Consider the following 131238-nt stretch of genomic DNA (forward strand, 5'->3'; position numbering starts at 1 on the left):
TAATGCTAGGCCCGGAGGCGGCTAGAGCAGTTTGGGCGTCTTTGATATGGCGAATGACCCATGACCCCCGTTGGCGAAAATCGTGGCGTTAGAGCCATTGCCGAATACTTGGGTGTTAGACCCCGTGGAGAGAGTGACCATCAAAAGAGAGTGAGTCAAGCAAGTATATGTAAAAATATGAACAATAGGAGATTCAAGGGCACAAAGTGTACGCACGTAGACAAATATTGGGTTTAGCCATTTATGTGTTAGTCCGGAGGCGTTACCGTGTGGCGTGACATATGTTGATATGTGCAAGTGTAACACGCATGCTTAATTTTATAATATAACATTACGGCGTAATGGAGAACCTAATGGAAAACGTATATAGTAATAATGTAATGAAGAGTCAAGTGTAAAGGGAAGTGTACCTGAGAGGCATGAAGATGTCGTAGATAACATAAATGGAGTGGATGCACAGGACTCCGTGTCGGCCATTGAGCCCCTATAAAACCCGCTGCAAATAAGAAAACGTCTCGGTGGTAGTTGTTTCCACCGAGAAAATAGATAAGTGCCCGGGCATATAGCTTACCCATATAAGAAAGCATCCCGGTGATAGTCGTATCTCACCGGGGATATATATATATATATATATATATATATATATATATATATACAGTCCCTATCCAGAGTGAAGGTTTACTCTGAAGTTTCAGAGTGAAGTTCCAATTTTGGCACACTTTTCGGTCAAATTTTTTCACCATAAGTGATTCAATATTTAGGTATGCTATTCAAGATCATCTCTACAAAATTTCATCTAATTCGAACATCGTTAAGGTATTGAAATTAGATTAAATCAATGAATGAATTAAAACTGTTCAACGTTAACCGTTCGTGTAAATCTCAATTTTGAAAGCTCAAATCATTGTCAAATTGGATGAAACTTTATAGAGATGATCTTGAATAGCATAACTAAATATTGAATCATTTATGGTGAAAAAATTTGACCGAAAAGTGTGCCAAAATTAGAACTTCACTCTGAAACTTCAGAGTGAGCCTTCACTCTGGATAGGGACTGTATATATATATATATATATATATATATATATATATATAATAGTCCTCGGTGATAGTTGTGCCTCACTGAGGGAAAATAAGAATGTGCTTGGAGGAGATAGAAGATAAGTGTTTATTGATTGATTGCATATTACATACATTTGATGATGTATATATAAGCTAATTACAAGTGGAGTTAATCATGCTAAAGTGAATTGCACTAACTAGCACTAACACACACTAACTAGCACTAACAAGCACTAACACTCCCCCTCAAGTTGGCGCATATACATCAACCATGCCCAACTTGCTAAGTGCGTCATAAAAAACCTTTTTAGACACTCTTTTTGTGAGCATATCGGCAAGTTGCTCTTCTGTAGGAACAAAAGGAAAATTAATGATCTTTGTGTCTAGGTTCTCCTTTATAAATGACGATCAACTTCTACATGTTTTGTACGATCATGTTGCACAGGGTTATGTGAAATATCAATAGCCGCTTTGTTGTCACAGTACAGCTGCATAACACTCTTAGGCTCAATGCCCAAATCTTGTAGCAAATTTCTCAGCCATAACAATTCGCACACTCCCTGAGCCATACCTCTGTATTCTGCCTCAGCACTAGATCGGGCTACCACTTTTTATTTCTTACTCTTCCATGTAACAAGATTACCCCCAACAAAGGTAAAGTACCCTGATGTGGATCTCCAATCTGTAATATTTCCAGCCCAGTCTGCATCTGTGAAGCCACAAATTTCAAGGATTTTATTGTGATTAGAGAACATTACTCCTCTCCCCGGAGCTGACTTCAAGTACCTCAAGATCCTTACAACAGCATCCATGTGATCCTCGCTGGGATTATGCATGAACTGACTTATTACACTTACTGCATATGCAACATCTGGTCTGGTATGTGATAGATAAATCAGACGTCCAACTAGCCTCTGATAACGAGGTTTGTCAGTAGGGACTTGATCTTGATACTCTGCTAACCGATGGTTCTGCTTAATAGGAGTATCAATGGGAGTGCAGTCCAACATACATGTCTCTGCTAGTAGATCAAGAATGTACTTCCTCTGACACAGATAGATACCATCACTTCCCCGGGCTACTTCAATGCCTAAGAAGTACTTGAGTGTACCTAGGTCCTTCATCTCAAACTCTGTGGCAAGCTGTTTCTGTAATTTATCCACCTCAACAGAATCATTCCCAGTAACCACCATATCATCAACATATATAATTAGGGCTGTTACCTTCCCTTGTTGATGTTTGAGAAATAACGTGTGGTCTGAATTACTCTGTTTGTAGCCAATCTTCCTCATGAATTTTGAGAATCTTCCAAACCAAGCACGAGGTGACTGTTTAAGACCATACAAAGACTTTATCAATCTGCATACGGAGTTACTTGGAGAAGCGGCCATATATCCAGGTGGAAGATCCATATATACTTCCTCCGTTAGTTCTCCATGAAGGAATGCATTCTTAACATCAAACTGCCTAAGTGGCCAGTTCAAGTTAGTAGCGACAGAAAGCAATATCCGGATAGTGTTTATCTTTGCAACAGGTGCAAATGTCTCATCATAGTCTATGACATCTGTCTTGGTCAGGTGTAGAAACAGTAGTATGGGAGATATGAGGGGCAGTTGTGTTTTCATCTGCTGGTTCCTGAATCTCTAGAGTGACTAGACCGTCGGAACCATCCGGTGGCGCCTGTGTAGCTGCTACATTGGGAATCTCAACTGAACCTGTCACTATATCTACTGGCTTACTTGTCTCCCCCTCTCCATGATATAGCTCTTCAAAATAGGAATTCTCCCCCTGAAGAGCAGTATCATAAGGGGCAAAATAACTCATGTCCTCAAAGAAAGTAACATCCATAGTGACATAGTACTGCTTGGTAGGTAGATGATAGCACTGGTACCCTTTTTGATGGCCTCCATACCCAACAAACACACATTTAACCGCCCGGGCATCCAATTTAGACTGCTGATGTTTTGGAAGATGGACAAAAGCAACACAACCGAAAACACGGGCAGGAAGATTATGAAAAGAGGGTAAGGAGACATAGGATGCAAGTACCTCATATTAAACTTTACCCTGAAGGACACGAGAAGGAAGACGATTAATGAGGTGGGCGGAAGTGATGACAGCATCACCCCAAAGATACTTAGGCATATGGGCACTAAAAAGAATACACCGAGCCATTTCAAGTAAATGACGATTTTTCCTTTCAGAAACGCCATTCTGCTCGGGTGTGTAAGGACACGTTGTTTGATAAACAATTCCGTATGAGTTAAAGAACTCCTGAAAGACATGATTCACATATTCCCCCCCCCCATTATCAGAACGAAGAACTCTAATTGTGGCATTATATTGTGTTTGCACAGTGGTATAGAAGGCTAGAAAAGCCGGGAAAACCTCATTTTTAGTTTTAAGAAGAACAATCCACGAAAGACGGGTGCAATCATTAATAAATGACACAGTACCGCATTCCTGACACAGTAGACTCTTTGGAAGGTCCCCAAACATCAAAATGAATTAATTCAAAAGGAAGAGTACTTTTATTAGATTTACTAGGGGAATAGGTAGACCGATGACTCTTGCCCAAAACACATGTTTCACAATGTAAAGAGGACTCATCCACACTGAAAAACAAAGTAGGCATAGATTTTTTCATAACACTAAAAGATGGATGCCCTAAGCGACGGTGCCATAACCAAATTTCACTTAGCTTATCAGAAGTGGAGATTAAAGCGGTCCGAGATTGTGCCCCTGGTTTCTCCCCTGCATATGTCTGATCTAGATGAAACAACCGGCCCCTCAGATACCCCCGACCAATTAACTCTCCGATGAGAAGATCCTGAAATATCACATACATAGGAAAAAATGTCACAGAACACTTAGCGTCAGTGTTTAATTGGGGAACAGATATCAAATGATGAGATAAAGCAGGGACATAGAGCACATTGTGAAGCTCTATAGTGGGAGTAATGCGAACATACCATTTTCCTAAGACGGGAAATGCCTCACCATTAGCATTAGTAACATAGGGTACAGGTGAAGGAGACAATATGGTAAAATAAGATTTGTCATAAGTCATATGATCAGACGCACCAGAATCAATAATCCATGTATCAAAGCCAACAAAGTGAGAAATATTTAGAGTTATACCAATTTTACCATGACCAACGATGGATGCGGTAGGGATGAACATTATTTGACAAATCAGAGGTTATACAGCGGAAGCACCAAAAAATCAAGGATGGACCGGGTCGGGTCGAGGATGGACAGGGTCGGGTCGAGGATGGACCAGGTCGGGTCGAGTGGAGCTGGGCTAGGCCGGACACTGGGCTAGGCTGGGTGTTGAATGTTGGGCTCCAAAATCCGGGTTGGGTCTTGGAAGGGAGCTCCACCGAGAGAATGTATTAGAATCGGGTTGGAGGACTTGGAATCTGAAGATGGGAATTCTAGAAATCGTGGGTCGGCTTCGGAAGCTCTACCGAGAGTGGCGACGCGAAGGGGTTGGCGGCGTCCTCCTTGCCGGAGATGAGCTGCTCGGGGTGGAAGAGCTGGCGGTAGGTGCCGGTGCGGACCTCGTCGATGACGGTGGGCTCGAGGTCGACGAAGATGGCACGAGGGACGTGCTTAACGGCGCCGGTCTCGGAAAGAAGGTGTTGAAGGCGTCGTCGCCGCGGCCGACGGTCTTGTCGCTGAAGACGGCGGCCGGTGAGGTCTGCGCCGGAGAAACTTGCTGGACGAGACTCGCTGCCGGAAGGGCCGGGAAGGAGAAGAAGACAAGCTTGCGGAGCTCGCTGCCGGAAGGGAAGGGGCTCGCTGCCGGAAGGAAAGAGCTCGCTGGACGGTGGCCGGCGAGGTCTCTGCTGCTCCGCCGAAGCTCGTCTGCTCGAAAAGAAACACACACAAAAAAGACAGAGCCGATTTTGCTCTGATACCAAGAAGATAAGTGTTTATTGATTGATTGCATGTTACATACATTTGATGATCTATATATAAGCTAATTACAAGTGGAGTTAATCATGCTAAAGTGAATTGCACTAACTAGCACTAGCACACACTAACTAGCACTAACAAGCACTAACAGAGATAACATACTGAATGTGGTAGGGGGATGCCGAATAAGTCTATATAAGGAAATGTCTCGGTGGTAGTTGTACCACACCGGGGAAATATATAAGTGTGTGGACACATAACTTGCCCAAACAGTCTTAAAACCGCACCAAACCGCAAAAAAACCGCACCAAACTGAAAGATTTGGTGTGGTTTTGGTTTGGGATGTTTGGAAACCGAAACCGAACCGAAAAACCGAATATATATATATATTATAAAAAAATTATATTATTTATAGATATATTTAATATACATAATTAAATATGTTATCGATCGAGACCCAAACTTTATCAAAATTCGGTGAATTTTTTATCATATCTGTATTTATATATGCTGATCACATCCGACGGTCGAAATTTAATAATTTGAATTTTAGATATTGGAACCACAACATGTCTACTAATGTGGTATAACTTGTTTAGTGGTCTTTTTGCAAATGTATGCAGTTGTGAAGCAACTATATCTTATAAATAGAATTTTGCAAATTTGTCCGCATGATGCGTTACGTATAGTGAAATATGGTTATGGTAAAAAAATCACATATTTTAAATAACGTTTGTGTCCCGATCGAGGCGGTCAACCATTTTTACGCTTATTATCCCTTATGGGTAGCCTTATCCCTGGAACGTAAAATTTTTGAAAATTTTACACGAGCTGCTACATCACATATATGTGAGAGTGTGTGCATGAAAAAATCCACCAAAACTAGTCAAGAAGGAGGGGGTAAGAACAAATTCACTTAATTAGATGAAATTAAGTTAATGTTGACCACATCGATCGAGACCCAAATATTATCAACATTAGATGAATGTTTTACCATATCCTTATTTAAATATGCTGATCACATCTGACGGTCAAAATTTAATATTTTAAATTTTAAACATTGGAACCACAACATGCCTACTAATGTGGTATAACTTGTTTAGTGGTCTTTTTGCAAATGTATGCATTTGTGAAGAAACTATATATTATAAATAGAATTTTACAAATATGTCCGCATGATGCGTTACGTATTGTGAAATATGGTTATGGTAAAAAAATCACATATTTTAGATAACGTTTGTGTCCCGATCGAGGCAGTCAACCCTTTTTACGCTTATTATCCCCTATGGGTAGCCTTATCCCTGGAACGTAAAATTTTTGAAAATTTTACACGAGCTGCTACATCACATATATGTGAGAGTGTGTGCATGAAAAAATCCACCAAAACTAGTCAAGAAGGAGGGGGTAAGAACAAATTCACTTAATTAGATGAAATTAAGTTAATGTTGACCACATCGATCGAGACCCAAATATTATCAACATTAGATGAATTTTTTACCATATCCTTATTTAAATATGCTGATCACATCTGACGGTCAAAATTTAATATTTTGAATTTTAGACATTGGAACCACAACATGCCTACTAATGTGGTATAACTTGTTTAGTGGTCTTTTTGCAAATGTATGCATTTGTGAAGCAACTATATATTATAAATATAATTTTGCAAATATGTCCGCATGATGCGTTACGTATTGTGAAATATGGTTATGGTAAAAAAATCACATATTTTAGATAACGTTTGTGTCCCGATCGAGGCAGTCAACCCTTTTTACGCTTATTATCCCCTATGGGTAGCCTTATCCCTGGAACGTAAAATTTTTGAAAATTTTACACGAGCTGCTACATCACATATATGTGAGAGTGTGTGCATGAAAAAATCCACCAAAAGTAGTCAAGAAGGAGGGGGTAAGAACAAATTCACTTAATTAGATGAAATTAAGTTAATGTTGACCACATCGATCGAGACCCAAATATTATCAATATTAGATGAATTTTTTACCATATCCTTATTTAAATATGTTGATCACATCTGACGGTCAAAATTTAATATTTTGAATTTTAGACATTGGAACCACAACATGCCTACTAATGTGGTATAACTTGTTTAGTGGTCTTTTTGCAAATGTATGCATTTGTGAAGCAACTATATATTATAAATATAATTTTGCAAATATGTCCGCATGATGCGTTACATATTGTGAAATATGGTTATGGTAAAAAAATCACATATTTTCGATAACGTTTGTGTCCCGATCGAGGCGGTCAACCCTTTTTACGCTTATTATTCCCTATGGGCCTATGGGTAGCCATATCCCTGGAAGGTCAAATTTTTGAAAATTTTACACGAGCTGCTACATCACATATATATGAGAGTGTGTGTGTGAAAAAATCCACCAAAACTAGTCAAGAAGGAGGGGGTAAGAACGAATTCACACTTAATTAGATGAAATTAAGTTAATGTTGACCACATCGATCGAGACCCAAATTTTATCAAAATTAGATGAATTTTTTACCATATCCGTATTTAAATATGCTGATCACATCTGACGGTCAAAATTTAATATTTTAAATTTTAGACATTGGAACCACAACATGCCTACTAATGTAGTATAAGTTGTTTAGTGGCTTTTTGCAATTGTATGCATTTGTGAAGCAACTATATCTTATAAATAGAATTTTGCAAATCTGTCCGCATATTCTTTTTATTTCGTTAAGAATCAAGTAGATAGACAAGGAAAGAAACTCCGATTTTCTTTACAAAAAAACCGAAAAAAAAACCGATATAAACCAGAGAAAAACCAAACCGAACCAAACCGAATAAATAGAACGGTTTGGTGTTCGGTATCACCTATAAACCGCACCATTCACACCGATTAACACCCCTAAAACTTGATTAGCATGAGAAGCCATGTCGTATATGGTGGCGGCCCGGAGACATATAAATAGAGTACTAGCGATTTATAGAATGTGCCCGAAGGACAAGTATTGACATTGAACAGTGTGGATGTGGCACGTCCCACCCATGCAGCAGCCCGTGATAGCTCCCGTGTAACTTAGTGGTAGCCACACGAATAGATAACCAATTTGATGGCATGCTCTCTGATGAGGCAATATAATAGATGTTGTGCTATAATGGAACATGGGTGCGTGATCCAGGGTTGTGGTGCCAGACATGCGACATGTATAATCAAGGGACATATAATTGCATCACTCCAGTTGCTGCCGAGAAATTAGAGATAACTGAAAAAGATAGTTCGATGATAGGGACATAGTCGAAATAGTGTTGGAGACTTAGCTTTCGACGAGCTGGAGGATTGTAGCGTCAATTGACAAAAGATGGAGAAGATAACAATTGTCGACCCGGTAAAACTAGCTATGGATATGGAGAGGCTGAAAACCAATTGAGAAATCCATGCTTACTGGTTTTCTGAAGCCCTTATTCTCATCCCTTCTGTTGAGATCTTTTTCCATTTGACCCCTCCTGCCTGATCTGATTTTGGCTACCGTTTTTCGGTTGGTCATCTCTTACTCGAATCTGAGTATTTTTTGAGCTTTTGCCTCTCTTTTTGAGCAATTTGTCTCATTTGTAAGGGGTGTATTCAATTTAGATTTTAAATGATTTTATTTGAATTCTTAAAATCCGTGGAGTCTTACTGAATAACAGAATCCATGGATTATTTAATCTTCGTATGAATTTGAGTAGAATCTATTGTATTGTATTTGAAAGATTTTAAAAGATTTTAAGATGGTATGTTGTCAAGATTTATTAGTTACTTACATTCTTATTAATTTTATACATGCATGTTAAGCAATAACAAACATCCCTATGTTTTATTAGGGATTAATATCTCATTTTTACATAATCCTAAAGTCACATGAGTTTGATTCAATTCTATAAACTTCCATAAGCATCAATAAAACAAAGGTACAAGACCAATATCATAAAGATGCAACTATCTTGAATGAGAATCAGAGATATAATAACAATTTTATAAACTTTCACCCAATTAACATTTAATAGTATTTTAAAATCTAAAATTTGATTGTTATACAATTAATTTTTAGCAAAACAACTATTAGTACAATTATAAAAACAACCATCATTTCTTTTTTTTTCCTACAACAATTATACAAAATCATAAGAAAAAACACAGAAAATTGATTTAAGCAATTAAAATAAAACACATGATTAAGAACATAAATTTTTTCGATCTTATTGAGAGATTGAGAGAGAGAGAGAGTACATCAAAATCTCATGTCTAGATACTTGATTTCTAACCAGCATGATATGGTGTAAAAATATTTCAAAATTCTACAAAATCAACTAATAAATGAAATAATTCAAAATCAATCTATTTTTGAATACCACCAGAATTCATAAGAATTTTTGAAATCTTAATTGAATACCTTGAGATTTCCATAAATTGTTTAAAATCTTAATTCAATACCACAAAATTTCAAAAGATTCTTGAAATACAAAATAATCATATAGAATCCTAATTGAATACACTCCCATAGTCTTGGTGGCTTCTGGATCTGTCCCCCGCAACGATAGTACTCTCATTGATGAGAGTATTATTGAATTGATGTCATGTGCTTTTGAAGAAAATGCTGATTTCTTGGATCTGGAGCAGGGGATACAATTCCTGGGTATCCTTGTGGCTGATGAAGAACCTTGTTTGGGCGGAACAAAGGCTACTCTTGCTAGTATGTGGAAGGCTTTGGAGCAAATCAGAATCTTGAGAATGAAGAAGAATACATATTCTCTTACGGTGGGTTCAGAAAAGCTTGCTGCAAAGTTGATTGATGATGGCCCCCGGGTTATGAATGGTTGTTGTTTCACTGTAAGACACTGGCCAAAGCATCTAGCTATTGATGAGATTGAAACAAATAGAGCTACATATTGGATTCAAGCTCATGGTATCCCACTCGAACAGATGAAGCAACTTTATGGAAGGAAAATAGGTGGCATGCTTGTGAAGGAAGCTAGAGGAAAACATGTAATCCGTGTGAAACAAGGAGATATCTTCACGGGTGAAATCCAAATCCAAAAGGGAGAAGAAGTTCTTGTCGTGTACAACTCTTGAGAAGTTTTAAGAGATCAGCCTTGTCATCTAAATCAGATTTTAAAGGAGTTCCATGCCGTGCATTTATTCATAAATTAAAGGAGATGATGCATGGGATAATTCAGCAAATTATGAGATAAATAAGGAGCCTTGCGTGTGAAGCTTAAGAGAGCAGCTAGGAGTCTTTGTCGTGCCTATGGATCAGCTGAAGGGATAAGTTTCGTGCCTATCATTCAGCAAAATATAAGGAGTCCAGCCATATTATACATAGAGAGAATGAAGGAGATAATGACTAATTTTACAAGGAAATAGGAGAGCCACACGATGCATCAATTGAAGAGAGATCCTAGCTGTGCATTCACTTGGATCAGCCCACAAACCGTGCAGCCTTTCCTCTCCTCCTTTCTCTATATATAGCACGGCATTCCTTCATAATTTTCATCACCATTCTCTCACAAAGCTAAGCCAAACCTCTGCCAAAATACATCTAGAAAATTCAAGCCACAACCTTCATCCATCACCACCATAGCCGTGCTACCCTTTCTCCTCTCCATAATCAGAATCATCCTTGCCGAATCCTAGAAGGTTTCTAATGTGTGATTCATTCATGACTTGTAATTTTTCTTTTGGTTTTCTGCAAATTTCGAATTCATTGTATGAATCATTGGATGTTATTTTCGGTTTCATATATGAAAGAATATAATTTCAGACTTCTTTGGTTTTATGTTTTGATTGTATGAACTCATGAAATATGTATGCATGCCGTGTATAATGACTTAGGGCAGTAGGTTTCCGAATTGTTTTTAGGTTTTATTTCAATTCATTCCATGAACTTGTACATCTAAATCAATGCTTGAGGAAGCCAAGGCCATGGTTCTCCTAAGGTTGCGATTTAATTCACCAAAGTGTACTTTAGTTGAGTATGCGCTTCGTGTTTCAATTATTGGTACTTGTATAGGGTTGTGATAGTTCAAGGAATTTGCATGTTTAATCAAGATGAGTGACGCCATGCTTGCTTACATGTCTTCAATTCGACTTAATGTGCTTATGTGCTACTTTGTTGTTTAACTAGAACGCTTCGTTATGTTGAACTCTTTTTAGCATATGTTTATGATTGAACACTTCGTTGATTCTAAATAATTGAGAAGTCTTAACGATTAGATGAACCGCTTCAGGCTCTAATTAGAATTAGAATTGAAATTGACTAAGAAATAATCGAAATATTTGCTGCCTATATGTTGTTCTATGCGTGTCATACATGTTCCATGAGAAGAATTCGTGTTTTGGTTTTGTGATGAGTGGTAGATCAATTGTATATAAGTAATTTAGGATTTATTTTAAGTAGTAGTTTTAGAATCCAAATCAAATCTCCCAATAACATGATACGTTTTGAGTACCATTTGATTCCCCGGACTGAACGATCCCTGATTATTCTATACTAACGATGATGTTTTTCAGGGTTTATTATAGATGTTCTACCAACGATATATCATTTTGGCGTCGTTGCCGGAGAATTGAGAAATCTCAATTTTTTGAAGTGTTAATTTTGTGTTATATTTTGAATTGTATAATTGTATTTTGGTTAATAGTGCTTATGTGAACAGTAACTCGAAGGTTTCAAAAAAAAAAGGTACAAATCGTAAATTTTAAATGTGATAGAGTTTGTGTTGTTATTTGTTACATTGTTGTAGTAGTATGCATATAGGATACTTATTACAATTAGTTAAATTTTTAAAGAAGCTAAATGTTTATTTATGCTTAGTTTATTGTAAGTTATAAGGTGAACGGAATATGTAAATTGTTAATATTAGCCTTAACCCTCCATTTGTACCTTGCAAATGTCACTTGGGGTTGAGGGTAACGTTTATTAACACTTTGGGGCCAGTCTAACACACAAAGTTATTTCGAGCTGAGTAAGGGGCTTGCTATTTTCATTACCCTGGTTCAAGGTTTACAAAATTAGATCTGAGAAGCCCATAGACTGACATACATCTCGGTGATGGAGTCGATTGGGAAAACATCATTTCTAGGTTGTGGCCCTTGTGGTGTCCAACAAATGAGTCCTGCCTTGTGACTATCTCTGATTCTAGATATCCAGCCTTCTGAAAACAAAAGAATGAATTTGTGTCTAGACGATGAACTTAGGCCGCACGTCCACCTCGTTTTATAACTTAGAAAATAACTTTGTATAAATAGATGTATATAGTTTCAAAAGAAAATGATATTCTAATTTTTAAGGTATATCGGATAAAGCAAGACCCTTACCTTGGGCTGTTTCAGTCCATGGCACAGTTAGCTCCTCTGCTCCACGTACCTTAAAAGTTAGGATTGTGTGTGAATAAAATCAATTAGACTTAGTGATACTCCTACACTTGTAATTTTCGAAATGTGAGAGAAAGAAAAGAAACGAAACAAAGAAGACTCACGTTTGTGTTAGAAGAAGGAAACAAAATTTTGTAAAATGAAAGAATGAAAGAAGTTTATATTTACTTATACTTGTATTTCATACCTTGTAAAGATACTAATATGTGTTTTTTCATGCTATTGAATGTCCAAGATTAGTGATTGGTCCGAAGAGATTAGTGCACGCCTGAAAAGAATTCAGCCTCCATCTCCGTTTGATAACGTTTCCTTTGAATCAGATTCATTTCACGAAGAAAGAGAGTTTGGGTCCATTTCGCCATTTCCAAGTGCATCAAGTTGTAGTGGGCTCAATCCTTTGTTCTTTGAGGATCCGGAGTTGGAATTGTTGACAAGCCTATTTCCATTGGCTCAGTTAAATTTCGATCTACCTGATCCAGAACCTCAAGTTCATGTTCCAGTTCAAGAAGAAATAATGGCATCGATTAGAGAACAAAATGGTCAAGTTGAAGGAGCAGTTGGTGGGACAGCGCCCTCTAACATTGCATATCCTGTCTCAGAGGAGGACAAGACTAGTGATTTCGTTTTGAAGAGTGGATTTCTGCACCATTTGCCCAAGTTTCATGGAATTTCTGGTGAGGATCCTAATCAACATCTCACCATGTTCCAGCAACTATGAGACTATGTGTCCTAGAGGAGTAGACATTCAGATTGTGAAGATGAGAGCATTTCCTTACTCATTGGAGGACCGTGCTCAGAAATGGTTATTTGAGATGCCAGCTGGTAGGATCACTTCTTGGACCACTATGGTGAACAAATTTCTATCCAAATATTTCCCATCTTCAAGAGTTACTCACACAAGGAAGCATATCACTGGTATAAAGCAAGGGCCTGATGAATCGCTTTACAACTACTATGAGAGATTCAAGTCTCTTGTAGATTATGTCCAGCTTATGGAATTAGGGAAGGTCTACTGCTTCAGTACTTTTATGAAGGCCTTCTACAAATGGAAAGAGAGTTCCTTGATTCAGCTGCTGGTGGTTCGTTTTTGGACAAGATCAATGTAGTGGCGAAAGATCTTCTGGAGAAGAGAGCAATGAACAACCAACAGTTTGGGACAGCTGCAAGTGCTACACGGTAGGTGCATGAGACTCACTCTAGTTCGAACTCTGCTCTAGAAGACAAGGTCGACAAGTTGTCTAAGATGATGAGCCATTTCATGAAGACTAGTAGAGCTCAAGTTTGTGGAATATGTACAGAGGGGCACCCTACTGATCAGTGTCCTCAAGTTGCTTCAAGTGGAGGGTATGAGGAAGTGAGTGCCCTTGGTTATCAAGGAGGTCAGAGGTATAATCCATTTTCAAACACCTACAATCCTGGCCTACATAATCATCATAACTTTCGATGGTCTAACAATGAGAATGTACTAAGGCCACATCAGAATGTTATGCAATTTGGGCCTCGTCCGGCTGGTTTGTTTAGACCACAAGCTCCATTACTCAATGTACCACCTCCCAACGTGGCTACTTCTCCTAACTATGATGGGATGTTGAAATATTTAGCTGCTGGGCAAAGTCAGTTGAACACCGTTACTCAAACTTTGGTGGTGGGTCAACAAGCGAATAGCAAGGACGTTGCGGAGTTGAAAACGCATATGGGCTACTTAGTGGACTTCATGGGCCGATTTTCTGAGCAAGGGAAGCTGTCAAGTGGTGTCATACCAAACCCAAGGAATGAGCAAGCCCAAGCTATTATGACAAGGAGTGGGCTCGAGCTTAAGGAGAGGCCAAGTATTGCAAAGAAGGCCCAAACGGCCCATCTTGTTGAGGAAGAGAGTGAGGGTGACGAAATTGCTAAGATGGACTTGGAGAAAGATCCAGCTACCTCCAAGAAGGAGATTGTGCCGTCCCATGGTGCACTCAAAGGTATGAATGCTAACTCAAGTGATTTAGTTAAAACTAATCTCATTTCGTGTGTACCTTTTCCTTCTAGGTTTGCAAAGAGCAAGAAGGAAAAATCTGATGCGGAGGTGTTGGAAATCTTTAGGAAGGTGGAAGTTAACCTTCCATTGTTGGAGTGCATCAAGCAAATTCCTAAGTATGCGAAATTTCTAAAGGAGCTTTGCACTTCAAGAAGGAAAACTAGGGAGGAGAAGGTAGTGAAGATGAATGAGACAGTTTCAGCTGTCATCCAAAGGAAGCTACCCCCTAAGATGAAGGACCCGGGAAGTTTCTCTGTCCCATGCAAAATTGGTAACACATTATTTGAAAATGTTATGCTTGATCTAGGTGCTTTAATAAATGTTTTGTCATATAATATTTATCAATCACTAGGATTAGGACCTTTAAAGAATGATAACGTGATTATTCGATTAGCTGATCAATCTAACAAGTACCCTAAGGGGTATGTTGAGGATGTCCTTGTGCATGTCAGTCACTTGATATTTCCTGCAGATTTTTATGTGTTAGACATGGAGGTATCACCCTTGGAGACAACTCCACTGCTTTTGGGGAGACCATTCATAAGAACTGTTAGGACATGCATCGATGTAGCAAATGAGAGTTTATCAATGGAATTCGATGGAGATGTTATCAGCTTCAACGTTTTTGAGGCTATGTAATACCCAGTTTCTGCCCTAACTCGTGCTTTTCTATTGATGTTGTTGATTCTATTGCACAAGTTATGTCAGAAACGTTGGAAGCATAGCAATTAGCTATGAAGCAAGGGGCCAGATTTGACAAGCATGGGGACCGTGTCCCAAGAGAGGAGTGGGCTGATCTTGAGACCAAGATTTTCGAGATTATTAATGAGCTTGAAGCTCAACCGTGCAAAAGGTATCCCTCTTTCTTGTCAATTCTCATTTCCACTAACAAATTGTTACCATCTGTGGTTTAGGCCCCAAAGTTAGATTTGAAGGAGTTTCCAGATCATTTGAAGTATGTGTACCTTGAAAAGGTTGATACTCTACCAGTTATTATGTCATCAACGCTGAGTGAGCAGCAGGAAGCTAGATTGATTGATGTGCTTAAGATAAACAAGACCGCTATTAGATGGACTTTGGTGGATATCAAGGGAATCAGCCCTACAACTTGTGTTCATAGGATACTATTGGAAGGTGGCGCCAAGCCTACACGTGATGCTCAGAGGAGATTGCTCCCACCAATGATGAAAATCGTAAAAGATGAGGTGATCAAGCTGCTTGATTGTGGAGTGATCTCTCCTATCTCAGACAGTCGGTGGATTTCGCCAGTGCAAGTTGTGCCCAAGAAGAATGGGGTAACTGTTGTGAAAAATGAGGCGAATGAGTTAGTACCCCAGAGGTTGGTGACCGGTCATAGGATGTTCATTGATTATAGGAAGCTGAATGCTACAACACTCAAGGATCACATGTATTTGCCGTTCATGGACCAGATGTTGGAAAGATTAGCCGGGCACAAGTTCTTTTGTTTTCTAGATGGGTATAGTGGCTACAACTAGATATGCATTCATCCGGAAGATCAAGAGAAGACGACATTTACATGTCCATTTGGCACTTTTGCCTATCGACGCATGCCCTTTGGGTTGTGCAATGCACCAGGTACGTTTCAGCGATGTATGCTTGTTATTTTCTCTGACTTTATCGAAAATATCATTGAAGTTTTTATGGACGACTTTAGTGTTTATGGTAAAGACTTTGATGCATGTTTAGAGAACTTAGAGTTAATATTGAAAAGGTGTGTAGAAACTAACCTTGTGCTTAATTGGGAAAATGCAATTTCATGGTTAATCAAGGGATAGTTTCAGGACATATTGTTTCTGCTAAGGGTATTGAGGTAGACAAGGCTAAGGTTGATATTGTGATCACTTACCCTCTCCCACAACTGTAAGAGAGGTTCGCTCTTTCCTTGGTCATGTAGGATTTTATAGGAGATTCATCAAGGATTTTTCCATGGTGGCGAGACCTATGTATACCCTATTGCAGAAGGAGGTGCCGTTCATATGGGATGATGCATGTGTGAAAACGTTTGTGAAGTTGAAGGAATTGTTGACTAGTGCAGCCATCATTTGTCCTCCGGATTGGAACCTGCCCTTTGAATTGATGTGTGATGCTTCAGATTATGCAGTTGGGGCAGTGTTGGGCTAAACAAGAGAAAAGAAGCCCGTAGTGATCTACTATGCGTCTAGGACTCTTAATGAGGCCCAGATGAATTATTCGACTATGGAAAATGAGCTTTTGGCTGTAATCTTTGCTTTAGAGAAATTTCGATCATATCTTTTGCATTCTAAAGTTGTTGTGTATTTTGACCATGCAGGCTTAATGTATTTGATGACTAAGAAGGATGCTAAGCCCAGATTGATCCGGTGGATGCTGTTGATTCAAGAGTTTGACCTTGAGATTCGAGACAAGAAGGGAAGTGAGAATGTGGTGGCTGGTCATTTGAGTAGGATCGTGCCAGATGAGGAAAGAGAGCCACTACATGAGACTTTCCTAGATGAACAACTCTTTGGGATGGAGGTAAGTGTGCCTTGGTATGCCGATATTGTCAATTATTTAGTTACTGAGGACTTTCCTAGTACACTTTCGCATGCTAATAAGGCTAAATTGAAGAAAATGGCTAGATACTATATTTGGGATGAACCTTATTTATGGAAACAATGTAGTGATCAAGTCATTAGGAGATGTATCCCAGAGAATGAGCATAGGTCGATTCTTAACTTCTGTCATAGTGAGGCATGTGGAGGTCATTTTGGGCCTCGTGGAACAGCTTTAAAAGTGTTGGAATGTGGTTAATTTCTATTGGCCTACTATTTTCAAGGATGCATATTTGATTTGTGTTTCTTGTGATAGGTGTCAACGGACCGGTAATATTGGTAAGCGAGATCAAATGCCCTTATCCCCTATTATAATTGTCGAAATTTTTGATGTGTGGGACATTGATTTTATGGGTCCATTTCCTTCATCTAGAGGTTTCTTTTATATCTTATTGGTTGTTGATTATGTGTCGAAGTGGGTGGAAGCAAATGCCACCAGGACTAATGATTCGAAAGTGGTTGCAGGTTTCTTGAGAACAAACATATTTTGTAGGTTTAGAGTACCAAGAGTTTTGATAAGTAATGGAGGTTCTCATTTCTGCAACCGGACAATTGAGGCATTTCTCAAGAAGTATGGAGTGACCCACAAGGTTTCGACACCATATCATCCTCAAACCAGTGGTATGGCAGAAGTGTCCAACATAGAGATCAAAGAAATTCTGGAGAAAACTGTAAGACCAACAAGGAAGGATTGGAGTGATCGATTGGACGATGCATTATGGGTCTACAAGACTGCGTACAAGATGGCTATTGGAATGTCACCATTCAGATTGGTGTCTGGGAAGACATGTCACCTTCCAGTGGAGTTAGAGCACAGAGCATGGTGGGCGGTGGAGACATTCAACATGGACAAGGATGTAGCCGGTCTTCATAGAAAATTGCAGCTCAATGAGCTTGAGGAGATAAAGAATGACGCCTATGATGCTGCATGGATTTACAAGGAGAAAACGAGAGCTTATCATGACAAGATGATTCGTGGGAAATAGTTTGTAGTTGGTCAAAAAGTTCTTTTATTCCATTCTAGACTTAAACTTTTTCCAGGCAAATTACGTTCTCGTTGGGTTGGTCCATTTGTTGTTACTAATGTGTTTGCTCATGGTGCTATTGAAATTAAAAGTGATAAAATAGGTCAAACATTCAAGGTGAATGGGAATCGACTTAAACCCTACTATGAGCTTTTTGAGGAGCACACGTATGAGGAGATGAGTGTGAGAGATGCGCAAAAAGAAGTATGAGCATGAGAGAGTCTAGGCTGAGAGACTTTAAAACCCAAGTGCTGCATGGGAGGTAACTCATTGCAATCGTACCTGTGGAGTAGTCGTCTACGGGAGTTTGCATTTTCTAATCCCTTCACTCTTCTGGTTGAATTGTATATGTGTTGATGTGTGATCTTAGTCTATACTTATGAATTACATTCTGATTATTGAGCTTACATTGAGGACAATGTAATTTTCTAAGTATGGGGTAGGGTTGCATGATCATTGTTTGTTTATTTTTGCTTTGATTTTATGATATAAACGAAAAAAAGAAAGAAAAAAAATCGAAAAAATGTATGAAAAATCGAAAAAAAAAATGAATGTATTGCTTTGAGTCTTAGGATGCCCCTAAAAGTCTAGGATGGTTATGTCTCTAAATGCATAGATGATGGTTTTGCATTCCATAAGAATTGAATTGTAAGTTTCATTGATAATGTGGATTTAGTATGAACATGTGAGATTTTGATTGAATGTAATATGACATACATGTTTGGTTAGTTTAAGTACATAACATTTGAGCCTATATGTGCTTTCTTCTTGAGTGATAATATGAAATTTCGTGGTTGTTTTGTGAACCTCATTATTCTTTGCATATTCAATGACTATGTGCCATAGCTTTTAATGAACTCTAGAATTTACTAGAACTCATCTTTTGTGATTGTTGAAACTTTTAAGTCATAAAATGCTCTGATTTTGAAAAGGATTTATGGATCATTTCTAGGATTACCACCACTTTAGCCAAACAACCATGTATCCTTATATGTGTCATGTTTGAGACCCCTTAGTTGAACCTCATTTGAGCCTACATTAAGCATTTTCTTCATCACCTATGTTATCTCCATGCTTAGTATAGTACCTCTACCTTGTCCTATAGACTTGGCGGAACGATTTTTGAGATGATGTTGTGGTGATGCATGAAATAAGTGTGGGGTGGAAGACATGAGAAAAATATATATATGAACAAGCTTTTAAGCAAATGCCGAAAAAATGAAAGAAAAGAAAAGAAGAAAAAAAATTGATGATGAATTCGGCAACATAAAGAAAAGAGAAGAAAAAATGTGATCTTCGATTTGTGATTTGGAGTTGAGTTATAATTGAAGGTCTAAAATGTTTATGTAACCTTTGTCCATGTTCACCTTGTGGTTAAAATGATGATTGGGCCCAACTTGTTATATTTGGCACTTGATGGTGTGTGGTGTCATAAGAATGGTGTTTTATTCTGCTAAGTCTATAGGATTACCTTTGTGATTCTTTGATATTCCATGCTTTTAGCTAAACCTAAACATTCACCCTTATCTAATGATCCTAATGATTCTTAAAATGAGCAAAATTTGGTTTATGCAAATGATCACAAGAGTTGTGCATATGGTTTGGTCCATTTGTGCACTGAGTTGTTAAATGAGGTTTTCCTTTTGTTATTCACAAAGAGCTTTTATTTGATGAAATATGCAAGCTATTTGATGCTTTATTATCCTTTCTCTTGCATATACTTGTGTGTGAATCATAACCATGAATCTGAGTAAAATAAAAGAGAGTATGCATTGTGAGGAGGATTGAATCAACTAAACATGTTATGTGCTTATTGTCTCGTATCTGACTTATTCATACTATGAAGAATGTTTATGAAACTTGGAATTTATGTGCTTACATTCAAATGCTTAAACTTGAAAGTTATGTGTTTTGAGATTCTGAGGCAATCATTTAGGGGCAATAACATTAATGTCTAGTTTTGTTTTGTTTTGCTAAGGGACTAGCAAAAGTCAAGTGTGGGGTAGTTGATAGGAGCACTTTGTGCTATGTTCTTAATATGTTTTTACATTCATTTGTACTTTGCTTAGCCCTTATTGTTATAATATCGAGTCATTGAGTACAATAGGAGTTTTGGACGGTTATGATGTGTCTTTGTGCTTAAATGAGTTAAAAACGAAGAATTGGTCTAGAGTCCTAGTTTGAGTAGGAATCCTTATAGGACTAGGAAACCTAGTTGGATTCGAAGTCTTCATCTTTCTACGTTTTGGTCGCATTGGCGATATCTTGAGAGTCCTGTTTGCACTATGAATCCTTGTTAAACTAAGAAATGTACCATTTGAGAAAGTCCTACTTGAACTCAAACTCTTATTACGAAACTTTCCTAAATGAACCTTCATGTTCTAGTAACTTACTTGTTCTAGTAAGTTTCCTTTTTGCAAATTAGAAACTTTCCTAATCTAGCTGAGCTCATCTATTACATGTGTCTTTTTAAGACAAAAAATGTCTAGATTAGGACATAACTTTCGAAATGCATTATCTCTTACTATTGATTTTCTTTTCTTATTTTTCAGGTTAGGATTTAAGAGATAATTTGAGGAATTAATGGAGTCTTAGCCGTGCAAGGATAGTAACTCACGGTATTGAGAGAATAAAGGAGCTGTGCTACATGGATGAGGCCGTGCATTTGGAAAACAATGAGGAGTCCAATTTCATGTTGGAGAAGAAGATAAGGCACGACAAGGCTTGTGAAGGAAGCTAGAGGAAAACATGGAATCCGTTTGAAACAAGGAGGGATCTTCACGGGTGAAATCCAAATCCAAAAGGGAGAAGAAGTTCTTACCGTGTACAACTCTTGAGAAGTTTTAGGAGATCAGCCTTGTCATCTAAATCAGATTTTAAAGGAGTCCCATGCCGTACATTTATTCAAAAATTAAAGGAGATGATGCATGGGATAATTCAGCAAATTATGAGATAAATAAGGAGCCTTGCGTGTGAAGCTTTAGAGAGGATCTAGGAGTCTTTGTCGTGCCTATGGATCAGCTGAAGGGATAAGTGTCGTGCCTATCATTCAGCAAAATATAAGCAGTCCAGCCATGTTATACATAGAGAGAATGAAGGAGATAATGACTGATTTTAGAAGGAAATAGGAGAGCCACACGATGCATCAATTGAAGAGAGATCATAGCCGTGTATTCACTTGGATCAGCCCACAAACCGTGCAGCCTCTCCTCCTCCTTCCTCTATATATAGCACGACATTCCTTCACAATTTTCATCACCATTCTCTAACAAAGCTAAGCCGAACCTCTGCCAAAATACATCCAAAAAATTCAAGCCACAATCTTCATCCATCTCCACCATAGCTGTGCTACCCTTCCTCCTCTCCATAATCGAAATCATCCTTGCCGAATCCTAGAAGGTTTCTAATGTGTGATTTATCCATGGCTTGTAATTTTTCTTTTGGTTTTCTGCAAATTTCGAATTCATTGTATGAATCATTGGATGTTATTTTCGGTTTCATATATGAATAATATAATTTCAGACTTCTTTGGTTTTATGTTTTGATTGTATGAACTCATGAAATATGTATGTATGCCGTGTATAATGACTTAGGGCAGTAGGTTTCCGGATTGTTTTTAGGTTTTATTTCAATTCATTCCATGAACTTGTACATCTAAATCAATGCTTGAGGAAGCCAAGGCCATGGTTCTCCTAAGGTTGTGATTTAATTCACCAAAGTGTACTTTAGTTGAGTATGCGCTTCGTGTTTCAATTATTGGTACTTGTATAGGGTTGTGATAGTTCAAGGAATTTGCATGTTTAATCAAGATGAGTGACGCCATGCTTGCTTACATGTCTCCAATTCGACTTTATGTGCTTATGTGCTACTTTGTTGTTTAACTAGAACGCTTCGTTATGTTGAACTATTTTTAGCATATGTTTAGGATTGAACGCTTCGTTGATTCTAAATAATTGAGAAGTCTTAACGATTAGTTGAACCGCTTCGAGCTCTTATTAGAATTGAAATTGAAATTGACTAAGAAATAATCGAAATATTTGCTGCCTATATGTTGTTCTATGCGTGTCATACATGTTCCATGAGAAGAATTCGTGTTTTGGTTATGTGATGAGTGGTAGATCAATTGTATATAAGTAATTTATGATTTATGTTGTAAGTAGTAGTTTTAGAATTCAAATCAAATCCCCCAATAACATGATAAGTTTTGAGTACCATTTGATTCCCCGGACTGAACGATCCCTGATTATTCTATACTAACGATTTTTCATACAGACGTTGGTATAATAGCTGGTTTAGGGTTAAAAACCTCAGGTACTGTACCAAATCCAACACTAAAGAACCAAGTATTTTAGGTCGGTGCACGCTCACTCTATATGAAGAGAGTCTTTAAATATATGTCGCAATGTGGATGGTTAAAATTAAGAAAAAAGTTCACTATCGGTACCCAAACTATTGTGGTAAGGTCACTCTGAGTTGTACCAATGTATTACCCAAACTTGTAATTCGCTATCAACGAAAGGTCTGAGCCCAATTTCCGTTACGGCTCCGTTATCTCGGTCACGTGTACTGTACGTGCTCACAAAAAAAAATTCAACAGCGGTACTCAAATTCTTGTGGCAAGGTTAATGTAGTACCCAAACTCTGAGTTGTACCAATGTAGTACCCAAATTCGTTTTTCTCTATCAATGAGGGGTCTGAGGCCAATATACGTCACGATTTCGTCTTATGGACCTCAAAATAAAAAATGTATTTACCTAAGAAACTCTTACAGTAAATATCTAAAATTAAGAAACAACTTACAAATCGGGCAAAACACCAACCCATTCTCATTATGCTCCGGACACCTCACACCACAGTGTGGCATCGATGAGCTTCACCTCCTCTCATCCCCATTGCCTCCTCCTTCACAACTAACACCATCTTCGAGCTCCTCCATCTCTCCTTGGAACCCCCGATCCATCGACACGTCACGATCGCAGAGAAAAATGAGTTTGGGTACTACATTGGTACAACTCAAAATTGGGGTACTACATTGATCTTGCCACAAGAGTTTGGGTACCGATGTTCAAATTTTTTTGTGGTCACGTGCGGGACACCTGACCAAGATAACGAAGCCGTAACGGAAATTAGGCTCAAATCCTTCGTTGATAGCGAATTACAAGTTTGAGTACTACATTGGTACAACTCAGAGTTGGGGTACTACATTGATCTTGCCACTGTAGTTTGGTTACCGATGACGAAATTAACTCTAAAATTAATGTGCCTTAAAACTTGCACACCACCCTTACATTTGGGTCATTTATTGTCACTTACCAAAGCTTTAGAAGTTATAGAACCTTGATACGACGCCGTCCGCTCTGCACGCTTTACTGCTATATAGCCAAAGCCAAACCTCCCCCATGTTTTAGTGAATGAGGAGAGAAGCTGAACCAGAAGTGCACGACAGATCAAATTCCGTCGTTTTTGAGTTCGCCACCGTCTCCACACAAGGTCGTAGATTTCTCCAATTCCCTCCTCCTCAAATTTTAAGCGGGAGGGAGACCATCCCACCCAGGTCAGTATTTGTTTCCAAGCTTCAACCTTTCATTTCTAAGTCCCAATCTTTTAGGGCTTCCTTCAGAATCAATGTGGGTTGGAATTTCAATCTGAACTAATGGAACTGATGCCTGTTCCAAGCAATTGGATTGCCCCCGTGTTGGATTTTGATTTCAATTCTGTAACTCAGCTTTAAAAACCCGTTGTGTAGATTGTTTCTGGGAACTAAATGTGCATCAGCTGTAAAGTTCCTCTCTTTCTCTCTTCATTTCAAGTTTTAGTGTAAAAGAATTGAAATTTTCATTGATTTATGTATCCATAAACTGTTTATTTGATTAGTCTTTTTCTGTACTAATGTGTCTTTGATGTGAATATCCAACTTGGCTAGGTTTATATTGAATATCTGATTGAACTGAAACTCATTGTTTCTGAATGCTTATGTTAGGTCTGAGAACTGATACTTTGGATTGGTTATGGATTGGAATCCTAATGTTTCTTATCCTCTGTGTAAAATTGCTTATGTTTAGGGGCTGGGAATGGGGTCAACCGTAGATCCCGGTCCAATTGATAAATCTGTGCTTTATGATCAAGAGAACCACATTTCTTCAGCAATTTGGGAAGGGCAGGTTAGATATTCTGGAATGCAAATTTTTCATGGAGTTGTTAACGTCAATTCATTAATTCTATGTAACGACTCCACTGCAGGAGCGTAGTGTACTTAGATGTCATGAACACACATCGATGCTTGAGCAATGGAAGCTTACACCGAAGCAAATCGAGTTAGTTGAGAAGGCTGGTTTTGGATATTTTAGAATGATTCCAACAATTAGCCTTGACAATGCGCTTATCTCGGCGCTTGTTGAAAGGTGGAGGAGGGAGACAAATTCGTTTCATTTGGCTGTTGGAGAAATGACCATAACACTTGAAGATGTTGCACTCATACTTGGGCTTCCAATTGATGGAAAACCTGTTCTGGGGGTAACTAGGCCACCTGGAAATATGTGTGAAAATTTGCTTGGCGAAGTACCTGGAGACCTAACTGGCGGGATGTTAAAGCTAACTTGGTTGAAAGAGAGGTTTTCAACATGCCCTGAAGATGCACCTATCAACGAGATTGAGCGTCATACACGTGCTTATCTACTATATCTTGTTGGTTGTACTATATTCTCTACAACAACTGGGAATAAAGTCTCTGTCATGTATCTCCCATTATTTAAGAATTTTGATGAAGCTGGAAAATTTGCATGGGGTGCTGCAGCGTTGGCATTTCTCTATAGATCTCTTGGTAATGCCTCCCTTAAATCACAAAGCACCATAAGTGGTTCTTTGACACTCTTGCAGGTATGCATATTATTGTTCCCCTTTATTATCATCTGACCACAGCTTAAGTTGTAAAGCAGTGGGCTGTCTTCACTCTATCTACAAGGTTTTCAGTTAAAATGTTGGCTCTAACTAATTCCTTTATAGTGTTGGAGTTATTATCGACTCAATGTCGGCAATCCAAAGTTTAATAAGGAGCCAAATGATGATTTCTTTCCATTTGCACTTCGGTGGAAAGGTAGAGCTACTGGACCAAGATCAAACAGCAATATTGGTACCTACCGCAAGGCCTTGGATTCTCTTCAACCTTCAGATGTACGTCAAATATATCTGTGCTTGATTTCTGTTGTGATATCATGCTAATTATGATATGATGACACGAACTGCAATATTGCTGACATACAGGTGAACTGGCTTCCGTACAAAGATTTGTCTTTTTCGCCGAACCTGGATGATTTTAGTGAGAGTTTGATATTACAGACATCAAAAACTGTGCTGATATGCTTTGACAAGGCTGAAAGACACCTTCCTGATCGTTGCCTGAGGCAGTTTGGCATGCTCCAACCCATACCCAAGGATGTTCAACAATGGGAGAGGAAAATTAAGTGGTCTAATAATGGGGTAGACGTGACAAAGCAAACGAATTTGCAGCTTAAAGGGAAGAATCAAGCAGAGCTGAAGGAGTGGATAGATCGTCGACTTCATATCATTACAGATGAGGAAAATGTGGATGAAAGTATGTACATGGAGTGGTATGAGAGAATTACTCGGAGATTTGTGGGAAGGCCTGAATCTTTAGAATCTGAGTTTCAGAGAATAGTAAGTATGCCTCTGCTTAAGTGATCAATCCAATTGATGCGATCATTTTATTAACAATGCATACTTGTTTGCAGATCTTAGTTTATTGACTATGTATACTTGTTTACAGGTTACTGCTATGAGAGAAATTGCAGATATAGCTGATTCATTATCAAATGGCGTGATGGGTTTCCAAGATAAGCAATCCCTCGATGAGATCAAGAACACTGCACTTAATAGCCTGATGGATGTGGTTGAAGACTCAAAGAGGAGTAGACGTAAGATAGCCACAAAACGTAAAAGGGACGATGATCCAAGTCCAAATATTAGCAAGGAGGTAATGCTTGATGTTTGGATGCACTGACCGTGAGATAAATAACTGCATCAGTTTTATCAACTTTGACTTCTGGAATCAAGATGCCAAGAAGAGTCTCTGTTCTACCATACGGATGTGTTATTAGCATTTGTAGGTAAGTTACAAGTTTAGTGGCTTTTTGTTCACTTTCACAATTGTACTGTTTATATTACGTGTTTTTCAGTAACTTCCATGTTTTTCAGATCAATCATTATTTTGATGCTTCTAACATTTTTTCATATCAATTATTTCAATTTCTTGGGGCAGTTCTATACTTTGCTTTTCTTAGTATCTTCCCCCTTAATTTGTTGTTTTCGCCATGACTCAGTGCTCATCTTTCCAAGTAATTGTGGCAAGATCAAAGAACTGAAAGCTCATATAGCAGAAGAAGTTGAGAATGTTCTTATATATTATTAAAATACTCTAAAATGCAGTATTTATTATGCATCCAGTTTTAATGCTCAGAAGAATGAAAACGCAAATCGGTGTAGTAGTTGCGGATCCATCCTGCGATAATCCCAAGTTCTATGTTTCGCTGCAGAACTAACCATCTGGGATCGTTTATCCTTGCAGGCAATATGTCCAAGCAATGAGAACCTGCAGGCATATGTGCAAGGACATTTCCAGTATCATCATTCATTCCATTTATCAAAGAGACTAATAGTTGCCATTAATTTATTACCTTGAGGTGTAGTCACGGCTACTATGCTGGGCGATATATTTGTCAATACCCTGCAATACAAGCAACGAGGAGCTATTTCAGATTGAATCATGTAAATTGAATTTTGTTCTACATGATATTATCCAAATATGAGCATGTATTTGTATTCTTGTAAGTTACCCTGCAACACTGAAAGGATCACGGCGGCCATTTGAGAAGATGATGTTACTGGCAAACTTTTCCAAGGTCATCCTCATATGCTACATTACGGAAATTACAAGAAAGAGAGAGGTTAATAGTTACTTTTCAATTAACTCATAATCCATGTACAATTTTACATGCTTGTGTATGTTTTTAGGTACTTACATGCCCCCCATAATAGGTTGTGATCCAATTGGGTCTCAGGTGGGCACCTTGATATAGCTGGCGGCACATTCGAGTGTAGGAGTTCATATCAAATGGTTCTGCCTGGAACATAGTCTCGTTCGTTTCTCGACCAATTGGCATAAGAAGTTCAGTACATGCCTATAAGTAGTTTGGTTAAGAATAAGAATTTTTCATTAAACGGTCAGGTGCATGCTTCTCCTGCATATTTGATCTCTTGGAGCAGAAGATTATATAAAGGACTGCATTACCTGCCATAACCAGTTCAAACCATTAACTGGATCATCTGATGGGCGAAGTTCGCTACTTAAATCCAAGCATCGACCGCTGTTCTCTCCCGAACGAGTTAGATTATTTACAGCTGAGGCAATTCGATCAATGGTATCATCTCCTCTGGCTGCTGCTTCATCAATAGTGTTGCAGATTTGATGGACTGCATATGTTGGAGGGTCATCATACTGAGATGCAGATATATATATGTTCTCCAAGTAAGCCTTTAACTCGAGTTCATCTCCATCCTCCAAAGGACTAATTGCCAAAAACAAAATAACGATACGTAAAGAATATGCCACCAAATGTAGACTCTAACATAGATCAAGAATCTTACTCGCAAGTTTGAAATTTCTCAGTGAGCACGTCAAAACCGTTGTCTTGGTCAAGAACCATATTGTCGATTTCAGACCATGATTTCTTTATGGTATTGTAGCAACTCTCACTCGCTTCCTGCATAAATGTTCAACACAGCAAATCTGATCATGCTTTCAATGAGAAATAATATCCCCGAACTAATTAGAAGAAAAGGAAATAATTCTCACCCTGAAGTTGTTTGAAACTACGGAATGAAAGCCATCTGATGGTGTAATGTCATCGAAGTACAGAAGCGGGGCGGAAGAGGCCAATGCCCCTATAGCAATATGCGGGTATTTGAGGCGAAACCATGCCGCAAGCACTGATAGACATACACGAACTTGATGAGGATTTTCTCAAGCAATTGGAAGCCGTAACTAAAACAGTAAAACCTAACAAAAATGGCCTTTGTATACATATAGTGAACATGCATTTGTAATCTTACTTCCACCATAAGAGCCTCCAATGACAACTGCCGGAGACGCGTCGGCAGATAAGTTTCTCTTCAAGTTTAGTATAATCTCTGCATAATCGGCTAGGGCTTGAGCGGAATTCAGGTATCCTAAGCTGGAAGTATTGTATACATCTTGCATGTTTTCTCTAGATGGAATTGATTTCCCATAGTACCGGTGCTGCGCAAAGAGTCCAAGTGCTCAAAAAGTAAGTCACATACTAATTAACTGATCAAGCTAGGTAAGAATTACAAGAAAGATGGATCTGGTTAACAATTTTGCCTTAATGAAAGGACCTTCCTGTTACTGACCTCTAGATATACCATTAAAGCACCAAATCGTGGCGCATTGTCAGTGAGAAATCCGACGGAACCAACACTTTCTTCCAAGGCCTCCTCCCCACCAAGGTACACGAATATAGGAGCGGCAGCAGCGGCACCTCTCCAATGCATAGAACTTACCATGTAACGTTGAAGAAAGATGGCATAACTCCTTGGCTCGTAGTTGAAGTGATCTAGCGTTTGAGCATAAAAGTATGTGCGCAAACGGTGGTGGGCAGCAGCAGAACTGCTGTGATTTCGAAAAGAAATAGTTCTCTGTAGGATATTGAGCCTCGGTATTTTTCTCAGGGGAGAATAACAAGAACCGATCATGAAGGTTGAAAAGAGGAAAGCAAGTTGTAGTAGCCATGGAATGTCAAGAGCTTGGATTCTTGGAGCTCTGCTGGCCATTGAGCGAGGTTTGAATGAGTAGGTCTGTTCCTGTAGGACAATGGACATTAGCAATGGTGCCTTTGAACCTCTTTTATACAGGGGTAAGAGATTTGTACCTAATTAGTTAGTACATATATATGGAATTTTCCCACACACACATAATGTGTGTGAGGATGAAAATGTAACAATAGGAAGTACATGAAAATATTTGGAAGCAATTGGTTTGGATCACAGGAAGGTGATAAATTGTATTAAAATGTTCCTCTTCTTAAATATGAACCAGCAATTTTAAGGTGTAAAGAGGAGTATCTTAGTTTCCTGCAGAAACCAGCGATACTTTACCTGTTCGTTTATTTTAGAGTTCTAAATCTCTTCAATTAACTAGCATGAAAAATATTCCAAAATTACTATGTGAATGACTGAACTACACAACATGCATGCATACAGTTAACCACAGGTCAGCTCCAAAGATTTATAATCCTTGATCGATCCATTGGTAAATTACGAAGGGAATTGATCGATCAAAGGCAACGGCGCGGCATGGACAAAGGGAATCCTCTACATACTATTGTTCCGTGCATTCCATCCAAATATTAAGCATGCATGCAAGCAGTGTCTGTAACATGCTAGATTTTCTGCTAATGGTGAAAAGAAATGAAACGCCAACCTAGAAGAAGATGAAGAAACAGATAAAGGACTAGTATTGATAACTTTACAGGGTTGTTGTACAGTTTCTAAGCTCGATTAACATGATAGGAGTTCTTCGATCAACTAGCTAGTAGTATAGGCTTAACAGTACTAGAACTATTGCTCTACAGTTGGATTGACAAGAGGGTCACTTATTGAAGTTCCTTTAATCCTTCTCTTCATAGATATTCTCCATTATACGTACATTGCATGTAACATACTCCTCGATCGGCGACTCCGTTGGAAAGCACGAAGCTGAGATTTTCCATTCCAAATGGCGGCGCGCGACGGTTGAAGATCTTCTCCAAGGAACGATATTTGCACCTTCTCAAAAAGAAATTTGTAGGATATACTAAAAGTCCAAACACTTGAAACATATACGTCTGTCGGTCTGAGTACGTTGTAGAGCAAATAACACTCGTCCGGCCATGTCTTAACTCTTAAGAGCAAATATAGTTTTTCCATGCATATATATGTACAACCTTGTACAATGATTATAGGTATATTGGTTTCCTTTCAAACTCAATCAAGCTTAAATATGTCTTAACAATTTGCCACTAACTGGCTTACCGCCATCGATATCCTAGTTAATTCATTAAAAGACCATGTCTGTCGAGACAAGGTTCATGACAAAAGGTCGTGAATTAGTTGGAACTCTCTTGGTCTCAGAATCAGAAGTGAACTTACGGAGTTTTGGTCAACATGTTTACTTGTCAAGTGACCGGTCGAGTAGTGATTTCAGTATAAGACATTAACATTATTGAATGTCTCAAAACCTCAACTATAGAAACTTCTCCTGTATAGGGTGGGAGTGTTGCATGAGTTGTTGAGCTTGACATTGGAGAAGAGGGGCTAAGGGCCTCTATATCCGATGAAGTGCAAAGAAGTTTAACATTCTCTTGGTCACTGATTAAACTGAACTAAACCTTCTTAACGAGAGATAATGCTCTGTCGGATTGTAAGTCCCTTCTCCAAGCCATGAGAAACCGATATATACTCCACCAATGATCATGGGTTTCCATTTATTTCTTCCTGCTAGCTCAATTCATTTCCAAATGCAAAAGCTCGAGCAAACGAGTAACATTATGGAGATGCATTACTTTTTGATGGACAAGTTGTCACGACCCTGAATTTCGAATGATAAAAATTCGAATTCGAAGCCATGAAAACTCAAAAACAATCTCAAATATACTGAAATCATCTTATCATAACAATGTATCGAAACTGAGTCCACATCATGACTTAGTCAACTCGAATAATACACAACTAACGGAAATGTAAAATTCACTCAATCCGCACCACTAACAGTAGAAAGAAATCTTCGACGTCTTCAGAGTAGTCCGTCAATTCTGCTAATCCACACCTGCAGAACTATCCCCTACACCATTGAATAGGTGCACCGGGATTGTAAACACAAACCCGGTAAGCTTTGCAGCTCGTATGAGTAAAACAACAATACAACTCGTGTATAAATACAAAATAAACATACTGAAAACATATAATTATAAATGTACTCATGAGTCATTGGACGGCCCATCTGGTTGTCCAATAATATCTGAAAATATAAGTGCTCATGAGAAATAGGGAAACCCCTCTGTTTACCCAAACACATTTATAATACGGTACTCATGAGTGCTGGTACACCTCTATTACCCCTCATAAAGTACGCCGTCAGACATTGGGCAACCTCTCGCTACCCAATATCCAAAAGAAAAATACTGAAAACATTTAATTATAAATGTACTCATGAGTCATTGGATGGCCCATCTGGTTGTCCAATAATATCTGAAAATATAAGTGCTCATGAGAAATCGGGCAACCCCTCTATTTACCCAATTACATTTATAATACGGGTACTCATGAGACCCAAGTACTCATTCGTTACCCCTCATGCAGTACACCGTCGGGCATTGGGCAACCCATCTGCCACCCAAAAACCCCAAAAATATGGATACTCATAAGCTGGTAACCCATCTGTTACCCCTCATGCAGTACACCGGCAGACATATTAGAATTCTAACTGTATCGTAACTGTCACCCGGCCAAGGCTAGGTTCCGACATGCCAACACGTCCGAAGACTGGTCTGAAGACAGAAAAACACATCCGAAGACATAACACACGTCCGAAAACATAACACACGTTTGAAGACAGAAAACGTTTTAACAAAACTCAATGTTAAAACCACGTACAATAACAATCCACTCATGTTATTGTACTACAACAAGCAACTCTTACTCAAATACAATAAATATAGTTGTCACAATATAATTCATTTGAAAATAAGAACATAACAATATATAATATAACAACTCATATATATGTATCGTATTTACCATTTTATACACATACACAACCCACTATATTATATACATATCATAGTTCGATCTTTTAAAATAAATGTAATTATGAATCTCCGCTAAGGGTAGATTCGTCACTGTGAGATTTTATTCACCTTCTTTCCTGCGTGCAACTTCTACGATACTGAAAGTAATTTCCTTACTCGTTTCGTCAGTCACCTAATAGCATGATAAAATGCTTAGAAAATGATACGTAAAATATCAGGTGACAATTTCCAGTACAGCTAAATGTTGTTCAAAAACAATGTTCACATAACAATGTTCATGTTGTACTGTTTTACTAATCACTGTTCCAATGTACTTTTTACCAAAACACTGTGCACGGTACTGTTTTACCAAACACTGCTCAGAGTTACTGTTTTACCAAACACTGTCCATAGTTACTGTTTACTAAAACAATGTCCACATTACTGTTCACATAACACTGTTCATAAACACTATTCATAGTACTATTCACCGACCGCCACCAATGACCACCAAATTTCACTACCACAATCTAAAAAATGACATTCCTAACAACTTTCTAGTTTACCACAAAGTCTAATTCTGAGCCTAAACACTTTAATGTAATAAGAACCGAAAAGCCCTAATTTAAAAACCTAAAATTTCTTTTTTTCGATTTTCCTAGTACACAATGATTGGGGTTAAATCTTTTGAAGGGTTTGTAGTATGGAAGGAGACCTTCAAAGTGGGACAAGAATTGTACAAATTGGTTGCCGGATGAGGGAGATCGGACGAGTTGAAATTCAGCGAAATATGTTTTTTTGGGAGAACTTCCGGGCTTCACCGCTCCTAAACGGCGGCGAGATGGCGGGTGACGCTATCACCAATCGACAAGGGATGCATCAACCTTTCAAACGTGGCCGGTGCGCCACTCTATGGTGGCTGGACGGCGGAGATCCGGCGGCCCAAAGTCAGCCACTCGAAGAGAGAAAAATCTGGGATTTTCGGGTATGAACAATACTCATGAACAGTACCCGATCCGAAATTTCTGATTTTTCTTCATTTTTCTCTTTAATTCTTGTAATAACCCTAATTTTCAAAACAATATTTGGTTTGATTTGAATTCTATAAAGTTGTGAAATTCAATTAAAACGAATGTGATTATTTGCGATGTTACGAAACGAAAAACGGAAACGTTCTCGGAACGTTTAATTAGAAAAACGTTATGTTTCCGAACGAATTTATCGTTTTTTATTCCGTCGCTCGTTTGCAAAAACGTCCTTCACGAAAGTTGTAGGGCTCGTCGATACGAGTTTGTGAATATGTGACGCGTTCTAATCGGACGATGTACGTAAAAGTTATTAACGTCGGAAGTTAGTTTCCGATTTTAGAAGCAAGTATAAAAAGGGCATTTTTGAGATTAGGGTTTCCATTTCAGGAAACCCTTCTCTCTCATTTCTCTCCGCCTCCCTCTCCCTCTCACCCGACCCTTTCTTCTCCCTCTCGGCTTGCACCTCGATCTCCCTCCTCCGAGGGAGGTGCTCCTCACCGCCGACATCAGCGGCCTCACGACCACGACGCGACCATTCCCCGAGCAAGGCACGGTCTCCAGCGACGCCGTGAAGCTCGGCGCGACTCACAAGGATCGAACACAGTCGGTCCGATCGAACCATCATCTCCGGTGACGCACGAGCACGGAGGAGGGCTTCTCGACACCGATCCTTGCCTTGGTGCCCTCTGCCTTCAACTTGGAGGCCAAACCCCATCGATCTGAGTTCTTCCCGAAGAGTTTAAGTACCACCGGCGATCCGAGCCTTTCCCACGTCAAATCGGAGGTTTTAGCTTCGATTAAGGTATGATTTGATGTAATTGATGGTTGGTTGTGATTGTTGATGAATTTGTGGATTGATTGGAGAAGATCGGAGGTGTGGGAGGAGGAGGGGTTACCGCCGCCTAGAGGCGGCGCGTGGGAGTGCGTGGGTTAGATTAGGAAGGGTCTGAGGTTGTGGGAAGAAAGAGGAGGAGGAGGAGAAGAGATTGGACCCGGCGGTGGCGTGATGCTTGCCGTGGTTGGTGTCGGCGCGTGTGCCCCACGCGCTGCCACAGTAAGTGGCGCGTGAGCACCACCCGCGGCCTGCCGGAGGTGGCGCGTGCACCCCATGCGCTGCCACGTGCGGCTGCGTGAACAGTGTTTCCGGAAGGGTAATTTTGTAATTTATTTACGTACGGTAAATGTAAATTTTATTTATGTACGGTAATTGTAAATTTAAATTACTTTTAGTAAAGGTAAAAAGTAATTTTGGAAGGGTAATTCGGTAATTATTATTTACTGGGACAATACGTACATTTGAATAGTATTTGTACGTACATAAATACGTAAACAGTATATACTCATACAGAGATACGTATTGGATGTGTATTGTACAGTAATACATAAATAGTCAATACGTGAACAGTAAACTGTGAATAGTACCCCGGGAATAGTAATAGTAACTGTGACTAGTACCCGTGAATAGTAATATTAACAGTAACTTCGTAAAACCGAAAATTGCTGAACAATAACCGATTATTACTGTTTCGGCATTTAAAGGTTTACGAAACATTTCTAAATTTTTTTTCTTATCTTTTCAAGGTGATCGATAAATCAAGAAAATGAATTATCTTCGGAAATTGTGGAATTACGCTCGAGTCGATAAGGTGAGTAAAACCTCACATATTTACGAATCTACCCTTGCGGTGATTCCAAGATTTTTGCAAGAGTTTTAAATATTGAAATACGACATGTATACAATATAGTGGATTATATATATATTGTATAAATGGTAATAAGTTCATATATATATAGTTTGCTATAATATATACTGTTATGAATTCATTTGGAATAGGTCATTTCGATGACGAGCATGTGATTTTAATATGTATTCATTTGTTAAACGTTTTGTCTTCGGACGTGTTTATAAAGTATGACATGTATATGATATAGTGGATTATATATATGTGTTGTATAAATGTTAAATAAATACATATATATATATATATAGTTTGCTATATAATATACTGTTATGATTTTATTGTGATGATGTCATTTTGATGACAAGATTTTATCGAGCATGTGATTTTTGGTACAATATGATGTGAGATTATTGTACGTGATTTTAACATTGAGATTGTTAAAATGTTGATTTGTCTTCGGATTTGATTGGTACAATATGATGTGAGATTATTGTACGTGTTTGGCAAGTCGGAACCTAGCCTTTGGCCGGGCGAAAGTTACGATACAGTTAGAACTCTAGTATGTCTGCCTTAGTACTGCATGTGAGGTAACGGGTGGTTATCTGCTCATGGGTACTCAGATTGTTTTGGATGTTGGGTAGCGGGTGGCTATCCAATGTCGGCGGTGTATTACGAGAGGGGTAACATATGTGTACCAGCGTTCTTGGTACCCGTAATATAAATGCATTTGGGTAACGAGAAGGGTTACTTAATTTCGCATGAGCGTTTTATTTCATATTTCTTTGGGACGACCAGATGGGCCGTCCATTGACTCATGAGTGCATTTATATTTGTTGATTTCTGGATTTTCGTATATATTGATATGCGAATTATATTTTCATTTTACTCATACGAGCTGTAAAGCTTACCGGGTTTGTGTTTACAATCCCGGTGCACCAATTCGATGGTGCACCATGTGTGGATTAGCGGGAATTGACGGACCGCTCAGAGGACTTGAAGTTATTTACCTCCAGCTTGTGTGGGGATTTTGTGTGACTATCTTGTGAGGTTGTTGTGAGGATTATTCATTTCCATTTATTATAATGTTGAATTATAATTTGGTTTGAAATAATCGATTTGGCTGAGTTGTATTTTGAACTCAGAGATGATCCGCTGTGGCATTTAAATGATTTCAATTTCATTGAAATTGTTTAGTGTTTAACGACTTTGAAATTTTGATTTTTTAAGCTTGAAATTTTAGGATCTCGAGAAGGTAGGAGAACTAGCATATCGACTAGCCTTGCCTACTAGCATGCCGGACGTTCACAACTCCATCCACATTTCCATGTTAAGAAAGTAGGTACCAAATGAGTTGCATGTGATCGATCATAGCATCATTGAGGTGAAGGAAAATGCTACTTTTGTTATTAAGCCTATTGGTAATTTGGATAGATCCACAAAGAAGCTTTGGAGGAGAGAAGTTGAGCTAGTCAAGGTGCTGTGGAGTCACCATCATGAGGGTGATGCATCTTGGGAGCTAGAGTCAGACATGATGACTAGATATCCACAGTTGTTTGTTGAGTGAGCTTGAATTTCGGGACGAAATTCCTTTAAGGGGGGTAGATTGTAATAACCCTAATTTTCAAAACAATATTTGATTGGTTTGAATTCTATAAAGTTGTGAAATTCAATTAAAACGAATGTGATTGTTTGCGATGTTACGAAACGAAAAACGGAAACGTTCTCGGAACGTTTAATTAGAAAAACGTTACGTTTCCGAACGAATTTATCGACTTTTATTCCGTCGCTCGTTTGCGCAAAACGTCCTTCACGAAAGTTGTAGGGCTCGTCGATACGAGTTTGTGGATATGTGACGCGTTCTAATCGGACGATGTACGTAAAAGTTATTAACGTCGGAAGTTAGTTTCCGATTTTGGAAGCAAGTATAAAAAGGGTATTTTTGAGATTAGGGTTTCCATTTCAGGAAACCCTTCTATCTCATTTCTCTCCGCCTCCCTCTCCCTCTCACCCGACCCTTTCTTCTCCCTCTCGGCTTGCACCTCGATCTCCCTCCTCCGAGGGAGGTGCTCCTCACCGCCGACATCAGCGGCCTCACGACCACGACGCGACCATTCCCCGAGCAAGGCACGGTCTCCAGCGACGCCGTGAAGCTCGGCGCGACTCACAGGGATCGAACACAGTTGGTCCGATCGAACCATCATCTCCGGCGACGCACGAGTACGGAGGAGGGCTTCTCGACGCCGATCCTTGCCTTGGTGCCCTCTGCCTTCAACTTGGAGGCCAAACCCCATCGATCTGAGTTCTTCCCGAAGAGTTTAAGTACCACCGGCGATCCGAGCCTTTCCCACGTCAAATCGGAGGTTTTAGCTTCGATTAAGGTATGATTTGATGTAATTGATGGTTGGTTGTGATTGTTGATGAATTTGTGGATTGATTGGAGAAGATCGGAGGTGTGGGAGGAGGAGGGGTTACCGCCGCCTAGAGGCGGCGCGTGGGAGTGCGTGGGTTAGATTAGGAAGGGTCTGAGGTTGTGGGAAGAAAGAGGAGGAGGAGGAGAAGAGATTGGACCCGGCGGTGGCGTGATGCTTGCCGTGGTTGGTGTCGGCGCGTGTGCCCCACGCGCTGCCACAGTAAGTGGCGCGTGAGCACCACCCGCGGCCTGCCGGAGGTGGCGCGTGCACCCCATGCGCTGCCACGTGCGGCTGCGTGAACAGTGTTTCCGGAAGGGTAATTTTGTAATTTATTTACGTGATCGATAAATCAAGAAAAGGAATTATCTTCGGAAATTGTGGAATTACGCTCGAGTCGATAAGGTGAGTACAACCTCACATATTTACGAATCTACCCTTGCGGTGATTCCAAGATTTTTGAAAGAGTTTTAAATATTGAAATACGACATGTATACAATATAGTGGATTATATATATATATATTGTATAAATGGTAATAAGTACATATATATATAGTTTGCTATAATATATACTGTTATGAATTCATTTGGAATAGGTCATTTCGATGACGAGCATGTGATTTTAATATGTATTCATTTGTTAAACGTTTTGTCTTCGGACGTGTTTATAAAGTATGACATGTATATGATATAGTGGATTATATATATGTGTTGTATAAATGTTAAATAAATACATATATATATATAGTTTGCTATATAATATACTGTTATGATTTTATTGTGATGATGTCATTTTGATGACAAGATTTTATCGAGCATGTGATTTTTGGTACAATATGATGTGAGATTATTGTACGTGATTTTAACATTGAGATTGTTAAAATGTTGATTTGTCTTCGGATTTGATTGGTACAATATGATGTGAGATTATTGTACGTGTTTGGCAAGTCGGAACCTAGCCTTTGGCCGGGCGAAAGTTACGATACAGTTAGAGCTCTATTCTGTCTGCCTTAGTACTGCATGTGAGGTAACGGGTGGTTATCTGCTCATGGGTACTCAGATTGTTTTGGATGTTGGGTAGCGGGTGGCTATCCAATGTCGGCGGTGTATTACGAGAGGGGTAACAGATGTGTACCAGCGTTCTTGGTACCCGTAATATAAATGCATTTGGGTAACCAAAAGGGTTACTTAATTTCTCATGAGCGTTTTATTTCATATTTCTTTGGGACGACCAGATGGGTCGTCCATTGACTCATGAGTGCATTTATATTTGTTGATTTCTGGATTTTCGTATATATTGATATGCGAATTATATTTTCATTTTACTCATACGAGCTGTAAAGCTTACCGGGTTTGTGTTTACAATCCCGGTGCACCAATTCGATGGTGTAGTGGATAACTCTGCATGTGTGGATTAGCGGGAATTGACGGACCGCTCAGAGGACTTGAAGTTATTTACCTCCAGCTTGTGTGGGGATTTTGTGTGACTATCTTGTGAGGTTGTTGTGAGGATTATTCATTTCCATTTATTATAATGTTGAATTATAATTTGGTTTGAAATAATCGATTTGACTGAGTTGTATTTTGAACTCAGAGATGATCCGCTGTGGCATTTAAATGATTTCGATTTCATTGAAATTGTTTAGTGTTTAACGACTTTGAAATTTTGAGTTTTTAAGCTTGAAATTTTAGGGTCGTTACAATTCCCCTATTTATACTATTTTCCAAAAATGTCCAAATACCTTTTGATTCGTAACTTCTTCATACGAACTCCGATTTAGGCGTGCCACGTGTCCAAAAATTCGTATCGACGAGCTCTACGACTTTCTTGTAAGAAGTTTTCTAAAAAAACCCAATGAGTCAAAAGTCACCTCTTAGACTCGTCAAAGTGAACGTTTCCGAACAATTAATATTTCGAATCCTTTCGTTTTCATCCTCGTCTAATAAAATTGGACAATGACCAACTTAATAATATCAGGGAACTCATTAGAAATTTGATATGAATTTTCGGGGTATTACACAAGTTACTTCAGTCAATATTCCATACCAGCTTCTGCTGCGTATGCCGGGACTACCACTAGGGGACTCTCTTCCTGGAAGCGCACAGACTTCACAAAGTCACAGACCATCGCATTCACCATTAACACTCTAGGTAGGAATATGTATGACGATGAGATAGCATTCTCTGTTGCTGCCGAGAATCTATGTGTCAATTGGAGCTGTCAAACTACTTCAGCTTTAACAGAGAACACAAGTCATTCTTACCAGATTTATCTGATGAACCTTTTGCCTCAATCACAACTGGGTTTGTAAAAATGTTGAAAGTGATGATACTATTATGCACGTGCAAGTTTTCTTAAGATATCGAATCTCTCCACCTATAACGTACTAAATAAGTTTAGAGTTGTTGTCCTCTAATTCTCGACTACTAATTACTAAATGCCAACCACAACGGTAATATTTAAATTTGTGCGTACAAGTTTCTCGTAAGTGTAACAGAGATGGTAGCTTACAGAAGATGCAAAAGTTTGACATCATTCTTGGTAGTTATGTTGAGCAGTGCCATATGTATCCTACGTTGAAATAGTCAACTGGATGAACTGGAGGGTTCCTGCTTTGGTTCAGCTCTTATCTTAAGAAGAACATGTCATGCACATCCTGTTATTAAGAAGTGAACTTCTGCAGACATAATTGAATGACATTTCAGTTCATGAGAAAAGAGAGATCACAGAAGCTAATCACTTCTGCTAAATGCTAATCAACTCTGATTTGATCTAACAAAAATTAATCATACAATAATCAACTACTTCGGTTGACAGAAATCTTTTGCAATACAAAAACTACATGAAACCTTAACACGCAATCAGATCATAGTCCATATTACAGGTATGCTAGAATATTTATTAATTATTAATTTGGAGAAAAAGATCAATGTGGGTGCTGATTCATTCATATAAGATGATGCATCTTTAGCTTATGTGTAAAAAATCAAAATTGGAGGACTATTTGTCAATGCAGTTTTTAAGAGCCATTGAATACAATGCAGGTGAAGTATATAATCTTCATACATTTGACACATCCCACATTGAATTCAACTAATCTGTCAATTTTCTTTAACTAATGAAGTTGAACATTATCAATAGTACTAGTAGGGTGCTTGTCATAATCTAACAGGAACAGATTTTAATTTAATCATTCAGGAACATATTTTACCATCATTTCAAACTCCACGTTGAACTTTTGGCATTAACACGCAACACCGAAGCACAGAAAAGTACTCTTAGAGTTTCAGGTATATTTTCAGGGGAAATTAATCAATGCGTATATGTTTCCTCATAGAGATATCATATATGTTCGGAATTCCTTTGTCTCTATTTCTCTCCCTGTTCTGTCTTGGTTATTTGATCCCTAAACCATGGTCAAGCCTTTCAGGAGTTCAGCATATCTGCATGTCATCTTTTCGCTTCTATTTCTTCGTTATGCTAGTTCAATCTATTTCAAGCTATCCCGCTTTGAACCGGATGCAGGAAACATACTCTATCAGGGAGATGCAGCGCCTTCTATTTGAGCAATTGAACTAATCAACAAGCGTTCTTTTGTATGCTGGGTTGGCATGGCCAGCTACGCTCAAAGAATACCCCTCTGGGACTCTGTTACAGGAAAGCTCAGTGACTTCACAACTCACTTCTCATTCATCATAACACAGAAGAGAACCCTACTTATGGCCATGGAATTGCCTTCTTTCTCGCTCCTGTTGGGTTTCAATGTAACGACCCCAAAATTTTGAGCTTAAAAACTCAAAATTTTAAAGTCGTTAAATACCAAACAATCTCAATGAAATCGAAATCATTTAAAATGTCACAGCAATCATTACTGAGTTCTCAAAACAACTCAGACAAACCAATTATTACAACCCAAATTTGTAATCCATACATAAAAATGGAAATGTAATAATCCTCACAATCTCTCACAAAACTCACAAATAAATGCTCACAAATTCTCACACACAAATCCACTCTAGAAATCTCACCACAAGCAGGGTAACGAACAACTTCGAGTCTCCGGAGTCGTCTCTCAATCTCCACTAATCAACACCTGCGGGAGTATCCCCTACACCACTGAATTGGTGCACCGGGATTGTAAACACAAACCCGGTAAGCTTTACAGCTCGTATGAGTAAAATGAAAATATAACTCGCATATCAATATATACGAAAATCCAGAAATCAAACAAATATAAATGCACTCATGAGTCACGGACGGCCCATCTAGTTGTCCCAAAGAAATATGAAATGAAACGCTCATGAGAAATTAAGTAACCCTTCTGGTTACCCAAATGCATCTATAATACGGGTACCAAGAACGTTGGTACACATCAGTTACCCCTCTCGTAATACACCGCCGAATATTGGGCAACCACCCGCTACCCAATATCCAACAAATATGAGTACTCATGAGCAGATAACCACCCGTTACCTCACATGCAGGACTCTGGCAGACAGACTAGAGCTCTAACTGTATCGTAACTTTCACCCGGTCAAAGGCTAGGTTCCGACTTGCCAAACACGTACAATAATCTCACATCACATTGTACCAAAAATCAAGTCCGAAGACAAATCACATTTTAACAATCTCCATGTTAAAATCACGTACAATAATCACACATCATATTGTACCAAAAATCACATGCTCGATAAAATCTTGTCATCAAAATGACATCATCACAATAACATCATAACAGTATATTATATAACAAACTATATATATATGTAATTATTTACCATTTATACAATACATATATATAATCCACTATATCATATACATGTCATAATTTATAAACACGTCCGAAGACAAAACGTTTAACAAACTCCATATTAAAATCACATGCTCGTCATCGAAATGACATATTTCAAATGAATTCATAACAGTATATATTATAGCAAACTATATATATATGTACTTATTACCATTTATACAATATATATATAATCCACTATATTGTATACATGTCGTATTTCAATATTTAAAACTCTTGCAAAAATCTTGGAATCACCGCAAGGGTAGATTCGTAAATATGTGAGATTTTACTCAATTTATCGACTCGAGCGTAATTCCACAATTTCCGCGGATAATTCATTTTCTTCATTTATCGATCACCTTGAAAAGATAAGAAAAGAATTTAGAAACGTTTCGTAAACCTTTAAATGCCGTAACAGTAATAATCGGTTACTGTTCAGCAAATTTTCGGTTTTACGAATTTACTACTCATTGTTACTACTTACGTATTTGCTATTTATGTATTAATGTACAAGTACACATCAAATACGTATCTCTGTACGTATAAATACTATTCAAATGTACGTATTGTCTCAGTAAATAATAATTATTGATTTACCCTTTTGAATTTACTTTTTACATTTACTGAATGTAATTTAAATTTACATTTACCGTAAGTAAATAAAATTTACATTTACCGTACGTAAATATAAATTACAAAATTACCCTTCGAAAACACTGTTTCACGCGCCGCCGCACGTGGCGGCGCGTGGGGTACACGCGCCACCTCCGACAGGCCGCGCGTGGGGCCCACGCGCCGACACCAACCACGGCGAGCATCACGCCACCGCCGGGTCCAAACTCTTCTCCTCCTCCTCCTCCTCTTCCTTCCCACAACCTCAGTCCCCTCCTTAGCCAACCCACTCACTGCCACGCGCCGCCTCTAGGCGGCGGTAACCCCTCCTCCTCCCATACCTCCGATCTTCACCAATCGATCCAAAAATTCATCAACAATCACAACTAACCCATCAATTACATCAAATCATACCTTAATCGAAGCCAAGAACTCCGATTTGATTCCGGAAGAGCTTGGATCGCCGGTGGTATTTCAACTCTTTGGGAAGAACTCGGATCGACGGGGTTCGGCCTCCAAGTTGAAGACAGAGGGCACCAAGGCGAGGATCGGCGTCGAGAAGCCCTCTTCCGTTCTCGTGCTTCGTCGGAGATGCGCCTAGGATGGAGACGTTTTTTCTGCCGAATCCAGGGGTAGCTGGTGGAGCTTCGGCGCTGCGTGGGACGGCGTGTCGAGCTCGGGGTCGGTAGTGGAGGGTCGCGCGAAGCTTCCTAGGCCGGCGGTGGGCGACACGGATGAGCGGTGAGGGAGATCGCCGGTAATGGATTTTCTGAGGGAGGGAGGGTGCGAATCGGGGAGAGAGAATGGGGAGGGAGGCGGATGGAGGAAAGAGAATGGGTTTCCAGAAATGGAAACCCTAATCACAAAAATGCCCTTTTTATACTCGTTTCCAAATTCGGAAATTAACTTCCGACGTTAATAACTTTCACCTCCGTCGTCCGATTAGAACGCGTCACGTACTCACAAACTCGTATCGACGAGCTCTACAACTTTCGTGATTGAAGTTTTCGCAACCGAGCGACGGAATAAAAGTCGATATATACGTTGCGGAAATGTAACGTTTTTCTAATTAAACGTTCCGAGAACGTTTCCGTTTTTCGTTTCGTAACATCGCAAAACAATCAAATTCGTTTAATTGAATTTCACAACTTTATAGAATTCAAATCAAACCAAATATTGTTTTAAAAAAATTAGGGTTATTACATTCAAATCCCACCAAATTCAGTTGGTGGCTTTCTAGGCTTGTTAAACACAACAACAAGCGACTCCTCGGTCAACAAGATTGTTCTAGTTGAATTTGAATCCTTTGTAAACCCTAAATGGGATCCTGGTTATCAGCATGTGGGGATCAACAACAACTCGATCACCTCGTCTGTCACAACCCCTTGGAATGCTAGTTTACACAGTGGAAACACGACTGATGTACGCATTGACTACAATGCAACAACTAAAAAGCTTACTGTTCGCTGGAGCTACCAAAGAGTCGAGACTCCTAATGAGAACACCAGTCTTCATTACCAGATTGACCTCAGCAAAGTTCTGCCTGAGTGGGTCACAATTGGATTTTCAGCTTCTACTAGTCAGTTTGGGGAGCGAAATAGGATTGTTTCATGGGAGTTTAGTTCGAGTTTGGATATAAAAGAAGCTTCCGGAGAGCAGTCAAAGAAGAAAACATTAGTGGTGGCTCTAACAGTTACGGGTGTTCTGATAGCTGTGATATTTATAGTGTTGCTTGTGGTGGCCAGGAGGATGAAGAAAAAAGAAAACACAAACTCCAGAGACGGAGAATTTAAGATCGATGAATGAAGACCTCGAAAGGGGAGCAGGACCGACACGGTTTTCTTATACAGATCTTGCTACAGCTACTAACAATTTCTCTAATGAGAGGAAGTTAGGGGAAGGTGGTTTTAGTGCTGTTTATATAGGATACTTAGCTGATTTAGATACTATAGTAGCGGTGAAGAAAATGTCATGTGGATCTCGGCAGGGAAGAAAGGAGTACAGAACTGAAGTGAAAATTATAAGCAGCTTGAGACAACGAAATCTGGTGCAACTCATAGGCTGGTGCCATGATGAGGGACAGTTCCTACTCGTGTATGAGTATATGCCAAATGGTAGCCTTGACGCTCACCTATTCAGGAAGAGTAGGTCCAGTGTTTTAAAAAAACGCGCCTGAGGCGCGCCTTGAGGCGCAAAAGGCGTAAGGCGAAGCTTAAAAGGCCTTAGCCTTAGATGCCTAGGCGCCGAGGCGTGAAAGGCGTCTTCCAAGGCGTGAAAGGTGTCTTCCAAGGCGTGAAAGGCGCAGTGAGACGCTTTTTAGAGCGTGAAAGGCGTCGCCTAAAAAAAATTTGGAGAATAAAAAAACGTTTTCAATTTACGAAAAAAAAAAAAGAAGGGTAAACATGTTGTATGCACGGGTTCTTTTAGTTTTCTAGAGACAGAGAACATTTTTCTCTCTATGTGCCTCCTCTTTTCTCTAGTTCTCCTCCCAAATCTCAGCCTCTCCAAATTTGCTGAAATATCTCTCCTTTGTTGGGCTCTCTACATCATTCAATCTATTGGTCTCTATCTACAACGTCTCCCCACCTGCATGAGCATCTCATCATTCCTCTCCCCTCAATTTCTTGATTGGAAATTGAGATTTTAAGGTAAAAAAACTTAAAATTTCTTGTTGGGTATATGGGTTAATGAATATAATTGATAGATTTTGTATTCCCAACTCATATGTTCATAAATAGGAGCATCTCATCAATCCTCTCCCTTCAATTTCTTGATTGGAAATGAGATTTTAAGGTAATAAACTTATTTCTTGTTGGGTATATGGGTTAATGAATATAATTGATAGATTTTGTATTCCCAACTCATATGTTCATAAATTATAGAGTTTAGAAATATGATGTAATTTAGTTGAATCCTAAATTGAAATTTATAATTGTAATGAAGCTTATGAGTTATGATCATTATTTAATAATCGAATTTGGATTAGGAAAATATTGATATGAAATCTAATATTATGAATTTATATGAATTTAGGAATTATGATGAAATTGATGATCAATTTTTTTCATAATTGAATTCTAGATTTTCTGTTAAATATGGGTATAATGCAGGCACAATGAGTACTAATCCTATTGAGGCACAAAGTACTAGTGGGACACAGAAAAAAAACCAAGCTTGGTGTCACGAGCTGCACAATTGGTTGTGCCATCGTAACACTTCCTAGGGGCTATGCCGAAGAGATGGTGTCGAGCGACAAGCATGCAGGTTGTTTGCAAGGTGATTGGCTGTCAGTGGCATGTCCAGGTGGTAGTTTTGTAATTAAGACGAAATTCTAGGTTCGAGGCACTTAGGCTCGGAATTTAGGAAATGTCTGAACACGGAAAATGTCCGAGACGTCGAAAAGAGTTCAATTCACTTGACGGAATATTTTTATGAGCTTGTATGAATTAATTATGGAAGTTGCACCTCCTCGGATATTTGATGTTTCCTCCTGCAAAGTCCAGTTTTCTCCAATATGCTCTATAGGGGGGTACCTGGTGTCTGACTCTCCACCACCCTTGGTGCCGGCCTTATGGGGCACTAAGCGAGTCACTCCTGGGGGACCTTGGGGAACCTAGGAGCCGGGCGGATGTCGCCAAAGAGTGGTGGCATGCGTTTTCATGAGTCAGGAAGTCTCATGAACAATATTGGCCGGTAGGCCAATATTGCGAGTCTATGCGGGTGGCGAGGTTCGTACGTGGACGATCCTTATGCCAGCGGCATGGGCAAACTTGTGGGCTTAACAAAGATGTGTCGGAACCCCGTGGTGCGCAATGGCCACGGAGTAAAGCGACGTGGGCATAGGTTAGGGGTTCGACCTTGTCCATAGGAAAGAGTTGTCAGCAAGCACGGAAGGGCGACACCGTGCTAGAAGGAAGGAAGCCTAGAGTGGGCAGATGCGGGCAAGTGGCCTATGAAAGAGTATGCTGGCAAGACGGATACGATGTCGGATGATATGTGGGAGGCAAACCGTGGGGGCAAGCCTCGCCCAACAAGTTAACACCCTGGGGCCGAGTTGCCCATATGATTATCCCCCATGGGTGAACTGTGATGTGGGATGCCTATATGCCGATTGAGCATGATGATGGATGCTCAGGAGGCAAGTAACGTGCACATGCTTCCAAGTGACGGTCAGATACAAGGAAGCGAGGACCATCAACATCTCGACCTACTGTCATTCCGCTTGTTACGAGGTGCAAGGTGCACGCTTTTTAGCAAGGGGTTGGCATGGAAGCCTATCGGTTGGGCGAGTTTCATGGGAAGCACCATGACACAAGGAAGCGATCGGTAAGGGGCTGGCATTGAAGCCTATCGGTTGGGCGAGTGTCGTGGGAGTACCATGACACAAGGAAGCGATCGGTAAGCGGATGGCATGGAAGCCTATCGGTTGGGCGAGTGGCATGGGAGTACCATGACACGAGGAAGCGATCGATAAATCACAAGTTGTGAGACTCATGTGTGAGTAGCTTTCATTGGTGGAACCTCATAAGCAAGGAATATAAGAGAGAAAGATCGGAATGACACGGGAGGCGTACAAGTAAGCAAAAGAAAGTTGGCGTCACGTATGCATGTTGAGTTAGGCTGGCCTTGGTTAAGAGTAACCTTGGTGCCGCACGAGTCATTTTCCGCTGCGTTGTAAGTCGGCCCGTGACACTTGGCAATGGACTAAACCAATTCCCGGGCATTATATTTACTTTCTTTGTAGATTTTGTGACCATAAGTGTACTGGTGGCATTTTCAGATTCAAGCAGCATTTAATTGGCACCCATAAAGGAACCAAACCTTGTCCTACTATAGGTCTGCTCTGTCCTGGGCCATGAGATACAAGATATCTCTGGGGTTGGGTTCTGCACTACTTTATCTTCATGAAGGGTGGGAGCAATGTGTTGTTCACCGAGATATAAAATCAAGCAATATCATGCTAGATTCTGGCTTTAATGTCAAACTCGGTGACTTTGGTTTAGCTCGGCTGATGGACCATGAGCTAGGTCCCCAAACAACCGGAGTGGTTGGGACGCTAGGTTACATGGCTCCAGAATACTTCAGGATAGGTCGGGCAAGTAAGGAGTCCGATGTGTATAACTTCGGGGTGGTCACCTTAGAAATCGTCACTGGTAAAAGGGCAGTGGATTGTATGGGGGAGGATTCAGAAATGAATCTGATGGACTGGGTTTGGGACCTATATGGGAAAGGAAATTTTCTTATGCCAGTTGATGAGAGGCTGAACTCGAACTATAACGAGAAGCAAGTCGAGTGTATGATAGTTGTAGGATTGTGGTGTGTCCACCCGGATAAAAACTTAATAAGGCAAGCGGTTCATGTTCTGAACTTTAAGGCAGCATTGCCAAATCTTACACATATGCCTGTTCCTACGTATCAGGTACCTACACCATCAGTCAGCTCTGGTGAACCACTCATTACTACAAGTCTCGAAGGTCGTTGAACAGTGTATGTGTACATTAACCCAGTTCGGAAAATTTGTATACAGAACTTTGTTTTAAGAGAACTGATTATATGCATGTTTTTCATCTTGATAATCACTCATTTCATTTCAGTAATTAAGTTTTATTCACAACATTCTTCCTTAAAAAGCATATATATCTTCCTCCATGTTACGACCTGAATCTTTTACCATTCGTGGCAAGAATAATTTAATCTTTTCCTTGAAACGAGAGTCGTACTACGTGTGACGACTTTAAAAGTTGAATTTGTGACGCATAAGTTTTCTGGGAAAACTTCCTTCACGAAAGTCGTAGAGCTCGTCGATACGAATTCGTGGACATGCGGCACGCCTAAATCGGAGTTCGTATGAAGAAGTTACGAATCAAAATGTATTTAGGTCATTTTTGGAATTTAGTATAAATAGGGGGTGAAAAACCGAAAAAAAAATCAGAAAACCCCGAAAATTCAAAATCGTGCGACACTGTTCACGCGCAGACCGAAAACCTTCGCCGGCGCTGTTCTCCGCCGTTCGGCCACCGATCGGGCGCCACCGGTCTCATTCGCTCGGCCTCGTCATTTCCCGTCGATTGGTACCAGCCCCGACACATGCCGACCGCCGTGCACGGCGTAGCAACGCCTGAAAGATCCGACCGAAGTCAACGCCGCCGTGCGGCCGTTTTCCGGCGACTCCGGAGCTCGGGGTTAGCATTGTTCGACTTGGTTTTCCATTCTGGGCACGAATCGACCGGAGTTGGGCGACGAATCGAGCTAGATCGTGATCTTGGAATCGGGGGCACTGTTCCGACCTTCATCGGCAGTTTCCGGCCACTTCTCGGCCGATCTGGGCTTCGACGCCGTTGTGGAAAAGGTATGGTTTCTTGTGATCTACAACTTTGATGTTGGAGTCGAGTCGATTTGGTGAGGTCGGAGAGGGCTGGTGCGTGGTGACCTTTTTGGGGCAGTAGGTTACCCCTTTGTGTAGCATTCGTCGATACGAACTTATCGACATATTAATCGATGTAGTTAGTCGTTGTATGTTGTTGGTAATGTAGATTACCGTATAAAAGGATAAATGTGATTGTTGTGATTGTGGTATATTTGGCGTATGATGATTATGATGATGGTTGTGTTGATGTGTGTTTGTTGGGTAAGGTTTACGATATTAATTGTGCAAGGGTGCATGGGCTTAGAAATGCCGAAAGGAGAGTTTTGGTGAATTCGGTGTGTTGGGTGTCCTTAGTAATTTTAGTTAAATATTAGGGGGAACTACGAATGACTTGATCCCTCGAAAAAGGGTACATAGGCAGCCCAAACAAGGTTTGGGTGCAGCCACAATTATTTTAGATTAAATATCGGTTTACGTTTGCAAGTATCCAATTTTGATGCCAGGTTTCTGGCTATGAGTGGACGTTAATTTAAATATATGCATGCATGAATAATTATTTATGTGATTCCGGGCGTTATATGATTTAATTGCTTTGCGATTATATTTGGTTAACTTGGAGATATATATGAGATATATATGTTTATAACGCCTTATTTGATTTAATCGGAAAGTGTGGATTTTTATCCGGGAACGGGGTTCTCGGGATTTGTTATATTCATATTGAGATTTATACGTACGGTTGGGAACGGTACTCGTTCTAATTATTCTTATCCGGTATCCTCTCCTCTAACTTGTTAAGTTAAAGGGGGCACGATCAACGGATAAGAATGATTTTCTATCTTATTCCGGTATCCTCTCCTATAATCCTATAAAGGAGGTACGATCAATGGAATCATATTCCATTCTATCCAGTATCCTCTCCTTAGCAACATCAAAAAGGGGGCATGATCAACGGATATGAATGATATTTATTTTGTGACTATGTTAGCATACTGATCTACTTTTCCGCCTGAGAGGCGATGCCGCCTGGAGGGCGATGCCGCCCGAGGGGCAAGGTATGTGATATCACTATTTCGCCTGGAGGGCGCCGCCCGAGGGGCGAGGTTACTCGATAGCACTTTTCCGCCTGAGGGCGATGCCGTCCGAGGGGCGAGGTTACGTGATATCACTTTTCCGCCGGGAGGGCGATGCCGCCCAAGGGGCGAGGTTACGTGATATCACTTTTCCGCCAGGAGGGCGATGCCGCCCGAGGGGCGAGGTTACATGATATCATTTTCCGCCTGGAGGGCGATACCGCCTGAGAGGCGAGGATATATAGCCGGCTAGGATATGATGTTTCAATACCCTCTACGTGAACGCGACGTGACGGTATTGAAAATTTGAGATTTGATAGGTATATATATATTTTTGGCCGGAGGCCTATGGTACGATATTGTTATATTGTTGCGACTAGCGGGGCTAGTCAGCTTCTGGCTATTTGTAATTATTTATGTAGACTAGCAGGGCTAGTCGGGTCTCCAAAATGATCGGATAGTATTAATTTGACTAGCGAGGGCTAGTCCAGTTTTATTTATGAGTTATTAGTTTGACTAGCGGGGCTAGTTTATTTTTATACTTGCCGAATGATTATTCGAAATTGGGAAATCCCCTAAATTGATTAAATTGTTCTGGGATTTTAGTAATTATTCGGGAATTATATATTACTTTAAATAACGACTTTGGTGGTCGTAACGTGAGTTTGGAGGTTGTGGTAAGAGGAGCGGAAAGCTCCAGGGATCGATCGAGGTTTGTGTCCTAACGTCTCATAGCGTAATGGACGTCTTTATGAATGTTATAGGTTGATAATTTTTATTGTTGATATATTTGTGATTTGTGTTTGAGGAGAATGTGAAATTATGGGGAGCAGATGGATCCAGGTGTCAGGGTGGTTTTGAGATATTAGAAGTGTCGTTTTCGTGCAGGTATGGTTGGCTACTTTCAGGAGAGACAATGCCAAAATTTTGGTAAATCTCATTTGATAGTAGTCCCCGCACGATCTGCCTCGAAAGTATGGTTCATTTTGGGGCGGGTCGTGTTACTCCATGCTTCCTTACAAGCAATATGAATTACTACTTCCCTTTCATGTGCGATATGCGAGATGTCTTACTTGGTTGGCTAAGATAGATGTGCCACTTTCTCTTTCGTTTCGGAATTCGACCCCAGTCTGGTTAAACAAAGTTTGTAAAACAAAGATTATTTCCCCTCAGAATTCTGAATTCCCCGCGAGATAGTGGACAGTCTGCAATGTCTATGGCCGGTTCAATGCAAAACAAAGGTTTAAGAGACTTAGGCCCAACTTGGGACAGCTGTGTTGTGAGCAAAATGACTTTTGAAGCAGTTGTGAGCAAAATAACTTTTGAAGCAGTTGTGAGCAAAATAACTTTTGAAGCAGCTGTGAGAGGAAGCAGTTAAGGTGTTTGGTAAACTGTTTTCCGAAAGTGCTGTTAGAATGCATAATTACTATATAAGATAGAAATGCTAAATTATAATATAACTTTCAAGTTTCCAACTATTATACATTCAAAAACTATTTCTCTTGGCATATTATTCGAAAAAAAATATTTCTTTTTTATATCAATTGTTAAAGATTACTCTTTTATTTATTCATTATGCTCTTATCTCCCTTTTGTCGAGATCCATCCCCCATATTAAAAATGAAATTTCAGATTCAAAAAAGGGGAGAGATAGGCCGAAGAAGATGGAGGTTGGACCAATGAATTAATTATGATAGGTGTGGTTTGAATTATGGGTGAATGCATGGGTCAATTTAAAGTCTCAAATAACTATCAAATTTTTAGGTTCAATGTAATTTTTAAATAAGACAAGGAGAAAATAGGTAGTTGAAGAAGTTCATTTAATTAACTTCCATGTTTTTCATCCGGTTCGCAAAGCCGTTTCTAAAAGCTACCCTATAGCAACTTTTGATTTCCTGATGTTGGCAACAGCACTTTTGCCCAAAAGTCAAAATCTTGAACTTACCAAACATCCCCACTGAATGCCAAAAACACTTTTAGTTCAAAAGCCGGGTCCAAAAGCTACCCCAAACTGGCCCTTACAATTTGATAGTTTCAGTTTTGTTTCGTTGGAAAATCCTACTGATCTTATATTATGCAAATTACTAAGATATGCCAATGATTAACAGAAAACAACCAAAATTTCTAATCCTAGGCTTTCACCACATAAAAGGAGTGGTAAAGTAAAATAATGTTCATTGTTCAAATAACAGAATAGTAAAACGTAACATTTTTTAAATGAATTTACTGTGCTGGATGTTTCTGTACTGCCTCCATATTCCTAAAATGAATTATGGCATCGCATTTTTCCTTTCCAGTTTTACATGTTAACATCCCTGGTGTAACTACTCAAACTGACTTTACTTTTGGGCAATAACTACCTAACTCTGAGACTCTTAATCCCTCGTGTAAAAAAAACAGATACTCAATGTCAAATGCAGCAGCGAATAGAGTTGAAGTCGCAGAGTTTGGAAAACAGAGAAAAGCTTGGAATTCGATTTAGCAATCATTATGTTAAACAGCGATAAGTGTGGTCCGTAGACTAACTGTACTGATATTGTCTCATCTTAGCCACCTCACAGGTGTTGGGTTTTAATCATAAAAGGCCTCGGTACAATTGGTTATTATCCACTCACTTATAAGTTTTATTTTCTTTGTCACTTCTTAGATGTGAGATCTATCATATCCAACACACTCCCTCACGTGTAACCTAATTTTTAGGTCTGCATATGACAGATTAACATCCCACATACTGGGACGAAATAAACCAAGGTCAAGTAACTAACGACACTTAGTGACCATCCAATCGGAAACTCTCTGATGGCATGATAATGACACCCATCTTAGGGCCCATGACAAAGTGGCACCCAACTCGGGCCCACGACAGATTGGAGGCGCAACTGGAGAGGAACCCGCTCTAATACCATGTTAAATAGTGACAAGCGTGGCTCATGGACCAACTGTACCGATATTGTCACAACTTAACCACCTCACATGTGTTGGGTTTTAATTACAAAAAGCATCGGTACAATTGGTTATTATCCACCCACTTATAATCTCTATTTTCTTTGTCACTTCTTAGATGTGGGATCTTTCTTCTTCAACACATTACAAAGTAAAATAAAACAAAATTTATACATTCTATACCTAAACTCCATATTTGCAGCTCAAGTCTCCCGAATGTATGTAAAAATTTTCCCGATTTGACCCCTTCAACCTCTGCGCACTGCAAAGTTCAAATCTTTCTACCGACCAGATAAGGATGGACAGAAAGATTGTAATTTAAAACCGGAAGTAAATTGGATATGGAGTCTTTTGCTGTAGTGGATTCCCCCCGCCCATCCTTTTATGCGGGAACCAGAATCTGTTTTAGGTAAGGATCGATTTGGGTTTTGGATTTTAGTCTGAAGTGAGGAACTTTCTGGGCTTCTGATTTTCTGCATAGAAATGATAAAATCTAGAAGTTTCTGACGTCTGCGAGAAGGAAGAGGCAAGCAGATGAGGGTGTAGGGAGTTTTTCTTTTAGGCTACTGCTAAATGTACCGTCAAATTTCTTGGCATACCCAGAACACTTCGTACACCTATATGATTACTCACTACACCCAAAAATTTCGTATAACCTTATTCAATCAAAACCCAACTTATCACACCCCGCCCCCTTTTTAGTATCAAACCCAAGAAAACTTACACCCGCCTCTTCCTCAGTCATCACTCTCTTGCTTCTCTTGCTTCTCTTGCTTCGGTACACTTTCTTGCTAAGAATCTTCTGGGTGTCAATATTATTCGCATTAATATGACCTTTATTACAAACAAAAAAACGAAGAAAGAAAAATAGTGCTCATACATGACTGCATGAGTAACACTGTAACATAATGGAACAAACCATTCTCTTTGTCTTGTATGGTATTAGCCGAAGGTGTCGTGTTAATCACATTAGTGTTCTAGTGTATAAAATTTGCAGAATTTCTTTCTGTTTGAAGATGACAATATCCAATTAGGAAAACATGTTAACTGTAAATGAGGTAGTGTTTTGTTTTGCTTTGAATTCAAATTGCTTATGACAGATTTGATCAGTTTGAACTATATAAGATGGTTATATTATTTGATTGAATAGTTTGATACATAGGGTAAACAAACAGAAACCCCAAGTTTGGACATCATTTCTAAAATCTAATGGTTTACATCATTTTTCTTACACCATTTTGGCGTTGTAGTATGGCTAGAGGTCCTAAACCCCGTGAATGTCCCATAGCCTCAAAGACAAAGAAAAGTTTGTGTACAACCTTCTCAGTCTGATGTAGATGGTGGTCAGCCAGAGGATGAAGTTCACAACGGGCAAGAACAAGTTTGTGAACCATTTGCAGATGCAGATGAGCCTCTAATGGTCCATTTTCTGGAGGTCATCATGATCCATCGGTATTGAAGAGCTTAAAAGTCATGTGGCGGCTGCTATTTGGTTTAATAAGGTATTGATTGCTTTATTCTTATGATAACTCTTTGTTACAGAAGCATAACAAAGCTATGAACTTGTTTATCTTCTTTGTCCTTTCCTTTTTGCATATTTTGGGGAAATTAGATTGAGCTTCTGATTTATAATAGTCCACTTTATGTATCAAATATATATATATATATATATTTTTTTTTTTCTTCCCGGAATGTGATCCATTGAAACTTCAGAACCATTCGTATAAGCTTACACAATGGGTATTTGATGAAATTGTTGCTAACCATAAATTTTGGAGTTATATTGAAGGGTCTGATTTGAGGCCATTAGTCAATTGTTCATATTTGATTGGTAATAGAGTTGTTGTTTCAGCCTTTTGTGAGAGGTGGCAGCCCGAGACTAATACATTTCACTTGCCATTTGGTGAGTTGACAATTACTTTAGATGATGTGTAACGACCCCAAAATTTTGAGCTTAAAAACTCAAAATTCTAAAGTCGTTAAACACAAAATAATCTCAATAAAATCGAAATCATTATAATGTCACAGCGGATCAATTCTGAGTTCTCAATACAACTCAGACAAACCAATTATTACAACCCAAATTTATAATCCATACATAAAATGGAAATGTAATAATCCTCACAAATCACTCACAAATCTCACAAATAAAATCACACCAATTCTCACACACAAATCCACGCTAAAACCTCACCACAAGTAGGATACGAACGACTTCGAGCCTCCGTAGTCGTCGCTCCACTTCCACTAATCAGCACCTGCGGAATTATCCCATACACCATCGAATTGGTGCACCGGGATTGTAAACACAAACCCGGTAAGCTTATAGCTCGTATGAGTAAAATCAAAATATAATTCGCATATCAAAATATACGAAAAATCACAAATCAACAAATATAAATGCCCTCATGAGTCAATGAACAGCCCATCTGGTTGTCCCAAAGGAATATGAAATGAAACGCTCATGAGAAAATTAAGTAACCCTTCTGGTTACCCAAATGCATTTATAATACGGGTACCAAGAACGCTGGTACACATTTGTTACCCCTCTCGTAATACACCGCCGATATTGGATAGCCACCCGCTACCCAACATCCAAAACAATCTGAGTACCCATGAGCAGATAACCACCCGTTACCTCACATGCAGTACTAAGGCAGACAGACTAGAGCTCTAACTGTATCGTAACTTTCGCCCGGCCAAAGGCTAGGTTCCGACTAGCCAAACACGTACAATAATCTCACATCATATTGTACCAAATCACGTCCGAAGACAAATCAACATTTTAACAATCTCAATGTTAAAATCACGTACAATAATCTCACATCATATTGTACAAATCAAAATCACATGCTGAATATAATCACAATAAAATCGTAACAGTATATTATATAGCAAACTATATATATTCATACTTATTTACCATTTATACAATACATATATTGTCCACTATATCTTATACATGTCATATTTCACCACACATTCTCAATACACAAACTTCCGTCATCGAAATGACCATTTCTAATGAATTAATAACAGTATATAATATAATGAATTATATTTATATGTACTTATTACCATTATACAGTATATATGTAGTCCACTAAATTGTATACATGCTGTAATTCATTATTAAATACTCTTGCAAAAATCTTGAATAACCGCGAGGGTAGATTCGTAAATATGTGAGATTTTACTTACCTTATCGACTCGAGCGTAATTCCACAATTCCCGATGATAATTCATTTTCCTGATTTAACGATCACCTTGAAAAGATAAGAAAAGAATTTAGAATCGTTTCGTAAACCTTTAAATGCCGAAACAGTAATAATCGGTTACTGTTCAGCAATTTTCGGTTTTACGAAGTTACTGTTCAGTGTTACTGTTCACTGTTACTATTCACGGTTACTGTATAAATATACAATTAATACGTATTTCTGTACGTATAAATACTATATATGTATTTCTGTACGTATAAATACTATGTACGTATACGTACTGTTTAAATGTAAATACAATCTGAGTAAATAAAATTTACTAAATTACCCTTTCACAAATTACTTTTTACATTTACTGAAAGTAATTTATATTTATATTTACCGTAGGTAAAATTTAATTACATTTATTGTACGTAAATAAAATTTACATTTACATTTACCGTACTTAAGTAAATTACCAAAATACCCTTCTGTCAAAACTGTTCACACCGCCGCACGTGTGGCACACGCACCACCTCCGGCAGGCCGCGCGTGGGGCCCACGAGCCGACACCCCCAACAGTGCGCATCACGCCACCGCCACCCCATTTCTCTCCTTTTCTTCCTCCTCTTCCTCCCCACGGTCACAGACCACCTCCTACGCCTCCCACGCTCTCCCACGCGCCGCCTCTAGGCGGCGATACCCTCTCCTCCGTCCTCCCTTCGATTCACTCCAAAAATGCTAAAAATCATCACAACGATCACACAATACATCACTAACATGAATCTCACCTCGATTCGATGGTGGTGAGCTCGCTTCTAGCTCGGTGGTGGCTGAGAAGCTCGGCGCGGCGATTTGCAGAAACTTGGCGACGTCGGGCGTCCTCACGGCGGCGAGGCTCGAGCTGGCGAGCTGAAGGGTGGCTGCAGGGGTCCTCGCGATGTCGTTGGGCCGAGCGGTGCACGTCACGGCGGCCCTGTGTGGTAGATCGCCGGGGGAGATTCTCTGAGGTGAGGGTGAGTGAGTTTCGGGGAGAGAGAGAGAAAGAGGGAGGCGGGGTGAGAGAGGAACGAAAGGGTTTCCAATTATGGGAACCCTAGCTGAAAACATTTCCTTTTATACCCCCTCCCAAAATCGGAAACTAACTTCCGTCGTTAATAACTTTTACGTACATCGTCCGATTAGAACGCGTCACATATCCACGAACTCGTATCGACGAGCTCTACAACTTTCGTGAAGGAAGTTTTCGCAACCGATCGACGGAATAAAAGTCGATAATTTCGTTCGGAAACGTAACGTTTTTCTTAATAAACGTTCCGAAAACGTTTCCGTTTTTCGTTTCAAAGTATCGCAACCATCACATTCGTTTTTAATCAAACTTCACAACTTAAAAGAATTTAAATTAAACCAAATATTGTTTTGAAATTTAGGGTTATTACATGATGTGATTAACATTTTAGTTATTCCAGTTCAGGGTGATTCCATATCTGTACCCGAGGGTGTGCGGTTAGACAAAACTTATTATGCATCTTTATTGTCATCTTCACTAGGTGTTATTATAGATGAGACAAAGATTGAAATGAGTCGCTGCGGTGGAAATGGGGTCAGTATGGATATAACATGGAATGTTAATTCTGTAGATGTCACCCCCACAATCTCTAACAATGGATATCGAAACTTATTTGTTTTGTATGTAGCATCCATAATCAAAACAGAAGGGAATGCAGAAGAAGATTTACACTGTCAGGATGAGTCCAAAACAAGTCACTCACAATGTTCTCTTGGCCATAACTCTTATGCCACTCGACACAATTGTTTTTAACAAATTGTTTAGCAATAATAGGGAAAGTGAACATATTGCAAGCATAACCTTCTAACTCAAGTATTGTTTTTTTTAGATTCCTAAAATTGATTTAGTGAAAATAAATCAGGTGTTAGCTGTATACTTATTTTGGTGTTTGTTTGGTGATGATGCAAGTCGATTCTGGACCTGTGGCCTTCACAGTAAAGCAAAGACCAACACGCCAAGAAAGGACCAGCAATAGATGAACTCCAATAGGTGTATACTTATTTTGGTGTTGTTTGGTGTATACTTATTTGATGGTGGGCTTTCACTTTTCATTTTTGATGAGAGGTGTTTTTTTTTCTTTTTCATGAGGTATGCTTTTATTTCCTTTCTCCTCTTTTTATACAAGGAGCATCTATTGGTTTAGTGAATTTTGGCTGAAACTATTTTGATTACTAGGTTGTGGCTTGAAATTTTATTGTATATACTAGAAAATTGTAGGGCTCATAGTTAGAGGTCGAACTTTGAAGTTCTCTTTTGAATTTCACTATTTAGTATGCAATTTTAAAGCTATTATGGAGTTGCCTTCACTCTTGCAAGGTTATGTTACGATTCTAACTCTTTTATAATTTGATTGGGAGTATGTTTATTCAAGAAAGCATAATTGAGCAAGTAAAGCATTACATTTTATTGTTTGGACGTTGGAGAATACACTATAGGTGTGTATGATTATTTGAGTTTTGGCATATGAATGCTTATTAGGCCAAAAATTAAAACTTAATGACAGAGGGATGCCAATGTAAAGGCATTATTTTATCAATGCAGGTGAGTAAATGCTATTAAAAGAGAGCTAAAATAGCGATGCAAATCTAAGATTATTGTGAGCAATATGACCAGCCATATCCTTAGATCAAGTTTCTCATTTTTGTGAACTTAATATCAAAATTCCATTGCAATATCAACACTCATGTTTATATTGTTTTTATTTATACAGATATTATAGAGTAGAAGTTGTCGAATGATGTTGAGCATTAGCCTTTTGGTTATGGTGGCCGACGATGACATGGTGCTTTAGGAGAACATGGTGTCTGAGATATGTGTTTGGTTGTGGTGATGGGTGAGTGAATTAGTGCTCTGGAATGGAACACAGGACTTTGGTGTAAGGTGTTTAGATTGCTATTGTGGTTAACAGGAAGAATGGATCGTTGCGGCTTTTTTGTGGTGTAATTGTGTATGTGTATCAGTTCTGTATTTAGTTTTGTAAGATCGGAAGGTGGTGACAAGAGTATCATAGTCACCGTAGTGTATCCATAGTATCAGTAGTAACCAGTAGCCATAGTAACAAGAGGTCCAGTAACCGAGAGCCATAGTAGCCATAGTAACCAGTAACAGTAGAATCCAAAGCCAAGTAACCATAGTATCTAAAGCCAAGTAACAAGAGAACCAGAACCCTGAAGTAACCATAGGAACCAGTAACCAAAGTATCATAAGGAACCAATATCCTTAATGATCAGAGAACCATCGTATCCAAAGTAACCAGAGAACCATAGTGTCAAGCCACCAAAGATAGAGCCAAGTCACCAAAGAACCAGTAACCATAGTAACCGTAGCCAAGTAGCTGAAGAACAATCCGCAAGGGACTAGAGAACAGGAACAGTAACATGGAGCCGGATTTGTGGAGATAGAATTTCGGCATAGTCACCGGAGACGCTGCTCCGCTAATGATCTTGAGAATTCAGTTTAGGGTTTAGTCCTGATTACAAGTACACGTACATTGATAGCTTCATTGACATCTGCTTGGTTGATCTTACAAAATCAAACGAGCAGCGTTGTAATAAGCTTGTATGGCATTTGGCTGAAAATTTGTTTTTGGCCTTATTGGTGTTGCTGGGTGAGCTGCGATCGGTCCTTTTAAAAGGCTAAGAGTTATAGTTTTATCGATGATTACATGAAACCATCAAATTAGTAAAATTGTTGAAACAAAATGAATCTAGAGAGGAAAGTATGAAGGGGCAACATTCAGGCACACTCAATACAGTTTGGATACAAGAGCATCCATGTTATCAAGACCTTGTATTTGAATAAAGGGCCAATTCTAAATAGCCACCAAACAATAGGAAAATTTTCATTAAAAAATGGTAGCCGCGGTTTGATATACTTCAAACAAGCAAGAACAAGAGTAACAGGCCACTATTGCAGATAGTGAGAAACTTATTAGGATGACTTTTTTGACAAGTGAAAGAAACTCATCTCATCAACTTATATGCCCCAGGCAGTTAGTCTGACTGAGATTTGACAATAAAGTTCTGGCGACTGATGGGGTTCATCACAACAGGAGGTCCTGCAGTGCGAGGCCAAGCCTGGAATTTCTTGTCAGTTTCTTCCCACCATCCCTTGTTTGAAACAGTTCCAGGTGTGCTACCTATTTGATGAAGTCGGGAATATTCGATCTTAATAGAAAGTATACCTTGAAAAATATCATCAAACTCCATTAAAACTTACCTCCAAATATCTTTCTGTCAGAGATAGTGGTGTCACAAACATATGCAACTGCAAAGCTTGCCACAATGGAACCAATGATGTACTTTCCCGCCATTTTTCAACTGCAAAAATCAAGAACATCAAGTTATATGAAGAAATGCTCCAGCAAAATTCCAGTTCTTCAAATATATTTTGGTATAGGAGATTTTTGGTACCTAGAACTCACAAAGAGAGGATTATTTACTTATTTATAAAAATTGTAATGGAACCAAGTGGGCTTGACTAAAGTGCACAAATATTAAACCTAACACATCTATCAAAGCTCAAATCAACAATAATTAATATATTCATCTTGTTCTCTCTTTAATTCAAAGTTGAAGACAAACAAAATAAATACAGAACTTGACAGCATCAAACACCAAAAATAGACACCCCTCTACAGAATCTCTTCCTCCATAGTTTGAATCCAGATTCCACAGATTGCATTTGGTTTCTTGCTGAAATAGAAAACTTGCAGGATCCTAGACCAAATATAGACACCTACACAGAGTCTCTTCCTCCTAAATTTGTATCGAGGTTCACAGATTGGATTCCAATTATGCAGCCAACTACCCAAGGTTAGAAAGTGAAAGAAAGAAGAATTTATTTGGAGTGGTTCTCATGCTTGGCCATGTTTAATTTTATTTTGTGAGGATACTTCCAAAGCTGGATGGAGAGCAGCCGATGTTTGGAGAAGTATCATTTTCTTTTTCAGGTATTAGTTGGTTTTATCGTGAGTACACCTTTTCAGAGTTTCCAGATAAGGCAGGGTAAGGAGGTTGATATCATAACATAACATAATGCTGTCTTCTACCGTTTATGTTAGTACTTGTTTGTAGGAAACATACTATTGTACCAGTTAATCCTAACAAACAAACAAACCTTTATAGTTTAACAAAATAAACAGTGACGTAAAAAATCAAGTAGAACAGGTTTGTATGACAAACTTGGCAATTGAAAATGTTTCCCTACTGTACAAATCAGCTATACCCTGTGATATATACAACGTAAAAGGCTGAATAAAGTATGAATCAATAACTATGTATACTGGCTAAACCAGTATCAGACACTAAAAAATAAGAAATTTTGAGAACTGAATGACAATAGAATTTTAAATTAAGATAATCATCTAGATATGTACTAGATCGATCTTATACTCCTCATATTCATATACAACACCAATAAGAGATGACACAAATTCTTGGACCAACTGGAGAAGAATTTAACGGCCAGCTCTAGTATTGGGCAATTGGAGCACATAAGACATATAAAACTACAACAGTGAAGCTAGAAAGAACAAAGCCTAGGTAACATTAAAGGTTGCAGGACCAAAGGAAGAGCAGAAGAACAATCTTGTCTATGACAATAACAGATCCATAAGTACTTTTGAAACTTGTTAAATAAATTCTAGACAATAGATTATTTGAGTCTATGGAAGATCAACTTATCCGACAAGGCTGCTAATGTCAAATGCACGTCAGCAGAATCAGAAGCAAGCCTGTGGTTATATGACGTGGAATAACACATACGGTAAAGCTGTCCCTTATTCTACGATAGTGTGACAAGAATAGCAGACTAATACCGATAGAAAACAGACATTTCTGTGCATGCCATTTCCAAAGGAAGGGTACTCTAGAAACATGATTTCGGTTAACCACCATTATATCAACTATTAACATCCTTCCGGAGCATATATTTATATATAATATATATATATATATATGTATACAGGGGCGGATCCAGCCCAGGCTTGACTGGGCTGGAGCCCATGTGAGATTTCAGTCCAAAAAAAAATTCAAACCCTCTATTAAAAAAAATTAAACTAATCGATTGTACGAAGTCTTTCTTACTCTCTCTCATACGTATTTCTTCTGTTTTTCAGCTCTTCCCTCTACTCGACTACTTTTCTTTTAAATCATTGAAGCCCGTCACCACCATGATTCTATTAAAAAAAAGAATTAAACCAATCGATTAGACGAAGTCTCTCTCACTCTCTCACAGACGTATTTCTTATGTTCTTCAGCTCTTCCCTCTACTCGACTACTTTTCTTTTAAATCATTGGAGCCCGTCACCACCACTCCCTGCCGCCGCGTTGCCGAAGGCCTGACCGCCCGAAGTTCTTTCTGCTCTCATCTACACTTCTACCGTTCTACTGTAGAATGACATGTTTAATTGACCTTTAATTATATGAACTTCATACACTCTATGTTGTAAACCTGAAAAAAAAAATTTTGCCTTCGCCCAAAGTTATAGTTCACTTCATAAAATCCTATGTCCACCCTTGAAATTAGCCCAGGTGACATTTGGATCCGCCACTATATATATATATATACATCCGGGAAATCCATTTTAGTATCGACTTAATGTCGATATGTTCTTCTTTCGATACAATCGACGGTCATAAAAGACTTGAAGTTGTCTATCATCAATCATAAACCCAATACTCTTCTTATGTTGATTTCTACCAAGCACAGAATACCCAGATCAATCCGATACGAACGCAATCGTATACAATTACAAATACAAACATGAGACAAAGGAATCTGAGAAAATCTTATACATGATGAGCGAAACCCTAGATCCCCATTATCTGATATCCACAAGCGAAGAATGTAATCAGATTGAGAAAGAAAACTCACAGGAAGCGGCGAAACCGAACGCGAAATGAAAACGGGTGAGGGAGGCTGTCGACGACCAAGCTAGCTTGTGAGAACGAGGAGTGGAGTCAGTAATTGGGGGCACACAGAGTTTATATTCTGGCGAAAACTACCGCCCACATATTGGAGTATTGACTATTGACCTATGATTTTATTTCTATTTTGTTTTTCAATTATATCATAAAAATTAATACGTACAAATTGACAGAAAACACTTTCTTTTTATAAAACGTATTATGTTTGATAAATTTTTCAGTGAGCTGAATAGTCTTTACATACTTTTCCGCTGTGACAAAACAACAGATAAGAAATCATAAGTAAAATTCAAAGCTAGTATGCGGTATAGAACTAATATTTAGTAATAAGTTCAATTATTCTTAAAATTGTATATTCTATGATTAATATAAGCATAACAATAGGCAACAAATTAACTAAACTAAAATATTAATTTAGACCCAGACCCAAAAGCCCAGGCCCAAAACGCATCTTGTGAAACCCTAGACAAGGATTGTAACTTGGCCGTCTTCAATCCTAACCGCACCCAACCATCACTCATCACCAGCCAATGAGGCAAACTGGCACTGGTTATGGCTCTTTTGCTTCGTTTGAATCGGTTTCCATCATACCTGACCAGATCTGGATGTGGCCTCCGAGGTAGATTGTTATCAAAAATTGTGGTGGTATTCTTCCATTTGATCTCACCACCACCATTGCCATTGAGCAACCCATGATCGTCTTTCATGATAGCATCGCGAATCCTTTTTGGGTAAACTCGTGAAAGAGAAGAGTTTGTGTCATGCTCCGAATATTATATAATAAAAATTCAAATTTAAAAATGTGACAACTCAAATAAAATTCAAAAATTACACTTACATCATTGTACACAACTTGAGCAACAATTAAATGTAACCACTTATAAGGAGCTTATTACAAGACCAATCTTGAATTACAAAAGCTCTATTCAAAACATGACTTCCCTACACTCCTTCACTGCAACACTAACGATCCTAACTTGCACATAAAACCCTACACCATATATTGGTACACCGGGTTATAAACAACAAACCCGGTAAACTTAAAAACTTTGTATGGGTAAACTTGACTCAATGAACACCTACTTAATATTTCTCAAGATAAGTAACAACATTTAACCCATAAAACACACTTGCACAAAATGCATTTTAAGAGTAGTGATTCTTGCATAAAAGCAGAGTTCAGGAAGTCACATAGTTATACCACAAAATGAGGGGAATAAGAAAGCCGACAACTCAACCCGAAACCATAAAACTGCCATTTGAAACCAAAAATACAACTCACACTTGTTTTCTTAAAAACTCAGCATCCCTTCCTCGAAAGAAAACACATAATAAAATCATATAATGAATAATAGGATTCACTCGACGCACAAAATTTATTCATGAGTTACAATAATTCAATCGTTACCCCATGAATAAGATTCACTCGACACACATATCTATTCATGAGTTACAACAACTCAATCGCTATCACATGAATATATTGACAACAAAGACTATAGCTCTAGCTAATTATCCCCACACCCGACCAAGGTGTGATTCCAACACTTGCCTATCGCCACTTTGGCAAAACAAACAGAAATTCATAATACGCCACTTTGACACATTCAATACAAATTCACAATAAAAACAACACTTTTACCGAAATGTACATTTTCTTCCATTCTGGTTGAACACTACAATAATTCACTAATTTACCGGAATGTACATTTTCTTCCCTTCCGGTCACATCATCCACACTAATTTACCAAAATGTACATTTTCTTCCATTGCGGTCCCTTCGGCCACCATTATCAAATTATGCAACAATATCAGTATATAATATAATATAGCAACATGTATATGTAAATCGTTGTTACCATTAAATATACATATACAAATAGACTATACTATATCAATAACGACATGCAATAATCTAATTTCATTCTCAACCATTAACCATAATCCATAATCACCACAACTTTAAAAAAAATCATTTTATAAAACAATTTCACATTTACCACTTCGATAACTATAAAATAACTTCAATCATGATGATCATCGTGAGATTTACTCACCTTACCTCCCGATGTGTCTTCTACATATAAAAATGACAGCCCTCGCTACCACAATCACCCCATATGTAGGCAATACATACCTAAATCATATGAAGGTTGCAACTTATTAAAATTTGAGGTACAATAACCAAGATTACCATTCTACTCCTTCGCTTAAGCCAAAACTCAAGTTAGGCAACTCCGACATAACTCATTTGAGACTATCTAAAATCTCTACCAAAGAAAATTACTATGTCAAACCATAGTGAATTCAACTTTGAATCCACATGGATTAACTTTCTAATCAACTCAAAATCTCAACTTAGTAATAATTGGAAACATAGTGATTTTACTCAAACCATATACTTAAAATCTAATTCGAATACTAATCACTCTAGAAAATTCTTCCTCCGAGACCTTCCAAGGTCGCTCAAGCCACTCTAACAGTACAATATAACCACTAGGGCTCGTCAACGGGCCGGGCTCGGCCCGGCCCGGCCCATGAGTGACGGGCCCGGACCCGGGCTGGACCGCGCCTTCATAAATTTAAATAAGTGGCGGGCCGGGCCGGGCCTAGTATTTTCAAAAATACGAAGATCTAAGCCCGCCCACCTAAGGCGGGCCGGGCCTTACGGGCTTGTATTAAAAAATAATATAATACTATAATTTAAGGGTTTGAAACAATAAAAGAATTATTAGAAAACATTCTAAAATAAAAGACACAAATAAATTCTAGTTTCGAAATATTGTCGATCAACACCAATAGATGTGATCAATATATATATTTAGGGACCGTGTAAAAATTTCATCCAATTCGGACCTCGTTTAACCATCGGAAATTTCGGTCAACAAAAAAAGAGGCGTTTTCACATAATAAAATCTCATTAACCGGGGCTTTGCCAAATAGATTTCTTCAATTCGACCGCGCACGATAGGTAAAAAAAATTAGGTGATTTCAAATATGTAAACAAATTTCCACATTCGCATCTTGTTAATTGGTCCCCCCTTAGGGCATATTAGTGTTGTTTTTGGTTTACCGGAAATTTCGACGGTTAAACGAGGTCCGAATTGGATGAAATTTTAAAATGATCATTAAATATATATATTGATCACATCGGATGGTGTCGATCAATTCCGAGAAGTTTCCTTCATATAGTCACTTCATAATGTGATAGTTTTATTATAAACATAATATAAGGCTATAATACATTAGTGGACACTTCGGCGATCGACAACTCAAATTCAAAATATGGTCGATCGATACCAGTAGATGTGATCGGTATATATATTTAGGAAACCCGTAAAAATTTCGTCCGTTTTGGACATGGTTTGACCGTTCGTACCAACGGTCAACTAAAAAAGAGGCGTTTTGACATATTTAAACCTCATTAACCTGACCTTTACCAAATAGATTTCTTCAGTTCGACCGCGCACGATAGGTAACAAAAATTAGGTGATTTGAAATACGTAAACAAATTTCCACATTCGCATCTTGTTAATTGGTCCCCCCTTAGGACATATTAGTGTTGTTTTTGGTTTAATGGAAATTCTGACAGTTAAATGAAGTCCGAATTGGATGAAATTTTAAAATGATCATTAAATATATATATTGATCACATCGGATAGTGTCGATCGATTCCAAGAAGTTGCCTTCATATAATCGCTTCATAATGTGATAGTTTTATTATAAACCTAATATAAGGTTATAATACATTAGTGAACATTTCGGCGATGGACAACTCAAATTCAAAATATGGTCGATCGACACCAGTAGATGTGATCGATATATATATTTAAGGAACCCGTAAAAATTTCGTCCGTTTTGGACATGCTTTGACCGTTCGTACCAACAGTCAACTAAAAAAGAAGTGTTTTGACATATTTAAACCTCATTGACCGGGGCTTTGCCAAATAGATTTCTTCAGTTCGACCGTACACTATAGGTAACAAAAATTAAGTGATTTCAAATATGTAAACAAATTTCCACATTCGCATCTTGGTAATTGGTCCCCCCTTAGGGCATATTAGTGTTGTTTTTGGTTTACTGGAAATTTCGACGGTTAAACGAGTTCTGAATTGGATGAAATTTTAAAATGATCATTAAATATATATATCGATCACATCATATGGTGTCGATCGATTCCGAGAACTTTTCTTCATATAGTTGCTTCATAATGTGATAGTTTTATTATAAACCTAATATAAGATTATAATACATTAGTGGACACTTCGGCGATCGACAACTCAAATTCAAAATATGGTAGATCGACACCATTAGATGTGATCGGTATATATATTTAGGGAACCCGTAAAAATTTCGTCCGTTTTGGACATGGTTTGACCGTTCGTACCAACGGTCAACTAAAAAAGAAGTGTTTTGACATATTTAAACCTCATTGACCGGGGCCTTGCCAAATAGATTTCTTCAGTTCGACCGCGCATGATAGGTAACAAAAATTAGGTGATTTCAAATATGTAAACAAATTTCCACATTCGCATCTTGGTAATTGGTCCCCCCTTAGGGCATATTAGTGTTGTTTTTGGTTTACCGGAAATTTCGACGGTTAAACGAGGTCCGAATTGGATGAAATTTTAAAATGATCATTATATATATATATTGATCACATCGGATGGTGTCGATCGATACCGAGAAGTTTTCTTCATATAGTGGTTTCATAATGTGATAGTTTTATTATAAACCTAATATAAGGTTATAATACTTTAGTGGACACTTCGGCGATCGACAACTCAAATTTAAAATATGGTCGATCGACACCAGTAGATGTGATCGGTATATATATTTAGGGAACCCGTAAAAATTTCGTTCGTTTTGGACGTGGTTTGACCATTCGTACCAACGGTCAACTAAAAAAGATGTGTTTTGACATATTTAAACCTCATTGACCAGGGCTTGCCAAATAGATTTCTTCAGTTCGACCGCGCACGATAGGTAACAAAAATTAGGTAATTTCAAATATGTAAACAAATTTCCACATTTGCATCTTGGTAATTGGTCCCCCCTTAGGGCATATTAGTGATGTTTTTTGTTTACCGGAAATTTCGACGGTTAAACGAGTTCTGAATTGGATGAAATTTTAAAATAATCATTAAATATATATATTGATCACATCGGATGGTGTCGATTGATCCCGAAAAGTTTCTTTCATATAGATGCTTCATAATGCGTTAGTTTTAATATAAACCTAATATAAAGGTTATAATACATTAGTGGACACTTCGGCGATCAATAACTCTAGTTCGAAATATGGTTGATCGACACCAGTAGATGTGATCGGTATATATATTTAGGGAACCCGTAAAAATTTTGTCCGTTTTAGATATTGTTTGACCGTTCGTACCTACGGTCAACAAAAAAAAAGGCGTTTTGACATATTAAAATCCTCATTGACCGGGGCTTTGCCAAATTGGTTTCATTGGTGTGACCACACAGAATCGATGACAAAAATTAGGTGATTTCAGATATGCAAACGATTTTTGGTGTTCGCATTTTGGTAATGGGTTTTCCCTTATAACATATTAGTGTTGTTTTCGGTTTACCGGAAATTCCGACGGTCAAACGAGTTCCGAATTTGATGAAATTTTTACAGGGTCACTAAATATATATACCGATCATATCTATTGGTGTCGATCGATCCCAAGAAGTTTCCTTAATATAGTTGCTTCATAATGCAATAGTTTTATTCTAAACCTAATAAAATATGTATGTATAATATTTATTATTTGGCGGGCTTTTACGGGCCGGGCCCACGGGCCAGGCCGGGTTTCACACCTCTAATTTAAGCCCGGCCCTCTACCCACGGAAGCGGGCTTTAGCGGGCTTTCTCGCGAGCCGGGCCGGGTAAAATCCCATCGGGCTTGCGGGCCTCCGCGGGCTTTTCGGGTCCGCGGGCTAAATGATGAGGCCTAACTTACAACACCTCTCAAAGTCTAGACTCTAAAGAATAGAAACTCAAACAATCTGAAACTCTAATATGCTCATACGATAACTAAATGCATTAAAAATATATATCAAAACGCTCATATTGATGACCACAACATAATATAGTATCTCATTACCCTAAACAAGGCCAAAAGCCCCGCCACACGCTTCCCTAAGCGGTTGTGCGTAGACCTCACACACCGGCACCCCTAACTTCACCAAAACCCCATGAGTCCAACACTAAACTTGTAGATTACAATGAAATACACAACTTTCATACCTGCAATGAGAGGCGAGAAGTGGTCAGAAGACTGCCCAGATTGTTGCGGCAACTCCACACTTCAACACCGCTAATACAAACTTAAGTTCACCTTAATGCCACCATAATCACTCTCAGAGGAAGGAAAAATGACAGAATAATAGAGCCTTCAAACCCCAAACTAGCTGGAAAGCCCGTGTTAATGTTGTGTATTACGCTGTGACGATACGCTTCACTATTCGATCGTGCTCCTTGTTCCGTTCCTGTCACAAGTAGCACGAGTCATCAAAGTAGAGACCACGGCGGCGTGGTCTTCAACTCTCTGATGCTCAAGTCAGGTCAATAGTAATTTATGCAGAGTAACATTGGATGATTTAGTTGGCTTACCTTATGATGTCAAAGGTTTGGCCTTTTATAGCTGAGTTGAGGTAGATCATTCTCTCATCTTCCGATGTGGGATTAAGTCTAGTTTAGGTGTTCTCTGGAGCTTTCTTTGGGATGCGTGTGAGGGCGCGTCCATAGTCGGTTTGGGCTGCGGGGCTGCTCGTTACACAGCTAGTGCGGTTGGCTTTCTGCTGGTACTGCGAGGCTAGGCTATTTATTAGTCTTAGTGTGCTGATAGTTGCGCTGATTATGACAGACATAAGCCTATGCCAACAGCCCGCAACTCTGACCCCGATTGTTGTAACAACTTACAAAACTTTGCAGCTCAAGCTTGGTACCAATAGAAATATAAGAGAGAGACGATGATAATGGGACAAACGACGCTTGATTTGGTTGCCTAACGAGAGAGAGAGAGAGAGATATTGATGTAATTTTGGGAAAGAAGATGAACATTACCCCGGAAAAAATGTGGCTGCTGTGGTCTGATATAATTTTTAGGATTTCCCAAAATTTTCCCTTTTATACCCCTCCCAAAATCAAAAGCTAAACTTTGGTTGCTCATAACTTTCTCGTATGATATCCATTTTACGTGTGCCACGTGTCTAATAACTCGTATAATCGAGCTTTACAACTTTCGTGAATGAAATTTTCTGAGAAAACCAACGATTTAAAAGTCAACTCTTTGATCCCTCACTATAACGTTTCAGATTAATTATCCGCTCGAACACTTTTGTTTCCACCCTCGTATTATAAAACTGAACCCCCACCAAATTAATAATATTCAAAAGTACGTATAAATCAATTTAAAATTTCCGGAATATTATAAGTTGGGTCAAAATAAGGGATGAGGAATTGGCTAGAAAAGAGGAGAGATGGAGATTGCAAATGATTTGATTCATATTATTGATCATATAGATAGGAAGAAACTAGAGTTTCTCATAGTAGAGAAGGCAGAACAATAGTAGGGTTTTTTTTTTGGGATAGAGAGAATCAGTCACACATGAGCAACAAAAAGATTAGAAGATGAATACCTTCATGTATTTCTCCTACTAACAGAGAACACTTGCTTATGAATTAGTATGTACTAATATATTTGCATCCGAATTACTGTGGTATGGATTCTTTTCTACACAAAAATGTTGTTCAATGCCTTCCACATAGAGATGGAGTAATTCGTAGTCTGCCAATGAATTGAGTCGGGTCCTTTATATCATTTAAACTAGTCTATAAATTCAACATGATAAATAATTTATTTTTATACGAAAATAAATAAATTAGAAAGAAGAGTCTTTGGACATCTACATTGTAAAATGTCAAATATTCCTCACAATTTTGGGCAACCATAGGAAGCTATTTCAACTTCAACTATAGTATGCATCAATGTATAGTAGAATTTTCCGTTTTTTTCTACCGTTTTTGTACATGTACAAATAAGAACCTAATGTCCAATGTATCGTTACCTATATTATGTCTTGAACAACCTAATATATATATGGCACTGGTCTTTTAAAGTATAAGTGTTCAATTAAGCAGTTAAGTTTGACAAAATTTTAAAGACCACAACAACCTAATATATATTTTTTAGCATCACTCATAAAATAATGTCGACCGTCGGATATGTGATAACATACATCAATGTGTACTAGAATTTTCCGCTTTTTTCTACCGTTTTTGTACATGTACAAATAAGAACCTAATGTCCAATGTATCGTTACCTATATTATGTCTTGAACAACCTAATATATATCTGGCACTGGTCTTTTGAAGTGTAAGTGTTCAATTAAGCAGTTAAGTTTGACAAAATTTTACACCCAAATGGCCCATTAGAAGTAACCATTATGATGAAGCAATCAAGTCAAAGACCACAACAAACATCTGATTTGAACTCATGAACACTCAAATAAGATGCTCTACTACTGAAATTAGAAGAGGGACCTGCCAAGGTGACATTACAGTAGAGGTTAGATAAGAGGAAGACTTCCCACAGTTAACTTGGCTATGAAAGTTGACGAGCACCAAGCTGAATCCGCGTACTGGATGTCAGGCGTTTTAAGTCTTGGAAGGTAGCAGACCATGCAAAAGGATGACTGCTTTCTTGTGTTGCCTCAACGACAATGCGGAATTACCAATATCTCGGAATGGTGACCTTTTCAGAGCATGGGGAACAATAGGTGTTTGGTTGGTGCCTCTGTCCGGTTTTTTTCTACATTCAAGTACAACCTCCCTTTGCTTGCTGCTGTATTCTTTGGTACAATGGTTTTCCTTCAAGTGACATATCAAAACACGTTTTTCCATTTCATTCTGATCATCCCTGGGATTAGGTGAGCGATTCCCCATCTTCACTTTTGTTTTTTCAACTTTACTCAAGGTATTTAGCTCCCCATGGAGTGATGACACTTGTTCTTGCAGCGCCCTTGCTTTGCATTCAGATGAAACAGCTTTCTGTTTCCATTCTTGCACCTAGAGAAGAGAAGAAACATGACTTCCTCATTGACTGAGTTTTTATTGAAAAAGTTTTAGAAAGGATATAGTTCATGCCTCAGTTACTCTTTCACATCTCAAACTTTCTAACCCTTCAATTAACAGTAAACCAAAAACAAAGAGAGCAATGACGCAGCGGTTCCTGACATATGTCCTTTCCCAGACATGTATTATCATATTGATCAGAGGGGCTATTAATGTAGTGCCTGCCCCCGCTAAGACGGTAACTCTTTCGTATAGACAATGTAAACTACTATTGAAGATCGACAATTGGGTCAGAGATCTTACAGACGAGGTCAAGGATTGGATGTGATTATCTGCGTCTAAGGCTCGATCTTCCCAAAAGTCTCGAGAGGCATGTAATTCCTCCATCTCCTCCCTCACCTGCCCAAGCATTTCCTGCATCTGAGACCATTGCTCTGTCTCAGCTCGTACTTGTTCTACAATCCTTCGAACAATGGCCTTGCAACGTCCTGAGCATATTTTCTCATCATGAGATTCTTTGTCCTGCACAAAAAGAAATTGTCAAACTCTTGACAGGTTCTCTTCTCTACTAAAGTATTTTGAAAAAAAAAATATATATATATATATATCTGTGTAGGGTTCGGATATCCAACAGAAAGAAAGCATTTAGACCCAAATAGAGCAGTAGATTTTTGATTACTAAACAACTAGGACTCCTTGCTTTAAAGTAGGTTTTAAAGTAAGAACAATAAAAATAAGAGAAGAATGCAACGATTTGCTTTGTAACATCGTCGTACCAAGGAAGAAGACAATTTGGTGGATTCAATTCTTTTGGACGAGGAGGCTGAACTGGCAACAGAGTTGTTGGCTGTAAACAGCATTGAACCATACTCCTCCTTCATCCTCTTAAACAGCATCCCATTTGACAACCATTCCATTCTCCTTCTTAGAATCTCCACCTGCATTGTCTTTTCAAAAGTACTACATTAGGCATTCAAACTGATTCAAATATACAAATTACACAAGCACAGAATGGTTGTTGACATATACTTAAGGCTACAACGAGTTTATTAACTGTAGGTAACAACTCGCATAGCCTTGGTTAAAAATAGGTGGAGTTGAACAATTATACAACAGCAGTGTGATAAAAAAAAATAGTTCAATGACTAGTTTGCAAAATAAACAGAGAGTTCTCTTACATTGCTTTTGCCACTTGTAACTAAGTTCTCAGTTCCTCTATAGCTCGTTTTGATTGACAAGCTTGCTTCTGCCATCTCCTGAATCTCCTTCACACATATCTCATCCGATGTTCCTCTAAACTTCTCTAACCGTCTTGCAAGAAGATAAGCTTGTTTATCAAAGTTACCGCACTTCCTACCCACCATGCCCTTAGCTCCTAGATTCCTTTGCAACTTCTCTAGTTTCTGCACCAATTGATGAATCTCTTCCTCCAGTACCGTAGTTGCATTCCTTCCTTCACTAATCTTCTTTCTCCCCTGGAAACCAATCAGAATCAGACTTTCACATATCAACCATATACCAGACAAAAAGAATTCAATATATTACACTCCTCTTTCACTGATCCCCAACAAAATATGGATTAAGCACATGTTACAAGAAAACCTAAACTTATTTCAAGCCAAACAAAAAACATTCCATATTTCATTGCTTTGCCTCCCCTCAAATCTAATCATGCAAATGGAGACATCACAAAGTAAACCAAGGATTCAAAACAGCACAAAAGCTTACATCTTAGAAGTATCTAAAAATTTGAAGAACAGATAAATTAGTACCCAATTTTGAATGAGCAAACTATTTCAAAAACAGAACAACAGTGAGAGAAATAATGAGATAGAGGAATCAGAAGAGAGAAAGAAAGACTTACAGAAACAAGAGTGTGCACAGCCTTATTAAGAGTCCTCTCCATTTTAACTCTGATCCTCTCCATCTTCTTCACCACAATCTCCTTCTCCATCCTCAACAAATTACACTCTGCCCTCAACATCTCCGCCTGAAACCTCCACTTCTCCTCCTCCACTACCTCCACGTCACCACCGCCGCCACCCTCCTCCTCCGCCTCACTAACTCTATCTCTCCTCCTCTCACTCTCCACAAGCACCATTGGAAAACCATCTTTTGAAAAGACTCGTTCTTGGTCAAATAGAGTCACCAGCTTGCCCTTCCTGTCCTCCACCGAACTAGGTGGGGCTGGTTTTCCATGAACGGCGCTCTTGGCTGTTCTTCGGCGAGGCCTACGTGGCAAATGGAGGATCTTTGGGGCTGGTTGGGCTGGAGGGTAGAGCCGTTTTGGCCTCCTTGTTGATGTTACTGTCGTTGTGAAAGACATTAATATGGAATTTGAGAATCTGGAAACTAAACACTAAAGTGGGTTTCTTTTTGGGTTTGAAAGTGAAAGCTTTGGATGTAGCAAAGCTAGAACTAGATGGCTAGAGAGAGAGAGAGAGAGAGAGAGAGAGAGAGAGAGAGAGAGAGGGACTGAGGGGAGCGTGCCACCTCGTTCAGAGCAAAACAAACAAGGATTTCAAATGAAAGCTGCTGCCTGCATTTGGTTTTCAATTTTGATCCTCATTTTGTTTTGTTATGGGTAAAATTTTTGATTAGTGCTTCTTCTCTTCTTGGACCTTAACAACATTGCCAATATTTATTGACCCCTCTATGTGTTCTATCCTTGTCATAGGTTCGTTCATTACAAAATTAACCATGTTTCCATGGAAGAGGAGAAAATTAACCACGTTTATCTTTTTAAAACTCTTGGTAATAATGTTAATTTAAAAATAAACTTGTTAATTTAGATTCAAAACTCACACCAATATAGCTATAAATTTTCTAAGATTGGCAAGTTTACAAAAAATTAACTTTAATGTAGGGGAATTTGTTACGTGATTCCCTCAACGCCCCCGCAGTTTTTAATTTTTAATAATACACAATTAAATTATAAGGAATGGCCTCTAGGGCAACCCGCCCCAAAAATATTGAAATTAGCAACTAATTTTTACACAAGGTAAATCAATATCCCACTCAACAACAACATCATGAAAATGACCAATATTCGTCGCATCATTGGCAACCCAATTATTTCTCAAAAGATATGAGTAAAAGAGATACAATCAAACGCCGAAACAAACTCTTGAAAACACCTGGACATTTCAGATAATAGCATCTAACTCCGGAGGATCTTCAGGTTTCTGGTTTAATCTTCACTCACCTATAACATACACGTGATGTGTGGCGGAGCTAGAAATTATAAATGAGAGGGGCCAATGTGCAGCTAAAACCTATAGAGGGGTGCCAATATATACGATTATCACATGTTTAAGTATAATTAAGATATATTTTAAAGAAGAAAACAATGAGCATCCAACAAATAGGGGTGCCATGGCATTAGTGGCACCATGCTAGCTCCGGGTGATGTAGTACGTGCATGGAGTCGGTTTTCTAATGATACACTGATACTGTAAAGTTTATAAATTCTACCCAAATAATTTACTAATACCACTAGTTCAGTACCATATATGATATATCCAGTTTAATTCATCATACATTTCGACTTCATGACTGTAAATCTATTATTAGAGGATTCAGAGGTATCGATCAATTCAATTTCAAATTAATTTTGTCATGTAAATGGGCAACATGTCTTGGTCTATGTCTAAAAAATCAAAGACACCAATGAGAGCAGAAAAACAATTACCACAATTCGTAATTTGACCATGAAAAAAATTAATAAAATATATATATACATATATATATATATATATATATATTGATTATATCCCATTGTCGTTCTGTATTAATATTGCATAAACCAAGGTGGGGTATTTGTTGTAACTTTGAAATCACACTGCAAAAGCAAATGATTAATGATTGAAATGACATGATATATATGGTCCGTGCCGTTGAAGTAAATGCCTGCCTGCCTCATTAGGGAGCACCTCACCTGTGTCAAAACTCTACATGACAAGTCTGTGCCGCCTACCAATTTGCGATAAGTGTCATGTTGCTTAACAGAAAATTTTCTATATTCATTGTTCCTTTTTAAATTAATTCATTTTCTAAAGAAAAATAATTTGAAACTTCTTCCAACAAAAAACTTGTTCAATTAAATCAATTCATAGCTCTTTCAACTCTTCCGGCACGAACGATGAGCCATCCACTACACGAACAGTTTTACTCGATTGAAAACCTAAACATGAACCAGAGCTCGAGTCTGGCGACGAGTTCCGACCTCCGAGTCGACAACTTCAAACGCAGCTTTTGCCAATTCCAGACCGTCTTCGACCGCAACAATGCTTTGATCCATCAAATTAACGAGAACCACCACTAGATCCATTAATTCTCTAGATCTGAAGTGCTTGTGTTTCAAAGATTCAATAAATAAAAAAATATGAGAAAGGTTGGATTTGATACTGGTGTGGCATCGTTTGTTTTATTCTCTAGTTTTGATCTTGAAAAGGAGGGAAGAAGAAGAGACTTGTAAAACTCATAGTTAGATATTTATTTTATTTTATTTAAATTAGAAATTCAAAAATGTAATTAAAAATTTATAGCTCGACAATGTTAATTTTATGTTAACTCCATTAACACATGTCGCGAATTAGTAGGCGGCACAGACTTGCCACGTAAAGTTTTGGCACAGTTGATTTGCACTCAGTAGATGCTGACCAGGGGCGGATCCAGCCTAGGCTTGACTGGACTGGAGCCCAGGTGAAATTGAAACAAAAAAAAAACCCAACCTTTTATAATAAAAAATTATTTAAGAGCACGGGCTGGACTGCTGGAGTGAGTCTCTCACTCTCTCTCTCTCAAACTTCTTTAGTTCTTCAGTGAACCTTGACGTTGATTGATGAGGATTGCTCAGACCAATCTAAGGTCAACGACTTTGACTGAGCTGATCAATAATTATGCCGATGTTTCTAGGAGTTGGTTGTATGTTGTGGACAACTAATTTAGGTACACACTCTTAACTCTCTTTCACTTTCTTGTTGCTGGTTTTGTTGCTCTAATTTAGATTGAATGATGATAGTGAATTAGTGATGATGATAATCAGATACAACTATCAAGTCCCACGGGGTTAAAGTTTCTGATAAAGATGGACCAGTGAAGTTGGTGAATATCTTTGTCTGTTTATTTATTTATTCTGAGGTTGCTTAGTTTAAGGTATTATAGTGTTGAAGTTCATTAGGTCACTAATTCTAAACCATTAGCAGTAGGACAAACTCTAGTCTCCCCTGGCTGAATTTTCGAATTGGATTTCTTTAGTTTTAGTAATACACGTAGGCTGTATGTGGGGTTATGGCACACGAATATATATCCTCGTAAACAAGTGTGGGTGGCCAATAGGGAAAGGCCTCTTGCAGTTTCAGATGGCTTAGCTAGTTTGAGGATTAGTAGAAATGGTAATTTGGAGCTAGTAGATGGGAGGCAGAATTTGGTGTGGTCAAGCAATGTTACGAGTCCGGTGTCAACATCTAATACTAGTTCAGTTGTTGCACTTCTCTTAGATAGTGGAATTTTGATTGTGAAAAATGGTGTAGAAGCAGATGGATTAGTATGGCATAGCTTTGATCATCCTGGTGACTCTATGGTACCGACTCAGCTGCTGGGATTCAATAGAAAATGGGACGAGGAATGTCATGACTTACTGGAAAAGTGAAGAAGATCCATCAATTGGCAGATTCGTGGTTGGATTGTCTGTAGAGACACCAATACAACTGTTTGTTTGGGTTAATAATGGATTGAATTCAGCATCCTATTTTAGAAGTGGTCCATGGGATAAATCAGGGTTTATTGGTTTACCTGAAATGAATTCTCAATATCTAAATGGCTTTACTCTAGATGATAATGTGGAGCAAGGAACAACCTACTTAAGTAGTGGTTGCAAAAATTCTATTGATCCCCATGCCAGTCTTACATATTTGCCTATTTTAAAGTTTTTTCGTGTGAATGGATATTTTTAGGACATCAGTGTAAAAGTAAATGTGTATTCTTAGGTATTGATTAATTTAGGTGAGTGCAACTAGGTGATTGGAAACATACCTTCTCCTTAGGTATATAAAACAACCCCCACTTTCTGTGATTTAGATATGCATAGGAATCCCTCTCCTCACTGCATTTTTCAAACTAGGTAAAAGTCTGATGCCTATTAAGTACATGATCCGAACAATGCCTAAGAATATTATAATAGCTCATTTATTAGTTTTAGGCAGAATCCATGCAGTGAATATGTTCTTGATCATAGTTTATATTCCTTTGGTATTAATGATTGATCAACTGTAGTTTTTTTGCCCTACTACAGCTATTGCCACAGTTATTACAATTGCATAAATTCTCAAAAACAATAGACTGGCTGTTGAGAAAAGTGAGACTACTATCCTTTTATCTTTCAACAAAGTAATTGGCAAATTGTCAATCATACTTACTTTTTGAATATTATGCAGAAATCATGACATCAATTGTTGTATTTTTCAGGATGTCTAATGATAATCACATTAATCGTGTCAAAAGGCCAGATATAAAGAAATTGATACATGGTTTAGTAGAAAGAGTGATCAACCATCACCATGTTCACAACCATCGGTAAGCACTCCAATTGCTATTGAAGTAAATGAAGAACCATCTTCTGAGTCTACTTTACCTAATTTTTTGAGGGAAGAGTTTGATCCACTTGGTAATGACAATGCCATTGAACGTGATTCGGGCAAATGGTGTCCTATATGGAAGTATCCTGTGAATCGACGTGAAGCCATTCGAAAAGCTTATATTGCATTGGGTCCATGTCAATCTAAGCTGAAACATTATCCTTTTTCAGTTCATGGGGCACAAAATCGTAAGTTTAACTTTAATTGGTTTGAAGGTCATCCTTGGCTTGAGTACTGGGTGGATCAAGACAAGATATATTGTTTTCCATGTTTTCTATTTGATGGAGAAAACACTCCTCACCCTGTGTTTACTATAGATGGGTTGAGAAATTGGAAGGATAAACATGTACTCAAGGTACATATGGGGGTTAAAGACAGTCCACACAATGAAGCCATGGAGAAGTGGTACTTACTGAGAAATATGGCTACTGAAATTCAGAGAGTTTTTGTAAAAAAAATCAGCAAAAGAGGTGGAGCATAATCGATTGAGGTTGAAGGCTGCAATAGAGGCTGTGAGACTTCTAGCAAACCAAGGACAAGCATTTAGAGGCCTTGATGAATCTGAAAAGCTCTCTTAATGGTGGAAATTTAGGCAAGTTAAGAAGTCTTATGAAAGAATGGCTAGTGAAGAGGATATGATGATATTGCAAAATGGTCCTGGAAATGCCAAGTACACAAGTCCAGCTGTTCAAAAGCAGCTTTTGAACATTCTTGATAATAAAGTGAGGCAAATGATTTGTGAAGAACTTGGTGATGCAAAATTTTACATTCTTGTTGATGAAGCAGTTGATGCAGCTGGCAAGGAGCAAATGTCTATTATTTTGAGGTTTGTTGATCGTCAAGGGTTTATTCGAGAACGATTCTTTAAGATAGTAAGTGTTCCTGACACAACCTCATTAACTCTTAAATTAGAGATAGTTAAAGTTCTCAGTATGTTCAATTTGCACGTGAGAAATATGTGTGGTCAAGGATATGATGGTGCAAGTAACATGAGTGGTATTTGGAATGGCTTACATGCAATGTTTCTAGTAGAGTGTCCATCTCCATATTACGTTCATTGTTTTGATCATCGGTTGCAGCTAGCATTGAATGGTGCGGCTAAGCGAGTTCATGATTTATGCCGCTTATTTTGTACTTTGTTGTTAGTTGTGAACTTTGTCGATTCATCTGCTAAGCGCAAGGGTGCACTAAAAGCTGCTAGAGATGATAAAATCCAAGATTTGATAGCTCTTAACACTCTTCAAACTGGTATGGCTCTAATCAAACTTGTATTATATTAATATCATTAGATTTTTTTATATTCTTGGTTTACTTTAAATTCTTACCACTATTTAATATTTATTCTCATTCATCAAATAGGTACGGGGTCTAATCAAACTTGTACTTTGCAACAACAAGCTAGTACTCGTTGGAGCTCTCATTTTCGCTCTATTAAAAGTTTGATTGAATTATTTGGTTCAACCGTAACAACCCTATATCATATCATGGACACTGCATCCTTACCTATTCAGGGAGAAGCTAGTGGTATTCTTAGAGCTATGAGAACCTTTGAGTTTGTATTTTGTTTGATTATGATGGATAAAATCATGAATGTCACAGAAGTACTTTGTCAAGCAGTACAATGAAAAAACATTGACATTGGAGAAGCAATGAAGTTTGTTCAATGTACAAAAGAAATTCTACAAGATATGAGAGATGATGGTTTGGATGATTTAGTTATGGTTCTTGCATCTTTTTGTGAGAAACATGATATTGTTATGCCTGATATGAGTGCTCGTTGGTTTGATGGTACGAGTCGTCCATGTCAATAGAAGAATTTCATCACCAATGAGCACCATTTCCGTGTAGAGGTATTTAATGCGGTACTTGACTTTCAATTAAGTGAGCTAAATAAGAGGTTCAATGACAGATCTTGTGAACTCCTTATGCTCACTTCAACTTTAGATCCTCATGATAAGTTCAGCCTCTTCGAAACTCAAAAGGTACTCCTTCTTGCTAAGAAGTTTTATCCTCAAGATTTTATGCATGAAGACCTTCTTACTTTGGAATTGGAGTGTCCATATCATAAGAAGGATATGACTCAGATGTAGCATTTCACACCTTAGATTATTTGTCTGATCTATGTCGGCTACTTATACAAAGAAAAAAATTAGACTTTTATCCTATGATCTATAGGTTGATTTGTTTAGTGTTAACTCTTCATGTTTCTACTACAACAACTGAGAGAGCTTTTTCATCCATGAACATTATAAAAAACAAACTTAGAAACAAGATAGAAGATGATTTTCTTGATGATTGTATGGTGCTTCACATTGAAAAAGAATTTGCTGAAACGGTTGACAATGATTATGTGAGTCAGGAGTTTGAAGCTTTGGCTACTCGTAGAGTTAAGTTTAGTTAGTTTTTATTAATAAGTTTGAGGGTAAGATTTGCAAGTCCCCCCTATGTATGTTTATTATTTTCAATAAATCACAATATTTAATACCGTTGAGCAAATTTTTATTTGTTTAAATTAGTCCATGTGACATTTCAATCCTGGATCCGCCACTATAGCTGACCGATATAAATGGATTCTCTTCCTCCTTCGTGTCTGGGCTTTATTATTTATCTTCAACGCTCTCCCTCCTTCACGCTGCATCATCATCATCATCATCATCATCGTCATCATCATCATCTTCTTCTTCTTCTTCTTCTTCTTCTTCGACTCAGGAGGGACTTCAAGTTTTAAATATATTCTACGCCATTGCAGAGAGACTGAAACACGCACCGTGTTCAATGGAATCATCTATGTCCTTGCCAAAATTCTTCTTCTTCTTCTTCTTCTTCTGCACTCTGCTCCACACCATGCCAGTCCAGTCATCTCTCTCTCTCGGTTTGGTTGGGACTCGGGAGGGACTTCAAGTTTTAAATATATTCTACGCCATTGCAGAGAGACTGAAACACGCACCGTGTTCAATGGAATCATCTATGTCCTTGCCAAAAATGGGTGCCCTATTTTAAATTTGCTGCTGCAGAGATGGTTCTTTATACATGCATACATTAATTCATAATCTATTGGGGTTTGATTTTTGTTTGCTTATTGTTGTTGTTAATTGGATTTGCAGACCCACTAGTACTGCTAACTAGTACGTACTACTTGGACAACGGTCGGGATTAATTTCTTTGCAGACCCACACCATTTGAATTCCAGTGTCTATCCCTTGAATCATGCATATATTTGAAATAATTTCAACTCTTCGCCTACGTACGTACGTATGTATGTATTAAAATCTGCGTACGTACATCTGCAGACCCATATATTTCTTTGGTACGTATCCAAATTTCACGTAGTGTACTTGAACATCTTTGACAAAGTGAGAAATTAAGACCCAGTTTCCACCGTGGTAATTATAATTTTTTGATTTATTTTATTTTATAAAATGACAGCATAGAAACCAAGTAATCTACCATATTTGATTTTAGGGAAAATGACCATAGTTGGTTCCAGCTGAAACTAAACAAGAACCCTATTATTGATTAATTAGCTAGCCTGCAACTTAGAGGGTACGTAAGCCATTTATGACTTGTTATTATATGGAATCCCATTGACGAATGCATCTGAGATTGCTAGGGTAGTACCTACCACAACTCTTGGCTTCAACTCTCTGGTATCATGGAGGCAATGGACAGTAAATGGATTAAGCTAAGGCCAACCCGATGGAACGTACAATAAACGGTTTCATTTGTATTCTTCAACGCAAATTATTGTTGACCTCAAATTTTTAAGTCTAAATGGCCTTAATTTTAGTTGACATGCCATGTCACCTATACACATCATCAATTTTAAAAATTCTGTCATGTAAAATTAAAATCAAACACAACTCTATCCTTCTAAAATTTAATGATCGGTTATTTTGACTACATATATAGTTATATATATAGTTATACACACTTAAGATTGATAATTTCTTTTATAATCATATCATCATATGACTATATATGTATATACCAATATATATAACTATATAATTATATATATAGTGAAAATAATCATAGTCATTAAATTTTAGAAAGATATAGTTATCTTTATTTTTTTACTTGGCAAGATATCTTAAGTGTGTATAACTATATATATAGCTAGTCAAAATAATCAATGTCATTAAATTTTAGAAGGACATAGTTGCCTTTTTATTTTTACATGGCATGATTTTGAAAATTGATGAAGTGTATAGGTGACATGACATGCCAACTAAGATTAAGGCCATTGAGGTGAAAATTTTTTATATGCTACCGTAGTACCACGTGACAATGTCTAGTGGTACGTCTTACTTATTATATTTCGACACGTGGATTTATTACACTAAAATTATAATCTAACTTATTTTTATTATTTGTGAAATGACCTTCATGGATATTGATAATTTAGGATATAGGGTTTTAGAAATAAACCTAAAATAGTCTTTAACAAAATAGATGAAATATATATTTTTTCTGATTAAATCTTACATGTCAAATTGTGATTGGAATGGTAGACCAATGTGTATTGCCACGTGGTGCTACGGTAGCACATAAAAATTTCTCCATTGAGGTTAACAATCATTTTCCTAAGTCTGATAGTGTCTCTTTCTAATTCAATTTGTAATAAAACATTGTAATTTCTGCAACTTATAAATATTTGATGACGTTTTTGTGCCCTTAAAATATTCGAAGTCTAGAATGTTTCTAGTATATTGAAACATAAGTATATGATGCAAGTTTAGCAACATTGTAATCCCTTGTGGAAGTGACTCTATACTTGTATTGCTGATATTCAGAAATTGAAGGTTGCGCAGATGACCAATGGACTTTGGAAGTTCTTTTATTAGAGAGCAGCCCTTCAGGTTTAGATATCTCAAATTGAACAAGAAAAAAATTTGCATCTGGTAGTTTATCGATTTGAACATTCTCCAAGTCTAGAGTCCACAATAATATAAATTGTGCATCCGATAATGAGGACATGTCAATTGCAAATACAAGAAGGGAACAATTCTTTGACATACCCGGGCTTGGTTTGATTTCTCCCTCCAATTTGTGAATTGCCAACCAACGGGTTGATGTCTCTTCCATTACTTGTTTGTCGTTGTAAATATATATTACCAAACTTTTCTTTTTTGGCTGTGGACAAAGCAAGCTCTCGCTTAAGATCATGCATCTTAACTTTTTTCAGTCTTCCTTCCTCATTTCTCACAAGTACTTGTAACATGTTGTGGAAGCAGGGTTCCAAAAGATAGCCACCTGCAACATCTTCTGGAGTGATCACCCTTTCTCTTGTTCAACAAACCATTCAGCTATCCACAGTTTAATCAGCATTTTCCTTTGAATTATATAATCTTCGGAAAAAAGGAATGATATAAGAAGCAATGTTTCAACTGTGATGTCAGATCATTGAAACTCAGGACCAATAAGGTCATAGGGTCGAGCAATGAATTATAATATAAATGCCAATTTAAACACTTCAAGGCTCTGTGTCAATCATCTGGTGACTTCTTTGATGAAAAAACACCACCTAAAGACACACCATAGCCAGAGGAAGGCCTTCACACTTTTCCACCAGTTCCTAAGCTAATGACTCGAGCTCCGTTGGACAAGTTATATGTTGATTTTATTGAGAGTGCTTTTTTTTTTATGAAGAGCTCCCAAACCACATACTTTTTAAGGGAAAATGATTGTCGGTCTCAAAATTTTAGAAGATAAATTGCGATGTTTATTACATTGAATCAGAATGAGACACTATCGATCAAACTTAGGAAAATTATTGTTGGCCTAGAAATTTTAGGCCTTAATGGCCTTAATCTTAGTTGACATGCCATGTCACCTATACACATCATCTATTTAAAAAATCATGCATTGTTAAAATAAAAACACAAATCTAACCTTCTAAAATTTATGACTATGATTAATTATTTTGATACATATATAGTTATATATATAGTTATACACACTTAAAATAGATAATTTATTTTATAATCATACCATCATAAGATTATATATGTATATAACAATATATATAACAATATGACTATATATATAGTCAAAATAATCAGTCATTAAATTTTACAAGGATAGATGTATCCTTTTATTTTATTTTACATGGCAGGATATATAAAGTGTGTATAGCTATATATATATATAGTCAAAATTATAAAAGTCATTAAATTTTAGAAGGATAGAGTTGTCCTTGTATTTTATTTTCATGGTAGGATTTAAAAAATTGATGATGTGTATAGGTGACAGACATGTCAACTAAGATTAAGGCTATTGAAGCTTAAAATTTTGAGGCCGAAAATCATTTTCTTAAGTCTGATCGATAGTGTCTCCTTCTGATTTAATTGTAATAAACATCGCAATTTATCTTTGAAATCTATTTTGAATGCGGGAGTCATCGCCATAAGATAAGATAGAGCCCCTTTTAGCTAATAGAAAGCCACGTTGTCTTAATAGACCGCGAAGAGTTTGATACTGATGTGGAACTTGCTGGGAATGAGGCCGACCCTATTATCAGAGACTTTGTTAGAGACAAAGTCAAGGTCTACTTCCCACAACCTACTTAGGAAGATATCGAAGGAGATGATCCAGCTTTCAAACCTGTAGACTTGAACCCCCCATCTCTAGGATGAACTGAAGTGATACCTTTATTTCTGGTCAAACTTTTATATCTCACACATCATCTAGAACAACAAGGTATCTTTTGGGCTCCAAGTAAATGATCAACATCTTTTTAAATTCTCTGGGGCTCATGAAATCCAAAATTGCATAATATCCTCCTTTCTTGACTTGTGAAATTCTTTGATCAAGCTTCGAAGCAGTTTGGGAAACAGTAATCCATGCATAACAATCAAAATGTCTCTTTACGTTTTCATTGTTGAAGGTCTTGGCAACTATAGTCGTGTTTGCAGAACCTCCCATACCAACCACTGGTATAACAGTGGTGTTACTCTTCTTCCATGAGCCATCCCATTAGTATTTGCTTCTTGCCTTCAATGCCAACCAGTTCATCTTGCATGATGAAAAACAATCGCGAGGACTTCACTTGATTCTGTCACGGTTTCCGAATATCTTTAAATGAATTTGCTCCTCCTATCAGGCAAATACCGTACCTTTTATTGCTCTTTGGAATGGCTTTGATCATTTCAGTAATGTTCTTTAGCTTCGTGATTATTTTAACTACACATATAGTTAGATATATAGTTATACCCACGTAAGATTGATAATTTAACTACAACTCTATCCTTCTAAAATTTAATGACTACACATATAGTTATATATATATATATATATATATATATATATTTATACGCATGTAAGATTGATAATTTCTTTTATAATCATACCATTATATGAGTATATATGTATATAACGATATATATAACTACATAACAATATATATAGTCAAAATAATCATAGTCATTAAATTTAGAAGAATAAAGTTGCCATTTTTCTATTTTTACCTAGCAGAATATCTAATATGTGTATGACTATATATATAGTCAAAATAATCAAAGTCATTAAATCTAAGAAGGATCGAATTGTCCTTTTATTTTATTTTCATGGCAGGATTTTGAAAATTGATGATGTGTAGGTGACATGACATGCCAACTAAGATTAAGGCCATTTAGGGTTAAAATTTTGAGACCAACAATCATTTTCCTAAGTCTGATCGATGGTGTTTCCTTCTGATTCAATTTGTAATAAACATCGCAATTTATCTTCGAAATCTGTTTTGAATGCGGGAGTCATTTCCATATGATAAGAGATTGCCCCTTTCAGCTGATAAAAAGCCACTTTGTCTTAGTGGACCGCGAAGAGTTTGTTGCTGATGTGGAACATGCTGGGATTGTGGCTGATTCTATTATCAGAGACTTTGTTTCTGACAAAGTCATGGTCTACTTCCCACAACGTACGCAAGAAGATATCGAAGGAGATGCTCCAACTTTCAAACCTGCAGACTTGAACCCCTCCCCCCATCTCTAGGATGGACTAAAGTGATACTTTTATTTCTCGTCAAACTTTAATATCCCACACATCATCTAGAACAACTGGGTATTTTTTGGACTCTAAGTAATTGATCAACATCTCTTTCAATTCTCTGGGGCTCGTGGCATCCAAATTTGTAGAATATCCTCCTTACTTGACTTGTGAAATTCCTTGATCAAGCTTCGAAGCAGTGGTCATCATCATATGTTTGGGAAACGGTAATCCATGCATAACAATCAAATATCTATTTATATTTTCATTGTTGAAGGTCTAGGTAACTAAGGTCGTCTTTGTAGAACCTCCCATGCCAACCACTAATATAACAGTGGTGTTACTCTTTATCCATGAGCCATCCCATTAGCATTTGCTTCTTGCCTTCAATGCCAACCAGTTCGTCTTACATGATGAAAAACAATCGCGAGGACTTCACTTGATTCTGTCACGGTTTCTGAATATCTTCAAATGAAGTTGTTCCTCCTATCAGGCTAACACTGTACCTTTTATTGCTCTCCGGAATGGCTTTGATCATTTCAGTAATCTTATTCAGCTTTGTGCTCAAGAACCGTCACAAGCTTTTGAATTAAGAGATTGGCTACATATGAAGCCATATTACCCTTAAATTAGTATACTTGATTTATCTACAATAAAAAAAACAGAATGTTCAAGTATCTCCAAAAGGAAAATGATTGTTGGCCTCAAAATTTAGGCCTCAATGGCCTTAATCTTAGTTGTCATGCCATGTCACCTATACACATCATATATTTTAAAAATCATTCCATATAAAAATAAAATAAAAACACAACTCTATCCTTCTAAAATTTAATGACTATGATTATTTTAACTAAATATATAGTTATATATATATAACTACGCCATGTAAGATTGATAATTTCTTTTATAATCATACCATTATATGAGTATACATGTATATAACAATATAGATAACTACATAACTATATATAGTCAAAATAATTATAGTCATTAAATTTAGAAGGATAAAGTTGCCTTTTTATTTTATTTTTACCTGACAGGATATCTAAAGTGTGTATAACTATATATATAGTCAAAATAATCAAAGTCATTAAAATTTAGAAGGATAGAATTGTCCTTTTATTTTATTTTCATGGCAGTATTTTGAAAATTAATGATGTGTAGGTGACATGACATGCCAACTAAGTTTAAGGCCATTTAGGGTTAAAATTTTGAGACCAACAATTATTTTCCTAAGTCTGATCGATAGTGTCTCTTTCTTATTCAATTTGTAATAAACATCGCAATTTATCTTCGAAATCTGTTTTGAATGCGGGGAGATTGCCCCTTTCAGCTGATAAAAAGCCACTTTGTCTTAGTGGACTGCGAAGAGTTTGATGCTGATGTGGAACCCGCTAGGATTGAGGCCGATTCTATTATCAGAGACTTTGTTTCTGACAAAGTCATAGTCTACTTCCCACAACCTCCTCAGGAAGATATCGAAGGAGATGATCCAGCTTTCAAACCTGCAGACTTGAACTCCCCATCTCTAGGATGGACTAAAGTGATACATTTATTTCTCGTTAAACTTTTATATCCCACACGTCATCTGGAACAACTATGTATTTTTTGGACTCCAAGTAATTGATCAGCATCTCTTTCAATTCTCTGGGGCTCATGGCATCCAAAATTGCAGAATATCCTCCTTTCTTAACTTGTGAAATTCCTTGATCAAGCTTCGAAGTAGTGGTCCTCGTCATATGTTTGGGAAACGATAATCCATGTATAACAATCAAAATGTCTCTTTACGTTTTCATGTTGAAGGTCTTGACAACTAAGGTCGTCTTTGCAGAACCTCCTATGCCAACTAGTAATATAACAGTTTGGTGTTGCTCTTCTTCCATGAACCATCCAATTAGCAATTGCTTCTTGCCTTCTAAGCCAACCAATTCGTCTTGCTTGATGAAAAACAATCGCGACGACTTCACTTGATTCTGCCATGGTTTCCGAATATCTTCAAATGAAGTTGCTCCTCCTATCAGGCCAACACCGTACTTTTTATTGCTCTCCAGAATTGCTTTGATCATTTTAGTAATCTTCTCCAGCTTTGTTCTCAAGAACCGTCACAAGCTTTTGAATCAACAGATTCGTTACATATGAAGGCATATTACCCTTAAATCAGTATACTTGATTTATCTACAATAAAAAAATAAAAAATAAAAAGAGAAGGTTCAAGTATCTCCAAAAGGAAAATGATTGTTGTCCTCAAAATTTTAGGCCTCAATGTGTTAATCTTAGTTGGCATGTCATGTCACCTATTCACATCATCTATTTAAAAAGTCATGTCATGCAAAAATAAAATAAAAACACAACTCTATCCTTCTAAAATTTAATGACTATGATTATTTTGACCACACACACACACCTTTCTAGTGAGGGATCTCATTTTTGGGTTAAAAAAAGGGATATGTCACTCGACCAATTTCTCGATTATATTTTAACTTATCAACCGTTTAGTTTTTACGGTCTAATGTGCAAATCATCCCTGTAAAATTTCACCAAAATTGGAGGTTGTTAGGGCATGCAAAAATGACATTTAAGCTTATAAGCATGAACGGTTCAAGTATGACGAATTTGGTGTATCCATTGCTTTCACTAAGTTTGATACCATTTTGGCTGAAATTTTATAAAGGTGATTTATACATTAAACCCTAAAAATTGAACGGTGGAGATGTGAAAATGTAATCGAAAAGTTGGTTAATGAGTTATCCCTTTAATATACCTAAAAAATAGATCCCTTAGTGGGGCCCTAAGATTGATAATTTGATAGATCAATACACTTGCCCACAGATCACTACATGTGTATGAATTCAAAAGTTAATGTGAAAATACATAATCATGCCATTGTGTCTATAGTCTATACATACCCCGATGAACATATTGTTCTTCAATTTACTTATGTTTCTGAATTTGTTCGGAAAAAATTTATTAATATTCCGAATTAATTTATTATGACCTATTTTGATGTAATATTATTTGGAAATAACAAATTTAGGAAAGAGTTTTAAAGAAAAGAAGTTATTGTTCGAAATTTGTTTTTACATATTATTAAAAGTTACGATTATCATGTAATATTTGTTTCCATCATACGATTAAATTCATTAAAGTCATAGATTCTTATATTCTAAAAGGAAATAAAAAGGGGTGATTTGGTATTGCACTATTTTGATTTGGCATGATATATTATGTGGAATTAGAATTAAGAAATTGTAATTACTTACATGGTATGACACATAAGATTTGAGGCCATTAAGACCTAAAATTTTGAGACTACCTATAATTACTCATTCTTCAATGCCCTTTTTTTCTTTTTCTTTTAGCAAATAGTAGTTTCAGTCAAGATCAAAATGCACGTATTCATTCCCGTTCTATTGATAATTTAGGCAACCAAATGATAGGCACCCTCATTAAGGGTCAGTTTGGTATTGCTGCGACTTTTAAAAAAAAATTGCTTCTACTTTACTCTGAAACAAATTAGGTGTGAATTAAAACAAGTTTGTGTTCGGTAAATATTACTTTTGCTAGTGATATCGATAAATAAATTGTTTGGTAAATTCTAAATAAAACTGTTGTAGATATGGTCAACGACAAAAAAATGACATGAGATTGTTATGACATATTGAGAGTAATTATAGATAAGGGTGCTATTTGAGAATTTATAGAAAAATATTAACATTTGCTGTGTGTGACTTATAAATTCTATTAAAAAAATGATTTTACTAAAGTTATCAAACACTAAATTTTAAAAGTCAACTTAGAAACTGTTTTTTTTTTTTTAGAAATGAAGCTGTACTAAACTAGGCTTAAGAATGTGAAGCCAATTGGTAATGCTTGAACGCATATACATATATGTAGGCTTTTTTGAAGTAATCTGTGTGTAATCCATCACATAATAACGTTCATAAGCTATATATGTACATTGCGGCCTTACGTTAAGCCATTAATAATCCTAGGTATAATAGGTTTCGACTGCCTTTATTTCGGTTGTTTCCGCTATCTTGCTCTCCGCTTTCTCGATCTGTTTTGCTCTAAAAATTCGCAACGCTGTGCTTGTGTTAGATCAGGAATAAACAAAGTGAGGGACTGTCTTCGGCTTTGTCTATGGAGTGCTCGCGTTTCTACCACTTAATTGTTTTGGGTTATTGTCGTTTGCATGACACAGAAAAGAAAACAATCTTTGATGAGCTTCAAGTAAGACTAATTTAGTTGATGCAATTCTGGTCGTATATGAAGGTGGGAAATATAGCTAGAGATCCTGCAATAATAGCATTCCATTAAACTGAATCTCTTGATTTCATCCGCAAGAACTAGAAGTAAATAAAAACCTCCTCCACCATTGCAAACGGAAACATATGCTGCTCGTTCACCATAACAATGAATCTCTCCCAGACAGTAAGACTTTTGTATCCAAATAAACACAAATGGGCAGAATATATGATTGCCAATAGTTGCCAATATCGGTCAATACCAGAGATCGAAGTCCTGAGTCCTGACCCAATTTGGGTCCCTTATAAACCGGTACTTTGCTTATTAACTCTGTTAATGTTTTCCCGTATATCAACTACTTGCCTATGCATATCCATCTGGGTCAGGACTTTGATCAAGCACTTGGTGTGCACTAAACCTCTGCTTACCAATTTTACCCTGAAGCCTCCAACTTCATGCATCGACTTGTTCATAAGCGTATTACATGTGTCAAATCAATATGCTATTTAGAATAATCATTCCTTGTAATTGAATATTCAGAATCTTACGTCAAATAATTGAAGCCATCCCTGCAGCTTTCCTTGCCGCTTCAAATACCCTGGACTGAATTACTGTCACTACCCAGCCTGGGTTACTGTCTCGTTTCGTCATGATCTTCTTTCATTGCTGTGGTTTCTGCTCCTTCTCATGGCATTAGTACCCACATTGCCTCCCTACAGCTTCATATAACCTGATTAATTTACACGGTAATTTTATTGTCAGCTACCAGTCACCATTTATCTACTACATTACCTAGTTTCGCCAGTCATGCAAGAGCACTGTTTTTCAGTTGAAACAGAAATATGTGCTCCAAGCCTTCATCACCTAACATATTCAGATGGGATTGTACGGGAAGCAATGTTTCCCCTTGCAACAAGTTAAGGGTGCTCTAGAATTGGAACAACCTGTGCACTTCTAGATCGAGAAGAGGTAATGTAGCGATTTGTAACTAAACAGCAACCGATACCATTTAATCATTTCCATTGTACACTACTATATATATAGTTATATACCGAACGATTTTTAGATTAAACATTCTTGGCGCAAGCAAAGTAAAGTCCAGTGCATCAACTTTGTAGCCAACGCTTGTAAAACGGACGGAATTGGCTGAATTTTGGTTGAAGATACAACATACAAAAAGTTTATCTTAATTAAGCACTCATCATTATTATTTAGCCATATGTCGAATGCATCTGTTGATGCCATATGCTGATAAATTACCATAACCTATGCCATATTTACCACTATAAAATTGTCTCTCATAGATCCCATAAACATCACCGACCCATTTACTTCTTTTAGTTTACTCTAATATCTTAAATAAGACAACCAATGAATTATATTATCAAAAAGTAACTTTTAGCTATATCTTCTATTAATAAATAATAATGAGATTTTCATGGTTAAATTTTTAAACTACTAAAAACGCTTATAGTTTATTAATTTTTACAAAACTGAACCTAATGTATAAATATATTATTGTAATTTAGACACAACACTAAGAGTAAAACCACTCAGAAGATTGTGGGAGAATAGAGAAGAAATTGAGAGATTTTGCACGCATATAAGTGCAGGTAGAAAGACTAGTGGTGACATAAAATTAGCAAACAATCTATTGATCGAAGACAAGCAGTAGTATAGATAGAAAAATGCAATTCTGGTTGCAGCTTAATAGGTGGCTTAAAAGTTGTGACTGTGGCTCAAAGCAACAAGTGAAAGTAAATGGTCATTAATTACCAAGAACAACATATGCCTCATCATTTAGCCGGCGGATCCGAAAAGCCTGCTGAGGCCTGCAAGCCCGATGAGCTTTTACCTAGCTCGGTCCGCGAGAAAACCTGCTTTCGTGGGTACATGGCCGGGTTTAGTTTAGAGGTGTGAAATTTAGTCAGTGGGGCCAGCCTGCAAAGCCCGGCCCGTAAAACCCGCCAAGAAATAAATTATTATACATGCATATAATATATTATTCATATATCAATTATATGTCTTTTTGGTAATAGTTATATATAAAATATTATATATGTTAATAATACTAGATTTAAAATTTTATATTTCTTTATATTATAACTTTATACTATATTTAAAATAAAATTGTAGCATTATAAAACAACTATATAAAGTATATGAAGTAAATTTCTCGGGATTAATCGACACTAGCTAATGTTATCGGTACTAATATTTAGGGACCATGTTCAAACTTCATCTAATTCAGATCTCCTCTAACCATCAGATTTTCCGGTAAACCGAAAACACCACTAATATGCCATAAGCAAGGATCCATTACCAGGATGCGAACGTCGAAAGTCGTTTGCATATATAAAATCATCTAATTTTTGTCACCGATCGTGTGCGGTTGCACCGAGAAAACTCATTTGGCAAAGCCCCGGTCAATGGGGTTTCAATATGCCAAAACGCCTCTTTTTCGTTGACTGTAGGTACAGTCGGTTAAACTATGTCCAAAATGGACGAAATTTTTACGGGGTCCCTAAATATATATAACGATCACACCTGCTACTGTCCACTAATGTATCATAACTTTTATACTAGGTTTAAAATAAAACTATCGCATTATGAAGTGATTATATGAAGGAAACTTCTCATGATTAATCGACACAAGCCGATGTGATCGGTACTTATATTTAGTGACCTTGTGAAAATTTCATCAAATTCGAACCTCGTTTGACCGTCGGAATTTCTGGTAAACTGAAAGCACCACTAATATGCCCTAAGGGAGGACCCATTACAAAGAAGCGAACGCCGAAAGCCGTTTGCATATATGGAATCACCTAATTTTTGTTACCTATCGTACGTGGTCACACTGAGGAAACTCATTTGGCAAAGCCCCGGTCAATAGGGTTTCAATATGCCAAAACGCCTCTTGTTTGGTTGACCGTAGGTACAAACGGTCAAACTATGTCCAAAACGGATGAAATTTTTATGGGGCTCCTAAATATATATACCAATCACATATACTGGTGTCGATCGACCATATTTTGAACTAGAGTTGTCGATCACCTAAGTGTCCACTAATGTATTATAACCTTTATATTAAGTTTAGAATAAAACTATTGTATTATGAAGCGACTATATGAAGGAAACTTCTCGGGATCAATCAAAACCAGTGGATGTGATCGATATATATATATATATATATATTTAGTGATCCTGTAAAAATTTCATCCAATTCGGACCTCGTTTGACTGTCTGAATTTCCGGTAAACCAAAAACACCACTAATATGCCATAAGAGAAGACCTATTACCAAGATGCGAACACCGAAATCCGTTTGCATATCTAAAATCACCTAATTTTTGTCACCGATCGTGCGCGGTCGCACCGAGAAAACCCATTTGGGAAAGCCCCAATCAATAAGGTTTTAATATGTCAAAACGCCTATCTTTTCGTTGACCGTAGGTACAGACGGTCAAACCATGTTCAAATGGATGAAATTTTTACGGGGTCCCTAAATATATATACCATCACATCTGCTGGTGTCGATCGACCATATTTCAAACTGGAGTTGTCGATCGCCGAAGTGTCCACTAATGTATTATAACATTTATATTAGGATTATAATAAAACTATCGCATTATGAAGCGACTACATGAGGAAACTTCTCGGAATCGAGACACCATCCGATGTGATCAGTATATATTATTAGTGACCATTTTAAAATTTCACCCAATTCGGACCTCTTTTGACCGTCATAATTTCCGTAAACCAAAAACACCACTAATATGCCTTAAGGGAGGATCCCTTACTAAGATGCAAATGCCGAAAACTGTTTACATATTTGAAATCACTTAATTTTTGTCACCGATCATGTGTGGTCGCAACGAGGAAACTCATTTGGCAAAGTCCCGGTTAATGAGGTTTTATTATGTCAAAACGCCTCTTTTTCGTTGATCGTAGTTACAGATGGTCAAACTATGTTCAAAACGCACGAAATTTTTATAGGGTCCCTAAATATATATATATATATATCGATCATATCTACTGGTGTCGATTAACAATATTTCGAAACTAGAATTTATTTGTGACTCTTTTTTTAAAATATTTTCTAATAATTCTTTTATTGTTTCACACCCTTAAATAAAAGTATTATGTTTTTTATTCTAATACAAGCCTGCAAGGCCTGCTTTAGGTGGGATGGCTTGGATGTTTATATTTGTGAAAATACCTGGCCCGTCACTTATTTAAATGTACTAAGGCCCGGCCCGGATCTGCCCTAGAACAACATAAATATTTCTGAAAAATAAAAATAATAAAGAAACAAAATATATAGAAAATTACATAAATAACATAAGGGTGCTACTAAATGTACCAAACAAATTTCTAGGTAGATCCAACAAACTTATTACACCCACACAATTACTAACTACACCCAGTGAATTTTCAACAATACCCTTCTAAATTAAATATATCAATAATTTCAGATATCACACATTCATACCACAACCCCGTCTTATCAAAGCCAACAAACGAGTATTCTTCGTCGGTTTTTAGTCTCATGCATCCAACTTTGAAGGTATATCTCACTACTTCGTGGTTAAGTATCTGAAAGTACATATCTAAGTTGGCATTACTATACAAAGTGTGATGTGCATACGGTTTCTTAGTTGGTTGTATTTTTTTTATCTTTGATTATGATTTTGTTGAATTAGAATTATCTTATACAATTAAGGTGATGTGCTTAAAAGAAGTTCTAATATGATTAGAACTTACATGTGCCAAAAGGAAAGAAACCTAATTTGAATAGGTTTTTATGTTCTTGATTATCTGATTAAATTATTTTATTAATGCTAATTTTATTGGTATTAATAAAGGAATTTAAAAGAAGTCATATTGTGATTATGATATTGTTTCCTTATTTATCAGATCTTGATACTAATTTTTATATTAACCTTATGGCAGGTTATGTCAATAGGAAAGGAAAAATCAAACCGATAAAGGAACTTGTCAAAGATTGAAATTGATTGAAGATTGAAGATTCAAGCCGTGGTGATTGATCTTAGTCATTGATCTCATTAGTTGTATTTTAAGGTAAATTGCATTCATGCATATCATACCTAATATTGTTGAAATGAGTTTTTAAAGGATGTTTTGTTTTATATCTAATATGTTTAAAATTATTTTGTTTTAAAATGGAAAAATATTTTCTCAAATTATAGCAGATTTGTTGATTGATATGTTTTCCTTTTTGTATGAGATATGCTTTAAGTGAGGGGGAGAAGTTTCTTCTCCTATAAATAGGCATTTGAGAAATTGTGAAGGTTAGAGATTTGGAGCATATATAATAGGTTGTGATACCTATGAGTTTATTTTCATCTCTTATCTCTCATATATGATGTAGTGCTCATTGTAATAGAGCTTTTCACAAGTTAGCACAGAATGCTAGTAAAGAGGTCATGTTAGTACCTCTACTTGTGAAAGCTCTAATCTTAATTGCATCATTTATATTTGGTTGTGTGCTTAACCATACGTATTGATTCTTATTTACACTGTTGCACTTGAGAATCAAATGATCTTTGTGGTCAATCAAAATATGTGGTTTTTGTTTGAAACATTCATTCATCTCATGTTCATATGTGTGACTATCGAAGTTGAAGAGAGACTTGATTGTGTTCAGTATCAAGATTGAAGAGAAGGCGTGTTTAGTCCTTCATAGATTAGATCTAGTATGATTCTATAGTTTAGATTCAGTATTGAGCAAGTTAGCGTGTAGTGCTAGTAAAGAGGTCGTGTTAGTACCTCTACTTGTGTATTCTGTATCTTTATTGATCATTAGTGGATTTGATGTCGTGTGGACTACGTTAAAAGTCTCGCAGTGGTTTTTACTTTGAGGAAGATTTCCACTGTAGTTAACAAATCATATGTCTTTATGTGGTTGTGTGATTGATTTAACATTATCTAATTAAGTTCCTAACCACATTGTTCTATCTTGTATTTTCAATTGGTGAACACTTAGTGAGATTTGTGGGATTAAAGATGGAACACGCCAGTTTGAGAAATTGACTCACTTACTCCGATTGTGTATTGGTACGTAAGTCATCTTACGACAATTAAGGTTAAGGTTAAGGTAAGAATACAATTTGATTATTTTGCTTCCGTCAAATAGTATATCATTCGCTGTGTGTTTCTGGTATATTTGACCAGTTTGTGCAAGTGTGACAACAGGCTTATATTTAGAGCCCTAGACGATCATATCAACTGTCCATTGCAGAAATCTTTCATGTACGAGCTGTATTTGATTGAGGTCTTTGAATTCCAAAAAGGGTCTTCGGATGCCAAGTTGCAGCCTCTAGTAGAGGCACATGAAGAGTTATCGGCTATCCCAGTGGTCCTCTGGGTCTCGGTGGTCTTCATCGGATCCTTGAAAGTTGTTAGTGGAAAAGCTGCTGTGTCAAATGGGATGCCTCTAGTTGCTACTTGATCTAGTGCTTAACAAGCATGTGGAGTCTCCCTTGGAGTTGAACTACTACACCAGTAGAAGTAGCAGGAAGGAATCGGTTGCAGCGACACCATGGACTTGACTTTCTCTATAACTCAAATCTTCCCATCACTGCTATCGGTGATACCATGGCACCGGTTGTAACTTAATTGCCGCCGCCAATCTCGTTGGTGGTGATCTTGCGCGAGAGTATCCTGGGTGAGTTTTTCTCGTACGTATGGTACCTGATCGTGTTGCAGAGCAAGAGTCAGTCTCACTGGCATAAAATGCAGAAGAATATGGAGATGATGAGCTGATGAAGGACAGAGATCATTAAAATTATAATCCTCTGTGTGGCTGATATTGCAATGACCGCAAATGAGATGGAAGTCCATAAGCTCGTTTGGATATGTGGCCATGTGGGTATGATTAACATGTGTGTTCCGAATGCTTTGGTTGATCTTTATTTGAAGCTGGGACGTATTGCTTTGGCGCTGAAGTGTTTGATGAAATGTTTGAAAGAGATGGTTTACATGGACTACGAAAATTGCTTCTTGTGAAGGGAATTTGGATCAGGCTAGTGCATTGTATGATGAGGTGATCGAGAAGTGTATCTAAAAGTGGCTACAATTGGCTAGTTCAATCTTGATGTGTGCAGAGATTGCAATTTAAATTTAAATTGAAGTTGGCCGTGGAGGACTCATATACAAGTTTTTTCTACTTGTTTAAACTATTATCACACAGGGTATTGTGGATGTAGACGATCTGAAAGGGAGGCATTGGACAGCTTCCAGAGTACTTCAAACTGGGCAATGTACCACATATGAACATAAAGCTCTCTGGGTCAAGTTTTTTCCAGTTTTGACAGAACTAGATTCGGAGTTTGCCTGTGCTCCCAATTCCAATTTGAGTGACAGAAGGAATCCTCGATTCAAGAAAAGGATGATGGCTCATGTCAGAATATGGAGCTAATTTTAAGGGTTCAAGTCAAAATTTTGCTCATTTCTCTAATTCAAAAAAGGTAAGGTCTGATTTACACACCTCTGTGCGTCAGCCAAGGTATGCAAGCTCTTCTAAATCTTTTACTTCATTGTGTCATCTTTTTGGTAAGACTGGTAACTGGCAAGCTAAGGTATGCACACGTGTTGGTACTCTCCTCTGTGACTTTTTGGTCTGAACATTATTTGTTAAATGATCACGTAGTGTAGGTGCATTCCTAGAATAATCGATCATTAGTCTCGCAGTGATTTTTATCTTGAGGAAGCTTTCTACTGTAGTTAAATCATATGTCTTTATGTGGTTGTGTGATTGATTTAACATTATCTAATTAAGTTTCTAACCACCTTGTTCTATCTTGTATTTCAGTATCAATCCATGAATACTTCAAAACTATTCTTAATTATAAGCTTATATAATGGTGTTCTGATGAAAACATTTCCAACCGTAAGTTTTTGGAGTTATAGTGATTTGGGTTGAGGCCATTAGTTAGCTTGTTCATATTTAATGTGAAAGAGCTGTTGTTCGGCCTTATTGAAGCATCACGTATGGAGTAGGATTTCCTAAGAATTGTTTGCAAGTTAATTTTATTTGATATGAAGATCTAACACGCATTAACCAAGAACCCATTAAAGTATAGATCAGATCATCCGATTATTGTAATTAAGCGAATAGAGGGATTAATATTATTGAAGACTATATACTTGATAAAAATTCTTCAACCGATGCTTACATTCAAGATCAGGAAACTCGTAACCAATTCCGGTCACAATTAACTTCAGACCCATATGGATTTGTTCTTGGACGAAGAATAATTTCTCGCAGTGCCATGAATCATGTTCAGGAGCTCATCTTGGCATTGAACTCGATTTAGAGCTGTCCATGTTTAGGATTTCATTTTATTCTCTTTATTAATTCGAATTCAAGGTAATGCCATATCTGTACCTAAGGGTGTGCAGTTAGAACTTGGAACCATTTCAACATTCAAGAACGGCTGGGTACATACAAGAATGTCAAATTGTATTGGTTTTTAGTTATTACGTGGATTAATTACGCCTCTCAATGTAATTTCATGCCCTTTCATAGAAGAATAAAAATGTCTTTTCATTTTTGCTAGATTTACCTACAAATTTGTTGGGTACATTTAGTAGCACCCATAACATAATATTATCAGACATGCATATTAATGAAAGAACAAATTACCAACACAATTTCACCCCACGCAAAACGGGCGTCGTAGCATGCCACATAAACGAGGACTCGATCCCGTAGGGAACAAGAATATGTAATTCACGTACGCGGCTTTGAATTGAGTCAGTTATGAAGGGGTCACACATTCAAATTTCTATGGAAAAATTCTTGCCTAAATTTTCGTCGATTATTTTTTTACTTTTCATTTTGAACAAGTTTATGCAGGCTTGGAAACTGAAGATTTGGTGTGTGAATTTCACTTTCTTGGTTTTTCACCTGAAATTTTGGTTCTGGATAGAGATAAGGAATGTGATCTAAGTTAAAAAAAACAAAAAAAGAGAAGAACCCTGCTTCTATATCCTCCATAGTGCTAAAACCTTAATATATTTTTCTGATACCGACGTAACAAATTAGCTAGACAAGGACTAGCTAGTATTACTGTATTATTACTCGGATTGAAGCTAGCTAGGTAGATATGGCTACAGATGTAATACTGCAAAACTCTGAAGAGGAGGATAGCCGACATGGCGATCAAGTCTCTGAACAGCTCAAAGAGAAGCAAGTAGTTTCAAGCCAAAAGCTTCAAAGATTTGATTCTTTGGATATCGAGTCTCGCGGTAACGCTGATCACAGGCACTCCAAGGTCGATCTCGAACAAATATTTCTGCTTTTCTCGTCATCTTGTATTCTTATATATATATATATATATATATATATATATATATTATTTATTACAAGCCTGCATAGTCGATCATTAGTTTTGATATTTTCTCTAATGTTATGCGTATAAATACTTGCATTTTGCATCCACTAATTTATCCTTGTACGTGCCATCTTGTTTCATGTAAATCCAAGGTTCATACAAAACTACAATTTAAATCTTTTACGACGTGCATGCATTTTACAGGAAGCGACGTGGTCCGTAATACTGACCCTGGCATTTCAGAGCATTGGAGTTGTCTATGGAGATCTTGGTACTTCACCACTGTACGTGTTCTCGAGCACCTTCCCTGATGGAATCAAAGATAAAGATGACATCTTAGGTGTTCTTTCTTTGATCCTTTATACAGTCACATTGATCCCCTTGATCAAGTATGTTCTCATCGTCCTACAAGCAAATGATAACGGCGAAGGTACGTAATTAGAGCTCGTTTTTTATTAATGATTTATGTCAGTGCAAACCCTTTAGGTTATATACATTTTTCGGAAGAATATATTCATAGATAGCTTTTGATATCCTCAAAAAAAAAAAAAGATAGCTTTTGATAATCAGTGTTTGAACTCAACCTAAAAGGCTAAAATGAGTAAAATCAGTGTTTATATAAAATTATTACCTATATGATGATGGATCTATATTTGATTAAACCTTAAAAATCGCAAAAGCATGCTCCTCTATTGCAAATTTTCAATAGAAAGTTATTGTCCCTGAAGAGGTAGGTAGGTAGGCACGTACGTACGTACTCTGCATGATTTTGGTGTAAATGATTTCACATCTTCAATCAAAGATCATTTGCTTAACAAGTCAAGATTCCAATCATATAGAGCAATCGATTTTGTAGGAGGGACGTTTGCACTATACTCTCTCTTATGTCGATACGCAAAGATTAGTTTGACTCCAAGCCAGCAAGCAGAGGATTCCAGTGTTTCAAATTTCAAACTTGAAGTCCCGAGCAGACGTCTGAAAATGGCATCAAAGCTTAAATCTACGCTTGAGAGCAGTCAATTTGCCAAAGTCTTCTTACTTTTTGCGACATTGCTAGGCACTTCCATGGTCATTGGCGATGGTGTCCTCACTCCTTGCATTTCAGGTTCATATATATATATATATATATATATATATATATATTCTGACATCCAGTATGCTCGATATTCATATATTATACATGAAAATGTTCAATGTCTTGGTTATAATTTGTAACATGACAACTTCTGTAATTGGATGATGTACAGTTCTCTCAGCTGTTGTTGGAATCAAAGGAGCTACGTCTGCAATGACAGAAGGTATCAAGTATAAATTTATTGATCGAAGGCATAATAATAATTAAGTAAAATCAGAAAATTCCTACACTAAGAAACTAAAGAAAGTAAGAATTCAGCAAGAAAGTTACTATACATAGTTACATACAACTGAGGTATATCATTTCTCGACCAAAACATTACTAGCTAGCTACTGAAATTTTACCTTAATATATCTCGAAAGTGCATATATGTACGTGGATCTTGAGCCGTCAGCCGCTCCATTATGGTTTTTCCGCTTAGATTCAGAACTAGATCGAAGCCTTTTCTTCATATATATACGCAATTTGTATTTTTTATCTTCCTTTTTTTTGAAATTTTCTATTGATTAGATCTGTTTCAACGTATGCAGATATGATTGTGTGGATATCGGTAGCCATCCTGATAATCCTATTCATGATCCAAAGATTTGGGACAGACAAAGTGGGTTACAGTTTTGCTCCGATACTTTGTATTTGGTTTCTATTCATTGGTGTCATCGGCATTTACAATTTCATCAGATTTGATCCAACGGTTATCAAAGCCATAAATCCACGATACATAGTGGAATACTTCACAAGGAATAAGAAAGAAGCTTGGATTTCCCTTGGGGGCGTTGTTCTATGCATAACAGGTTCAGATTTTATGTTCAGTTCATATCAAAGACTAGAGTTATTATTAAAATGTTAGAGGTTATAAGAAACAGAAAAATAAAATATTGAAGTGTTACTTCATACAAAAAAAAATGCAGGAGCCGAAGCTCTGTTTGCTGATGTTGGCCACTTCACTGTTCGATCCATACAAATTAGTACATGCGCGATTGTATACCCATCAGTTGTATTGGCTTATATTGGACAAGCCTCATTTCTTCGCCAGCATGCTGATCTTGTTGCGGACACCTTCTTCAAGTCTATACCAGGTAAACCATTAACTATACTTTAATAAATATATGTACATAATTTTATGTGTTTCTCTTTGTTATGAACCTTAAAATTACGCAGTTAAGTTGTTATGTACAATTGTGTTGCAGGACCTCTATATTGGCCGATGTTTGTTGTTGCTGTATTAGCATCAATAATAGCAAGTCAATCCCTGATTTCCGCGACTTTTTCTATAATTCAGCAATCTCAGTCGTTAAGATGTTTCCCTCGTGTGAAAGTCGTGCACACATCATCCAAATACCAAGGACAAGTTTATATTCCGGAGGTCAATTACATTCTTATGTTGGCCTGTGTAGGGGTCACCTTGGCTTTTAGGACTACTACAAAGATCGGAAATGCACTTGGTAAGCCAGAATTGGTATCCTCGCACAAGTTTGGTCATGCTTCTTTTTGTTGGTTAGTTATTTAGAAATGATTGGAAGGTTTTGAAGCTAAAACTAATGATCGATGTGTTGTTTTTCTACATGCAGGTATAGCAGTGGTTTTTGTAATGATGCTAACATCATTATACCTCATCCTAATCATGATCATGATATGGAAAACTCACATACTTCTTGTTATCTCATACATTCTTATTATTGGAAGCATGGAGGTCATGTATCTAAGTTCAGTCCTTTACAAGTTTGAGCATGGGGGTTATCTTCCACTCGTCTTTGCTATTCTAATGGTGATCATAATGTTTGTTTGGAATGAAGTTTATCGAAGAATGTATTACTATGAGGTTGAACACAAAGTTTCTCCTGACAAGTTCAAGCAGATCATTATTGATGACAGGAAAATCTGCCGTATGCCTGGCCTCGCTATATTCTACTCAGAATTTGTCCATGGCATCCCACCCATCTTCAATCACTACGTGGCCAACGTGCCTGCATTACATACAGTCCTTATTTTTGTCTCCATCAAACACTTGCCCATAAGCAAGATTTCGATTGAAGAACGCTTCCTCTTTCGTCGAGTAGAGCCCAAGGAGCTTAATGTGTTTCGATGTGTTGCAAGGTACGGATATAGAGATCTCCACAATGTGCAAGAATCCTTCGAAGAATTGTTGATAAAAAAATTGAAAGAGTTTGTGAAAGATAGTTGTATCATACCCCAACAAAAAAGCAATGACGAGGTGCTTGAGAAGCAAGAGGAATTACATGATGGATTGGTTGACCATAATGAGCTTGTTGAGATACGACAAGAAGCACTGATGGAAGTTGAGGTTCAACTTGCAGCCATAGATGAAGCATGGAGTTCAGGGGTTATTCACCTCATTGGTGAAAATGAAGTCATAGCTGCAAAAGGATCCGGTATAGCCAAAAGAATTATGATTGATTATGCTTACAGTTTTGTGAAGAAAAATTTGAGGCAAAGTGGAGAATTAGTTGACATTCCTCGCAAACGCATGCTAAAAGTGGGTATGACTTATGAACTTTAGAATAGTTTTTTTTTCGACAATAACTTTAGAATAAAAAGTTGGTTTTAATTTATCTAAGAGACTAAGATAATATTATTGCTTTAGAAACTATTTGATTAATAGTCCAATAAAAAGAAAAAAGCTTGGTATATACGGATCCATGTATGCATGTTCTAAATTTACAGTTTATATAATTCTTATTTTATCTTGTTGACTTTGTATTCAAATGAAATAATTTGCAAAGTACACATGCAAGATTTGTCTATCAACATTCACGTCCATCTCTTTGTTGTTTTTTATAATTTCAAAGGAAAAGTTTTCTGGTTCAAATGCACGTAATTTTTATTTCATTTTACTTGGAACATGTATCATGACACATAGAATAACTCAAAACCCCAAAGGTGTATCTACTATAAAAGTGCAAAAGTTAATTAGTTTTTTTTAGATAAAGAATTTATTAGTTTGGTTTGAGTGAATAAGGGGTCTCTATCCCTGAGAATTGTGTGACAAGTACTTATCCGTCGTAAGTCCTCTAAGTTTAAAATTGTGGGTATGACCTGCCGATAGTAATATAACGTAACTAAGTTCTCACCAAAACTTTTTGTAACAAAAAAAAATAAGGGGTCTCTATCCTCTTTTTCCTATTCCTTTCCCAGCTCTTTGACATACTAGACAAGTGGCCCGCGCGTTGGGTGTATTGGCAGTGAGGTAATAACAGGGGAAACATGGGTCCTTTGAAAATTATTTTTATTCTAAATGTAATTCAATTCATATAGAGATTTGAAGTTACACATATCAAATTCTATCAAACTCCACTACTACAGTTCATAAGTCATGGGCACTTTTAACATGTGCATGTGTGGAATAACAACCATTTCCTCACTCTGTCTCACAATTCTCTTCAAGAAATTGTACATATAATCAATAACAATTTTGTTAATTATCCCAGATATTTTCGCAGCCGTTATTTCATTCTCACCCATTAAGTGCACAACCCCTTGACGCCATGCTTGATCAATTGCCTCAATTTGTGTCTCCAACACATTATCGTGCTGATTCTTCTGACCTTCATCGTCATCATCATCACGTATTGGTTGAATTTCCTTAGTTTGGTACTCATTCCCAACTGACACTTCCTTTTCCAATTTCTCCTCATTTGTTATGTGTGCAATTCTCTTTGATAACCAAAACTCATCCCGTATGAACTCTTTCAATTTTTCTACTAATAATTCTTCAAATGATTCTTTCTCATTGCGGACATCTGTGTACCCAAATCTGGCGACACATCGGAACACATTGAGATCCCTAGACTTCACTCTATGGAAAAGAAAACGCTCGTTCATAGGAACTTTGCTTGTTGGTACTGATTTGACGCACATAAAAATTAGGACTGAGTATAAAATATGCACATTCTCCACGTAATGTTTAAAAATTGGAGGAAGTTCCTCAACATAATCTGAATAGAATATGGCTAGGCCTTGCATGCGGCAAACATTATTGTCTGCAACAAGTTCCTTGAGCTTTTCCAGAGAAACTTTGTGATTGAGCTCGTAGTAGTATTTTTTTCTATGAACGTCATTCCACACAAACATTATAAGCACAGTAATGTAACGACCCCAAAATTTCGAGCTTTCAACTCAAAATTCTAAAGTCGTTAAACACAAAATAATTTCAATAAAATCGAAATCATTAAAATGTCACACCGGATCAATTCTGAGTTCTCAATACAACTTAGACAAACTAATTATTACAACCCAAATTTATAATCCACACATAAAATGGAAATGTAATAATCCTCACAAATCACTCACAAATCTCACAAATAAAATCACACCAATCCTCACACACAAATCCACGCTAAAACCTCACCACAAGTAGGATACGAACGACTTCGAGCCTTCGGAGTCGTCGCTCAATCTCCACTAATCAGCACATGAAGAGTTATCCCCTACACCATCGGATTGGTGCACCGGGATTGTAAACACAAACCCGGTAAGCTTTACAGCTCGTATGAGTAAAATGAAAATAAAACTCGCATATTAATGCATATACGAAAATCCACAAATCCAACAAATATAAATGCACTCATGAGTCAATGGACGACCCATCTGGTTGTCCCAAAGAAATATAAAAAGAAGCTCTCATGAGAAATTAAGTAACCCTTCTGGTTACCCAAATGCATTTATAATACGGGTACCAAGAACGCTGGTACACATCTGTTACCCCTCTCGTAATACACCGCTGATATTGGATAGCCACCCGCTACCCAACATCTAAAACAATCTGAGTACCCATGAGCAGGTAACCACCCGTTACCTCACATGCAGTACTAAGGCAGACAAACTAGAGCTCTAACTGTATCGCAACTTTCGCCCGGCCAAAGGCTAGGTTTCGACTTGCCAAACACGTACAATAATCTCACATTATATTGTACCAAAAATCAGGTCCGAGGACAATTCACATTTTAACAATCTCAATGTTAAAAATCACGTACAATAATCTCACATCATATTGTACAATTCAAATCACATGCTCAATATATTCACAATAAAATCATAACAGTATATTATATAGCAAACTATATATATTCGTACTTATTTACCATTTATACAATATATATATAGTCCACTATATCTTATACATGTCATAATTCACAACACATGCTCAATACACAATCTTCCGTTATCAAAATGATCATTTTTAATGAATTAATAACAGTACATAATATAATGAACTATAAATATATGCACTTATTACCATTATACAGTATATATATATATAATCCTCTAAATTGTATACATGTTGTAATTCATTATTAAATACTCTTGCAAAAATCTTGAATCACCGCGAGGGTAGATTCGTAAATATGTGAGATTTTACTCACCTTATTGACTTGAGCGTAATTCCACAATTCCCGAAGATAATTTCTTTACTCGATTTAACGATCACCTTGAAAAGATAAGAAAAGAATTTAGAATCGTTTCGTAAACCTTTAAATGCCGAAACAGTAATAATCGGTTACTGTTCAGCAATTTTCGGTTTTACGAAGTTACTGTTTAGTGTTACTGTTCACTGTTACTATTCACGGTAACTGTACAATTATACAATTAATACGTATTTCTGTACGTATAAATATTATATACGTATTTTTGTACGTATAAATATTGTATACGTATTTCTGTACGTATAAATACTATATATGTATTTCTGTACGTATAAATACTATATACGTATTTATGTACGTAAACGTACTGTTTAAATGTAAATACAATCTCAGTAAATAAAAATTACTAAATTACCCTTTTACAATTACTTTTTACATTTACTGAAAGTAATTTATATTTACATTTACCGTAGGTAAAATTTAATTACATTTACCGTACGTAAATAAAATTTACATTTACATTTACCGTACTTAAGTAAATTACCAAAATACCCTTCTCGGAATCACTGTTCATGCGCTGCCGCACGTGGCGGCGCGTGGGGTACACGCGCCACTCCGGCAGGCCGCGCATGGCGCTCACGCGCCACTCACTGTGGCAGCGCGTGGGGCACACACGCCGAGCCCAAAACCGGCGCGTAGCACGCCACCGCCGCGCCCAATCTCTCCCTCCTCCTCCTCTTTTCCTCCCCACGGCCTCACGCCGCCCCTAGACTACCTCACCCTCTCACACGCGCCGCCTAAGGCAGCGGTGCTCAACCCTCAAATCCACACCTCCGATTCTCCTCAAACCTTCTCCAATCGATCCAGAAATCTCCCAAATTAAATCCAAACACCCAACAATCACAAACCACACTTCAATTACATTAATTTTTACCTAGTTCGAACGATGGAACTCGATTTGACGTCGGTGATGCGTGAGAAGCCGGTGACGTCGATTCGAGCAGCGGTGAGCTTGAGGTTTGCTGCGGAGGTCTCGCGGTGCTTCCAGGGTCAGGCGGTGCGGGACAAGGCTGCTTGGAAGTGGAGGTCACGGTACGATGCAGAGGGAGGCTCGGGGGAGAGGAGGAGGTCTCGGTGGCGAGCTAGCACGTCGCAAGCTCGGGGGTTGGAGAGGCAGGTCACGCGATCCTTCTGGGCATGGCGGTGCAGGCCACGGTGGGTTGAGGACGGAGATCGGGGCGGAGAGTGACTAGAGAGAGAGAGAGAGAGATTTCGGGGAGAGAGAGTCGAGAGGAAAGAGGGAGGCGGAGAGAAACTGAGGGGTTTCCTGTTATGGAAACCCTAGTTGAAAAAAATTCCTTTTTATACTAGTTTCCAAATCGGAGACTAACTTCTGACGTGAATAACTTTTACGTACGATGTCCGTTTCGAACGCGTCACATATCCACGAGCTCTACAACTTCCGTGAAGAAAGTTTTTGAAACCGAGCGACGGAATAAAAGTCGATATAATCGTTCGGAAACGTAACGTTTTCTTATTAAACGTTCTCGGAACGTTTCTGTTTCCGTTTTGTAAAGTTTGCAAACAAACAATTTCATTTTAATTAAATTTCATAACTTTATAGAATTCAATTCAATTCAATATTGTTCTAAAAATCTAGGGTTATTACAATCTACCCCCCTTAAAGGAATTTCGCCCCGAAATTCAAGCTCACTCAACAAACAACTGTGGATATCTGGTCATCATGTCTGACTCTAGCTCCCAAGATGCATCACCCTCATCATGGTGATTCCACAGCACCTTGACTAGCTCAACTTCTCTCCTCCGAAGCTTCTTTGTGGATCTATCCAGGATACGAACCGGCTCAACAACAAATGTGGCATTTTCCTTCACTTCAATGGTGCTATGATCGATCACTTGCGACTCATCTGGTATATACTTCCTCAGCATGGAAATGTGGAAGACGTTGTGCACGCCCGACATACTAGTAGGTAAGGCTAGTCGATATGCTAGTTCGCCCACTTTCTCAAGTATCTCAAAGGGCCCAACGTACCGCGGTGCCAACTTTCCCTTCTTGCCGAATCTCACTACACCCCTCATAGGTGAAACTTTCAAGAATACATGATTACCGATCTCAAATTCCACATGTCTCATCTTCAAGTCCGCATAGCTCTTCTGTCTGCTCTGAGCGGTCCGGATTCTATCCCGAATGATTGAGATCTTCTCCGTGGTTTCCTGAACCACCTCTGGACCCATCAGTGCTTCATCACCAACTTCGGCCCAACAGATTGGTGAACGACATGGTCTACCATAAAGTGCCTCATAAGGTGCCATACCGATGCTAGAGTGGTAGCTGTTGTTGTAGGCAAACTCAATCAATCTCAAATGATCTTCCCAGCTACCCTTGAAATCCAACACACATGCTCTCAACATGTCTTCCATCACCTGATTCACCCTCTCTGTCTGTCCATCCATCTGAGGGTGAAAAGCTGTACTCATATCCAAGGTAGTGCCCATCGCCTTCTGCAAACCACCCCAGAACTTCGAAGTGAAACGTGCATCTCTATCGGAAACAATAGAAACTGGAGCACCATGAAGTCTCACTACCTCATCCACATAGTTTCCCAAGCACGTCCACTGAGTACTTCATCGACACTGGGAGAAAATGAGTCGACTTCGTCAACCGATCGACAATCACCCATATGGCATCGTGACCCTTCTTCGATCTAGGCAATCCGGTCACAAAATCCATAGATATCTGCTCCCACTTCCAAAGAGGAATAGTCAGTGGTTTCAACATGCCAGCTGGTCGTTGATGTTCTGCTTTCACTTGCTGACATGTAAGGCACTTCGATACAAACTCTGCTACATCCTTCTTCATACCGTTCCACCAGAATTGCCTGCAAAGGTCCTTGTACATCTTGTTGTTCCCAGGATGAACGGTATAACGTGATCGATGTGCCGTACGAAGGACCTCCTCCCGCAGATCTTCACAATCTGGAACACACAATCTTGCCCCAAATCTCAACCCTCCATCGGGTCCAACTCTCCACTCCGAAGGGCACTCATCAAGCGTATCAACCACAAGATCAGCCAACTTAGCTTGAGAGAGTCGATCCCGAGCCTGACCCTGTATGATCCTCGTGATCAATGTGGGTTGCACCGTGACACTACCAAGGAAGACCCTTGGTTCTCCTCCCGATGGTACTAAATCAAACTCCGACGCAGTTTCGAGCATGAACCATTCCTGGACCATAAGTGCAGCCACCACACCTCTCGGTTTCCTGCTCAAGGCATCAGCCACAACATTTGCCTTCCCCGGGTGGTACTCTAATGTGAAGTCATAGTCCTTGAGGAGTTCCATCCATCTCCTCTGCCTCATGTTCAGCTCCTTCTGTGAGAACAAGTACTTCAAACTCTTATGATCTGAAAAGAGTTGAAATTTCTCACCATACAAGTAATGTCTCCAAATCTTCAGGGCAAACACAACCGCTGCAAGCTCTAGGTCGTGTGTCGGATAATTCTTCTCATGAATCTTCAACTGTCTCGATCCATAAGCAACAACTCCTCCATGCTGCATCAACACACAACCCAAACCTTGGAGCGAAGCATCACTGTAAATGACATAACCACCACCACTTGAAGGAATCGTCAACACTGGGGCTGTGGTCAATCTGGTCTTTAGTTTGCTGAATGTTTCCTCACATGCATCCGTCCACACGAACGGAGTATCTTTCTTGGTCAACGAAGATGCAATACTAGAAAACCCCTCAATAAACCTCCTGTAGTACCCTGCCAAACCGAGGAAACTACGGATCTCTGTGGGGTTCTTTGGACGACTCCAATTCTTTACTGCCTCTACCTTTGACGGGTCCACTAGTACTCCATCTTTTGAGACAACATGACCAAGGAATTTGACCTCTTCTTTCCAGAACTCACACTTCTCTAGCTTGGCATACAGTCTCGCCTCCTTCAAAGTCTGTAACACTGTTCTCAGGTGCCCCACATGTTCTTCTTGTGTCTTGGAGTATATCAGAATGTCATCCACGAACACCACTACGAACTCATCCAAGTACGGACTAAATACTTGGTCCATCAAACTCATGAAGACAGCTGGTGCATTCCTTAGACCAAATGGCATGACGACAAACTCATAATGTCCATACCGGGTCCTGAAGGCTGTCTTCGATATATCTTCTTCCTTCACTCTGAGTTGATGATAACCGGATCTCAAATCAATCTTAGAGAACACCGTAGCAACTTTGAGCTGATCGAACAAGTCATCAATCCTAGGTAAGGGATACCTATTCTTGATGGTCACCTTGTTCAGCTCTCTGTAGTCCACACATAACCGCAGAGAACCATCTTTCTTCTTCACGAACAAAACAGGTGCTCCCCAAGGTGAAACGCTAGGTCTAATGAACCCTTGGTCTAATAGCTCATCGATATGCACCTTCAGCTCCTTAAGTTCATTCTGCCCCATTCTATATGGCGCCTTTGACACAGGTGCTGTACCAGGTACTACATCAATGCAGAAATCCACCACTATTCGAGGAGGTAGCCCCGGTATCTCTTGGAACACTTCACCAAACTCAGATACCACCACAATGTCTGCGATAGTTACTTTCTGATCCACTGACTCCACATGTGCCAAAACTCTTGATCTCATGGCGTTATCGGACTTGAGGCAACGATAACGAAACACTGGCTCTCCGGGTCTATGAAAGGACACTACCATGTCAAAACAATCAATCACAGCATGCTGTGGTCTCAACCAATCAATCCCCAAGATCACATCATAAGTGTGGTCCGGAATCACAATCAACGAAGCAGAGAACTCTCTACTTCCAATCAAAATAGGACAAGCTTTGCAGATTGTCTCTAACTCAAGTGACACTCCAAGGGGTGAAGTGACACATAAGGCGTCCCCAAGAGGTGTAGGAATCAATCCCAGCATCTCTACTACCGAACTAGCAATGAATGAATGCGATGCTCCCGTATCGAACAGTACTCTAGCAAGGTAGTCAAAAAGTGATAATGTACCTTCCACCCATGTGTCTCGCTGACCCACTGCGAACACTCTAGCTTGGCCCGCTGGTAGCTATCTCTGCGGCCGTTCCTGTCTACCCGGAAGTGGTCGGGTACAATCTCGAGCTATGTGTCCCACCTGCCCGCACCGGTGGTAGCCTGCTCTCTTCGGCTTCGGACATGCTGAGGCGTAAAGTCCCATCTCGTTGCAGCCATAACACCTCACCGCTGCCAATGGTCTGACTGGTGCTGCCCTGATAGCTAGGGGTGGTGCCCTTGTCGGGGCCTGATAGTGGGGTCTTGGCCTCTTCCATGACCTATCCTTCGGCCCTGAGTGCTCGCTGCCTGTATAGATTGCCTTGCCTTTTCCCTTTGCATCTCTGTTCCCCACATCACCTGCTTGAGTCTTCTCTGCTTGCTCCAAGCTCATAGCACTCTCAAATATCTGCTCCCTTGTAGTCAAGAAAAGGACTGATATCATGGTCTTGTACTCTTGTTTCAGCCCACGTAGATACTTCTGAGCCAAAGAGGTCGCAATCATAGGCCTGACATACCGGTACAGCTGCGAAAATCGAGCATCATACTCTCTAACGGTCATGTCTCCCTGTACCAGTGCCAGAAACTCAAGCTCCATGTTCTCCTGTACGGAGGCTGGAAAGTACTTCTCTCAGAAAAGAGCAGTGAAACCCTCCCATGTGAATGTAGCCACATCCACTGTCTGTCTCATGCTCTTCCACCAGTCTAGAGCATCATCTCTTAGAAAGAAGGTAGCTATCTTTCTCTTCTCAATCGCTGTGCACTCTATCATCTCAAAATATGTCTCCATGCCCTCGATCCAATGGTCAGCTACCATATGATCTAGTCCACCATGAAAAGTAGGCGCCGACAGTGCACTGATGTCCTTGATCAGCTTCAACACTCGTCCATCATCTCTAACCGCAGCAGCAGGCTCAACCTGCTCTTCCTGTGGAACGGCCTCCTCATAAAGGTTTTCCACGTTGCGGACTCGGCCTGTGGTCCTACCTCGACCTCGGCCTCTCGCCTGTCCTCGGCCCTTATCAGCGTTCATCACCTTCAAACAACGAAACACTTAGTCAATACTTGTGAAATCTCGAATTCAACTAAAACAGATTCGATAGGTATTAACATGAAATTTCAGGATAAGATGAATCATCGAAGTATCATCACGATACTTCTCAGAGGACCAAACCATTAGGTATGGCTCCTAAAACACTCTCGCGTACCCGACGACATATCAATACCGAGGAGCATGTGATGGGTGCCCGCCTGCAGTCGGATCATCGATCCCGGATGATATTGATAATCGCCAAATACGTACTTAGGCTCTGATACCAACTGTAACGACCCCAAAATTTCGAGCTTTCAACTCAAAATTCTAAAGTCGTTAAACACAAAATAATTTCAATAAAATCGAAATCATTAAAATGTCACAGCGGATCAATTCTGAGTTCTCAATACAACTCAGACAAACTAATTATTACAACCCAAATATATAATCCACACATAAAATGGAAATGTAATAATCCTCACAAATCACTCACAAATCTCACAAATAAAATCACACCAATCCTCACACACAAATCCACGCTAAAACCTCACCACAAGTAGGATACGAACGACTTCGAGCCTTCGGAGTCGTCGCTCAATCTCCACTAATCAGCACCTGCAGAGTTATCCCCTACAGTATCGGATTGGTGCACCGGGATTGTAAACACAAACCCGGTAAGCTTTACAGCTCGTATGAGTAAAATGAAAATAAAACTCGCATATTAATGCATATACGAAAATCCACAAATCCAACAAATATAAATGCACTCATGAGTCAATGGACGGCCCATCTGGTTGTCCCAAAGAAATATGAAAAGAAGCTCTCATGAGAAATTAAGTAACCCTTCTGGTTACCCAAATGCATTTATAATACGGGTACCAAGAACGCTGGTACACATCTGTTACCCCTCTCGTAATACACCGCTGATATTGGATAGCCACCCGCTACCCAACATCCAAAACAATCTGAGTACCCATGAGCAGGTAACCACCCGTTACCTCACATGCAGTACTAAGGCAAACAGACTAGAGCTCTAACTGTATCGCAACTTTCGCCCGGCCAAAGGCTAGGTTTCGACTTGCCAAACACGTACAATAATCTCACATCATATTGTACCAAAAATCAGGTCCGAGGACAACTCACATTTTAACAATCTCGTCCGAAGACAAAACATTTTAACAAACTCATGTTAAAACCACGTACAATAATCACACCTCATATTGTACAAAAATCAAATCACATGCTCAATATTTAATTCTTGTCATTCGAAATGACCAATTCCAATGAATTCATAACAGTATATAATATAGCAAACTATATATATATATATGTACTTATTACCATTTATACGATATATATGTAATCCACTATATTGTATACGTGTCGTAATTCAATCTTAAAAACTCTTGCAAAATCTTGAATCACCGCAAGGGTAGATTCGTAAATAAGTGAGATTTTACTCACCTTATCGACTCGAGCGTAATTCCATAATTTCCGAAGATAAATCCTTTCCTTGATTTATCGATCACCTTAACAAGATAAGAAAAGAATTTAGAAACATTTCGTAAACCTTTAAATGCCGAAACAGTAATAAACTGTTACTGTTCAGCAATTTTTGGTTTTTACGAAGTTAATGTTCACTGGTACTATTCACGGTAACTGTTCATGTATTACTGTACAAATACACAAATAATACGTATTTCTGTGCGTATACATATTCTTTATGTATTTCTGTACGTATACATACTGTTTACGTATTTCTGTACGTATACATACTATTCAAATGTAAATACAATCTCAATAAATAAAATTTACTAAATTACCTTTTACAAATTACGTTTTACAATTACTGAAAGTAATTTATATTTATATTTACCGTACGTAAAATTTAATTTACATTTACCGTACATAAATAAAATTTACATTTACTGTACGTAAGTAAATTACCAAAATACCCTTCCGGAAAACACTGTTCACGCCGCCGTACGTGGCGGCGCGTGGGGTACACGCGCCACCCGCCGGTAGGCCGCGCGTTGGGCACACGCGCCGACGCTAAGCACGGCGCGTGACACGACACCGCCGTCCCCAAAACCTCTGTTTTCCTTCCCTCTTCCTTCCGACGGCCTCACGGCGTGCCTAGCCACCTCCACATGCCCACACGCGCCGCCTAAGGCGGCGGCATCTCCCCCAAAATTCTCCTCCTCCGATCTCCTCCAACACGAATCAACAACCACAAAATCACACCCAAACATCACAACAACCTAATTAAGCTAACCCTCACCTCAATTCGACGATGGAGAGCTCGCCTTGAGCACGGTGGTGGCGAGGAGGATCGGCGCTGCGACTTGCAGACATTGTGGCGATGTCGGGGGTGCTCACGGAGGCGAAGCAAGGGCTGGCAGGCTGGAGGGTGGCTGCAGAGGTCCTTGCGACGTCGAAGGGCTGGGCGGTGCACGTCACGGCGGCCTAGGGAGGCAGATCGCACGAGGCGATTTTCTGAGGTGAGGGAGAGAGTTTTCGGGGGAGGGAAGAGAGGGAGGCGGAGAGAGTGAGGAGAGAGAGAGAGTTTCCAATTCTGGAAACCCTAACTGCTAAAATTCCCTTTATATACTAGTTTCCAAAATCGGAAACTAAATTCCGACTTTAATAACTTTTACGTACGACGTCCGATTCGAACGCGTCACATACTCCCGAACTCGTATCGACGAGCTCTACAACTTTCGTGAAGGAAGTTTTCACAACCGAGTAACGGAATAAAAGTCGATATATTAGTTCGGAAACGTAACGTTTTTCTAATTAAAACGTTCCGAAAACATTTCCGTTTTCGTTTCGTAAAGTCGCAACCAATTCAATTCATTGTAATTAAATTTCACAACTTTATAGAATTTAATCAAACCAAATATTGTTTTGAAAAAAAACTAGGGTTATTACATCTACATTGAGGGCTATATGGGTTTAAGCCCGTACAAGAATTGGTCAATATATATTCTACTTATATCAGCTTTCATTCACAAGTTGTTCTCTAGTTGAGTTGGCTAAGTACTAAGTCCTAAAGTTGATGCTTCACGGTTCGAAACTTGGCGTTCTCCTTTTTGCCCTGACATTTTATGCGCAATTTTCTATCATGTCTTCTTTTTTCCTTACAATATTTTCTTGTTTTCTATTACAAAAGAATAAATTGGTTCTTATTTTCTTTCTTAAACATTCTTTTCATCATTTCGCTAAACAAAATTGGGTTATAACTCTAGTATGAACACTATATGCTCCTTGATCAAGAAAAAGAAAGACATACATGAAAACAATATTGACAATTTTTCTTTTCATTTCGACACACTTAATTAGCCTAGACGAATTCTACATCTTGGATCTGCCCCTGCAGGTGTGTGCATCTAATCAACCATGCGTAAAATTATGCTTCAGAAAAAAAATTAAATAAAAAACCATGAGCTGATTAATGTACTTCCATTGCTGCCATATTTAGGAAAATGGCAATTCGATTTTTAACTTGTTTGGTCCTTGATTTTTGTTTTTGCAATCTTTCAGAGTATTGCTATAATAAGAATTGGAGTGTTGTTTAATTTATCAGGTTACCTTAGTACCTCCTATCCATTATGTTCCCTTGCCTATGTAGTACTCGATCTATATGTAATACTCCGAATTTTGGGGATTAAATTCGTATAATTCTTGTAGATTATTAAACTTGAAATTTGAGTAAAAATCGCATTTTTTGTTTTCTTGTCGATGTCAGGCGAAACGAAATTGATCTTGGAAATTTAAATTGAAAAACGTTACATTTTTTGTGACTCGAGAGTTGACTTTATTCCGTCACTCGTCTCTTGAAAACTTTCTTCACGGAAGTTGTAGAACTTGTCGATACGAGTTCGTGGCTACGTGGCACACCTAAATCGGATGTCATATGTGAAATTTATTATCAATGGAAGTTGGTTTCCGATTTTAGAAGGCTATAAAAAGATTTTTTTGGAAACTTTCCAAAAAAATCAGAAAATTTCCCCGGTTTCTCTCTCCTCTCTCCCGACCCTCTCTCCCTTCGTCGATCCCTTCACCAACGATCTCCCTCCTCCGGTCACCTTGCACGACACCGCCGGTGTCGTTAGGACCTCACGGCCGAGCCACGTTGATCTGTGGTAGTGGCGAACCACCCCGCGCCGTGACGTATAGCCACCGAGGGAGAGCAGCTACTGGATTGGCATAATCGGCGTCGCCAGCGACGCTGGAGCTCAAGGCCACGACGGCGAGTCCTCCTCCTTCCTCCTAGGTACGATTCCACCGGCGGTGAGGCTCGAATCGAGCCGCAACTGCTCTGATCTTCAAATCCCAATCCGAAATCTTACGGTGGCGATTTCGGCGGTTTCCTGCTGGCTTAGAATGAACTGAAGGTATGGTTGTATCTCTCTCCTTGTGATCTACATTTTTCATGTTGGGAGTTTGTTGATTGGAGGAGGTTTGGGCGGAGGTGGTGGTGGAGCGCGTGCCGCCGTCTGTGGCAGCGTGTGGGGTGGCAGAGGATCGGCTATCGATCTAGGACGGTGTAGGAGGAGAATGGCGGAGTTTTGGGGGCTGCGTGTGAGGTCATGCGCGCCTGTTTGGGCGGCTAGTGCGAGCGCCACCCGCCGTCGTTTGTACTGGCACGTGAACAGTGTTTTTATAAACAATGTTTTATGAACAGTGTTTCAACGGTAATGAATCGTCGCCTATGATTTTAGGTATCATTTTTCTAAGCACTTTATCATGCTATTAGGTGACTGACAAAACGAGTGAGAGAATCACTTTCGGTGTCTTGGAAGTTGCACGCAAGAAATAAGGTGAGTAAATCTCACTATGACAAGTCTACCCTTGGCGGGGACTCTTATTTACGATTTCTTAAAAATATTGAACTATGAAATTTATATAATATAGTGGGTTGTGTATGTGTACAATAATGGTAAATACGACACATATATATGGGTTGCTATATTATATAATGTTACAGTTTTTATTTCCAAATAAGATTATATTGTGGTGACTATATTTATATTGTTGTTCAAGAGTCGCTTGGTTGTAGTACAATAAACATGTGTTGATTGTTATATTGTACGTGGTTTTAACATTGAGTCTTATTAAAACATTTTCTGGTCTTCGAACGTTGTTGGCAGTAATGGAAACCAAGCTTTGGTCGGGTGTCAGTTACGATCAGTTAGAGCTCTAGTCTGTTTTCCAGTGTACTGCACGAGAGGTAACATATGGGTTGTCTGGGTCGCATGAGTACCCATTTTTTGAGTGATATTAGGTAACAAATGGGTTGCTTAGTGTCTGTCGGCGTACTTAGGGGTGGGCATAAAAAGCCGAAATTCTGATCCCGTCCCGATCCCGTCTCGAAATTCATAGGGATGGGACGAGACGGAAGTCTAAAAACTTCCGGCCCGATCCTGTCCCATTTTATAACAGTGGGACGGGACGTGGGACGAATAATTTCTATCTCGCTTCGTCCCGTCCCGCTTTAAATTTCATTTCATTTTAACCATCAAATATTTCATCATCGTTATACATTTTAGATGCATTTGATAAGAAAATGACTAATTTCAAAGAAAGAATCTTGGACCTTGGTTCATTTTCTAAAAATAAACAATTTCTCATTAATATATAGTTCGAGTTATATGATATAAATAAAGACGATTTGTATATTGCAAATTTCTATTAACTTAGCAATCGAAACTTATATAATCTTATATACAATATATAATTATATATGTTTCTCTTGTATGATAACACTAGAATTTTTATATACAATATCTATAACGCTATAATTTAAATAATTAATTTAATTTTATAATAATTAAACTCATGGTATCGAAGTAGATGATGAAGGATATTTGGAACAATCTATATGTTTCTTCTATTACAATAATTAGTACTAAAATTTTAGTAATAGTAAATTAAGTATTTATTATTTAAAGTCCAAAAATGTGGGATAGGCCCGGTCCCATCCCAATCCCGAGGGATTGATCCCGGGTGGAACAAACTTTTAAAAACACAAATCTTGTCCCGATCTCGTCCCGAACTTAATGAGTGGGACGAGACGTGGGATTAGCCTCATCTTGTCTCATCACGTCTCGTGCCCACCCCTAGGCGTACTGTATGAGAGGTAACAGATGAGTACTTTGGTCTCATGAGTACCGTGTTTTTAATGATATTGGGTAAACATATGGGTTGCCCAATGTCTCATGATTACACATATTTTCAAATATTATTGAACAACCAGATGGGTCGTCCAGTGTCTCATGAGTACGCTTATCTTTAAATGTTATCAGTTATTTTCTTTTGTGTGCGATGTATGGTATACTGTTGGTTTACTCATACAAGCTGAAAAACTTACCAGGTTTGTGTTTACAATCCCGGTGCACCAATTCTATGGTGTAGGGGATAGTTCTGCAAATGAGGATTAGCAAATTCGGAGGGCTTACTCTAAAGATTTCTGAAGATTTCTTCCTTATGTTTGTGGTGAGGATTAAGTGAATTTTACATTTCGTTTGTTTTAATACTGACGTATAAACTGATTATGTATTATTCAAGTTGACTGAGTCGTACTGTGAACTCAGTTTCGATACACTGTTGTTGTAAGATAATTTCATTATATTTGAGATTGTTTTAGAGTTATCTTGGCTCCGAATTCGTATTTTTGTCATTCGAAATTTCAGGGTTGTGACACTGTATACTAGGACCAATGTTTTAGAAAACTCGCCTCAAGGCTTGTCTGAGGCTTAAAAAGCTTAAAGCTACTTACATAACGCCTCTGTTTTTCAGTCTGGTTACGTCTTATGCTACGTTTTTCACTCCTTTTACGCATTTTACTACGTCTTAGAAAATAATATTTTTAGGTATCTTTATATATTTATTTATATAATGTGTTTACTTTGATGAAAACTATCTAAAACGTTTGGATTATGAATTTCATTATATCTAAATGCAATAAATTGGTAAGATCTTATGTATATTTGTTTTTTTTGCATATGTATAATTATATATTTGCACATTTAATTACTAATTTTTTATAACATAAGGCTTACGTCTTACGCGCCTCAAGTTTTAAGGCTCAAAACTCACAAGAAAACGCATTGAGATACCCTTCACTTTTTAAAACATTGTGTAGGACTATGAACCAAGTTAATTATAGATTTTTAAAAAAGAAGTTTTAAATACACACCTACGCTTGATACATTCCTCTATCATTCAATAATTCAAATAACATTTTGCATGTATGTTGAATGACCAAAATAGGTACATGTAATAATTCAGAAAATTAAAAACAAATTAAATTATCAAACCTAAGAATTTATTTTTAGAAACAATTAAAATAAGAAAATTTACAGAGAAATTTAAATTAGTATATATTTTGATGGAAAATTAAATGGGAGATTCAAACAATCAATTCATTCCTTAATTTTAACTGAAAAAAATTCATTTTTATTTTTAGAGTCCCAAACAAGGTAATTCATGAAAAAGAATTATGATTTTTCATCCTTCATTAAATTTCTTCTTCATACATTTTTAACAAAGAAATGTCCATCTTCTTTAAACAATCAATTCATCCATTTCTCTTATATATATATATATATATATATATATATATTCTTCATGTTGTTTATTATTTTTATGATTAAATAATTTGAAAAAAAAGTTGCAATCTATAATGATTCGTAAGAACAAACAAGAATCGATATGAACATCTATATAATGTTAATATATATATATATATTAATATACTAATCACTGTAAAAAGTAGCCTTGTATATCTAATAATGACATATTTTGTGATTTGTTAATTCAAGGGTATTTTAGGTTTTTTATGTGGTGTATTTAGTAAAACTATTGAAATGAGAATTGAAATAGGTGGTGAATTAAGTATGGGTTTGATTTAACCAATAAATAACTATATAGGAAATGTGCTAATTGTGCTTATTAGCTGTCTGAATAAAACTTCGAATTTCTATTATGTATGGCCGGTGACTGTATTGTTACGCATTGTAGTGTGTGGAATTGCCAAGCAAGTTCTAGGAATTTTTCGCAAGTTATAACATTTCAATAAGATCTTTGTCGATCACTAATTCTAGAAATTGATAGAATTGGACTGTGCTAGTGTGCTTTACTACGTGCATTAGCTTTGTCGTTTGAGGTTTCAATAAGAAATACTGTCAGTAGGTATATAAATGGATAGGATTGAGTAATAAATCAACATACTGTATGATCGAACTGAAGAGCATATGGAAAGGTACTAGGCATACTACTATATACCTTAATTGTTGACATTTCGGGTTCTGTAAATTTATGTTATAAGATCAAAGCTTTTCACTGTGTCTCGGTTGATGCTTGAATCAAATTACCAGGCACGTTCGTTTTGCAAGGAAGCTAGATTTTGAGGAAGACATAAACAATAACATGGGAAGTCTTTTACCTAACCATGTGCTTGCTAACGATCGATTGCACATGAACCAATATAGTTTGAATCAGCTGCAGCATTTCACTAATGTGTTTCTTATAGTTTTACTGAAAACTTTTGTTTTCTATATCAGTAGAGATTAGAGAACATAAAATAGGTAGACACTTGACTAAGAACCGTCCTTTATATTATGTTAATTTAAAATTTTCTTATTTATCTACTTATGATTATTTTTACAATTGAATATATACAATGAATAGAAAATCATATGACCAGAACGCAGTGAAGGGTACTACTCAATAGTCAATACAAATGGCATGATCATTTACTCAACTTAAAAACAAAAATCAAAGAAGAGAAAAATGGCGCATGCTCTAAAACAAACCTCGATCTCTTCCATTATTTGAGCTAGAAATAGGTATACTGTAATTGGTTATCTACTCGCAGTGAATATTTTACCCTATGATTCTGTTACAATATCACCCTCTTAGAGTTTACTTTTATACTGTTTAAGAAGTCGAGTGTCATTAATATTTATTTTGGTAGTGAAAGATCTGGAAATCAACTCACAGGTTACTTGATATTTACAGTTTGTTATTATTGATCTTTCAGTAAAAACAAATATCTAATCTTGACTAGTTTGTATGCATAGTAAAATTCATTCTGAATTACCCCTATATATGATCGTATCAGGCTTTTGCAGCTGAAGAGTGAAGGAACCAAGTGTTCTTAAGATGGATAAACAAGACACTTGGCAGAAACATATTGGTGACAATATCTTTGTACGATAAGGAAATGGATGATGATTTTTTCAGAAGCACATACTCCATGTCACTTTAGGACTTTAAACTAAGCCATAGCACACTTCACTCATAGCTGCATTTGAGATCGAGAGCCAAAACTTCTAAAGTACCAAGCAGATAAACTATCTTTGCAGAAGAGATGGCTTCCATGACCATGACAGCCTCATTCCTAGCCTCGACCATCACCAAACCCTTAACTCCCCGCCGCAGCCTCATTGTAGCCAAGGCCTCAAGAGCCCCCGGAGCCGAAAATGTCACTGTGGAAATGAAGAAGAGCAAGGAAGAGAGCAGCAATGGCAGGAGGGATTTGATCTTTGCTGCTGCAGCTGCAGCTGCTTGCTCCATTGCCAAGGTTGCCATGGCTGATGAACCTGAGCGTGGGACACCGGCAGCCAAGAAGAAGTATGCTCCGATTTGTGTCACAATGCCTACTGCTCGTATCTGCCGCAAGTGAGACAGATTCCGATCAATGTTGTAATATATCTGTAGAAGCTGTGTAATCTGTTATTGTATCTTTTCTTGGCACAATCCTATTTATCTGGTTTCTTCCTCTTCTTCGATAAAAGCATGCATGAGAAAATCATGGTAGAATCTCTTTGACTTAACAAAATATTCACCACTTCGATAAAAGCATGCATGAGAACCACCAAGCTTAGCAGCTCTCTTAGTTCTGTTTGCAACCCTGCAACAAGGAGGCTGTACAAATCTTAAAAGGCTTCGAGACGGCGTCCAATATGGTGCAAGATCATTTTGATCTTCTGAAGTAGATGAAGTTGGTTCTTCGTCTTGCTCATTATAGAGTTATAATCCATGTTTACCTCAATAGAGTCCACAACTCTTATCAACTTATCAAATCCAGATAAGAGCAGTTAAATTACATACAAAACCATATTACAATAGGAATTAAAAGAGCTAGCTAGTCTTGTTAGTGACTCAGAATTTCAATATTTGCATAGAGAAGCCAGTTCCAGGTTGACATAGAAGAAAGGTATATGTTCTTGCTTAATTGATATGAATAATTACAAGGTATTTATAGGAATCTAGACTACCAATTATCAAGTATGAAACCAAAGATTGTTTTGTCAATTACTACGGCTATAGATTTGGTTAGTGAGATCCGGTTGGTGTATATTGACTCATGCTAACACTCCCCCTCAAGTTGGTGCATACACATCGACCATGCCCAACTTGCTAAGTGAGTCATAAAAGACCTTCTTAGACACTTCTTTTGTGAGTATATCTACAAGTTGCTCTTTCGAATGAACAAAAGGAAAGCTAATGATCTTAGCATCTAGCTTCTCCTTTTATAAAGTGACAATCAACCTCCACATGCTTTGTACGATCATGTTGTACATGATTTTGTGAAATATCAACAACTGTCTTGTTGTCACAGTACAACTGCATAACATTCTTAGGCTTAACACCCAAATCTTGTAGCAAATTTCTAAGCCATAACAACTCGCATACTCCCTGAGCCATACCTCTGTATTCTGTTTCAGCACTAGATCGAGCTACCACCTTTTGTTTCTTACTCTTCCAAGTAACAAGATTACCCCTAACAAAAGTAAAATACCCTAATGTGGACCTCCGATCTGTAATATTTCCAGCCCAGTCTGCATCTGTGAAACCACAAACCTCAATGGTATTGTTGTGATTAGAAAACATTACTCCTCTCCCTGGAGCTGACTTCAAATACCTCAAAATTCTCACAACAGCATCCATGTGATCCATACTGGGATTATGCATGAACTGACTCACTACACTTACTACATACGCAAGATCTGGTCTGGTATGTGACAAATAAATCAGGCGTCCAACTAGCCTTTGATAACGAGTTTTGTCAGTAGGTACTTGATCTGGGTGCTCTATAACCGATGGTTCTGCTCAATAGGAGTATCAATTGGAGTGCAATCCAACATACCTGCATCTGTTAGTAGATCAAGGATGTACTTCCTCTGACACAGATAGATACCATCATTTCCCCGGGCTACCTCAATGCCCAAGAAGTACTTGAGTGTACCTAGGTCATTCATCTCGAATTCTGTGGCTAGCTGCTTTTGTAATCTATCCACCTCAATAGTATCATTACAAGTAACTACCATATCGTCAACATATATAATTAGGGCTGTTACATTCCCTTGTTGGTGTCTGAGAAATAATGTGTGGTCTAAATTATTCTCTCTGTAGCCAATTTTCCTCATGAATTGTGAAAATCTTCCAAACCAAGCACGAGGAGACTGTTTAAGACCATACAAAGACTTTCTCAATCTGCATACACAGTTATCTGGAGAAGCTGTCACATATTCAAGAGGAAGATCCATATACACTTCCTCTGTAAGTTCTCCATGAAGGAATGCATTCTTAACATCAAATTGTCTAAGCGGCCAGTTTAAGATAGCAGCAAAAGAGAGCAATACCCGAATAGTGTTCATCTTTGCAACAGGTGCAAAAGTCTTATCATAGTCTATGCCATATGTTTGGGTGAACCTTTTTGCTACTAGGCGTACTTTATACCAACTCACTGACCCATCTGGATTATGTTTTACTGTAAACACCTAACGACATCCCACTGCCTTCTTGCCATGTGGTGGAGATACAAGCTCCCACGTATTGTTCTTATGTAATGCTTCTATCTCTTCCTTCATCGCTTTCCTCCATTTTAGATCTCCCAATGCATCATGCACTTTGTTAGGTATTGACACAACAGAAATTTGATTCACAAATGATTCATATGACTTAGACAATCTTTTGGTAGACATAAAATTTACCACATGATACTTAGCTGTAGCCTGAAGGGTAGGTTCATATTTTTTTGTTGGCTGACCCCAAGTAGACCTATTTGGCAAGACATATTGTGTACCATTAGCTTCACTAGTATTAGTCCCAATAGAATGACTAACCTCATATGAGTGATCTTCTGTACCAGGGGAACGTTGGTCAGGGGTATAAATGACAGTAGGGGAGGCAGGAGAGGCAGTTGTGCTGTCAGCTTCCGGTACCTGAATCTCTCGAGTGATTATACCAGAATCATCTGGTGATGCATGTGTAGCTGACACATCAGTAATCCCAACCGAACCTGGCACCATATCTCCTGGCTGACTTGTCTCCTCCTTTCCATGATACAGTTCTTCAAAATATGAAATCTCCCCGTGAAGAGCAGTATCAGAAGACGTAAAATAGCTCATGTCCTCAAAGAAAGTAACATCTATAGTGACATAATATTGTCTGGTAGGTGGATGATAGCACCTGTACCCTTTCTGATGTCTTCCGTATCCAACAAACACACATTTAACCGCTCGGGCATCCAACTTAGACCTCTGATGTTTTGGAAGATGGACAAAAGCAACACAACCGAAAACACGGGCTGGAAGATTATGAAAATAGGGTAAGGAAACATGGGAAGCAAGCACCTCATATGGAACTCTGCCTTCAAGGACACGAGATAGAAGACGATTAATGAGGTGAGCGGAAGTTATGACAGCATCACCCCAAAGGTATTTAGGCATATGGGCACTAAAGAGAATACACCGAGCCATATCAAGTAAATGACGATTTTTCCTTTCGGAAACTCCATTCTGCTCAGGTGTGTAAGTACACGTTGTTTGATGAACAATTCCGTGTGTGTTAAAGAACTCCTGAAAGACACGATTCACATATTCCCCCCCCCCCCCATTATCAGAACGAAGAATTTTAATTGTGGCATTATATTGTGTTTGGACAGTGGTATAGAAGGCTTGAAAAGCTGGAAAAACCTCTTTTTTGGTTTTCAGAAGAACAATTCATGAAAGACGTGTGCAATCATCAATAAATGACACATAATACCGCATTCCCGACACAATAGACTCTTTGGAGGGTCCCCAAACATCAGAATGAATTAATTCAAAAGGAATAATACTTTTATTAGAAGTACTAGGGGAATAAGTAGACCGATGACTCTTACCCAAAACACATGTTTCACAACGAAAAACTGACTCATCCACACCAATAAACAAAGTAGACATTGATTTTTTCATAACACTAAATGAAGGATGCCCCAAGCGACGATGTCATAACCAAACTTCACTTAGCTTATCAGAAGTGGAGAGCAAAGCGATCAGGGACTGTGCCCCTGGTTTTTCCCCCGCATATGTCTAATCCAGATGAAACAACTTGCCCTGTAGATACCCCCGACCAATTAACTCCCCGGTGAGAAGATCCTGAAATATCACATACATGGGAAAAAATGTCACAGAGCACTTAGCTTCAGTGTTCATTTGTGGGACAGATATCAAATGATGAGATAAAACAGGTACATATAACACATTGTGAAGCTCTATTGTGGGAGTAATACGAACTGATCCTTTCCCTAATACGGGGACGGCCTCACCATTAGCATTAGTAACATATGGTACTGGTGGAGGAGATAATATAGTAAAATAAGATTTGTCAGGACCAGCTATTGATGCTATGGGTGTTGCTCCTCCTGTTGTATGATGATCATGTCCAACCATACCATAAATATCTGGTTTCTGGACCAGTTGAATAGCTGCTTTTGCCTTAGGACGATAATTAGGCCTTTGGGGCCTAAGGTGTGAATACAACTTCCAACAGGTTGCACGAGCATGGTTTGTATCATGGCAATAAGAGCAAGGAGGGCGGGGCTGATTCCCGAAACCTGGTGGTGGTCCTCGGTGATGAAGTGGAGATGAAGTGGTCTGCTGAAGGGGTGGTGCGGAAGATCTAGCATAAATAGTAAGGCTGGAAACTTCAACTTGTGTCTGATGAAGGCTTTCCTGGTGAGATTCATCCTTACGGATATATGTGAAAGTTGTAATTAAGCTAGGGGGTTCGGTCTGGCGGAGTAATTCCCCTTTCGCACTGTTATGTTTAGTATCAAGACCTTTCAGAAAATGGTGAACTCGCTCAAGCTACTTCTCACGTTGGTACCAAACAATATCCTCATGATGTTTGATCATGCAAGGACGTTTCACATCAATCTCAGCCCAAATATTTCTTAGTTTGGTGAAATATTGCGCCACCGGTTGCCCATCTTGTTGCATCGCCAAAGCGGTGCACATTAACTCATGAACCTGTATGAAATCAGAGTCATTAGTGTATAAGCCTTCAAGTGTCAGCCATATTGCCTGCGCAGTGTCACATGCGTCCACCAGATCAATTATCTCGTTATTCATAGCTTTCCACAAGACGGACATCACAAGGCCATCATCATCGTCCCATTTAGTGTAGGCAATAATATCATCTTTACTAGGAGCCTGAGTGACTCCGGTTACATGCCCCATCTTGTGCATGCCGCGAAGATGAGCCGCCATAAGTCGCTTCCATTTACGGAAATTGGTCTCATTGAGTTTAGTACCCCCAAAGGACCCACTGTCAGAACTCTTGACAGATACTTCAAATTTCGGAATATCAGCTTCGTCTCCAGAACTCATTGAAAAGGAAATGGAAAAAACAGAATCAGAAATTATGCAGCGGAAACACCAAAAAACTGATAAGAACCTGTCTTGGGTGCACGTTCACTGTCAGTGCACCTACACTGACATTAAAGAGAGACTCATTATGGGCCGGGCCAGATCTTGTGCGGGTCGGATTCGAAGCCGAGTCGGGTCGAATTTGGGTCGGGTCGACTCCGGGTCAGGTCGAACCCGGGTTAAATCCGGGTCGGATCGAGTGGGTCGGGCCGCACTGTTTCTGGGCTGGGCCGGGTCGAGTTCGGGTCGGGCTTGAATCGAACCGGGTCGGGAGAGGTCGACTTAGGGTTGATTAAGGCCGATTTGGGGACACTTTCTGGCGATTGGAGAGGAGAGCGACGTCCGGCAAAGAGCGGCGACTGAGGAGCGGCGAGCGACGTCAGGGCGGGGGGCGCGGAGACAGCAACAGCGGCGCAGCGGCGACGAGAGGACGACGTCGGCTTGAGTGCGGAGCGGACGGCGTCGGGTCGAGGAGAATCAGCAGGAGCGCTGGAGGAGTGTCGGCGACGTCGGGCTTGGCTCAGGTGAAGGGCGACGTCGGGGAGCGCCGGGGGATAACGGCGAGCACGAGGGCAGTAGCCGGCCGGAAAAGACGGGAAAAAATGTCCAGAAAAACAGAACACGGAGGCTCTGATACCAAGAAGAAAGGTATATGTTCTTGCTTAATTGATATGAATAATTACAAGGTATTTATAGGAATCTAGACTACCAATTATCAAGTATGAAACCAAAGATTGTTTTGTCAATTACTATGGCTATAGATTTGGTTGGTGAGATCCGGTTGGTGTATATTGACTCATGCTAACAGACATAATGTATAACATAATCTCATGCTGGAAGCACTTTAAATAAGACTGCAAAAGCAGCAGGAGGAGCCAATTCCTCTTAATCCAATTCCAGCTACATTTGCTGCAGCAATTCTTGAATCCTTTTGAAACATTCGATACAAGCAGAAATTTCCAAGATGTTGCAAAACTCTGGCCTTTGAACCACAAGAACTGCAAAAGCTGAAGAAGAGAAGGACCGAGATGGAAGAAAGTCCAGCCACCCCAATTCTTGCGATTTTGGAATGACAGTACCAAACTCTCCCACAATTTACTTTGACGTACACTACCACATTCCAGAGGATTCCAACTGCATTTCATCAAAGACTAATGAGGGCTGAACCCTATACAGCTCCCACACATATATAACCAAGAAACTCCAACAGCATCTCTAATTCTATGCAACTTCCACTGTATCAGGTGATACCAATTGATGATCGATCATAATCATCATATACAATTTCACAACAAGCTTTACGGACATGCCAATAAGTAAATGCAACACAACAAGCTAAAGACTGTTTAATTGGTATTCTTATGTAGCTTTTCAAAAGCACAAACTTGAAACAGTCATCCAATTTAGTGAACTAGTATCAACTTACCTTGAATAATAAGTAGCTTACCACCAGAAATGCCAGTAACCCATCTGACCATGTCCTAATTTGTTCTCCAGAACCCTTCAGAACCTTTTCAACCCAAAGCTTATTTGCATATTAAGCTGGTTTCTTCATTATCAATACATTACTGAGAGTTTCATGTTTTTCACCAGAGGGAAAGTTGCAACACTGTCAATGTCATCTAACCACCAAGCTCAACACTCCAGAATGAATCCCTCATGGCATTACATAAGAGTTTCGTAGCCATCTGAAAGACCGAAAAACGTGCTTGGCCGCCCCAAGATTGTTGACTCATTAGGTCATCTCTAACCCAACCAAGTTAGAGGCTAAAAGGATCTCATTTAGCACTCTACATCTCCAACCCCCTTAAGTTAAGTGCTAAAAGGCATTGATGAGTGAGTTTTTATTTCATTTGTTTATTCAATAGGTCCCCCACATCTTATTCTCATTATCAACTACTTCTAATTTTAATTATAATTTTGTATCAATATAATTACATTTATAATTTAGTGATTAATACAATTAACTTTCATTTTGATGATTAATACAATTAATTTTTATTTTTTGCTAACTAGTACAATTAATTTTTTGTTGTTGATTAGTCTAATTAATTTTAATTTTGATTAATACAATTAATTGTGATTGATATGATTAATAGAATTAATTTTAATTTTAATTGGTTAACACAATGAAATTTAATTTTGAGGATTAAAATTAGGAATAGATTTAAAAAATAATATATATATATATATATATATATATATATATATCAACCTCACTATATTTCTCTATTTTAAGAAAATTGTCTATACAACCTCACTATATATATATATAGTCAATCGCTAGGTATTAATCGGGCAGACAGCTAAAAACCAGCGCCCAGAAGATTAATCGGGGATTAATCGGATTTGTATTTTTGTATATATTTTAAATTTTTATTAACAAATAATTATATAAATACAATTAAAATAAGAATATAATGCATGAAATTAATGTAAATATATATATATATATATATAATGTCTAGAATACTGAAAATACATATGTTCTTAATCCTTAATCATTAGAAATGTTCAACAATATTGATCTAATGATCTTAGCCTCTTAGGAAAAAAATAAATACAATTCAACAACAATGAACTTAGGAAAATCAATAATAAGAAACACAATTCACCAACCCTTTGGAAATTAAGGAAAACAATTCAAACAACGTGAATGCATTTTTGCAAGCATAATCCCTCGGAGCTCATCAAATTCTTCTTCTCCATATCATTCAAGTACTTCTTTTGTATCCGAATTAAACTCAAAATCCAAAACTAAAAAAAAAACCCAGGATCCGCTCAGCCGACTAGGTGGCGCCTAGGCGGGCAAAAATCGGCCTAGAAGCCGCCCAAGATCCGCCCAGCTGCCTAGCGGGAAAAAATCGGCCAGCCGCCTAACACCGCCGTTTAGCCTAAAATCGGGGCGGCCAGGGGTCTCCGGGCGCCTAGGCGGCGATTTTTAGAACATTGTATATAGTTATTTGACAAAAAAGTAGATGAATTCGCAATGTCATCGCTTCATTTCTTTTTATTTTGTTAAATATATGCTATCACTTCAAATATGATTGAATGAGAAAAGTAAGAGGCAATAATAATTTCAATTAAAATATATAATAAAATGTCGGAACTAATTTTTTAATTATGATAATAACTTACTTACTTGAAATAAGAATCTAATACAAAATTATAATACTTAAACATATAATAACAACCTCAAATCTTAAAATATAATTTAAGACTAAAAATTTAGTCCTAATGGAGACCGTTGATATCACATCAATGAATAATTTGACTTTTCATGACTAAAATTTTAGCTAGTGCTATTTTAGCCTTTTGGATTAGAGATGACCTTACTTCACTCCAGAAGCATTTACCATGTACATTGTTAACTTTGGTGTACAAATTGCTTAATGTTTTGGTGCCAGGTGAAGTCAAAATATGTAATTGGGGGGCAGTAAATAATCTACTGCCTCAACTACTGCTACTCATGGATGTTTAATTTGCAATCTCTTTATGGAGGACATTCTGTAGCTCAAGCACCAGAAGATACCCTGGAGATGCTTGCACACGATTGTAACCATCATAATTGAGATTCTTTCTAATAAGGTTCTCTTACTTCTCTATCAAAATCCATCACTAGGTAATAGCAGTCAAAT

The 131238-nt window shown here is 38.2% G+C and overlaps 8 protein-coding genes and 1 pseudogene across 10 annotated transcripts; 5 read left to right on the top strand and 4 right to left on the bottom strand.

The window, feature by feature from the left end:
- Positions 1–23410: 23410 nt before the first annotated feature.
- LOC126788621 (protein MAIN-LIKE 2-like) lies at positions 23411–26953 on the top strand. 2 transcript variants are annotated; one of them, XM_050514630.1, is made up of 7 exons: positions 23411–23564; positions 24073–24171; positions 24251–24886; positions 25013–25180; positions 25271–25684; positions 25794–26133; positions 26592–26953. In XM_050514630.1, exons 2-6 carry the CDS (start codon positions 24082–24084, stop codon positions 26025–26027), a joined length of 1542 nt encoding a protein of 513 aa, XP_050370587.1. In that variant the 5' UTR covers positions 23411–23564; positions 24073–24081; the 3' UTR covers positions 26028–26133; positions 26592–26953. The 2 variants fall into 2 exon arrangements, with proteins under 2 accessions (XP_050370587.1, XP_050370588.1); XM_050514631.1 differs by lacking the exon at positions 23411–23564 and adding an exon at positions 23584–23787.
- LOC126787255 (uncharacterized) lies at positions 26171–28873 on the bottom strand. Its single transcript, XM_050513170.1, has 9 exons — positions 28454–28873; positions 28136–28322; positions 27879–28012; positions 27671–27786; positions 27315–27591; positions 27046–27204; positions 26860–26939; positions 26701–26750; positions 26171–26615 (listed from the first exon to the last, which is right to left on the bottom strand). The coding sequence occupies exons 1-9, from the start codon at positions 28871–28873 to the stop codon at positions 26473–26475; spliced, it is 1566 nt and encodes a 521-aa protein (XP_050369127.1). The 3' UTR covers positions 26171–26472.
- A 5789-nt stretch (positions 28874–34662) lies between these two features.
- On the top strand, positions 34663–47876 carry LOC126788486 (L-type lectin-domain containing receptor kinase IX.1-like). The gene is given in 6 exon segments (XM_050514480.1): positions 34663–34691; positions 40418–40683; positions 40686–40745; positions 43599–44178; positions 44180–44542; positions 47231–47876. Coding segments are annotated over 6 exon segments (1944 nt in total).
- Positions 47877–59860: 11984 nt separating this feature from the next.
- Positions 59861–63072, bottom strand: LOC126788156 (uncharacterized). Its single transcript, XM_050514120.1, has 3 exons — positions 62921–63072; positions 60263–60363; positions 59861–60182 (listed from the first exon to the last, which is right to left on the bottom strand). Exons 2-3 carry the CDS (start codon positions 60354–60356, stop codon positions 60037–60039), a joined length of 240 nt encoding a protein of 79 aa, XP_050370077.1. The 5' UTR covers positions 60357–60363; positions 62921–63072; the 3' UTR covers positions 59861–60036.
- Positions 63073–71534: 8462 nt separating this feature from the next.
- Positions 71535–74439, bottom strand: LOC126788426 (uncharacterized). 2 transcript variants are annotated; one of them, XM_050514416.1, is made up of 5 exons: positions 73923–74439; positions 73237–73533; positions 72835–72996; positions 72362–72580; positions 71535–72052 (listed from the first exon to the last, which is right to left on the bottom strand). In XM_050514416.1, exons 1-5 carry the CDS (start codon positions 74382–74384, stop codon positions 71642–71644), a joined length of 1551 nt encoding a protein of 516 aa, XP_050370373.1. In that variant the 5' UTR covers positions 74385–74439; the 3' UTR covers positions 71535–71641. The 2 variants fall into 2 exon arrangements, with proteins under 2 accessions (XP_050370373.1, XP_050370372.1); XM_050514415.1 differs by having other exon boundaries at positions 72835–73005.
- A 4874-nt stretch (positions 74440–79313) lies between these two features.
- Positions 79314–80786, top strand: LOC126787256 (uncharacterized). Its single transcript, XM_050513171.1, has 2 exons — positions 79314–79944; positions 80641–80786. The coding sequence occupies exons 1-2, from the start codon at positions 79314–79316 to the stop codon at positions 80784–80786; spliced, it is 777 nt and encodes a 258-aa protein (XP_050369128.1).
- Positions 80787–83306: 2520 nt separating this feature from the next.
- On the bottom strand, positions 83307–89104 carry LOC126787257 (disease resistance protein RPM1-like; annotated as a pseudogene).
- A 10950-nt stretch (positions 89105–100054) lies between these two features.
- LOC126787258 (potassium transporter 5-like) lies at positions 100055–103935 on the top strand. Its single transcript, XM_050513172.1, has 8 exons — positions 100055–100222; positions 100487–100712; positions 101139–101387; positions 101530–101580; positions 101948–102208; positions 102326–102493; positions 102605–102859; positions 102986–103935. The coding sequence occupies exons 1-8, from the start codon at positions 100055–100057 to the stop codon at positions 103933–103935; spliced, it is 2328 nt and encodes a 775-aa protein (XP_050369129.1).
- An 18264-nt stretch (positions 103936–122199) lies between these two features.
- LOC126788649 (photosystem II 5 kDa protein, chloroplastic) lies at positions 122200–122686 on the top strand. Its single transcript, XM_050514658.1, has one exon. The coding sequence runs from the start codon at positions 122272–122274 to the stop codon at positions 122584–122586; it is 315 nt and encodes a 104-aa protein (XP_050370615.1). The 5' UTR covers positions 122200–122271; the 3' UTR covers positions 122587–122686.
- The last annotated feature ends 8552 nt before the right edge of the window (positions 122687–131238 follow it).

This window comes from Argentina anserina, chromosome 3 (assembly GCF_933775445.1).
Source record: "Argentina anserina chromosome 3, drPotAnse1.1, whole genome shotgun sequence".
Classification (NCBI taxonomy): Eukaryota; Viridiplantae; Streptophyta; class Magnoliopsida; order Rosales; family Rosaceae; genus Argentina; species Argentina anserina.

Excerpts from the sequence above, each read along its gene's own strand:
- LOC126787255 (XM_050513170.1), bottom strand. The coding sequence starts at position 28,873 with ATGGCCAGCAGAGCTCCAAGAATCCAAGCTCTTGACATTCCATGGCTA. Across the intron at positions 28,013-28,135 it reads TGGAGGCTCTTATGGTGGAA|TGCTTGCGGCATGGTTTCGC; the intron begins GTAAGATTACAA and ends TATGTCTATCAG. Across the intron at positions 27,205-27,314 it reads GTTTGAACTGGTTATGGCAG|GCATGTACTGAACTTCTTAT; the intron begins GTAATGCAGTCC and ends AACTACTTATAG.
- LOC126788426 (XM_050514415.1), bottom strand. The coding sequence starts at position 74,384 with ATGTCTTTCACAACGACAGTAACATCAACAAGGAGGCCAAAACGGCTC. Across the intron at positions 73,534-73,922 it reads CTGTGCACACTCTTGTTTCT|GGGAGAAAGAAGATTAGTGA; the intron begins GTAAGTCTTTCT and ends ATTGGTTTCCAG. Across the intron at positions 72,581-72,834 it reads CCAAATTGTCTTCTTCCTTG|GACAAAGAATCTCATGATGA; the intron begins GTACGACGATGT and ends CTTTTTGTGCAG.
- LOC126787258 (XM_050513172.1), top strand. The coding sequence starts at position 100,055 with ATGGCTACAGATGTAATACTGCAAAACTCTGAAGAGGAGGATAGCCGA. Across the intron at positions 100,713-101,138 it reads AGCAAATGATAACGGCGAAG|GAGGGACGTTTGCACTATAC; the intron begins GTACGTAATTAG and ends TCGATTTTGTAG. Across the intron at positions 101,388-101,529 it reads CCTCACTCCTTGCATTTCAG|TTCTCTCAGCTGTTGTTGGA; the intron begins GTTCATATATAT and ends GATGATGTACAG.
- LOC126788621 (XM_050514630.1), top strand. The coding sequence starts at position 24,082 with ATGGGGTCAACCGTAGATCCCGGTCCAATTGATAAATCTGTGCTTTAT. Across the intron at positions 24,887-25,012 it reads GTTCTTTGACACTCTTGCAG|TGTTGGAGTTATTATCGACT; the intron begins GTATGCATATTA and ends ATTCCTTTATAG. Across the intron at positions 25,181-25,270 it reads ATTCTCTTCAACCTTCAGAT|GTGAACTGGCTTCCGTACAA; the intron begins GTACGTCAAATA and ends GCTGACATACAG.
- LOC126788649 (XM_050514658.1), top strand. The coding sequence starts at position 122,272 with ATGGCTTCCATGACCATGACAGCCTCATTCCTAGCCTCGACCATCACC.
- LOC126788156 (XM_050514120.1), bottom strand. The coding sequence starts at position 60,356 with ATGGCGGGAAAGTACATCATTGGTTCCATTGTGGCAAGCTTTGCAGTT. Across the intron at positions 60,183-60,262 it reads TGACAGAAAGATATTTGGAG|GTAGCACACCTGGAACTGTT; the intron begins GTAAGTTTTAAT and ends TTCATCAAATAG.
- LOC126787256 (XM_050513171.1), top strand. The coding sequence starts at position 79,314 with ATGGCTAGTGAAGAGGATATGATGATATTGCAAAATGGTCCTGGAAAT. Across the intron at positions 79,945-80,640 it reads TCTTAACACTCTTCAAACTG|ATCCTCATGATAAGTTCAGC; the intron begins GTATGGCTCTAA and ends CTTCAACTTTAG.